This window comes from Dermacentor silvarum, chromosome 3 (assembly GCF_013339745.2).
Source record: "Dermacentor silvarum isolate Dsil-2018 chromosome 3, BIME_Dsil_1.4, whole genome shotgun sequence".
Lineage (NCBI taxonomy): Eukaryota > Metazoa > Arthropoda > Arachnida > Ixodida > Ixodidae > Dermacentor > Dermacentor silvarum.
Window position 1 is genome coordinate 111,809,875 of NC_051156.1, and position 144,179 is coordinate 111,954,053.

Here is a 144,179-nt window from a genome sequence, read left to right on the forward strand (position 1 = left end):
CATCTGAAGTAAAGTTTTTAAGCTGCATATCTTATGCTCTTTCGTTACGTTTACGTTTGTTCGAACGAATAAAAACAATCGATATATTTAGATCATTTTGCAAAAGTGTGCTTGGTATTCGTAGGATTAACAGATGTTTTGAAACATACCGCTGTTGAGATATGTTTCCCCAAAGTTTCCTGAAAATGCATTAGTATACCTTATAGTTTCCGAATATGGCTTTCCCGAAACGCACGACAATTGCGTTTGTAACAATAATAATGTAACCAATAGAGTATTTTGTTACATCATTTGTGGACAGATATCTCGACAATGGCGCTAATCTCAAATGCTCCTCCGTCTATGTATTTGACCTAACTCTTCCCAAGCTGCAATTCCTCAACTGCAACTGGTGCCGTAACCTAAATAATTAAAAAGTTATAATTGGAAGTTTGAAAAATATATCTGAAGCAATGATTTGTGAACTCCCCAAACAATGTCCTCTTCTTTATTAACCCACCATAACAAGTAGAATTGCACTATATGATTGAAGAATAATAAAAACTTAAAAGTACAACAAACCTTTATATGTCTGCGCTATAGATCACGTTGCAATATGGTATTGCTTTTGTTATAAACATTACAATGTATACCATACATACGCATCTCCCATTTGGTCCTTTCACCAAAAATACTTAATTGAACTGGTAGAACGGCTTCAGAATAGGGCAAGCCGTTTCATCTTAAGCGATTACAGCTACCAGTCCAGTGTAACTCGAATAAAACTTAAACTTTCATTACAATTTCTGAACACTCGCCGAGGCATTGCCCTGTTAATACTGTTTCACAAATTCACTCATTCCACTCAAGCACCGGCATGCTTGAAACGACCCTACTCCACGTCACACAGGCTTTATAATCATTTCAGCTATGCCCGCATTTACGGTTCTACTCAAGCATTCCAATACTCTGCCCTTCCTCGTGCCGTCAGGTTTTGGAATTCTCTCCCAGATACCATCGCATGCCTGTCCAACCATGATTCATTCCGTGACGCCTTGATAGACTACATGTCTAGTAAAATGTGAAATTTTATGATTGTCGCACCACGCATTCTTGTATTTACACTACGTTCTTGCACCTTATTGTAGAGATGGTACAGTTATGTAGCCGTGTGTACTGCTATATCATTATGTTGCGTTAGTACACTGGTTGAGGATCCGGTTGTGTTATGTCAATTACTTCTGTTTTATTTATCTCGAATATTCTATGTATTTTCTGTGTGCTTTCTATGTACTGCTCCCCTTACTCAATGCCTCAATTGAGGCCTGTAAGGTATTTTTAAATAAATAAAAAAATATATTGCAGCAGAGGTTCTGCTTAAGCTGTTTGGTTAATGGCACGAAGAAATGAGCGCAAGGAAACACATTGACAGATATGTCACCATGAATCAACTGATTTCCTGTGCGCACAGTGGGCCGAAAGAAAGCAATAGTGCGGCTTGCCTGGGTTTTTGAAAATTTGCAAAGTGAGGTGACTGCAGCGAAAAAGGTCTCTTGTTCAATGCTGGCTTAGATGTTCTTGGATGTTGCTTCTTCTCAAGTAAATAATTGGAGCAGGAAAGCCCGAGCGAATCATGTTTTCAGTTTCAACTTAGTCCTTACAATCGGACTACCTATTTAGAAGAAAAAAAAACTTTACTTACACCTATGCGATTTTCTTTAAAAGCTGCGCCAGCATTAACACGTATCGTGGAGGATAACAAAACCGTGCTTGATTTCAGGTTCAAGAAATATCACGCTTCGTGTAGACTGCTTGAGTGTCTTTGCCTATTTACAACTTTAAACCACGAAAAAACTGTTGACAGCTAGTATAAAACAGCACAAAATAATGAACTGCTGATATTGCAGTGTAGAAGCTCTTCAATTGGGCGCGGAAATTTTCAGGGCAATAAGAACAGCAGCCAAAAAAATATGCACCTTTCACAATGTGTGGGATGTATCGCAGTTAAATAGTCAATAAAGAAGTGACATGTCCAAATAGAAAGACGATAGTCTTTGTTGGGCTACCTAAACGCGAAAAAATTAGTGCTTCTGTCTGCCACTCGATTCAACCGCCCGACCAAAACCAAGCATGAGAAGAAGAGGTGCAGAGAGAGAAAGAAAGAGAGAGACAGAGAGGGAGAGTAATAAATAAAATAAACCTTCTTGGCGAGGCGGGATTCTACACTAGGTTATACATCCACACTTGTAGAACACGCATTTATGAGAAGCGTATGATTGTGTTGTACCACTGATTGTAACAAAACTTGATATGGGCAAGTGAACGAGAAAATGATCCCGAGACATTTAAAGGGAGAGAAACACAGATAGAGAGAAGGTGAGAGACAGAAAGAAAGACGGAGTAAGAGGTGGGATTTGAGCCTGGGTACTCACGGTCCGAATGCGAGCGTTATACCCACTATACACAAAAGTAGTCCACAATAAAAGTTCTCCACAATAAAAGTTCTCCACAATAAAAGTAGAACGATACCTATCAAGAAAGAGGTCAGGCAAGGAGACACAATCTCCCCAATGCTATTCACTGCATGCTCAGAAGAAGTATTCTATATCTCTTAGACTGAGAAAGCTTAGGAGTGAGGATCAACGGTGAATCTCTCAGCAACCTTCGGTTTGCAGATGACATCCTATTCAGCAACAATGGGGACGAATTACAGCAAATGATTGAGGACCTTGAACGAGAAAGTGCATGAGTGGAAGATGAATATGCAGAAGACAAAGATAATGTAAAATAGGCTGAGGGAAGAAGAATTAAGGATCGCCAGTCAGCCTCTAGAGTCTGTAAAGGAGTACGTTTTGTGAAGAAGACACGCCTCCGTCCAGCGGCAATGCCAACGCTCGGCCCGCTCTGCTCGCGCTGTTGGTCGCTGGTGTCTTTTGGAGACGGTGCTCCACGCTGCCTCGCCATTCTTTGAACTCGGCAGCCTCTGTCGACCGCCGACTCGCTAGCGAGTCTGGTTGCCATTTCCGACCACTCTCCACTGCTTCAGCAGATTCAAGTCTTCGTGCGCGAGGAGGTTGCCCGTCAACTTTCCTTGGTCCCCTTCACTCAGATGTCCTGTCGTATGCCTTAAACGCTCCGCACTGCCATTGCCGAAGAGATCGCTCAAGCTGTTCCCGTCACTCACCACCAGCCACCTGCGGCCGCACCTCTTCCCTATACGCATCCAGTGCAGCCTGTCGCCACGCCTCTTACGTATGCGCAGGCAGCGCAGCCTGTTGCCGCGTCTCTTACGTATGCGCAGGCAGTGCAGCCTGTTGCCGTGCCTCCTACCTATGCGCAGGTAGTGCGTAGGCCTCCCCAGCCGCCTTTCTCGGTTCTGAAACAGTCTGCACCACCCGCCACCCCTACTGCTTCTTGGGCCGGCCAGAGAGTCAGCAATCCATGGCGGACGCCTGACAATCGTCCCATCTATTACGCCTGCTGCACGCCAGGACACGTCGCTCGCTATTGCCGCCGTCGCCTTCCAACTCCCGACGACGCTGCGCGGCCGTTCCAGTATGGCAGTCAGCCCATGCGCCAATCAGCCCCGGGTCCCTCCCAGTGGTACGTTTCTTCTGACCTCCCTGAATTTCCGTCGCGCCGCTCCCCATCTCCTCGTCGACGATCGCTCCCCCCATTGCGTCGCCGACCCGCACCCTCCGCCCAGGAAAACTAAGCGCCGCAGTTCGCGAGGCAAGAACTGCGCCATCTGCGAACTGCCCAAGTCCTCGCTCTTCTCCTGCTAACATGGTCGCAATATCTGTCGAAGGTATTTCTACTTTTGCGCTTGTGGACACCGGTGCCACAGTTTCTGTTATAGCCACCAAACTCTGCCGTTCGCTGCGCAAGGTGACTACGCCACTGTCTGGACTGTCGCATCACACGACAAGCGCGCAGCACGTGACACCTCTCGCAGCCTGTACTGCCCCTGTGCTTTTACAAGGCGTTTTGTATGTTGAGTTTATTGTTCTTCCTGCCTGCTTACATGACGTTATCCTTGGGTGGGACTTCTTGTGCCATCATAATGCCGTCATCGACTGCGCACGAGCTGAAGTTGAATTTTCGCCGCTGTGTGACGCACCTTCCCACGACGCTCTTGATCAGCCGCCTAAACTGGTCGTGCGTGAGGACACCGACATTCCGCCTGGCTCTTTTGCCCTTGTCCCAGTCGTCTGCGATGCTGTCACCGAATGCTACGGTCTTATTTACGCCATCTCACATCTTTATGAGTCGCAAAGCCGTTCCACTACCTTTTGCAAGGCTTGACATCGCCGCTGGCATCAGCAATATTTTTGTGTACAATCCACTTTCTGCGTCGGTTACGTGGCTTGTCGGCGAATGTCTCGGCGGCGTGGAACAGCTTGACTCTTCGTTCTTTGTTACCGTACCCGACGAATCTTTGCATACTAACTAGAACGAACTCCTCGCCCTTTCAACCCTTGAAGAGTCGTCGAGTGACATGTTCTCCAGTTCCATCGCCACGACACTCACCCCTGCCGAACACTCCGAGCTTCTTCAGCTTCTACACCACTTCAGAAATTCCTTCGATGTTTCTCGATGTTCCCACCCCCATTACCCAGAAACATGCACCCCGAACATCACCGAGAGTGGAGGAATGCAAGAGCGAAAGCACTTCATAAGAAGTTTCAAAACGATGCGAACGTTGTCTATGTAGACGCGGCGGAATATGCAGACGGCCGACACATGGCAGTGGTGGCCTCAAATCAAGCGGGCCACTCGCTTGTCAGCGGCACCATTAAAACGGGAAAATCGGAAATCGCGGAAGAATCGGCCATAGCCCTGGCGGTCGCCTCTACAACGGCCAGCGTCAGAATCACTGATTCGAAAAGTGCGCTTCATAACTTCGCTAAGGGAAGGGTCTCGAAAGAGGCGCTAAGAATCTTGAGTAACTTTCGCGGGGAACGTGACGTTCATGTCATAGGGACGCCCACCCACTCCTCCCTCCCGGGCAACGAAACCGCACACATCCTAGCTCGAGAGTTAGCGAGCCGAGCAGGAGCAGGAACAACGCGGGGCCCGTGTGCGGAGAGAGACGGCATGGTCACTTACAATTAAATCGCCAAACACTACAGGTTAGGGAGGCAGTATTACCTTCCACCATACTCCTCATTAAATAAACAGCAGGCGGCAGCATGGCGCCTACTACAAACAAACACCTTCCCAAACCCGATCGCTTTTAATAATTTTTATCCAGAGCTCTACTCAGGTAAATGCAAAGACTGCAATCAGCGGGCGGACCTCAGACACATAATCTGGGCTTGCCCCAACATATTGGAGGCGCCAAACAACACATATACGAACGCGGAGCAGTAGGAGACCGCGCTTCTCAGCTCAGACAGCGAGCACCAACTGAAAGTCATCAGGCAAACCGAAGATGCCGCTAGGACCCAAGGGCTCCTGGCCGCCATCTAAGGGAGGGGAGATGAACTCCTCTTACACTTGCCGTTTTCAATAAAAGTTGTTTCTCTCTCTCCAGGGTGCAAAGGATGGGGGAACTCCAGCAACAATTACCAATTGATAAGAGGTATATTCGCGCTGTGTTCCTTCGGTCCAAGGACGCTACGAGTAGGAACGGCAGGTCAGTGTGAGGTACCGTCTCGAAAGGCACCAGCGACCAGCAGAGCGAGCCAAGCGGTGCCGATGCTGCTGGACGGAGGCGCGTGTTCTGCTTCACAAATTATTCTTGTCGGAGGCCGCTCTTGTCCAATTAGAATCATCCTTGGGGTGTACATTCATAAAGACTACGACCATGTAGGTCATGAGGTGATCATCCAAATTATTCACACGCTATATCTTCCCAGTCGTGTTCAGAAATTCATCAGGACCCTCCCCTCCGATCGCACCTTCTCAATTCGCTTGAACTGTCGAACGGCAGGACAGTCTCTCGCGCCGTGGAGTCCCACAAGCGTGAGCGTTTCCGCCAGTACTATTTATTTATTTGAAATACCTTACAGGCCCGTAGGACATTGTGTGAGGGGGGCGTCAAAATCCTAACATTGCCTACGCAACAGATGAAAAAGAAAACAAAGTACAACACATGGTAAATAAAATCTGCGCACACAGTCGCAGTACAGAAGATAATACCAAGCAATGCGTAAATAACAAAAATAATATGGTACACAAGATGAAGCCCGAGATAAAAAAAAACCGCATGGTGCATGGACAAGTGCGGAATTCATCAAAGCGTGTTATAGGATGATGTAAGGCAAGCACAATGTAAGGAAAAAAGGTAAACAAAATGCATATCAGAAAATCTGAAAGAAAAGAATACATCAAAATATGAATGGAGGCGTGCTAAACGATGGCTTTCGTGAAATTCGTAATGAGTTGGTGATGGAATGTGAGTGTGTGAGTGAAATAACCTTATTGAGGTCCAGAGAAGACGCAGGGGAGACACCGCGCCACCCGGCTATTCCCACGTAGGGGTATGTATCAGGATTATACAGAGATGTGATGTTGTCTGGTAGGTTATTCTATAATCAGATGGAGAGTGGAAGTGCTGATGAATTGAAAGCTAAAGTGTCACCAAAGATCCATGTAAAACTTAAATGATTGTGCAATTTTTTGGATGTGTGGGATGGGACATCGAGGTGAAATGAAGGTGGATCTATTGGAGTGCACATATTTGTGAAATTATGTTAGTTAGAGCGATGTCACGGCGTGTCCCTTAAGATTGAAGAGAAATATCAGTTTTAGTCTGAGTGACGCTTGAATGGTACTTATAGTTCCTTGAGATGAATTGTGCGGCCCTATTTTGGATGGAGTCCAATGTGGTGAACATGTTGTTATGATAGAGAGACCAAATGGAGGAAGCAAACTCAAGTTGTGGGCGAACAAAAGTAAGGTAAGCTAGTTTACGAATATTAGCAGGGACATTTCTGAGGGTACGGCTTAGGTACGCCAAAGGCTTTGAGGTGACGGCGCATGTGGATGTGAAATGAAATGTCAGTATCTGATGAGAGGTTAACACCAAGGTATTTGTAATGGGAAACGTGAGACAGTAAGTCGTCTTCAATATAGTATATATAGCTAGAATTGTTATGTTTGCGGCTGAATGACATGACTTTACATTTCGATACGTTAAGGGTCATTAACCATGTGTTGCACCACTCGTAAATAAGATGAAGATCTGATTGGAGTGCTTGGTTGTCATTAGCAGATTTAATGGGGCGGTAGATAATACAATCATCCTCGAATATTCGCCTCCAGGAAAAAAATGTTATGAGGTAAATCGTTTTTATAAATTAAAAATTATAATTTGACCAACTACGCTGCCCTGCGGCACACCGGAGGTAATTGGGGAAAGATTAGAGGAGAGATTATTACCAAGTATGAACTGTTGGCGATGCGAAAGGATGTTAAGAAGCTATGAGAATGTTACCGACTCTATAGACGGAGTTGTGATAATTTTGAAATCTTGCAGCAGTGAGCGACTCGGTCGAAGGCTTTATCGAAGTCAAGAAATATGCAACGAGTTTGCAGGTTATCGCTCATATTAAAATGCAAGTCAGCGGTCAATTCGAATAACTGTGTTTCGCAGGAATGAGTCCTTCTAAACCCATGTTGAATAGCGTGAAAAAAAAGTAATGGTGCTCTAGATGATTGAAAACATTAGACGCGATTACATGTTGTAGCATTTTGGTCCAAATGCACGTAGGAGATAGAGGGCGGCAATTTTCAGCTGAGGTTGTTTTTCCAGGTTTAAATATCGGTATTACATTAGCTATCTCCGAGGATGGTGTTCCAGTAGTTATTGATTGGTGAAAAGTGGAAAATAAAAAGTTACTAGACAGTGAGATGGTATTTTTATTCGTTTAGTATTAATACCATCTTACCGGCTGAAGTATAGATACCTTAAGGTGATTTATGAGACACATCATACCTTCTTCAGTTATTTCAGTGGGTTTCATGTAGTGGTAATTAAGATCGGGAACTTCTGAAAGATTGGAGTGATCTTCGCAAGTTAAGAAAGATGAAAAGAAGGTGTGGAATAATGTGGGCACAAATTTTCTGGGATGCCGCCCTTCGTCGATTAGCCTGGAAGCTATAACGGCAATACCGGAGGCGTAGTATATCATGTATGCAGATGATATCATCGGCTATTATGTTGATCCTGAAATCTCTCTCCATGAACAGGCGCCTCAGAAAGCTCTAGTCACAACTCAGTGCTGTTGTGCTCAGGTATGGCTTGAAATATATAAGCGTCGGAGAACATAAATATTTTTCTGTACCTAACAGGTATGAGTGCTGTTTATTTACATAAAGACCACTTAAACTACGGGTAGACCAACTACTCCTAGCTCAGGCGCCGATGGTACGTGTCCTTAGAACAGAAATTTACTAATCTCGCTTGGCAGCACCTTGGATGAAAAGTGGAAAATAACGGGAAGCAGAAGACCTGTACTTCATAAGCCGCATTACCAAGAAAGTCGTGTGGTGCGAGCACCAGAACGGCGTGCCTTCTTGCTTGAGCTTTATTATTTCGAAAGCATTCTGTGTTCCATGAGGCAGAAAATCCGGAGTGACCAAGCCATGGTCCCGAAAATGACCCGAGGGGCAAAGAGTAATAAAACGTAAGGGGACTTAACGGAGAGTAAAGTGAATTATGGTGAAGTGAAATGAATCAGTGTTGATTTAAGTGCATTAAGGTGAATTAAGACTGGTTGTTAGACATACCATTGGCCTTCGAAGAACTGAGTGCTTAAGATGAGATCATTGAATGTGGAAAAAAAAATAACTGAAGTTTGCTAACACTATAGTCATGCGTGCCATGGTTGTATAATTAGGCTATCACAATGTGAATTCGTAGCTACTTCGCGATGAGTTCAGAATAATTGCGGTCTGGTGATTAATGAACGCAGAGAAAGGAAAGCGAAGGACGGAAAGCAAACACGTTGTAGTACTTCGGAAATGGCTTTAATGGCGCTAACTTAAAGAAGTCATGATGCTTTCGCATTCAAATCACGTAAGAATACTTAAGTGACTTAATTTTACCGTCACTAATTATTTTACAAGCCCCATTCGTTTACCTGACAATGATACAATGGCATTGCCTTCAGTCCAATAACCCATTAACCGGAACGCCATGCGTACCGTGACAAGGTTACCGCGAATGTCTTCAGTGGGAATCTTAATGGGCGAAGTGTAACTAAACAAAAATGATGAACTGCTCCGTAGCCGTCATTCATGCACTCGTTTAGGGTCTCAGCGTTTTATTTTGGCGTCGCATTAGCCCTGTACCCCATAGTATGCCGCAAAAATTGCAACTGCGATACATCGACACTCGCGCCGTAGAATGGATTACAGCTTGCTCGCAACAAACCTCTCGGTGCTCGCCATCATCTAGTTTTTCGGTCGGCAGCTGGCACTAGCAGTCCATCTCTGCCAAGCAGATTATGATTGCGAAGCCTAACCTAAGCTAACCTAACCTAACCCAACCCAGGGACGGTTTTTCGATATGTCAATTACAGTTGTAATGGAGGTGCGGTGCACACGGTACTTGTGTACCGACAGCCACCTCAGGTAGGCCGCACCTACTCGGTGTGGCCTACGCGCGGCGAACATTGCGCCACCAGCGCACCTTGTTGAAATCTCCACCGTAAGAGCGAAGGCCTGTCCCCATTGCTGCGTGTTGCTGAAACCATCTTATATACCCAGATTTGCGCTGACTCACAACGCGGGCGATCGCTGATATTCGCAACGCAACTTTTGCTTCATCGCCCGCTGATGCCATTCACTGTCTTGCCATCCCAACGACCATCCAGATACGCGTCCGATGGTTTTCCTGTGCGGTTTACACTGCAATATTCTGGCGCATCAGGCTAACAGCGCCCGTACCATCCTTCGGCCGCTCCCGGATTTTCCCGAAGACACATCAGAACGACTGCTTCGGCACAAAGAACACCTCCGCTGCACCATACAAGCGCTTACACCTCCGTGTGGCTCTGGCAGTAGTGCGTCCAGAATCTCTGGTGGCGGGGGGGGGGGTGAAGTTTTGTGGGGGTTGGGGGCAAGCACTTCACTTTGCATAACATGCAACTTTCTTGCTTTAGCGAGAGGAATCCAACAGCAAATAAAATGCCTAATAATTATAAGTGGAATTCAATGCAAACCATCGAGAAAGCGGCTGGCCCTTCTTGAATTTAAGAATGAATGAATGAAAGAATTGAAAAACATTAAGGGAATAAAACAAAACACCGCATATCCACGGGCTAAATGATGATGAGTGGGTGAAGCTCCGGAGGGAATCATCGGTAAACCGTGAATCTTCCGTGTAATTCGCCCAGTCTCGCCGTACTAAATCGAACGATTGACTTCCACCAATGACACGCGCCATATGTGACGCCATTCCTATTTTATAACAGCGCCCTTCAGTATAATTGCACCATCTCCCGCTTAAGGGGACGCTAGCACAAACGCGTTAGAAACTTGCAGTACTCTCTAGTAAGGGGGAGAGGCCACAGCGTCTTACGCAGCCGTTTACACATGCCGGAACGTGCACCGCGTTTGCCGACGCCATCAGCGTTTATGAATACAGGGGTAAGGCGGAGAGGCCACAGCGTCTTACACCAACTTATTACACGGGCCATAACGCGCTAGCACAAACGCGTTAGAAACGCGCAGTCTTTCGTCAATGTTGGGTATTTATTGCCATCGTGGTGCGTGTGTCCATGTGCGCTTCGTGGCGTAGTGGTGGCGTAGTGGGCGTTCGGCGTTCGCACCGTTCGGACGTGTCATCATGTGCTCCCTTGTAGGGGAGGTTTCAGCGGCCGGTGTGGGCCGCGGTATCAGGTGTACTGAAAAGCCGGCTGAAGATTACCAGGTTGTTCTGCCTCATCTGCCCACAGGTGCGTCTGTTTTAAACACGGTGTTTTTGCATGGTGATGTAAAAGCCAGGCCATATCGAGTCGAGCATGTCCGAGACAACCTTGCGCGTCTCTCACTGCTGACGGAAGTGGTTGCCCTCGGGGCATACCAAATGAATCACCTGTGGGCAGTGACGTTTAAGGATGAGGAAGGCAAGAGGAAGATATTAGCGGCAGATGCGTTCAACGTTAAAGATCACCGCTGCACGGTCATCGACCCACGCGATCAAGGTGTCCGACTGAAGCTTTACTGGCTGCTTCATGGCGTACCGGACGATGACGTGCGAGTGGCTTTGGCGCCGTTTGGAAAAGTTACGGAAATCAGCAGAGACAAGTGGAAGGTCAAGGGATGCATCGACAAAGGATCAACAACCCGCTCGGTGACGCTGAAATTAAAGGTGGGCGTTACAGTGGATGACCTTCCTCACCAGCTGCGTGTTGCCGAAGACATGGCGCTCGTCTTCGTTCCTGGCAGAGCGCCGCTCTGCCTCCGATGCCTTGGCACCGGACACATCCGACGAGAGTGCCGCGTTCCACGATGTGGGATCTGTCGGCGCTTCGGCCACGATGACTCCCAGTGCGTGCGTTCTTATGCCAGCGTTACAGGCCCACTCCGTAGCGACGTTGTGTCAGAACACCTGATGGACGCCGCAGACGCCGAAGAAGCTAGCAGGGAATACAACGACGGCGCGAAGACTGCTGCAACGCCCCCTGAAGCTTCTTCAGGAGTTGTTCAGGAAGCGAATGGTGGTGCCGAGCCCTCGGCTGCAGCATCGGAAACGATGCTAGAGACTACAACAGATGACGCAGAAACGAAGGCCACAAACACGTCATTGTCAGTAGCGCAAGACGCCGACCAGGAGGTAACGGACGCCGAGATGCTCACGACCGGAAGCGTCGCTGCAAAGCGGCCTTACGAAGACTCCGACAACATAGGGAAAGCGAGTGCGTCCGGCACCGGCGAGCCTCCAACGAAGGCGTCGACTGGGCGGCGGTCTTCGGTTCAACCGAAGCCAAAGTTGCCGCCTGACCGTAGGGTGAATCCTACAACGCCTCCGCACTAGCGGAGGTGACGTTCCAGACGACTTCGACGAGGACCCCAAGAAATCCACTGTTGCGATGTGAGTAGGACGCCTGGCCAAGCAACCTCCATGAAATGGCGACTAACTTTAAATCTAGCCTTCGCGTTGCGACATTGAATGTGAGAGGACTGTATTCGCGCAGGAGGCAATGTCAGATTAGTAGCACCCTTTTGGAAAATGACGTTGACCTTCTGGCTGTACAAGAAACAAAAATTGAAAGTGAGGCGAAACAGAACAAGTGGTTCAAAGTTTTCGCTCTAGATACAATATATGTGTTTGCCATGCTGTTGGACGGTCAGGAGGCTGCGTCATTTTTATTCGCAATAGCATCGCGGTTGTTGAAAAATTGTCCGCCTGCGATAGTGGGACTGGTTGCATGTGATTTTGTTTTTTCTGGATTACAGTGGCGTGCTGTGTGCATTTACGCACCAAACAAAATGCATGAACGCGAAATTTTTTTCAGGCTATGCTGAAGGGTTTTTGAAAACAGAACGAAATATTGTGGTTCTAGGGGACTTTAATTGCGTCTGTAGAGCTGAGGACAAAACAACGGGTCTCAATGTGCGCGATAGAAGCGCTGAGCTTTTGAGTGTAATTGTGATTGAGAGAGAGCTTGAGGACATTGGTTATGTCATGACACGAGATGGCCAAGCACGATCTACACATTTTCAAGGTGACTCGCATGCGAGGCTAGATAGAATATACATACCGGCGAAGTTTGTACCAATATGCTCCTCTTATGAAACACAACACCTTAGTTTTAGTGACCATTGTTTGGTCACGGTTACCATTGGCGAAAAACGAAAGGTTGTGAAGTTTAACTGGTTTCTATGGAAGTTTAATGAGAAACTGCGGCAAGATGAAGTATTTGTCACAAGAGCCAAAGCATGCCTTTCAAATGCCCTTCATACTGAAACTAACAGCTTCATAGCAGTGTGGGAACAGTTTAAATGTGATATAAAAATTGCTGCAATTGATAGAGCGTGTGTATTACGTCACAAGGAAAGGCAACAAGAGAAACAGTTACGCAGTGAGCTGGAGTATATGTTAGGCGTCGAAAATGAAGTTCCTGGAGCTTTTAAAAAAGAAATAAAAGAGGTGAAAGCAAAGCTCGAGTTAATCGATGAAGATAAGTACCGCGGCGCAATGATAAGGGCGCGTACTGAAAGATTGTGGCTGGGCGAAACGCCCACTAAGCGTGTGCTTAGTGAAGAAAAGAAGGATGCAGCAAATAAACTGATAAATGAAATTCGATATCGTAACAAAATTACCCAAGAAAGCAAAGAGATAACACTTGCATTCGTTGAATTTTACACAGAGGTTCTTGGCCAAAAAATTGATGACCCCAAGCGCTTTCGAGTTGACTTTCTGTCCCTTATGCCGAGATTACAAGACACGGTTAGAGAGTCATTGGAATCTGAAATTACTGTGGCAGAAATTGAAGCGGCAATAGATGAATTAAGTAACGGCAAGTCACCCGGGCCGCATGGATTGGGTGCAGCCATATACAAGTTTCTTAAGACAGAAATGGCAATGGCTTTACATCGAGTGATCACTGAATGTTATGAAAAAAAGCAAGCACCCCTCTCTTTTAGGACAGCGCATGTAGTACTGATCCCCAAAACTGATGACCCTGCAAAGTTACTTTCAGTTGAGTCTTACCGTCCCATTAGTTTGACCAATACAGATTACAAATTATACATGAAGGTGTTAGCTAGACGGCTCCAAAGCGTTATTCAGTCCCTTGTTGGCCCGAATCAAACGTGTGGTATTAAAGGTAGAACAATTTTTACAAACATACACATAGCTAGAAGTATTCTGGAATGTTGTGACGCAATGCATGACCGCGTGGCCATGATTCAGTTAGACTTGCATAAAGCGTTCGATAAAGTTGTACATGAAGTTTTGTTTTTACTGCTGGAGCATGTAAATGTTGGATCTGTGATTACTGAAGGTGTGAAAATGGTGTATCATGATTGTACAGCCAAATTAGTGATTAACAAAGAATTAAGTGATTCAATTCCTGTGCGGTCAAGCGTGAAACAAGGATGTCCTTTGTCTCCTCTTCTTTTTGCGATTTACCTGGAACCCTTTTGTTTAGGTTTACTTGCAACACCGCGTATTCGAGGCTATACATTTTTGAGCAGTGAAATTAGGGTTCTAGCGTATGCGGACGACATAGCTGTGTTTTGTACTGATAAGAAAAGCGTGGAAGAAGTTGTCAAAATAGCTATAGCTTTCTGCACAGCAACAGGTAGCGCGATCAGTTGGCCGAAATGCCTCGGATTTTGGCATGGCATCTGGCAGAGCACACCCGATGTGTACTGCAATATGAATTGGACAACTTCCCCAGGAAAGTACCTTGGAGTTCCACTAAATTATTACCGAAATGCGGAAGAATATTGGTCTGAGGAAAACAAACGTGTTAAAAGTACTACCGATAAATGGGGTGGCCATAACTTTTCCGTATTTGCAAGAGCTTCCGTTTGCAATATTTTTTTAATTGCCAAAGTGTTTTACGTGTTGCAAGTGATGACCATGACCAGAAGTTCGGTTGAAAAATTCCACCGAGTATTCGCGACTTTTATATGGGGATCGCAGTGGGAGCGCACCAGCCGGTGCAATTTGTTTCATAAGGTGAAAAATGGGGGATTAGGGCTCTCGCATCTGTTCTTCAAGCAGTTGGTGAGCAGATTCTTCTTTGTGCGGGATCAAACTGATGTATTTTTGAGAACTGTGATCCAAGCACGATTACAGAATTATCTATCTGATTTTGTTGTATCATCGTTTTCTTTGAAAGCAGGACCGCTTAGTTCTTATTTGCGTGAAGTGGTAATGTCTATACGCTTGCTCAAGGCAAGGTTTTCATATGAATACTTATCTGATGTTACGAAAAAGCGTTTGTATTGTGATGTTCTTGATGTATTCTTACCAACACCTGTCTATCGAGCTGTCTACAAGCTAGGTCCTGAACGCGATGTGTTAAAGCGTGGTAAAAAATGCCGATCAGGCCCTCAGTTAAAACATTCTTTTTTCAAATACATGCCGACACTCTCCCTGTCAAGCCATGGTTACAAAGTAATGGTCTGTTTGTACCTTGGTCAGTAAATTGTTTAATCTGCAGGAAACCGGAAACAATAGAACATATTTTTCTAGACTGCCACGATGCCGTATTCCTGTGGGATGTCTTGCAAAGAACTCTTAAAAAAGAATTGCCATTAAACCGTTTTGGACTCCGGTTTCTTCCATGTGCGGATACAGGGGAAGTGCCGAGTGATATGCTAATGTTGCTTTGTATGCATAGCGTATGGAAGACCAGGATGGATGTTAGGCATGCCCATATACAGATTCACTCAGCAACACACTATTTTGCTCAGAGTGTTATCTACACCCGAGACTTGTTCAGAGCCCAATGTGAACCCCCAGAATGGCTACCTGTATTGGATCAATTGGCTTCTGTGAAACATTTTTAAGCCACATACACCGGCCGAGTTGTAGCTGGTGTATTTAGAATATGTACATGTGTATCTGATAATTTTTGTTTGTGTTTGTGAAATGGCAATAAATAATAAAAAAAAAGCTTCGTGGCGTAGTGGTTAGCGCCGCGCGTTCGGAAGCGAGGGGTCCCTGGTTCGATTCCGCGCTACGGACACAACTTTCGGAATTTTTTTTTCTCATAAAAGTAGACGTGGCTACCTACTACGACGACTACTACTACTACGACGACGACTACTACTACTACTACATACTACAGAGGAGGGGCAGACCCTAAGGAGCTTCGCCCCTAAAAGAAAATCATGAAAATAGAAAATAAGCCCCAAAATTCGACCTCAAGCCACCTCCTGAATTGTAGTGACAATGTGAACAGAGCACTGAAGGTACACGGTGGAGTGGTGGCGTGGACGCGGGAGGTCAACTCGGCCTCAGGAGGGGGGGGGGGGGGGCTAGAACCCCCGAACAACCCCCCCCCCCCTGGTGCGCCACTAGGTTTTGGCCTCTGGTGGGCTTACTCGTCCAGACAAGGTGGCGTTGCGAAGGGTACCTGGCGTGGTTGCGCTTGCTCCAGGTGTTACCGTGTATTAGATTCCACAATACAGTTGCCATATGGTGTTTCCTCTTCGTTCCATCTTCAGTGCACCAGTACTGAAAATGCTAACGTAACACATCTGCTGTGGAACTGTCTCTGACTTCATCACGCCCGCTTTTGCCACCTTCGTGCGACAGGCACTTTGCCAGGAGGCCCTCCCGACACACAATGCTGGATAGATGGCCCTCCACACCTTTCGATTTAGGACTACCGGCCCGAAACAAATTTGTATGTGTATCTATTGTCACGGTGTATGGACGGTGAAGAATGAGACAATATCAAAACTGCGAGTTACAAATTTAACTCTTTATTGAGCGAACTTGTGCCCAGCAAAAGCAGTAACACTCAAGCAGAACGACAGCGGCGAGCAAAGTTGGCAGTCGTCGAAAATCAGGGCCCGAATTCAGAAAAACTCCTCACACTGTAATTTTTCGTAAGAAATAATTTCAGGCAATCCGGATGGCAGACATATTAGCGAAGGGGCCAGCCAGTGGAAAAGCGGACTTACGAAACAAAAGTTTTGTGACTCTGGCCCCATATCTCCGGGTCAAGCCCGTTGGCTTTGATACATGACTCGTGGATTGTTCCAGGGTTATCACTGGTGCGCGCGAGCCTTCCAGGAAATGCTGCATAATCCGCGTAGTGCACACATGTACAATCAGATTACACAAGGTTCGGTGACGACAAACACAAGTGATAGAGCCAACGACAACCTTCGAGTAAGTTCCAAATCATGATTGGAATGTTGTTGGCGGGTTAAATACAGTTTACGAGAAAAGGATAAACAACTTGTCAATATCCCAAAAGCACGCTTCTGAACAAAATAGGCATAATACTCGATTTATTGCTACGTACGCATTCTTCCGGAACATTCCCGCCCTCAATTTTGTTTGCTCAGTAAGCCCATACCTAGTAATATTTGTGCGTTGAATTTTATTTTCATACCATTTTTAAACCTTACCTTAATCTGCTTTTAAATGTTTTGGTTCATGGTATGCAAAACCTACAGAAAGGTACTGATAAGGATCATCACACCCAGCCATCCTTCTATTATTTTTGGGTGGCGTCGCAGATCCGAAAGCGAAAAAAATGCCCGAGGGTTGTCGCGGTAGCACCCGGTTTGTCTCCCTACACTGAAGGAGAGAGAACCGGACAGAAAATTTAAAAAAAAACATAGAGACAAGTGTTACCCGCGCATACGCAAGAGCGTTCATTCTGCAATCAAAGCTGGTCACATAGCTCAGATGTCCTTAAAAAGCACAGGAGTGCTGTTAGAGCTCCGCATAAGTGCATGACGCTGGAATCATGGTCCCAGTCTCTTTTCTAATGTGAACGCTCGTTGAACAGAGCAATCACTGCATCAAACAGGATGAACGGTAGACTTGGTCTACTAACACATTTACAAAAAGTATACAAAGACAAAAAAACAGCTTCGATGTCTGAATGTACCAGCGATCTTCCTGAGCCGGCTGCTTTTCGATTGTACGGTCTTGTCAGCGGCAGGTGTTCAGATGCTGCTGCGCTAACGGTGGTAGAGTAATTTTCTGCTGCAAGGCGGGCAGGCAGACATGCAACCCATGCATTCACAAAGCGATCATGTGCAAAAAGCTGGCATCCGTTAAACGTTTCCTTTCTGCCGTGCGTGTTTGAGCGGGATAGTGCTGTGTGAGCGCTACAAGAGCAGCCGCTGTAACCTCACTGATGGTTTTAGGATATGGAATCTTTTTAAGTGCAACCGCGAGGTGAGGTTCATACTTAATATTTGAGAGTGGGCCTGTCGTGTGTCAGTAGCTGCAAAAACGCCCGTGTTCTTGCGTTGTAGTGCACGTTAAAAAACCCCAGGTGGTCAAAATTATTCCGGAGCCCTCCAATACGGCGTGCCTCATAATCAGAACTGGTTTTGGTACGTAAAACCCCAGAATTAAGAACAAATTCTATACTAAGCACAGTATTCGATAAAGTTTGGAGAATCATTCTCTAGTTTCATAATCACACCTTGTGGGAAGGACATAAGAACTCGTCGTCCACTGTCCTGTAATTTTCATCACGTGCATAGTCCCGCCCCACAAGTTTGACTTGATCATGACGGACTTAGCCGCAGCGCGTATTGTCGCAAGTGTTCTCAGCCGCCTATTCGCACACTTAGGCGAAACCCCTAAATAAACATCCGCGAAGTTTTCCTATTTACTTGCTTAGGAGTTTGGAGTGTCTACGTCAGCCAACGTATAACGTATAAAATCTTGCATTACCGCAGGCAGAGAAATTAGCCGGAACAATTAGTAGAGGTCACAGAAATTTTGCAAGAGTAGAATTCACTTGTTTTCTGGTGATAATTGCAGATTTCTGTATATTACGGCTGCACAATAACTACGGCGTGTCAGTTATTCTCCGAAAAATAATTTCAAAAGGCGAGACAGTGCGGGAAAGATTGAAAGCGACATGTCAAGCACGACGAGGCTGGATGATACGGAGTGCGCAGTTTTCGGCGTGCTGACTGCTCTTGGTTATATCGTGGGTCTTTACTTCTCATTTGCTCGTCGACGGAAACGGGTAAGTGGAACAGTACATTGTTTGAATACCGACGTTTTTTTATTATTGTTGGTGCCACTTATTCAGCTTTTCGGGTTACAAGACGGCAGTGTTTTCCTTGGGACGCTGCAACAGCTACAGAGCTATATTTCATTGCCTCCTGGAAAAGAAAAACAAATATTTTTCTAATTAGGTGCGTGAATTTATTCGTTTGCATTGATATCAAAATGATGCATTGTTGGTAATAAACATGAGGCATTGAATCGCACCTGAAGTAAAGTTTAGGTGGGTTCTAGGTCATTTCCTATTTTGAATGGCAAAGACATTTTAAAGAAAAGACGGAGTTTGTGTGAGGGGCGATGAAAGACCCTTGTCCGTATGTTTTTATCCTAACTTGTAACTTTTAAATGAACTTATTAAACATCGCGGCACTGAAAAAAAAAGAAAACAGAAAGAAAAAAGAGAGAGAGAAAGAAAGAAAGAAAAAAAAGATGTCGCAGCTTCACCTGAAAGGCGAAGCATCAATTGCGATAGCAAATTTGTAGAGAGCTATACGGAGTAATGATATTAGCTTTATCAGCTGTGTATAAATTTGGACATCCAGCAGCACCGGCAACGCGCAGAACTGTTGTCGACGCCGTCGGCGTTTTTCCCGCGTTCGCTCAAAATGCCTGCGGCGTTGGTGACTGTTGCCGGAGCCTCTGATATAAATAGGCATTTGGTGCCGCAGCTAAACGTCGTCTCCCTTCCCTCCCCCTCCCCCACGGCCTCTCGCGCGTCGAAAGAAGGCGCGTTTGCTCTACATATATGATGATTGTAAAGGAGGAAAGAGACGCCTACTTCTGCAGCCCTTAAGGTATGTCACCACCTTTGAAAAGGCATTTTTTAAGAAAAATATGCATTTTCTCTTTTTTAGATTTCGAGGTTGATCCCTCTTATATAGGAATCGGTATAGAACACGAAAGTGAAACGTGTCTTCACAGAAGTAGTGTAATGTTAATTGCACATTGATATATAATGTCTATTGGTGTTTTGTGGCTAAAGCGCCCTTAGGCGTTGATGCACCCACGCTGACGCCTGGTGGCACGTCTCCTCCATCACGACTACCAACGTCGATGACCATGAGCAACCGTCGTGCATATGGAAGCTGCACTACGCTGCACACGCTAGCACAACGCGAAAGACGAAGCACGTAACTGACACACTAATACAACGCGCAAGACAAAGCACGTAACTGAATCGTCACCGAGTCAAATCAGCGCGTTCAGCGCGTCGTAATTGCAGCCTCCGCGATCAACTTCAGAAACATTTTCAGAGCTAATTGCGGAGGCCACGCTCCGCTGTGCTGAGTACGGTGAACGCCACCTAGGTGGCGTTGGTAGTGCTTCTTGATGCCAGCGTCCCTTCGAATGCTGTCATCGAGGCGTCGTAGTGCTGAGACCACCGAAGCGTTCACTGTCGGTGCGCGTTAGTAGACAGTTTTAGCAGAGCGTTCACGGTCCGCTCCGCTCAGACCGTCGTGTCCGAACGATTCGCGCAGAGCCGCTCAGCGGAACGCTAGCGGGAGCGCTAATGCGCGTGCGCACAACGCTCATATCGGCAGCGGAACGAAGAACGCTGCCCACGGTCCGCTACGAAGCCATTTGAGCGGAGCGTTAGGGTGCGTCTACTGGTTGCTTTGCCGTTTTACAGCCGCGCTGAGCGCGCGTGGCCGGCGTCTCTGGCAGACGCACTTGTCAAACAAGCCAAATCAACGCAGTTCATGCAACCAGTGGTGTGCGTGAAACGTTAGCGGAGCGGAGCGTAAGCAACGCTCTGCTAAAACTGTCTAGTGTCATAATGCAGTACTTCTCTTTTCTGCTCGTAGGCGGGCGGCACCGCCCCGAGCAAGAGCGCGGGTACACGGAGGAGTGTTAGATATATAAGGAGCGTCTGTGTAGCTCTCTGCAAATGCGTTTGTGGCGCAATGGGTTAAACGCTCGGCGATCTATCGTCGCGGACCGAGAGGTCGTGGGTTCGATTTCCAAATTTTGCATGTTTGTGGAACTTTTTCTTCTGGTTTCTTTCTTTGTATTATGTTGTATGACGTATTTCCGTGACGGAAATACGTCAGTGAAGTCTTGGTGGACCCCGGCATAAAACACTTTCGTGTTAAAATGTTCTGCAGAAAGAATTATGTTTTTATCTTATTTAGTTCAAAAGTTATAGCCAACTTACTAACAGCTGGTGAACGGTTCTGAAACCGAAACGAATGTGGTGTGGTAACAAAAACTGATAACTCAGTGGAAATCAGCGGCGTATATTGAGATTTTTCTCTTATGTTTTAGTCTGATACGTAAAAGATTATTGAAAGACAATTTGTGAGGCATCCTTTTTTTAAAACATTGCTTTAAATTTCCGTAAGGGGGACGCTACAAGCGCTGCCTGACGCTACAAGCGTTAAAAGTGCGTCTCTGTTGTTCACGTTGCGCGCGCTTTTGCTGCCGCTCTGAATGCTACTGGGATCGTCGTTTTTATAGCTATTATTTTTGTAGTAACAGTAATAACATAGTCTGAACGTTTTTATAGGCCAAGTTCAAGGTAAAAAGGCGATTGAAACAAAAGTTGCAATCAAAACTTTCGAAAAAATAAAAAAAAACATTCGAAAAAAGATTCAAACGACAATGAAGTCGGTTTATGCTGACCTTTGTACGGATTTAAAGAAGTGCTTGCACGGAAAATCCCAAAATGTAACGACTTTCGACGGTATGATATGGCAACGGGTACCAAAGACGTCCGCGTGAGCCTACCCATCCTCCTTTTTGGTTTATATGATGCTGTGTGCCACTTCAACGATGGAAACAGAAGTACAACAAATATTTTGAGAGAAGCAGGCATTGAACCTGGCCATCACACGTTTGTAGCATGTTGAACCAGTGACCAGTACCGTGTGAAGAAGGCCCAGCATGAATCAACGGGTGAGGCAAAATATATCCGCAAGAAAATATGGGCTGCAATAAAAGCCAAAACAGAGCTCGTGGCAGCTAAGAAGGGCTAGCTATGAACCTAGTGGATTTTAGCCTTCTAGGGCATGATGATCTGGTTTCTGCAAGGATTGGAAAACTTTAATCTTGTTTTTCTCAAAACTTGATTTCTTGCACTTTCCTGTTGCGCAAACAGTTGTAACTTCAAAATCAATAAATAGTTTTAAACGAAACTTTGTACGCGCGTTCCCTTATTACTAGCCTGTGCAATGAACTAGGATTAATGAAAACGAATGATAAGTTTTGATGTAATGATGTTTTATTCCAAGCAATGCAGGCGAAAATGACACATTTTTTTGTTTTGTTTGGTATTTTTACTATATCTTGATTGCCAATCATCGGATGGCAAAGATCCTAGTTAGTTGCACAGTCTGGTTAGTTGGCTACCTCTGTGCCAAAAAGTTTACGATTCCTGCACTCCATTCGCTAGTTATGAATATTCGCGTAACAGCCAAGTTTTGGCAATGTTTTGTCAATAACAAATGCCAGTATAATTTTTTTCACTCTTTTTTGCTTTTGAATATCATTTAAAATGGTCTTTATATGGTCAATGTGAAATAAAAATTTATCGGCCAAAACTAAAAAAATTTTTGAAAAAGGTGGTGACATACCTTAAGGAAGCACGGCGCAGAACGCGCGTTTGTTCTCCGCCGTGCGTTCACTCGCCGTGAAAGAGCGCGTCCCTCGCGCCCTTTCACTCGCACATACAGCGTTCGGCGGCGCGCGGCGACGATTTCATCTCGATTGACGTCATACGGAACCTCACGGCGACGGCGACGCCGACGGCAGAAATCTGCTTTTGAGTGTCCATATAATTGCTATCGCAATAAAAAGATAATGAAAAAAGAACAATGGCGTTCATCACCAAGTTTTAGAGCGCAGCTCTCAATAGCCCGTTCCTGTAGCAAACTTCCGCGGCGGCGTAATCGAGCGAGCGAGCACAACAGCGAAGATAAAAGACGCGAGCCGTGAACGGCGAAGATCAATGAAAGGCGCCCCTTCGGTTATGTGCGCGCGGAAAACTGGTTTCATGCGGACCCGCCGGACAGCTCGATGCGTCCTCGTATCCGGTCTCAGCCGGACCGCTAGTTTCGTAGTTGTCTGCTCGCGTCAGCTAGCGCTCGCGCCTATTTATTTATTATTGCGACAACAATTATATCAACACTTCAACCGGATTTCTGCCGTCGGCGTCGCCCTCGTCGTCCTCGTCGCCGTGAGCTTCCGTATAAAGTCTAAGGGCGATAAAATCGTCGCCGCGCGTTGTATGCGCGAGCGAAAGCGCGCGGGGGACGCGCGCTCGGCGCGCTATCACGGAGAGCGAACGCACGGCGGAAAGCAAACGCGACCGTCGCGAGAATGGCCGTGGGGGTATGGGAGGGAGGGAAGCAAGGCGACGCTGTGCTCCTGCACCAAAGGCGTATCTTGCAACCGGGCGTAAAGGGAACTTGCCACTCAATCTCAGATTCCACGCGAAAGCAAGAAAGCGGGAAGGCAGCGCGGGAGGGACGGGGGAGGGGGGTCGCAGCTTGATTCTCTCGTTTACATCTGACACGCGGATGTTTGCCCCCACCACGATTTTTTTTTATGAGCTCCAATAGTGCCCCACGCAAAGTGCATGCACAAAACATGCTTGCACATTCAGAACCTGTTGCTGTAGCGACTAATCGAATATTAATATGTACAAAGAGAATAACTCAAACAAATGCGTCACTATTATACCACAGATATTGTTGCCCTTCTGCATGTATTGTACACTGTATCTGTATTTCTCTGCGATTGTATATTTTTGGTAGAAACGACTGTCATATGTGTCGACGACAGGTGGCGCCCAGCGAGAGCGGCCTAGTGGCTGCGGAACTGGAGGCGTTCTTAGGAGGTCGCAGCCTTCCGTCGGTAGCGCTGGCCGTGTCCATTCTGGCTTCAGCAGTGAACGGCATGAACGTGGTGGCTGTTGTGGGACACTACTATGCGTACGGCTTCCACCTTTTCTGGACCGTGGCTTGGGTCCCTATTAGCGCCACTTTCGTGGCGGTAACTTTGGTGCCGCTACTCTACAGCCTACGGGTTTCAACCATATTTCAGGTAAGGTCTCGGTACACCCTCTGCTAGACTATAAAACAAGCTGAAATTTCAAGAAAAAGGCACACATATGGCAGCCAAATGTACTAGTGGCGGTGAACAGATTACACATATCGCAAACATGCACAAAAATAGAACTTATTACTTCCGTTGTCAAGTGGTGTAATTTCGCAATCCCTTTGGTCTCTATTCTGCGGACAAACATTAATCAATAATTTAGATGTTTTCTCTCAGTTTATTTCTTAACTGACGATTTACAATCTAAAATACAATAATGATGATTTATTTCTACCTGATATATATTGATGTTTACGATGTGATTTATTTTCAGTATCTACGAATGCGCTTCGACAACAAGGTCGGCATCACTGCTTGTGTCATCTACTTTGTACTCAGTGTAAGGGAATTGAATTTTATTTTTCGGCTGTTGGGAGACACTTTATGCACGACGAATCATTCGCATGTGCTGCATGATCGCACTCACAATTACGAATGTGTTAGGTTATATGCACAGAACTGGAAAACGCCAGAGCAATGCTCAATATAATGACTCCATAGCATGATTCCTTTCGCAGACTAGCTAAACTCCAGCTTTCTGACGTAGGTGATTACAAACTATTTAGGCTGCGCTTTAATTCCACAACATGTCATTTAGCCCAAGTCATAATACTTTGCTTGCCATCATCGCCAGTGTTTTTTTTTATTTATTCAATACTGTAAGCCTAGTACAGGTCCAAGCAGGGTGGGTAAAAAGGTAAACAAAGCAAATACGAAGTTATCAAAGTTTGAAAACATCAAATTGTGGCGAAAGGCAATAAAAATCATTCAAATTAGTTACAGTGCGAGGAAAACATGAAAACTTGAATAAATCTGTTCGTGCAAAATACGGTGTCGGCGAAGTAGGATGATGGTGGCGAGTATTCCTTGATGTTGAAGACGATAGATACGGTGATGGATTGATTGCTAGGTCCCGATTCCACGGAAAGGAAATTGTAACCGTAAAGCTTTCCGCCTTTGTTCGAGACATTTATTGCCATAACCAAGCATTATTTCAGAGGGCGAGTCATACGGGGAAAATTTCGTGTAAATAAACCTTACAGCCTTCATCTGTACCTTTTCGAGCAGCGCAATATTTTTTTTAGTAAACGGGTCCCAAACCACGCATGCGTATTGAAGTTCTGGTCTAATTATTGAATTGCACGCAAGTAAATTTACACTGGGGGACTCATTTTTAAACTTATGTCTTGAAAAATATATTTTACGGAATGCAGAAGAGCAAATATTATCTACATGTAAATTCCAAGATAAAGTATTGGTAATTGTAACACCTGCGTACACATATTTATACAGTACCCGCAGTGGTGCTGAACCTAGCATGTACGTAAAAGAGAGCCGAGGTTTTTGGCGACAGAAGCGAAGAAAGACGGTTTATCAGTATTTACCTTCATCTTGCATGTTTAACACCATTAAAAAATGTTAGCAATAGCGCTGTTAAGATGGTTCTGATCGTTAGCTGAAGCGATTTCTTGAAAAAGCACACAATCATCCGCAAAAATTATTTGCACATTAGGATCAATTACAGTGATTATGTCGTTTATACACAGTAAAAACAATAATGGTCCTAGCACACTCCGCTGGGCGACCCCGCAGCCAACCGGAAGACAGCCTGAGTGCCGCTGATTAACTACTACAAATTGGTAGCGATTAGTTAAATAGTTCGTTATCAATGTGGTCAAAATTTCCGGAACTCTAATGTGTCAGAGCTTTAGTAGTAGTTTGTCATTTGGAACTCTATCAAAAGCTTTGCTGAAACCTGGAAATATTACATAAATCTGATCGTTCTTATCAAGGCATGAAGCGAGTGAATGTATTATTGTAACTAATTGCTGAATTGTTTAGTAGCCGTTTCCAAACCCGTGTTTATAATTAGAGAGGGCTGAGCGTTCGGCTGAAAATGCACTTATCTGATTGGCAATAATACGTTGACTTAGTTTACAGCATGATGTAAGCGATATTGGACGGTAATTTTGCAACAGAGCCCGATCATTTTTCTGGTACATGGGCACAACTCTGGCTAGCTTCCAGTCATGTACTAATTTTCAATGAAGTCACGAAATACGATAGATAATAACAAAAACTTTGCAATGAACTCAGCATATTGTTTCAGAAACGCGTTAGGAAGGTTGTCAGGACCACTTGAAGATGTTGTTTTTAGATTTAGTAGCATAGAAACTACGCCAGGGTATGAAATTTGTTCGGTATCACTATTGGCCGGCGCCTGCCTTTCTGGACCTTTCTGCTGTGTGCTACCGTCCTTGGCGCATCAGTGCCTTTTCGTTATTACCACATTCAGCCTCCTCCCAGACAAGTTATCCCAGCATTTCACAACAGCACAAACTGCGTTGTGAAGATGGTCCCTGGGCCACTACTCCGAAACAATGTGCAAGCCGCAGCAATTATTGTGAATATCCACAGGCCACTGCAGATAACGTTTACGACAGAAGTGAAGGCAGCTTGCTGTTTTTTGCGGTTAATTAACCGTTACAATGTGGGAAACGTTTGTGAATAACGGGCATTGTCCCGGCGTCCTAAATAAATCTACCTACAGCGGTATATATATGTATACATATATAGAAAGAAGTGCAGGCGCACGTAGCAAAACAAGAACATTTAATTTTGACATTACGGTCGGGGTCCGGCCGTCATCAAGGCTGCGATTGCAAGCACACAGAGCTGAATTTATACATTTTCTCTGTCACCACAAAAACACGGTACTTGGTCTATGACCACAAGCACGTGCACATTTAGTGGCATCATGCGTGTCATGTATCTATGTATATATATATATATATATATATATATATATATATACACTTTGGAAAGAAGCAGTACGCTTACTAAACATTTTTACTTGCTAAAGTTCTGGCCATGGCACTCTGATTGTCAGAGTACCTCGGTTTACTCGCACGACGGCCTTAGCAAGGTCAAAACGTTACTTACCTGTGTGGACACTACACCCAAAGAACATATGTTAAAAATTATATGCATATACAGGATGTTTCAGTTGAGTCCGACAATACTTTAAAACATCCACGTGTGATTTAAGAGGCGCTGTTCTTTAGCAAATGAAAGTATTTTTACTATGAGCTTGGATAAATACCCATAAGAAACTAATATACTTTTCAAGCATTGGTTTAAATGCAAATTCTTCAAATTAGAAGTTGCAGAGCCAATCGTGAAATATCCAAATATTTTACTCCCGTGTTAATAGGTGCTGTGGTTTTAATTCCTTTATGGCTTCAAGGAAATCGCGAGAGATTTGAAAAAGAAGGACCAGGTGACTACGCGCTTATGCGTAAGGACATTGTGTGCTCTAACGGGCAGCCAACGAAAAATTGCCGCCGCACGTAGTCCGAAAGCGTTAAGAGGCCACCGGAAAAAAAATCATAGGCGATGGCTACCCCCGTCATACACGATACACCTCCTCGTTCATTACGCTCACTGTCAACAGCAAAACATTGACGGAGCTTCAAATGTCATGTGTTTCTGTCGCATATCCCATCGCTTCAACCGACAAGATATCTCGGCACAAGTTCGAGCCAAGAATTTTGTATTCGATTCATCTCAATTGCTCATGGCCAGCTGGTGCTTTCAGCGACATAATTCTGCAAAGTTTTCGCTCATGAGAGCAAATTGGCTGGCCGCATTGCCAAATATTCTGTTAAATGCCTAATAAAATTAAATAAACTGACGCAACCTCATTTCTCCCACGCACCTAGTTACTAAACGACCCTTAGTCTAGAGACTCAGGAATGTTTAGGAATTGAACGCTGTGGTGTGACTCAGGAGAACAAACACAGGGTAATTGTAATTACTTGTAAATTTTTCTTCAAAGTCAGCTCGCCAGTGAGACAAAATCTGTTGGATCCATCACGAAAGTGTCCGGCAGGCACATAATAACACAGAATCTGTTTAACCTGGGCGTTTGCTGTGAGCTGCACGCTGGAAAACCTCGCCGAGCAATAACGTGACGTGCGTCGCCTAGCAACGCCTCGCACAAGCTGTGCTAGCTGTTACTAGGTGACGCACGTAACGCCATCGCTCTGCGAGGTTACCACCCACCCAAGTAGCCCACGCCACAGTCAAGTATTGCGGAGCCTCCCAGTGGCCGCAACAGCCGCGCCACCACTGCGGATAGGACCTCACTGCACAGGAAAAAAGCTCCGTGTCGCCGCGGCGAGGCGATAATTGCGCCGTGCCGCTACCCGATAGAGGGTTAAGGCCACTTTATAGCCCGACGCAGAGCATTAAAAACGCGAGAGACTGCCTCGAAGATCAAGAGCCCGCTCAAACCTCATCCTCCTTTGCTTTTCTCAATGAGCGCCCATTTTTTATTACAGCAATTCTTTTTCTACATTCTCCCGGCCCGAAGAAACAGATGTCATGTCTAGTGGGTAAAGTTTTTGCTCAGGCCTTGTTAACTTCCCGTCCTGAGTTAGAATTCAGCAGGCTTGTAGCAGTCCGCCACATCCCGGATAGACCGCAGTAATTCTTCCGAGTTTCCAGATGCATCGTGAGGCATTGGGTTCCTCGACGATCACTATGTCGTCCACCTTCAAACCTTTATTTGTCGCTCTTGGGTAATGATGAAGCGAACGAAGTTCGAGTATATACTACTTCTTCCAACGAAGCCACAGGTGTGTGAGAAGCTTCTTCCAATGTCGTAATCTTTTAGTGAGGTCTTCTTGGCTAGTCTGCTAAATTCCGCTCTGGTATTCTTCGCCACCGTACTCCGGTTCAGCCACCAAAGAATTTCCCACAAAAAAAAATTGGCTGGACAGATCTAAGCAAGTTCTCGTGCGTCCGTGCACGTATACGTCAGTGCTCTAGAATTAATTACGGCCTCCACTTCCATCAGTAATGTTGTTAGCTATTCGATATCGAGCGCGTGTTTTTCAAGTGTCTTGCGTAGCGCAGACTTCACTGTCCGTATCAATCTCTCCCACCAAACTCCCCACCATGGTGCACTCAGTACCATGAACTTCTACTCGATGCGATTTGAAGCAAGGAAACTGGCAAAAAGTGAGGCATTCATAACACTCCAGAAGTCTTTCAAGTCCCGTGATGCTCGTTTGAATGCCAGGGCATTATCACAATATATAGTTAAAGGAACTCCTCTGCGCGATAGAAGTCTGCGAAACGCCAGGAGGAAGGCCGCTGTTGACAGGTCACTAGCCCGCCGAAGGTGCACCGCTTTGGCACTCGCACAAGTTAAAAGCAAAACGAAAGTCTTAGTTGTGCCACACTCCAGATCCCTTTGTTTTACGTAAAGTGGGCCTGCAAAATCTACTCCCACTTCTAAGGATCGAGACATCCTGATCCTGTCTACGGGTATAGGAGCATACTTCACATCTGTCGGTTTTGCATTGTATCGTTTGCACAAAAACAGGCGTTGATGACTATTTTGGCCTCTTGCCTAGCCTGCATAACCCCACATTTTTGTCGGACTTGCATCATTGTGCTTCACACATTACCATGTAAAACAAGGCAGTGTTCATCTGTCATAATAAGTCTCGTAAACGCATGCTTACAAGGAAAAATGACAGGGTGTTTCTCCTGATAGGTTGCATCTATCTCTTGAAGTCGACCGCCAAAGCGAAGTGCTCCTTCGGACACCAAGGAATGGATGCAGATCCCTCAGCGCAGAATTATTGTTAATAGCCTTTCCGCGCGACAATTGAGAGATATCTTTGAAAACTTCTTTCTGAACCCGAAGTATGCATAATTCTTCAGCTTGTCTAATTTCTGCTGAATTTTTTTCCTTGACAGGGTTTTCGCGCATGACGGCATCAACAAATCGTAATATCAGTGCAGTGATTCGTAGTAACTTCCTTAAATCCCTGAATCTCGTTACATCGACGAGTGTGTCATATTTCTCTCGGGCCTCTATGAGGACATTAAACACTGTAGGCTCAGATCCTAGCTCAACCTTCTCCTCTGATACTATAGTTGGTTCTGCAGGCCATTCTGAACACATTCGCATAAGCCATTCTGGACCACTCCACCAGATGCGGCTTTCCAAAAGAGTCCTTGCAGATACGCCGCGTGTCAGCATGTCTACCGGATTCTCTTGTTCTGGAAAGTAACGGCATTCTTCGGGGATTGTTAAACTCGAAATTTTCTTCACTCTGTTCTTGGCGACTGGTTCAGTTTATCGCCGCTTCCTGGGATCCAACTGAGAACAATAGTAGACTCAGTCCACATAATACAAGGAGCATGTCCGAAATCCCACGCAGATCGGATGTACTTCAACAACCTTGCTCCGATATCTGCGCCCATTAGCTCCAACTTCGCCAACCTGAGCGTCTTCATTGGTGCAATTCGACATTTTGCTGCTTTGAGCGTAGTAATGGACTTGCGTTGCACGTTCGTTGCCTTCAGATATGCGCACACACCATACGCTCTCAAACTAGCATCCACAAAAATATGAAGTTGGGTCGTATCCGGGTTTCCTCGGAGATTACACAGCGTGGAATTCCAATCGAGCCAACCTGTAGAAGGTCCGTGTACCATTCACTCCAAGGCGTACTAATTTCCTTGGGTAATTCTTCGTCCCACAGAACGTTCCGAACCGACAATTGTTGAAATAGAAGTTTCGCTGTCACTGTGAAGGGTGAAAGTACTGCAAGGGTAACAAAGATCCTGGATGCCGTCTTTAGTAAATAACGTTTTGTATTTTCCTTTGTTGACGTTAAGCATTTTATTACTAACTTCAGAATAAACTCAAAATTACATCATGATTTCTATCCCACTACTTGCCTAATACAACCGTAACATCGCTAGTGCCTCCATCTATCGGCTTCTCCTTTGTTGCTAAAACTTCTTGCAGTGCTTCATGATTAGTTCACTTTCGGAGGTTCATTGCGGCGTCATTCATGACTGTCTTTGTCCTTTCGCAAACGTCAAGGCCATCTTCGTATGTATCTCCACCAATAAGCAAGTCATCAACGTAAAATGACTTCTTCAGACACGCAGCCAGTTTCGAGTTTTCAGTGTCAACGTTGTCTAGATGGTTATGAATAGTAGCCATCAACAGAAATGGGCTTGACGTTGACCCAAAAGGCACGCGTGTCATGCTCCTTTCTACGACATTAGCATTTTTCTCTTTGGGCGTGGTATCAAACGAAAGAAATCGAAGAGAGTCTCTGCCCGGTTTCTGTATTTCAATATGCAGGTACGCTTTTTCGATGTCTGAGTTCAGGGCGATTAAAAACCGTCGAAAACAAAGTAGCACACGCAGGAGTTCTGTATTTAGGTTGGCTCCCTTTTCCAGACAAAGTTTTGAGTGAAAGTAGTCATGGGGCTTGGGACGATGCATTGAACACAACCCTGAGTTTGGTGGTTAATGAATCTTCTTTAATGACCTCACGATGTGGGATGTAACAAACTGGATGGTGGTCGTGAACATTTTCGGTCACCACTTCTGCGTGACCATGCGACATGTACTGCCGTATGACTGTGTCGTAGCGTTGAAGTAAGCCTTCGTGTCGTGATAGTCTGCTCACAGGCTTCTTTAGACGGTGAACAGCAATGCCGCGATTGTCACCGATGAGGTGTTTGCGATCTTCCTTCCACGGCAACGCGACAGCGTACCTGCCGTTGCACTTTCGGCTGGTCTTTCGAAAATGAGCTAGGGACTTGGTTGCAGATGATTCACAGACGTCCTCAATGCTCATTGTTTCCAGTTTCCAGAAAGGCAGCAAAATCTGCGAAGTCCTTTGATCTACAGCTTCCTTGATGTCCACCCGATGAAGATAAACGATCAAGTTAGTGCTGTGATCGAGAAATACTTTCTGACGAACAGGTAGGTCCTTGCAGCGACTGCAGTCATCCCTTAAACTTCCGTGCTGTGATTAACTTCACCCATCAAAATGGTCCACACATAGATCCTATCAACACACTAAGTCCTGGCTCTTCATCAACTTGAATCAACATTCGGCGTCAGCCAAGAACTTGTTTTCCAATCGCAGCTGTTGCTCGAAACGGCTGTCAGTGGACGGTGCAGCGATGTCATGGCAGATCACCGGAACGACAATGACTTGCACTAGGCAAGAACTTGTGCCGTATTGACTGCGTAACGGCACTTCAACTACTTTGCGGCGTTCTGTTCGAGATGGAGATGCGCTACATAACGGCACTTCAACTACTTTGCGGCGTTCTGTTCGAGATGGAGATGCGCTACGAAGCATGTTAAACGCTATCCTTGTCTCTACTACGATCCTGAGGTTCATTTTCATTGCTACGTGTTCTTTGATGGAGGACCTTTGACTTCCACTATCCAAAATGCCTCCGACACACCGGTGCTTGTTGTTGTGGATGACCAAAGCACGAAAACATTGCAGATATACTTCGTTGTCCTTGCTGTTCACTGTCTGTCCACTACTCGAGAACCCTCTGGAGCGTGACATTGATGTTTGTGGGGAAGCGAATACCGCTGTGCAGCTTCCTGATAACTTTGGATCGATATGCGTTTTCCGGTACGAGGGATCGCACATGCTTGTTGCATGCCTTCCATGGCAAGACGAGCACGTCTACTTAACTTGACAGGTTCGCGCCTGATGTCCTCTGGACGTGCACCAAAAACATCCGTTCCCTTTGGAGAGTTTATTCTTTATTGCAGCCAGTGAGGGGTCACTGTCGCACGCACGCGTACCATGCTTCTTTGACCGGCAGAAGAAACAGTCCGCTTTCTTTAAAAATGTATTATGTAAAACAGAAGCTGTGGCACTTTTTACTGTAGTTCCAGCTCGGTCACTACGTTTTTCGCATGACGTCATGCACTGCTCACGGCTTTCCAACTCGACACGAATGAATGCCAGTAGTTACTTCAGCTTGGCATCCGAGGAAGTCGCTGCTGAAGCTTATTCTGATGTAACTTGAGTGTCGTCAGATGATGCCCTCCTCAATGCTTTACATCGCTGCTCTAGAGTAAACGCCAGAACGATATCGTATGGTAGGGCCTTTTGCAGTATGTCGATAAGCATTGCCGATAAACATAACGTAGGTACGTTGAGAAAATTCAGACAGCGAATGTGCAGCTGCCTAGCATCCTACAGTCGTCGGAGTCCTCGTACGTCGGTACCTAGTTTAACGTGGCCAATATGTTCCTGAGAGCGGCTAGGTGATGCTGCTCGATTCTGTTTCTGTCACCAAAGCGCTCCTTGAGTATATCGACAGCATCACCCTAACAAGGCTAAGATGTTGGCAATCCCGCAATTGCCACCGTGGTTTCTCCTGCGAGATACCGTCGTAAGTAAAAAAACTTCGTTGTTGATGAGAGGGCGGTATTTTAATGAACTGTCTGCTCGAACTACTCTCAGAATCCAGTCCACTGATATATGTCCCCCTTAAATGTTGGCATATCGAGCTTCGGAGGACTCGGTCGATCAAAACGGTGCGCTAAGGCAGAGTTATCCGAGACGTTAGGCTGTGCACATGATGATTGCGGAGGGAAACCGTGGGCTCTCTCGGCTCGTTGCAACGACACAATCCGACAAGTTATTTCGGCAAGCATGCTGATTGCCTGGTCGTGGTGCTCAACAGCAGGCTCGTATTCCACTTCTAACTCATGATCCGGTATGCGAACCTCGATCTCGTCATCAATTTTTGAGAGCATATTGTTGCTTGGTAGAAATACGGTCACGCATACCTTTAAGCTTGGGGATGTCAACATCGGCACCTTCAGAAGAGACCTCGCTTCCTGAATGATCTATTTGTTTTGCGCTCATCGGGCCGCTCGCTTGGCCCTCAGAAGATGCATTAGTCGAAGTTGCATGCGATTACGCAGCTGACTTGCTTGGCAGTCAATCTTCACGCGCGCGGTTATCGTTTCTCACCCCTTGTGGCAGACTAGAGAGCTCCTCGACACATGCGAAGAGAACGAGAAGTGTCCGCACGGGGCTTTCGGCACCAAAAATATATCAAAAACGCAGGAGACTGACTTGAACACGAAGGGCCCGCGCAAACCTCATCCTCCATTTCTTTTCGCGTCATCTTTTCATTCGCGTCAGCCAGCGTCGGTGGAGGTTGGCGACGCCAGGTTCGTCACGCTATGGTGGAGCGAAAACATATCCCTCTATAGTCCAACGTGTGCACCGCGCCACCTAGAGGCACGCGCATGCTATAAGAAACTAGGAGCGTCAGGATGATACGATACTGCGACCTCGCTGCACGTGCATCCACCAATATACACCAGCCCATCTTGTTGGACGAGCCGCAGATGCGGTGTATTCTGGGTGACGAGGCCGGCGCGAAAGGCAGCATGTCGCATCTCGACGCCGGCTGCAGCTGGACCATACCGACGAACGCCGGATTCGTCGGCCGCACCTGGCGCCGGAGTATAGAGTGATTTTATGATTGGCTATTTGCGCCTGTTATACCTTCGGGCGGTGCGGGCTTACCCCCGCATTTTTGGAATTCTATTTAGTCCCGGGGAAACGACTAAGCGATGGACTAATCGATGCTGCGCTTTCGCTGGAATGGCGACGCCATGCCGAGCGCTCGCGCGCGTCAACGCTACGTCGGATTATAAAGTAGCCTTTAGAAGACAGCACGCCGACCCCGAGCATCGTCCCGATACTCGGGGCCGGCTAAGTTTGTCTATGAACTAGTCAAGCCAAAGCAAGTTAAGCGAAGTTAAAGCTAAGAACCATCCAAGTTAAGCAAAGTAAAGCAAAGTTAAAGCTACGGAAGGCCCACCAGCTTCGCTGTTTGCTCAGTCTTCGCACCACTTAGTGTGAAGCCCCCTAATTTCTTTTGCACACAATCACGCATAATGTGTGCTCCGCGTTGGTTAAAGTGCTTCTTCTTACCCAAGAGTGCATCCTCATTGATTGCCGCACTGGCCGCAACTATAGTGTACATAGCAAACGCCACGATTGTCACAGCGATAGTCACTCACTAACAGCAGTTACATACGAAAACCTATATAAACTTGAGTATAATTGAAAGTAATTTCTTCCATTATATTTCATTCCGTGAGGCCTCCCTTTTCTATAAACTTTATATCGAACCTTGTGATTACTTTCACCATAAATATTTTGTCAAGGCAGTTTTTGTTTCCAATACGTTTTAGATCTCTGTCGTTCCTTTCAACGGCTAAGGGTGCAATTATTATGGTTATGTTTGCTATAAATTGAAGTCTAACTTGCTTTTATTGTATTCGTTTCATATGTGTCTTCTGTTTTTACATGTTACCTACTTCAGCAAACTCTTGGTGCCATCGGAATCTACAGCGCGGCCATTGCAATATCAACAAGTACGTATGCACTAGTACACTCTTCATTTGGAAGAGTAAAACAAAAGTATAAAAAAGTTGTCGCAGTTTCACCTGAAAGGCGAAGCATCAATTGCGATAGCAAATTTGTAGAGAGCTATACGGAGTAAATGGGAGGAGGAAATAACTTTATTGAGTCCTGAGGAACCCCTCCCCACCCACTCTTTGTTTAGTTGTCGGCAGGGGTCGCGGGCAGCACCCACGTTGGGACGGGAAGCCCGTGAGCCTCCGCCCTTTCGTGAGCCCTCTGGACAGCCCGGAGCTGGGTCTGGTGGTCGTCGCTTCGCAGGGCGTCCTCCCAGTCTTCTTCTTTACGGAACATGGTGCCGCTTAACGCGGAGCATTGCCATAGCATGTGCGCTAGCGAGCAGTATGATTCGCCACAATCCGGACATTGCGGCTCTACCTCTGGTGAATAAAGGCTCAGTCTGCCTCTCAAGGCGAACGACCCTGTATGAAGCATTCTGAATATCGATGACTGTGGTCTATTGAGTTTAGCGTGGGGGAGCGGGAAGGCCCTCCTCGACAGCTGATAGTGCGTTGTTATTTCGTTGAAGGTGAGCAGCGGGTCTCGGTGCTCCCCTCCCTCCCCGCCACTTCGCTCGCCACGATCGCCGCGGTGCGTAAGTCCTCGCGCGCGGTCGTGCGCCAGCTCGTAGGCGTTGGGAAAGTCGGGGTGCACGTCGGCCCCCATGTGGGCCGGAAACCATTTGACGATGTGATGACCCGCGGCTCCCTCGTTGCCGAGGACGGCCGCCGCTTCCCGCGATATGGAGCCCGAGGCGAATGCTCTGGCCGCCGATCGCGAATCTGTGTACACGTAAGGACGTTCAGGGTCCCTCATTGCCATGGCTATTGCCACCTGTTCGGCCATATCGGACGTTACCCCCTTGACCGATGCCGCGTTAATGATCGTACCATCCCAGCGTATCGAGACGGCCGCGTACCGGTCGCTGTGCCCATACTGGGCCGCGTCTACAAATGCCGCCAGTCCCGGGCAGTTGGCGGTCGATTTCAGTAGTGCTCGGGCCCTCGCCTTTCGGCGCCCCTCGTTGAATTGCGGGTGGACGTTTCTCGGAAGCGGTTCAACCTTGAAAGTGCCCCTGACCGACGCACTGAGCGCGACCTTGCGTGCGTTGTACTCTGCCTCTGCATTTATGCCTGCTTCTTCTAGGATGCGTCTGCCGGCCCTGGTGGTCGACAGCCGCACGACCTGTGCCTTGGTCTGTGCTTCGATGATTTCTGCTAGCGAGTTGTGGACCCCTAGCCGATCGAGCCGCTCTGTGCTTGTAGTAATCGGAAGACCTAGCACCCTTTTGATGCTCTTGCGCATCAGTGTCTCTATCTTGGCCGCGTCTCTCTTGGTCCATTTTAACGCCGAGGCTACGTAATTTACGTGACTCATGAGGAAGGCGTGGTAAAGTCTGATGAGACAGCTCTCGCTGAGCCCTCCCCTGCGGTTGGTCACCCTGAGGATCAGCCGGAGCATGTTCTCCGTTTTGGACGTGAGTTTCATGATGGTTTGCGTGTTACCGCCTTTAGCTTCAATTTGCAGCCCCAGGATTCTTATAGTGGACGGAGTAAATGATATTAGCTTTATCAGCTGTATAAACTTGGACATGCAGCAGCACCGGCAACACGCAGAACTGTTGTCGACGCCGTCGGCGTTTTGCCCGCGTTCGCTCAAAATGCGTGCGGCGTTGGTGACTGTTGCCGGAGCCTCTGATATAAATAGGCACTTGCTGCCGCAGCTAAACGTCGCCTCCCTTCCCTCCCCCTGCCGCCCCCTCCCCCACGGCCTCTCGCGCGTAGGAAGAAGGCGCGTTTGCTCTACATATATGGTGATTGTAAAGGAGGAAAGAGACGCCTACTTCTGCAGCCCTTAAGCGAGCACGGCGCAGAACGCGCGTTTGTTCTCCGCCGTGCGGTCACTCCCCGTGAAAGCGCGCGCCCCTCGCGCCCTTTCACTCGCACATGTAGCGTTCGGCGCGCGGCGACGATTTCATCTTCATTGACGTCATACGAAACCTCACGGCGACGGCGACGGCAGAAATCGGCTTTTGAGTGTCCATATAATTGCTATCACAATCAGCAAGACTATAACAATCAGCAAGACTATAACAAGAAATATATGTTTACATAGGTATTAAATTATTATTGCAGTATTGAGAACAACTACGAACGTTCTCATTACTTCGTTTTTAGTTCATGATCTCGAAGGTGACGTGAACTGTGATTAAAGCGCTCTAATTTGAAATTTTTCTGTATAATGGAGCTCATGCACTTTCGAAAACTTCAAAAAAAAAGAGAAAACTGCGCAATTATTATTTGTCAGAAAACCAAAAATCTATTTCCGACATCAGTATACTCCAGTAGCAGGAAAACATGAGCTAGTTGGTGAACGCTCATACTTCACGTGACAGCATTAAAACAGACGAGGGCATAGAAAAGTATTGCCAAGTGCAAAAACGAGAGTGATATATATATATATATATATATATATATATATATATGACACAAATTTGAGGAACGCAGTCTTCTGTGTCGGAGATTGGCAAGCTCTGGTTACTTAAGCATGCAGCGGACCTTCTTACTACGTGGCCTATATTTAATGCCAGCTTTATTGATGTCTTGGGGTGCGCAGCTGTACCAAAGCTTCAGGCAGAGCAACGCCTGCGCACTCTATCCGAGCAGGCCCACGGGAATTTTACTAGCCCTATCGAGGAAATCGTATTGCTTTACAAGTGCAGCGGCGCCCCGATTACCGAACCAGAGGAAATGAAGCACATCATGAAGGCTATTGAACACGACGCATTCCCAATGCTGTTTTCAAAGAGCTCTCGCAATTTCCTCGAAGTCGTCAACCTCTGACAGAGCTACGACGAGATGCGCAGGCAACATCTTCAGACCAGATGCCATTCTGCGCCTGACGATTCCTTAGCAATCCTCGGCATTGCAGACAACACGCCAAGGTCACACGTCAAGATATTTACCCGTTGCCGCGCATAGACGATGGTATCGGCTGTTTGCACGCGAACGGATATCTTTTCTGTATTGGGCTTGCTTATCCGTGTATTGTCAAGTACCTATGGTAGAGCACTGCACGGGCTCGGGCTTACCCGAACACGGGCCCGGCCCGGCCCGTGGGCCGGGCCGGACCGAGTAGAGCAGTTTTTTCACGGGATCGGGCCGGCTCGGGCACGGCGTGTGCTTTTTGACCCGGGCCCGGGCCGGGCTCGGGTTTTTTGACGCGATCCCGGGCCGGTTTCGAGCCGGGCTCGGGTCGGGCTCGGGCCTAGCGTAAAGTGATGGTGGGCCGGGCCGGGCGGGTAACGTAGAATATTTACGGGCCCGAGCCGGGCCCGGGTCTCGCCATAAAACTTTTGGTCGGGCTCGGGCGTGCAGCCCGATCTAAAATGGGGCCCGGGCCGGGCCCGGGCTGAAAAAATCGGCCCGTGCAGTGCTCTAACCTATGGCACCATATCATCGGCCTTAACCGGCCTTTTTCAGTCCCGATGGATTGTAGCAATTTACCGTGCTGTCTATCGGCCTATGCAATGTGCCATTCACTTTATATTATTAATTTTATGGACTCTCAAATGTAACACGTGCCGTTGTTGTCTTTTCCGCGGATTTCCGCACACATCTCAGCCATCTCTAGCACGTTCGGTGATGCCTCACACATGCAAGACTCCAAATCCACTTAAAGAAATGTCATTTTGGTGCCTGATAACTAACCACTCTCGGCCTTATGTCGCGAGATGTCATTGTACTTGACGCAGTCAAGCTTCGCGCAGTCGATGCTTTCCAAAACCAAACAACTTAAAGGAACTTCGAACCGTCGTCGGCTTCTGCTCGTATTTCGCTTGTTTTATTCGAAATTTTGCCTCTATAGATGTACCAATGACGGACCTTCTTCACGCGACAAACACTTTGGCTTCATCCACAGATGGCGACGAGGCGTTCATGGCATTACCCTGCATTCGATTCTCAGCACGCACACTCCGCCACTTCGATCCTGTGTCTCCCACAGAGGTCTACACCGATGCAAGTGAAGTCGAACTGCGTGCTGTGCTCGCGGAACGGAAACCAAGATTTGAGGAATATACCATCCCATGGGCAAGCCGCAGTCTAACAAAAGCCGACCCTAATTACTCCGTTACTGGGAAAGGGTGTTGGGCCATCATCTGTTCTCTTGGAAAATGTCTTATTTCTACGGTGGTTCCTTAGACGTGATCGCTGACCACCACGGTCTTTGTTGGCTGTATACACTCAAATATCCTTCTGCATGACTTGCCAGATGGGCCTTCAACCTACAGGGTTACGACATTCACGTTCTTTACCGGCCCAGCCACAAGCACACGTATGCGGCGCCTTTTTATGCTCACCGATGTCAGCTGACAGTAGTAGCCACCTCGCACTTTCACCCACACTTCCATCACTTGGAGTGTACAACTTGGTATCGCATCAGCGCAAATATCCTTGAGTTGGCTTTCTTATTAGTGTTCTTTCTGCCTCATCCACCACTTCACCATCCCGCGGTCTACGCCAGGCTACTCACACTGCCATTCGTGATAGCCTTCTTTATCATCGAATCTACCCCTCCAATGGTCGCAAGGTGATCCTTGTCGTAGCCCGACATATTCGTGTGGATGTATGCGCCGCTTTTTACGCCTACCCGCAGTGGGAACATGCCGGACTGTTCTATACCAACCTCAACTGTCCCTGTAATTTTAGTGGCATGGCCTGTATAACTACGTGCAGAAGTTCATTCGCTCATGTGCTCACTGACAACGCCGGAAATCACCTCTTGGGCAAGTTTACCCGTCACAGCCTCTTCCTTGTCCTAGTCAACCCTTTGATTCTGTAGGCATCGACACATTAGGACCGCTTCATTTCACCACAGCTGGTAACCGCTTTATTACTGTCACTGTGGATCTACTGACATGCTATAAAAAACAGCTGCTCTACCATTTTCCATTACCCGTGATGTTGCATTGCTCATCCTACGGCATTTCGTTCTCCACCACAGCGCCCCTCGGAAACTCCTGAGTGATAGAGCCGCGCCATAGTTTCCGATGCTTTGACGGCCTTATAAGATAAATATGAAAGCACCCACCACACCACTACAGTATATAATCCGCAAACGAACTACATGACATAACGCTTGGCGATATGCTATCATTGTAGGTCGCGTCTGACCATTCGAACTGGAACCAAGTTATTCGTTTAGTAACGTATTCCTACAATACTGCGCAACCAGCCACTACAACATTTTCCTTTTACTTTCTTCTATACGACGAGAACCTTCTAATCCAATCGACAGTATATTTCCTTGAAAGACCATTACATGTGAAAGTACGCCCGATATGGAGCTGCTCGACATGCCCTACAATTTCAGCCCCTGGTTGTTCCCCTGGTTTTGTGGTTTAGCTTAGGGTACTCGCTACCACAGGCGGACCTTTCACTAAACGTGTTGCTAAATACCGTAGCCCCTACCGCTTTCTGGAGGAAAAGTCCGCTGCTAATTATCTTGTGGCCTCACACCATTGACAGATATGGGCCAGCCTGGCCCCGAACTTGACAACTTCCGACCCATCAATCCATATTATGGTCCTCGTGTTGTCTCTTTGCCTTAAGCGGCCACGATGAACTCTTCTTGGGCGGAGGGTGATTGTAGCGAAAAATAGTAACCTGTGCGTAAGCGGCATTGCCATCGGCATACGCTCATGGTTGCGGCGTTCGGGCAGCTTGGCAAAACATCCAATGTCGTGAAGCTTGGGGGCAAAACGGTCCATAACCAATTGTCTCTGCCATCAGCAAGGGCAGTGACGGGAGCAGCGATTGATGCGCGACTGGGTGAGTTGCGAACATACATTCTTAAAAAAAACGTTTTTGAATAACAAACAAGACACAAATTGATTTCATTAAACGAAAGTAAAATTCCAAATTATCTTTATATACATGTTGTTAGGAAAACAAATACAACTCTGTATCACTTATCATTACCAACAAACATTTTTTTTTCAGCGCCCGCTAAAAAGAGGGCCGTTCACTCCGCTCGCAGTTTAAATGAAATGCAACTCTTGAAGTGTGCAGAAATACGCACCGCTCAAATGCTTCGTTGTGTACTTGTCGAACTTTCAATTATGGTGGTTGCGTGTTTTCAGCGATGTGTTTCATCGTCCCTTAATTTGTTGCTGTTAATAGTAGGGACTTAGGACTACCAGATAATTGTTCACTTGGCTGTATTCGTTCAACTGCGCCGGTCGACGGACTTGGCGTCCAAAAATGCGGCCAGCACTCTGCCCCCAAAGGTTTCTTCGGCCGCAAAGAAACGATGTTCTGCGTGTGGGCGTGATCGCGACAGCGGTACGACTGGCGTGTTGCTGCATCGCTTTCCACGCTAAAAGCTCGAAGCGGGAATCGAGCCGTATTGCGGGCATTTGAAAATATAGCTCTAAAGGCCGTTCGTCTCAATAAATGTCACGCCTTTGACAGCAAAAATGATGTCAATTGTCTTTTTAAGGGCTGTGACAGCACTTTATTTTTTGTTCCGCCGGAAGTGTGCCCTCGTAACATAGATGGAGCTAAGCCCCATGAACCACCGATGAACCGCCATGTTTTGAACGTATGGGCTTCTATGGAAGCTTCGCTACCAGGTACATTTACCTTGGAACTTCTGCGATCGCTACTCTATCGCAATAAACCACAAACATATGTATATGTATATATATATATATATATATATATATATATATATGTTGCCACGAGACAGTGAAGGGGCTGCTACTATCGGTCGGACGAAGACGACGGCGACGAAGTGGCCAGAGGCGCGCGACAGCCTTGCATCCGTCGCTGCTGCTTGTCCAAACCTTGTATATAGCCATACTAACTCCCTAAATAAACGTTATCCCCGTAACATATTTGGTGGAGGTGCCGGGTAAACCTGTCAACGTGCCGGCTCCGTCAACCAAGCACGTAACTTCGAAGCGGTCGCCGTCTTGGTTGCTCCGCGATGACCAGTGAAGTGTCGATGGTGCAGCAACCACCGGCTCCTGTGATTCTTTTGCACCCACAAGACCCGGGAACCTTTTCTGACACAGATGGCTTGGATGTCGAAGACTGGATCGACATGTACGAACGCGTCAGCAACCGCAACAGGTGGGACCCCACGGTTATGTTAGCCAACGCGATATTCTATCTGAAAGGGACGGCACGCGTGTGGTACCGGACGCATGAAGAAGATCTTACAAGTTGGGACGCTTGCAAGGTGAAGCTGCGTGAGTTCGGCAGATCATTTGACCGACAGCAGGCCGCTAAAAAGGAGTTGGGATCTCGTATCCAGACGACCACTGAATGGTACATTTCGTACATAGAGGACGTCCTGGGCCTTTGTCGAAAAGTTGACGCACAAATGGCCGAAGATGACAAGATTTCGCATATTTTGAAAGGAATAGCCGACGACGCGTTTAATCTACTGGTGTGTAAGGACTGTACGACGGTCGACGCCATAGTTAAGGGATGCCAGCGCTTTGAACAAGCGAAGAGTCGCCGCATCACCCGCCAGTTCCTTCGGCTACCTAACACTGCCGCCACATCATCATGCGAAGACCCACCGACGCCTGTACCGGCTACAACGTCAGAAGATGTAACGCGTATTGTCCGCCGCAAACTTGAAGCTCTAGCTCCTACGGCCGTTCTTCCAGACGTTCAGTCAGCCAACCTGCCCACCGTGTCACTCATAAAAGCAGTCGTCCGCCAGGAGTTCGCGAACATGGGATTATCATCGGCCGTCTGTTCCATTCGTACATCAGAACGTACCCCTGCAAATGTCACCCAGAACCAGGTCTACCCTTCGCGCTACAGAAACCCGGCTGACTGGAGGACGGCAGACGACCGACCCATATGTTTCAACTGCTCTCGCGTTGGACACATTGCCCGTCACTGCCGGAGTAGCTGGTCGTCGCCTTCAAACTGGAGCACTGGATCTTGGCGTCGTCCTGGAGGCAACATTCGACGGTTTTCCCCTCGCTCTGATCCACCATGCTTCCGATGCTTCCGATGCCGCCGCTCCACACTCCAGGTTTAGCCGCTCACCGTCCCCACAAGGCCGTCGATCTCGATCGCCGCGACCATACCGGTCATCGTCCCTGCACGGCCTGGCACCTACGCTCCGGAAAACTAAGCCGTGCAGCTCCCGGAGGTGACGCTGCATCAGTGACCCGATATACAAATCCTCTGTTGACTGTACCTACGCGCCGAAACCTTCTGGACATTCAAGTGGACGACGTCACCGTTACGGCCCTGATAGACACCGGAGCGCAGATTTCAATAGTGAGCGCTGCTCTCCGTACTCAGCTCCGCAAAGTGATTACGCCCGCAATTCAGGGCACAGTACGGGTCGCTGATGGCAGCTCGTCTGCCGTTCTTGGTATGTGCACCGCCCGAGTGTGCATTGCTGGCCATCAGATCATTGGTTTGTTTGCCGTGCTTGCGCAGTGTCCCCACGACATGATCCTCGGCCTAGACTTTCTCTCGACGCACTCAGCCCTTATCGACTGCTCCACAGGTGTACTTCAACTGGAGCTCCCTTTCGACGCCCACGTACTATCGCACACTCCCAGCCGCTTATTTTCTGTCGAGTTCCTCCGCCTGCCACCGCAAGCCTCCACGTACGTCCCATTAAGTCCCTCTCCTCTTGTGTGCGATGGTGAATACGTTGTTTCCCCGATTCTCGACGTGGTCCTGATGCACTCTGTCGTTCTCCCGCACACTGTGGTTACCGTACGCGACAACAAAACCTGCCTGCCGCTTTTGAACTTTGGTCTTTCTACCCACGTGCTACCTGCTGGCATCGTGCTTGCCACCATGTCGTCGTTGCAAGAATGCGCGATTTCTTTGTTAGCCGTCGAAGGCCCTCGAACTGTTTCCGGCTCTCTCACAGCCACCTCGTCGCTATGTGCCAATTTCGAGAAAATGACATCAGCCGACGTTTCGCATACGCAAGCAGAAGATCTTCGCCGGGTCTTGCTGTCGTATTCCGATATCTTTGATCTCGAAAATCGCCCTTTAGACCAGACAACAGTTGTTCAGCACTCCATCCACACCGGTGATGCTCAACCGGTTCACCGGCGCCCTTATCGCGTTTCCGCAGCGGAACGCGCCATAATCCAAAAGGAAGTCCATAAAATGCTGGCCAAGAACATCATCGAACCTTCCTCGAGTCCTTGGGCCGCTCCTGTTGTGCTGGTCAAGAAAAAGGACAACACCTGGCGATTTTGTGTTGACTATCGACACCTAAACAAGATCACGAAAAAGGACGTCTATTCCTTGCCCCGTATCGACGACGCACTCGACTGTCTTCACGGCGCCCAATATTTCTCATCTATTGACCTTCGCTCAGGTTATTGGCAGATTGCTGTTGACCCACTGGACCGCGAAAAAACCGCATTCGTAACTCCCGATGGGCTCTATCACTTTAAAGTGATGCCTTTCGGCCTTTGCAATGCGCCGGCCACATTCGAGCGCATGATGGATTCGCTTCTTCGTGGCTTGAAATGGTCAACCTGCTTGTGCTACCTTGACGATGTCATTGTTTTTTCGCCAACATTTGACAGCCATCTTCAGCGCCTCTCCACCATTCTCGAGGTATTCCGCAATGCCGGTCTCCGCAATGCCGTCAGAGCGGCCACGACTGTTATTGCGTACGCTAGCCGCCTCCTGTCCGCACCGGAGAAGAATTACTCCATCACGGAACGAGAGTGTCTTGCTCTTGTCTGGGCTGTCGCCAAATTTCGTCCCTACCTGTTTGGCCGCACCTTTACCGTCGTAACTGATCATCACGCCCTCTGTTGGCTTTCTTCGCTCAAAGACCCTAAGGACGCCTTGGTCGTTGGGCTCTGCGCCTCCAAGAATACTCGTTTTCAGTGGTGCACAAGTCCGGTCAGCTTCATCAAGATGCCGACTGTCTCTCACGGCATCCCGTGGGTTCCCCTGACGTCTCCGAGCAAGACACCGACGCCTGCGTCTTGTCTATCTCGGACCTCGTTAATATACGGGACGAACAACGCCGCGACTCGGCTTTACGGTCTATCATCGACAGTCTCAACTCCGCCACACCCGACCCTTCCCTCCACTTGTTCTTCCTTCAGGACGGCACCTTATACCGCCATAATATGCATCCTGAGGGCCCTGAACGCCTCCTTGTCGTGCCTGCCCATCTGCAGTCAAATGTCCTTCGCCAGCTTCACGATGAGCCCACTGCTGGCCACCTTGGTGTCACCCGCACTTATGATCGCGTCAGGCGCCGTTTCTTTTGGCCTGGTCTCTATCGCTCCGTCCAACGATATGTCGCTAGCTGCGACAAATGCCAGCACCGCAAGAGGCCAGCTATGTTACCTGCCGGTCTGCTTCACCCTATAGACATTCCCGCCGAACCATTCTTTCGTGTTGGGCTCGACCTTCTTGGTCCCTTTCCAACTTCGACATCAGGCAAGAAGTGGGTCGCCGTAGCGACTGACTACGCGACGCGATACGCCATTACCCGTGCCCTCCCAACCAGTTGCGCTACGGATATCGCCGACTTTCTCCTTCATGACATCATCCTGAATCACGGTGCTCCTCGACAGCTTCTGACCGATCAAGGCCGATACTTCCTGTCTCGCGTCTCGATGACATCCTTCGTTCCTGCTATACCCACCACAAGCTCACAACTGCTTATCACCCCCAAACGAATGGACTCACAGAGCGCCTGAACCGAACTCTGACCGATATGCTTTCCATGTACGTCTCCGCCGATCACCGCGATTGGGACACTACTTTGCCATACGTTACTTTCGCCTACAACTCGTCCCGACATGACACTACTGGCTACTCCCCGTTTTATCTCCTGTATGGACGCGAACCTTCTCTGCCTCTCGATACTTTACTTCCTGTCAGCTCAACCACCACGTACGTTCGCGACGCCCTCGTGCGCGCCGACACAGCTCGCCAGATCGCACGTGAACGGCTCTGTGTAACAGTATATATATATATATATATATATATATATATATATTATAAGAGATCGTGGAGCGAATTTCTACTTGTGATAACGAGGGAACGATGTCCGGGCACCAGTAGTGGATGTAGGACTGACCACGGCGCACGCCGCGTGCACCCCGAGATTCCCGAATTCGTTGCGCACGATGGGTTGCATGAGTGAAACGGCGGTAGGTATTTTCGAATCGCCGGCGTTAGAACCGGCAAAGGGGTCAGCCGGAGCCATCGCTTCAATTTCGCGGCGCACAATCCTCGTCAATTCGGCCGAAGGCGATGAAAGTTGAGATTGCGGCCGTTCTTCACACAAAGACGTCGCGGTGCTGTTAGCAGAAGCCGGGCTAATGGTCATTCTATACGGCGGATTTCGGCCTGCTCGAAGCGCTGGCACGCCTCGATCATAGCATCGACAGTAGCACAATTTCGGAACATGAGCAGATTGAACGCGTCGTCCGCAAATGTACTTCAGGACGTCGCCGACCTTATCAGACTCCGGGATGTCGCTGCCAGCTTTACGGCACAGCGCCAGCAAATCCTGTATGTACAGTAATGTGGAAAGTTGGGCTAGTTGGTGATTAATCATCATACTGTTTTGGTGTAGCAGCGCACTGACAAGGACAAAGTGGCGCTGCTACACCTGTATATACTACAGGCATGACTCCATGGAAGCATGGGATCGATTTGACACCCGCTTTTAAGCAAACATTTTTCAACTGGATGCCTTACCGAACAAGTCATGGAGCTTTTGCTTAAATGTTTTCCAGCTCCCAAGTTAGGCCACGTGATTGTCTTGCCACTACTTCGCCATTACACTAAAAGAAAATACCACATTGGCCAGCATGACTGTCAGGCCCCAATATTTGTGATAGCTCACCCGTTCATATTGCGTCAGCCACTCCTCCACGTTGATGCCATCGGTCTCGTTGAACGTTCTAGGATTCTCGAGGGTGGGCTAACACAATTGTGGTCGGTGGCGCAGAAGCAGATTCCGGTTGGTGTGCCATGGTTGTCGCACCACAGCGCCAACCGCTCCGGAGCTCCGTCGTCTGGCGAGAATACCCCGCAACTCCACCAATGTGGGACATGGTGTCAAATAGGTGCCAAGATGCATAAACTAGCTAACAAACACCGTCTGGCCGATCGTCGTCTTCTTCTTTAGTTCACTGCGAGAAGATGGCTCGTAACAATATGTATGTGTTTGTGTGTGTGTGTGTGTGTAATTCACATCTTGACAAAGGGGGAGGAGGAAAAGAAGGAAGGAAAGGCAGGAATGTCAACCAGACGCGCGTCCAGTTTCCTACCCTAAAGGAGGGAAGTGGTTTAAAGGAATGTAATGAAAGAAAGGAGGAAGAGGAAAGAAAGTACTCTCGGTGTTAACATATGCGTTCGTCCAACACTTCACAATCGGTTACTGAAGCCAGTCGAGTTCATGAATCGTAGCAATTTCCGCGTTGCTTTGAGAGCCCTGTGACCCGTCGGACAAAGAAACCTTGATACAGTATACAACGCTCGTGTGTGACCATTGTTTCTTTGTTCTCGTCAGTTTTTACAAGTAATTCACTTGTTAGACATTAACAGTTAAGACGCAAAGAAAATGTTCGGATGGGTAAGTTTAGAGATGCACATACATAACATAAAAAATGCTTAGGACTGAGAGACAACCTGTCACAATATAAATTTGGTGCCATTCGCGTAATGACATCCATTCCGTATCTTGTGGGGACAATATTTGTGAGAGCTGGTACGTACATGCATTCGCATAGGGTAAGGACCCATTTATCCACTCAGAACAGTCCTATGCATTCAAAATATTCAATAATTTAAATACAATATGCTAATGAAGACCTAGCTACTGAAAGTTGCCAGGTAATATTTCCTTTGGGAGATTGCAATTTCGGTCATCCTAAAGCACCACTTCTGCATAGTGATGCCCTTCCCCTTACTCGCACTGTTGACAGCTCTATTTTATTTGTTCTTTTTGCATCGGCAAGTAACAATCTATAATACTTTCTCATTTGTACGTTTTGGCTATGGATGCACACAGAACATTTCCGTTGATAACTATATGTCTTAGAGCTTTGCAATGTATAAAAAATGAAATAATTACTCACATGTGCTGCATATACGTATTCCAATACCCGCTTTATGCGCGATTGCTTTGTTGTCTTTCCAGTGCTTTCTGTCCCTCTGATCTACACTGATATTGCCATCGGCTTAGCAGGAACAACGTACACCGCCTTGGTAAGACTATATAGATACTTACTAGACAAACAATGGCTTCATATATTTTTTATGTTCATTCGTTTTTATTATGCACGCACCTGAATAAAGACGTACGATTTCTTTTAAAAATGTCACAGTTTCGCCCTAAGGGCGAAGCAATGAATGCGATAGCAACACAGCAATGTCATACGAAGTAAGGTGAGCGGCTTTGGTAGCAATATGAATTGTAGTAAACATGAGCTGATTAAGTAAGCAGGTGTGCTGCGGCGTAAGTAGACCGACATGAAGAGAGACTCGATGACCACGAGAAGGCGCGTGTGAAACGGTGGTGGTGATGAGAAGCGCTTCCCGTGGGCAACCCGTGCGAAGGGACACACCTGTAGCTCTGCACTGCCGATCCGGGCAGCATTGCATGTGTAGCGTGCGTTGGAAAATGTGGCCCGACTATTACTAACTGAATGAACAAGCGTGGTGTGAGCGCGCACAAACAAACGTGAATAGATCACACTGAATGACTGCACACAACGACTGTCAAAACGCTGGCAGCAAGCGCATATATACGCCGCCGCGGCGAAGGTACGTGCGGTCTATCGCTTCAACGGAAACTGAGCGGCGAATGCACGGCGCATAAAGGTCAGAGCCGTGGGGAGATAAAGAGACCGTGCGGGCGAGACGAGCGCGGTTGGTGGCAGGGAAAAGTGCGCCCCCCCCCTCCCCCCCCCCCCCCGCTCCCTCCGGCGCTGGCTTCCGGCTTCCTTGCTTGCGCGTGGGAGATTGAGTGCGTTCGCTCTCCGTGATAGCGCGCGTCCCCGCACGCTTCCGCTCGGGCATACGGCGCGCGGCGAAGATTTTATCTATAGGGAACCTCACGGCGACGGCGACGACGCCAGAAATCCGGTCAAAGTGTCCATATAATTGCTATCGCAATAAAACATATGCAACAACGCGAGGTGGCTATCTTGGCTAGTTAGTAATCCATACTGACTCTAAACAGCACGGAAAAAATAAGGCGATGCAAAGCAACCAGACGGGACGAGCTCGGAATTGCAGCTGACGATGTTTATTTACAGGAATGCGATTATGTACAGTCTGTTTCACACTTAGGAGAAATCTCGGAGCGCATTGCTTCGCGATGCGGCGAACGCTGGAGTCGGCTGCAGGAAGCAGCTCGCGCAGGCGCAGACGGTCGAGGTCGTTATCTTGAACTGCGGCGACTGCTACGGCGGCGCACGCTGGCCGCATCATCGGGAAGCCTGCTACTGTCAAGGGTAGGTACTGCTACTGCGGGCACTGAGCCGATAATGTTAACTAAACGTTGTGCGACGCCAACCTCTGAGCCTTCATTGGCAAAAATGGGGTTCTACACACTTCTTTTGGCAGCAAGCTTCCTTTGTTCTTTCGAAAGGCCGAGGTACTGAGTGCGTGCACGCATATTTCTTCACTGCGTGTGCTACCGTAATACGCAGCGACAAGAAGGAGTCAGTTAACATTACCGGCTCAGCGCCCGCAGTATCCATGAACTGCCCTTGACATGCAGCACGTTTCTCGACGATGCGGCCAGCGCGCGCTCCCGTAGCAGTCGACGCGGTTCAAGATAACGCGCCTCGACCGTGTGCGCCTGCGCGAACTGCTTCCGGCACCCGACTCCAGCGCTCTCCGCATCGCGGTGCAATGCGCTCCGAGATTTCAAAGTGTGAAACAGACTGTACATAAGAGCGCGAAGCTTTACTGCTTACTTTCCGTCCCGTGTCCTTTTCGTGCCATTTACTGTTACTATGCAAAACATTGTAGCTACAATTTTTATGCCGATAGGATTATTAGCCTACTTAGGCCACTTTGCGTCCGTCTAGATTTTTAAAGCCGCTCTTCAATTAAGAAAAAATGCATTCTGGACAACAATCCCCGGTTCCTATCCAAGATTACGTTCAGCATGCTTTGACAGGTGATTATTTGTGGCACTATGACGCACTATGTGATATGGGTAGCGTTCCCCTTACACCCTGCACCTGTAATTCTAGTGCCAGTTCTTCAAGGATCTGTTCTTAACTGCGAAAAGCTTCAGCGGCCACCTCTGCGCGCTGAAACCAGAGGCGCGGAGTCTCAAATGGCGGCTTTCACAAGGAAGAATGCGAGAATGCTCCACTTACCACCGTACTACCGGGGCTGAGCCGATCTCTCTGCAGTGAAGGGAAAAATGTGGTTCTGTCCTCTATGGAAAATCTGTATTGCTCGTATGATATAACTGGTGGTACCATCGTGCGCTGGTATCACATCGCCGTGCGTTTCTTGCAGCTGTCCCAGACTGTGCTATAGACGGGATCGACCGAAGGAAACGGTTAGGTAGTCGCAGGAAACTCGCGGTTAGTCTTCACAGAAAGCGAAACGATATAAAAAATCTTTATCCGGTGCAGGACGGAATTGAACCATCATCACACGGGTTTCCAAAGCAAAGCACCCACAAGCTTTAGTGCTGCGCCCCCGCGAATGCTTTTTTCTCCATTCATTGTCAACACAGGTTAGGAAAACAAGCACGTGAAAACACATACATATCTTATATCAAGAAGCATGATTGCAATCATATCAAAAATTCTCTATTGCTGTCAAGGGTTCTAACCTCAAAAACCATTGCCGAGCGAAATCGTGCGCTTTATGGCACCTCCAGATTTGCATTATCATTTCTCGGAAGTACATTCGCATAGGTTGTGCGTCAGAGTCACAGTAATACCCAGCGATTCTGGAGCGTCAGATGTTGTGAAGGCTAACGGGCTTTGTTAGATGAAGAAAAAACCCGTTTCCATTTTCTAGCGCTAATTACCTGATGACATAGGTATCTAGCAGGAATACTTTTTTACTTGTTTTACAGCAAAGCTGTTGGCCGCAATTTTTTGTATCCACGTCCGTTAGCGAAAATGCGGGCCGATCCCGCAGGTAGTGAAACACCGGGCCGACCCGCGTGGAAGGTGAAGCAGGCTTCAAGCACTAGGCAAAGTGAAGCGAATAGTGCGTAGCGTACATTCTTTGGAATCACGCATACAACATACAAAACAGGATCCTTTTCAATAAAGCACAAGCACAAGACTAAGCACTCGGAACACATAATTGATGATAAGGCGCTCCTTAACAACGCAAAGCACGTAGCACTCCCCCCATCCCTTTACCTGTAAAGATTACTGTTGCGCAAGCTGCCGCGGCTACGGCAGGTTGCTACGTGCAGAGTGACGTCAGTTGCCTTTCGTATATAAAATAACCAGTCTAGCAACTTATTTCATTGTTGTTATAGCACCACTATAAGGAGGAAACGCATAGTTAGGACTCCCGAGGAGCAGCGTCAATACAAGGAGCGGCAAAGGCAAAATAAATGACAATAGGACCAGCGGCGGCGTGGTGTAAAAAATCATTATTCTCATCACTACCATTATTCTAAATTACCATTATTAACTATAACCTAAAGCAATAAAGCAAGAAGGCTTGGGAATAATGATCAACGGCGAATGTCTCAGCACACCTTCGGTTTGCAGGTGACATTGTCCGGTTCAGCAACAATGGGGACAATTTACAACAAATGATTGAGGACCTTAATCAAGAAAGTATAGGAGTGGGGTTGAAGATTAATATGTAGAAGACGAAGATAATGTTCAATAGCCTGGCAAGAGAACAAGAATTTAGATACGCCAGTCAGCCTCTAGAGTCTGTAAGGCATTACGTTTATGTATGTGTGTGCATTTTTCTTTATCTTTGTGTCTCCCCTTACCCCTTCCCCAGTGCGGGGTAGCAAACTAGATACCTACCTTCCGGTTAACCTCCCTGCCTTTCCCATCTGATTTATCTCTCTCTCTATGTCTCAATTACTCATATGGGGCCCTGATCATCACAAGGAAACTGACTTGAAATATTACTGTGGTACGTTACTACAAGGCAAACATTCCAGTATTCCTTAGGAATGCAAGAAGAAGACGACGTTTTTTTGCGTGCTATACAGGACTCTTCTGGAACACAAAGGATTGCAGGCACGCACGCGAAAGGTCCTTCTTTTGCTGGTTCTCAAACAGAGCGCGCCTTTCATCTCGGTATTTAGGGAAAGACCACAGAAAGTTTTAATGTCTCCTGTCTATTCGCGCACAGTGCAAGTTGGGGAATCGATACACCTTTTTCAAGAGTATCATGCTCTTGTATTCACATATTTTATCTTCTGAGCAAAGTGTTCGTAAGTTACAAAACAGCCCTCCTCGAGTGACCACACCAAGAGAGTGTTCTGGGTCGCTGCAGATGTCTTCAGAAAGATAAAAAAAGCCGGCAGATCCCACGCCCTCCAGGAAACAATGTGGTGCAAAGAAATGTGTGCGGAGCCTACCAAGTTGTCTAAACGACCATGAGAGCACCAAGACGTAGCCGGCTGTTTCCTGGCCTACATGACACGCATGCCATGACATTCATATCATGAGTCCTTCAGTGTCCCTTTAGCTGCGCCTAAGACACATTACGGTGAAAGCCTTAGTCATGCTCATGATTGTGACTTCAACAATCAACCTTTAGCCTTTTCCTTCACTTAGTACCCACGCCCGAACCCAATTTCAGTGGGTCTTGAGTGTTAATCTTTTTTCGTTGGGTCATTGTCATTTTTGCTGAGTCATGCTCATGACTTCTACCATCATCCTTTAGTGTTTCCTTCCCTTAGTGAACACGTCCGAACCAATTTCAGTAGTTTTTGAGTGTTATTCTCTTTTCGCTGAGTCATTGTCATTTTTGCTGAGTCATGGTCATGACTATGACTTCAACCTTCAACCTTTAGCCTTTTCCTTCACACAACGTCCGAACCCATTTCAGTGGTTTTTGAGTGCGAATCCTTTTCGCTGGGTCATTGTCATTTTTACTTAGTCATGCTCATGACTACGATTTCTATCACCATCCTTTAGTGTTTCCTTCCCTTAGTGCCGACGTCCGAACCCATTTCAGTGGTTTTTCTGTGTTAATATTGCTACGAGAGACACATTCTGCCAGGGGCAGACGACGAAGAAGACGGTTCTGTCGTGTGCTGGTGGCTGTCCACCATCTTGGCTACTGTGTCTGTCTAGTGTAAATACAGTGTAAATAGTCCCGCCTTGTGTCGTTTTACGTAACATCTTTGTGGTGGAAGTGCTGGGTAGTTCCCTGTTTCCATCACGGAGCTCCGCAACGGCCGCTTCATCACGCTTCCGACCATGTCAGTCGGTGCAGGCACAACGTCTTCACCCGCTGCCCCTCCCGTGGCTCCCACCTACATCGTTCTGCCTCCTGCTCGTGATCCTGGCGTATTTTCCGGCCAGGATGGGGTTGACGTCGACAAATGGCTCAACCTTTACGAACGGATCAGCGCCAGCTACAGGTGGGACCCGACCCTTATGCTCGCCAACGTGCTTTTTTACCTCGATGGCCCACCACGGGTGTGGTTCGAGACGCACGAGGCGGACATTACAAGCTGGGACTCTTTCAAAGAGAAGATACGCGACCTTTTCGGTGACAGCACTGGCCGGCAGCATGCTGCGCGGAATGAACTTGCGACTCGTGCACAGACATCCTCCGAGTCATACATCCAGGACGTTATCGCTCTTTGCCGCCAGGTTGACGAGCACATGCCTGAGTCCGAGATGGTTTCTCATGTGCTCAAAGGTATCGCTGACGATGCCTTTAACCTGCTCGTGTATACCAACGTTGATACCGTCGACACAATCATCAAAGAGTGTCGGCGGTTTGAACATACCAAGAGCCGCCGTATAACCCAGAGATTCACCCGGCTGCCCAATACGGCTGCAAGTTCATCGTGTGATGCCGTTCGCCTGCCGCCAACCTGTGACCACGTTACGCGTATTGTTCGTCGCGAGCTTGAAGCTGCCTGTCCTGCACCTATTCCACCACCCGTGTTTACATCCCACGCCAGTGACCCAACGCCGCCATCAGTGTCCTTCATTCAAGCTGTAGTAAGGCAGGAGTTTGCCAATCTCGGCCTTCCATCGGCGTGCCCACTGACTCGTCCTGACGCTCAGCCTTATTCCTCTGGACTTTCTCGACGATCCTACACCTCTCCTGTCTCCTTCCGCAACCCTGCGGAATGGAGAACGCCCGACGATCAGCCCATCTGCTTCTCCTGTCATCAAGCCGGGCACATTGCTCGTTATTGCCGTCGCCGTTGGACCTACGCATCTCGCCAGACCTCCATGCACTCTACTCCTTTTAGACGTCCAGCCGCTGGTTCCCCTACTTACTACTCGTCGTCCTCCCACGAGCCTCTTCCCTCTGACGCCACTGCTCCTGTTCGCCGCTTCTCCCGCTCCCCGTCGCCGCAACGCCGCCAATCCCGCTCTCCGCAGCCTCGCCGCTTTTCCTCGCCGTCCTTCTCTGGACGCTCGCCGCCGGAAAACTAGATAGTGCAGCTAATGGAGGTGAAGCTGCAATGCCGTCGTCCCCTGCAAATCCTCTGCTGACTCTCCCCACTCACCATAGCCTTCTAGAAGTCAAAGTCGACAATGTTCCTGTGACCGCCCTCATCGACACTGGTGCACACTTGTCTATTATGAGCGCCCCTTTACGCCGCCGCCTGAAGAAGATTATGACGCCGTCTACGACACAGACAATACGTGTTGCCGATGGTGGTGCTGTTCAAGTGATCGGAATGTGCACCGCCCGTGTTAGCATTGCCGGTCGTCACACTGTCGTACTTTTTGCCGTCCTTGCTCACTGCCCCCATGACCTTATCCTTGGCTTTGACTTTCTTTCGGCACACTCGGCCTTAATTGATTGTTCCTCTGAAACACTCTCTCTCGATCTTCCTCTTGTATCAGATGCCTGCGAAACGACCGTCAGCCGATTAATCCCCACCGCTTTTGTTCGCCTACCGCCTCGAGCCGTTACGTACGTGTGTTTGTCATCGACCCCACCCGTTCCTGACGGCGACTATATCGTCACTCCGATTACTGACGTACGCCTGACGCGCAATGTTACTGTGCCACATACCATCGCGACAATATCTGATAACTGTGTGTTCCTCCCGCTACTAAACTTTGGTCTGACCCCTCAAGTGTTGCCCCACAAGATGTCACTTGCCCACCTCACCGCTATAACAGACCATGACGTCAAGGTTGTCGCCATAACTGCGCCTGAAGAAGCTGAAGTTTTCCGGTCACCAGTTTCTGACGACAGCATTTTTCGCAAAATGATTGCATCAGACCTTTCGCCTGACCAGGCCGACGCTCTCTGTCGGGTTTTGGCCTCATACAGCGACATTTTTGACATTCGTGATCGACCGCTGGGTCAGACTAAGATTGTCACCCACCGAATCAACACTGGCGACTCTTTGCCCATTCACCATCGACCTTACCGTGTGTCCGCATCCGAGCGCGATGTTATTCAAAAAGAAGTGGCGAAAATGCTTGCTAAGGACATCATCGAACCATCATCTAGTCCTTGGGCCTCCCCCGTCGTATTAGTCAAGAAGAAAGACGGCTCCTGGCGTTTCTGCATTGATTATCGGCACCTCAACAAAATCACCAAGAAGGACGTGTACCCTCTTCCACGTATCGACGACGCCCTCGACTGCCTCCATGGTGCCACCTTCTTTTCATCCCTGGACCTTCGATCTGGCTACTGGCAAATCGCTGTAGACGACCTGGATCGCGAGAAGACCGCCTTCGTGACCCCTGACGGCCTTTACCAATTCAAGGTCATGCATTTCGGTCTCTGCAACGCACCAGCCACCTTTGAGAGAATGATGGACACACTGCTTCAAGGATTTAAATGGTCGACGTGTTTATGTTACCTGGACGACGTGATAATTTTCTCTCCCACTTTCGCAACACACCTTGAGCGGCTTTCGACCATTCTAGCAATTTTCCGACGAGCTGGCCTCCAGCTCAATTCCTCGAAGTGCCACTTCGCTCTTCGTCAAATTACTGTGCTGGGCCACCTCTTTGACGCTTCCGGTGTCCGACCACACCCAGCAAAGGTACGCGCTGTCACGAATTTCCCCGTTCCTCGATCTGTCCATGACGTTCGTAGTTTCGTGGGGCTGTGCTCCTACTTTCGCCGCTTCGTGAAAAACTTTGCGGCGCTCGCACGTCCACTCACTGACCTTCTCAAGCAAGACGTCCCATTTTGTTGGGGTCCTCTACAAGCTAACGCCTTCTCTGAGCTCATCGCCGCCCTAACGACTCCACCTATTCTTGCCCATTTTGACCCAGCTGCTCCCACAGAAGTACGCACAGACGCTGGTGGCCACGGCATCGGTGCAGTTTTAGCCCAAAACCAACGCGGCATTGATCGTGTTATTGCGTACACAAGTCGTCTCCTTTCGAAATCTGAACGCAATTACTCGATTACGGAACGGGAATGTCTTGCCCTTGTCTGGGCGGTTTCGAAATTCCGTCCTTACTTGTATGGCCGCCCTTTTCGTGTTGTCACAGATCATCACGCTCTCTGTTGGCTTTCCTCACTGAAGGACCCTACTGGACGACTTGGTCGTTGGGCGCTGCGCCTTCAGGAGTACTCTTACTCAGTTACCTACAAGTCTGGCCGCCTCCATCTGGACGCGGACTGCTTGTCCCGCTACCCTGTTGACCAACCAGACGGATCGGAAATCGAACCTAGCCCCTGCGTGATGTCCATATCTCAGTTTCTCCAGATTGGGGACGAACAACGCCGTGATGATTCTTTGCGATCGCTCATTGACCGGCTGGAATCGGCACCTAACGACGCCTCACTGCGCATGTTCGTCCTCGTGAATGGCACACTTTACCGTCGTAACGTCCAGTCCGATGGCCTTGAGCTGCTTCTCGTTGTGCCTAAACATCTGCGTTCAACGGTCCTGCATGAGCTTCACGACGAACCAACTGCTGGTCACCTTGGAGTATCTCGCACGTACGACCGTGTCCGGCGCCGCTTCTTTTGGCGCGGTCTCGCCCGGTCTGTTCGACGTTACGTGACCTCCTGCGATAAATGCCAAGGTCGGAAACGTCCCGCTGCACCCCCTGCTGGTCTACTTCAACCACTCTCCATCCCAACCGAACCATTCTTCCGTGTTGGTTTAGACCTTCTCGGTCCCTTTCCTGAGTCAAGATCCGGCAACAAGTGGGTCGCCGTTGCTATCGATTATGCGACCAGGTATGCAATCACTCGAGCGCTCCCCACCAGCACTGCTACTGACGTTGCCGATTTTTTGCTCCACGATGTTATTCTACACCATGGCGCCCCTAGCCAATTGCTCACAGATCGAGGCCGTGCATTTTTATCCCGAGTAATCGACGATCTTTTGCGCTCCTCCTCAACGCAGCACAAGTTGACCACCGCCTACCATCCTCAAACAAATGGCCTCACCGAGCGCCTAAATCGCACCCTCACGGACATGCTCTCAATGTATGTTTCTTCCGACCACCGTGACTGGGACCTGGCGCTGCCTTACGTGACCTTCGCCTACAATTCATCACGTCACGATACCGCCGGTTATTCACACTTTTATATGCTCTTTGGCCGTGAACCGACGTTACCAATGGACACCCTACTTCCGGCTGCTGCCGCGCCGCCTAGCGAATATGCACGTGATGCCATCGCTCGTGCCGATCATGCGCGTCAGATCGCCCGCTCTAGGCTGTCGGCCTCGCAAGCGACCCAAAAGCGCCTCTATGACAGCCGGCATCATGACGTTCGCTTCTCACCCGGTGCCTTAGTTCTCCTGTGGTGTCCATTCCGTCGTGTGGGCCTATCCGAGAAGTTGTTATCTCGGTACACGGGTCCTTACAGAATCATCCGCCAGGTCACGGACGTCACCTACGAGATTGTTCCCGTCTCTCCGACTTTGCCGCCTGCGATCGCTCCCAGTGACATAGTTCACGTCAGCAGACTGAAAGCATACCACCCACCTTCTGACGACAATGTTTGAAGTGCGCCGCGACGGCGCTTCCACCGCCGGGGGTAATGCTACGAGAGACACATTCTGCCAGGGGCAGACGACGAAGAAGACGGTTCTGTCGTGTGCTGGTGGCTGTCCACCATCTTGGCTACTGTGTCTGTCTAGTGTAAATACAGTGTAAATAGTCCCACCTTGTGTCGTTTTACGTAACAATATTTTAGATGCGAAGCATCTTATGGTCGGGGCTATGTCACTCCATGTCATATCCATGTCATAAATCAGGTAATCGAGAAATCTGCGGAGTACAATCAACCTCTCTACATGGCTTTCATAGATTATGAAAAGGCATTTCATTCAGTAGAGATACCAGCAGTCATAGAGGCATTGCGTAATCAAGGAGTACAGGAGGCATACGTGAATATCTTAGCAAACATCTACAAAGATTCCACAGCTACCTTGGTTCTCCACAAGAAAAGTAGAAAGTTACCTATCAAGAAAGGGGTCAGGCAAGGAGACACAATCTCTCCAATGCTATTCACTGCATGCTTAGAAGAAGTATTCAAGCTCTTAGACTGGGAAGGCTTAGGAGTAAGGATCAACGGCGAATATCTCAGCAACCTTCGGTTTGCAGTTGACATTGTCCTATTCAGCAACAATGGAGACGAATTACAACAAATGATTGAAGACCTTAATCGAGAAAGTGTAAGAATTGGGTTGAAGATGAATATGCAGAAGACAAAAATAATGTTCAATAGCCTGGCAAGGGAACAAGAATTCAGGATCGCCAGTCAGCCTCTAGAGTCCGTAAAGGCGTACGTTTATCTAGGTCAATTACTCACAGGGGACCCTGATCACGAGAAAGAAATTTACAGGAGAATAAAATTGGGTTGGAGTGCATACGGCAGGCATTACCAAATCCTGACTGGGAGCTTACAACTGTCGTTGAAAAGAAAAGTGTACAATCATTGCATTCTACCGGTGCTAACATATGGGGCAGAAACTTGGAGGTTAACAAAGAAGCTTGAAAAACAAGTTAAGCACTGCACAAAGAGCGATGGAATGAAAAATCTTAGGACTAACGTTAAGAGACAGGAAGAGAGCGGTGTGGATCAGAGAACAAACGGGGATAGCCGATATTCTAGTTGACATTAAGCGGAATAAATGGAGCTGGGCAGGCCATGTAAGGCGTAGGATGGGTAACCGGTGGACCATTAGGGTTACATATGGATACCAAGAGAAGGGAAGCGCAGTCGAGGTCGGCAGAAAACCAGATGGGATGATGATGTTGGGAAATGTGCAGGCGCAAGTTGGAAAACGCCAGCGCAAGACAGGGGTAATTGGAGATCGCAGGGAGAGGCCTTCGTCCTGCAGTGGACATGAAATATAGACTGATGATGATGATGATGATGATGATGATGATGATGATGATGATTTCACTCCCTCCCTCCGCCGTGCGGTGTCCACACCTCTACTGCGCATGCGCATCCTCCTCCCCCTCCTCTCCTTGTATCATCTCCTCTCCTCCCCGTCCTCTCCTCCACTTGTCTCATCTCTCCTCTCAGAATTCCTCCTCTCCTCTCCGGATTGCGCAACGAATGGCAACACCTGCGGCTCCGCGCGTGATAATGCGAAGCAGCTTAGGTTAGAGACGCGACGGTAGGCGCCCCAGAGGCACCAGTAACAGTCCACATCGCCGCGCGCGTTCGATGCGAATGCAGGCAAAACGCCGACGGCGTCGACAACAGTTCTGCACGTTGCTGGTGCTGCTGCATGCCCAAGTTTATATAGGTGATAAACTACCTTGAGTTGACCCCATGGCTGCTTCGCATACTACTCAGGGTTCCCCTACGGGAAGATGGTGCATTTTTTTTCTCTGGGTCAATGTCATTTTCTTTAGTCATGCTAATGACTATGACTTCAACCATCAACCTTTAACCTTTCCCTTCCCTTAGTACCCACGTCCCAACCCAATTTCAGTAGGCCTTGAGTATTAATCTTCTTTTCGCGGAGTAATTGTCTTTTTCGCTGAGTCATGGTCATGACTATGACTTCAACCTTCACCTTTTCCTTCACCCCACGTCCGAACACATTTCAGTGGTTTTTGAGTGAATATTTTTTCGCTGGGTCATTGTCATTTTTGCTTAATCGTGCTCATGACTACGACTTCTACCACCATCCTTTAGTGTTTCTTCCGCTTCGTGCCCAGGTCCGAACCCATTCCAGTGTTTTTTCAGTGTTAATCTTTTTTCGCAGGGTCATTGTCATTTTTACCGAGTTATGCTCATTACTATGACTTCTACCATCATCCTGTCGTGTTTTCTTCACTTAGTACCTATGTCCTAACCCATTCCAGTTACATACCAAGTTAACGAAACGAACATGAGAGCCCCGAGACGAAGGCGACTGTTTCATGACCTACATGACACATATATCATGATATTCATGTAATAACCTATCATTTATGTTCGTCATACACTCTTCTTATACTATTCCAATTTCAGTACACACCAAGGTAATGAAACGACCATGATAGCACCAAGCCATAGGCGGCTGCTTCATGACCTACATGACACACTTGCCAGGATATTCATGTCATGACCTATAATTTATGTTCGTCATACACTCTTGTTATGCTATTCCAATTTTAGTACACACCAAGTTAATGAAAAGACCATGATAGCACCAAGCCACAGGCTGCTGCTTCATGACCTACATGACACACTTGGCACGATATTCATGTCATGACCTATCATTTATGTTCGTCATACACCCTTCTAGTATGGCAATTTTGGTCCTACCAAGATAACGAAACGACCATGAGAGCACCAAGATGTAGGCGACTGGATAGATAGATAGATAGATACTATCAAATCTGCAAATGTTCGCTAAGAATGCTACGCATTTAAAAACGGCTGAATAGCTCCGAAGAAAACAGTGAAAACTAATTCTTAGCAAAGACAGACAACGCATGTACGTACTCGTATATATGCAGGGCTGCAGAAGACGCTTTACTAGAGCCAGTGCAGCTTGTTCTATTTGCTCTATTTGTGCACTGCTAATCAAAGCAGGGTGGAAATTAAATTTAAACTAGTCTATTACTCCTTCGCAATTGCCCAAATATATTCCGTGGCGCTTTAATTGGTAACATCAATTCATAACATTGAAAAAATTAATATTAATTGGGATCGGTCACTTTTTGCTCTAACGCGTGCAAGTCTACTCGGGGATGCGTAACCCCTACGAAACCTGCACGGCTGCATCCGGGAAGTCAGCAGGATCCTGGGGAGACCGATCTTACCCAGGCACGCCCAATTCTCGGCCATTTAGAGCAACTTTTCGTATCACCACGTAGCGGCCGAGCTGGACCTAACGGCTCCAGCTCCCCCACCGCTGGCTGCGGAGACGCCCGCCGGCCAACCTCTCAACATGGCGATGCTTGAGCAACGCGGCTACGACCCCACGACTCTGTCGTGGTCGTCTATCCCTGCAAACCAACTACAGGATGGCCCACCCAACATTTCGGCGGAGCAAGCCGTCATTTTTGAAGTCGTCGAGAGCCGGTGTCGCCGCCGGCAGAACGCACGAGGAGCAGCCACGTCCAAGACTCCTCTCAACAATTAAGCCAAGGGAGACGCTCGCGCTCCGTCGTCGTCTTCTAAAGCTCCACAGAAGACTTCTTCACCACTCTCCAAGAGGACGCCAAAGCCAATGGTCAGGATGATTCCCGACGACTACGTGATCGTGCTCAAGCCACGCACTACGCTCGCCCTCAAGACAACCTTTCAGCAAGGTGAGCTCGGCGCTGCCATTTCCCAACTCATCGGTAGGCAGCACATGAACGCCATCACAATTTCTCCCAATTAGGAACAAAAAATCATCGTCTGTTGCACGCAGAATCCCGAGGTAGTTCAGAAGCTGCTAACAGATTTTCAACTTAACACCAGCAAAGGACCGCTCCCGCTTCACGGACACCTCAAGCTCACCGGTGACGTATGTCGTGGAGTGATTTCTGTGCATAACTTCGACACCAGTGAGTCTCTGAAACATAGTGTGCAGTGGCGCGGTGGTGAACTAGTACACGTGCGCAAGCTGGGAAACTCCAATGTGGCTGTGCTGACTTTCGAGGGACGAAACGTTCCACGTTACGTCCACCACAACGCAGAACTGACTTCCGTCAGGGAGTACAAGAAGACAGTGCCAGCATGCTACCGTTGCGGCACACTGGGGCACCGGGCGGACAACTGTCCCAACCCGGTCAACGAAAGATGTGGCCTCTGTGGCCAAAACGTGGGGGCTGGTACTGAGGGGATGGCCCCCCACGAATGCAATCCAATGTGCATAGTCTGCGAGGGCCCGCACCTCATCGGCTCCCGCGAATGCACCGGAAAATTCATTAGGCTTCAGCAGCCAGGGCTCAGGACATCGGGGCCCACCGCAACCTCGAGGTGCCAGCCAGCTGGCAAGGCGCCAATCACGCCACCCAAGGGAGCCAATCCCGGCGCGACACGGGAGAGTCACGCCACCGGGCGGCAGCAAGTCAACCAGGAGACGCCAAGCCGCGGCGTGACGTCACCCTCTGACAAGACAGCAGCAGCAACGCCAGTACCTGGAGAGGCGGAGTTCCCAGCTCTCAGCGCTCCATCTGCCGGCGCCGCCCGCAACCAACCTAAGGTCAAGGGTCGCCTCCACTCCTCCCCCTCACCCCTCCTCCCCCACCAGCACCGCCGAGACGTAGAAACTCAGGCGCGAGCTCGCCCTCTTGCGAGCTCAAAATGAAAAACTAGCCAGCGAGCTAAACTCGCTCAGAACCCAATTCGGTACTCCGCTCTCCTCAAGCGTTGAGGAAGAAAACATTACAGACAGGGAGCTTCCTACTCCTATAGAGAGCCGCGTGGCGGCCCTGGAGACCCAGGTGATCGCGATTGAAACACAATTGGCTGACCTCCCCAAAATTATCCACGACACCATCGCGCGTCAGATGGACAGTGTTATCACACAGGTGACCCAAGCCGTAACTCGCATTATCCAAAAACGGATACAAGACAATCCGCGCGTCCTTAAGCGCGTAGGGCCCATCAGGGATGATAACCGCCCCTCAAAATTTAACAGGGTCATTCCCGATGAGTGACTTTTCGGAAGACTCCTGCACGTCTGCGCCGGGCACTAGCGGACTAGGCAGTGTTAACGTAACCCCACCCTCCGTCTCCGACCATGGCTCCTAACCCTAAGTCGCGAGCCAGAGCAACTCAGCCGCTTACACTAACACAGTGGAACTGCAGGGGTCTCAAGGACCGCAAGAAGCGGGCTCATCTACGCCTCTACCTTGAGACTCTTGAGTTCCTCGTCGCCGTGCTTGCCCTTCAGGAACCCGGCGCCGGTGTCAAACTCACCAACTACACTACATTTCAACACAACCCGCAGACATGTATACTTGTTCACAAGCAATATACTGCGCAGGAGGTCACACTCCCCACAACACCGCCTTTCTCGTACAAGATGGTGTCGGTGCTGCCTCTAAAGCGGTCTGACCCACCTGTACACATTCTGAACATTTACTGCCCTCCGAAACTTAAGAGCGTTACGTTCAGCGAAATTTTCACGCAAGCCATGCAGGTAGCGGGAAGGGATCCCCTCCTGATCGTCGGCGATTTCAATGCCCCGAGCAGGCTCTGGGGGTACCCCCGGGAAGACACGCGTGGGAGGAAGCTTGCGGAACTTCTTTCCACACTTGGACTCACCTTCCACACTGACCCCGCCAACCCAACTCGTGTAGGCAATTCTATTCAACGAGACACTTGCCCGGACCTCACAATTACACGCAACATACGCCATGCCAACTGGCTGAATACAGAGGACACTCTCGGTAGTGATCACTGTATAATCAACACAACCATCTACATGCGTCCCCTGAAACGCTCACTAACACAAGCTCGTGTGCCGGACTGGACGACTTTCCGCACCTCTCTACCTATCGTAGACCCCCTCCAGTCGGGCTATGACGCCTGGTCCAAATCGCTCACGTCGACACTCAGAAAACACGAAAAGCAGATACAGCTCACGGACACACAAATGGACGTGGACAATCACCTCCTTCATCTTTGGGAGGCCCGCCGCAGCCTCACCAAACGATGGAGGAAACAGAAACATAGCAGATGCCTCAAGAAGCGCATCCTCGAACTCACACAGCAGGCAGCGGAATATGCCGCTCAGCTAGCCGACACTAACTGGGTGGACCGGTGCAACGCGGCTGCGCGCCAGATGTCTGGCCGAAACACGTGGCGCCTGTTCCGCGCTCTCATCGATCCAACACAAACACGCACGGAAACCCAACGCCACTTACATAGGGTCATGCACAACTTTACAGGAACGGCAACACAGCTAGCGCATACGCTCAGGGATCGATACCTGTGCACCACAAAGGACCCTCGGATAACCACATACTCGTATGCAGGCAAAGAGAACACGGAGCTGGACACCCCGTTCCAGCTACATGACCTCCGGGCGGCCTTAAGCAAGATGAAGCGTGGCACTGCACCCGGGCGCGACAAGGTTACGGTCAAACTCTTGGCTAACCTTCCCGACAAAGCCTACGCCGCGCTCCTCAAATACATCAATAACATTTGGGACGGTGAGACTCCTCTCCCTCTCGACTGGAAGTCGGCTCTCGTGACCTTCATCCCGAAGCCCGGCCAACCTATTGATGTGGAGAACCTTCGCCCCATCTCCCTCACGTCTTGTGTCGGCAAGTTGATGGAGACGATGGTGCGAGACAGACTATCCGACTTTATCGAAACACAGCACATTTTCGCGGACACCATATTCGGTTTCCGCCCTCAAAAGTCAGCACAGGATATACTTCTGCAGCTCCACCATCGAATGTCCTGTCGAATGTCCCCACAATGACAAGGTGGTCCTGGCCTTGGATCTTAAAGGCGCATTCGACAACGTCAAGCACGAATAATCCTAGACCACCTCAGTTACACCAACTGTGGCCACAAAACATTCAATTACATAAGACAATTTCTTACAGAACGCCAAGCCTACATACGCATACAAGATGCGGAACACGGACCATACATATTCGGCTCGAGGGGAACACCTCAAGGCGCGGTCCTGTCTCCCCTCCTCTTCAATTTAGCCATGCTTCATCTTCCCTCCAAATTGGCTTCTCTGCCTGGTATTCATCACGCTCTTTACGCGGATGATATCACAATCTGGGCCACGCAAGGTAACCTGGGCCACATGGAGTCCTGCCTGCAAGCAGCAGCAACCAGTCGACGACTACGCAACCTACTGTGGGCTCCAGTGCGCCCTTGCTAAATCTGAATTGTGCACCTACGTCCCTCCCCTCGGGACACAACTCAGCTACGCATCATTCTCCCCTCGGGGCCGATACGGGAGGCCAAGTAGATCCGCGTCCTTGGCCTCTTTATACACCACCAACGCAGGGCCGACACCACCCTGGCCAAACTTCGCAAGGTGGGAGACCAGGTGGGCCGCATGGTCCGCCGGGTTTCCAACAAGCGGGGCGGATTACGAAGCAAGGATGCATTGCGGCTTGCCCATACTTTCGTAACGAGTAGAATCCTCTATTCGACCCCCTATTTGCACCTGCGCAAAAACGATGATGACCAATTGTGGTCATCCACCGAAAAGTCATCAAGCGGGCTCTCGACCTCCCGATCACCCCGTCCAACCAGAGACTTCTGGCCCTGGGCTTGGTGAATACTTTCCGGGAGCTTCGAGAAGCCCACTTAGTCAACCAATACACGCGGCTTGCGCAGACCCACTCCGGTCGCCGCCTCTTGGACCGGCTACACATCAAACACGACTACCACATTGAGGAAAGGGTGAGAGTGCCAGAACCCTGGAGACGCGCCCTCCGGGTCCGACCCCTTCCCCGCAACATGTCCACAGAAGACCATAGCGGTCGTCGCCAGGTGCGCGCGAAAGCGTTGCAGCGACACTATGGTCACCAACAACACGTGTATTACGTGGACGTTGCCGGCCCACACCACGGGGGGTGGTACACTGTCGCAGTCGTACACAACACTAACACAGTTAACGGGCTCACTTTCAAAGCCTACAGCGCAACACACGCGGAGGAGATTGCCATCGCTCTGGCCCTCACTAATCCCACGTCGACACACATCATCACCGATTCGCGAGGGGCTTGTCGGAACTATGAGCTGGGGTGGGCCCCCCCGCTTGTCCGGCGCATAATCCAATCTAGCTCTCTATACTTTGATCCAACTCCGCGTAACCTGATTTGGGCCCCCAGTCACCAGGGACTCCAGGGAAACGAACAGGCCGATCAGGCCGCCCGCGCACTCTCTCCCCGGGCTGTCTCCCTGTCCTTGGAAGCCTACTCCCAATCAGACAATCTGGCCCTTTCATTCAAAGAAATCACCGATTACTATAAGGAGGAGCACTGGCGTTACCCGGCCCCTTGTAAGGGACTGGATCGCGCTGACGAGCGCCTCCTCATCAAAATTTTTACCAAGACTATACTGTGCCCGGTGGTGCTGAAGCATTTCAACCCATTCTTTGACGGTGCGTGCCAGTTCTGTGGGGAGGTGGCTGACACCTTCCACATTGTATGGGCGTGCCACTCAAACCCATCCATCTCCCCCAACCCCAATCCCACCAGAGAGGACTGGGAGGCGGCCCTGCTCGGCTGTCAGGACCTCAAGACCCAAAAGGCCTTGGTTCAACAGACCCGAGCGGCGTTGCTTGCCAATGGGGCCCCGGAATAGGGGCTCCACCTAGTACTGTGAGGGGAGGAGGCCAATAGGGCCCTAACCCATGCACCTCTCTGCAACTAGTTCAATAAATGTTTTTCACCACCACCATCCCACCACCATCACCACTCGGGGGTGGGGTGGCATCGCGTTGTATTCGAAATTCCGACGGGCTCTTTGGCTATCGCTGCAAAGAATAATTGCCTGTGTTTAATGGAGGAATGGAGCTCTGGCGTACGCGCGAGCGCTATATGTGTGTTGTTTCCAAACTGTCTGGTCATCGAGCAACGCGGGACTTTGCAATTACGGCGCACATGGCCAGCTCCACCGCAACGCAACCACTGTTTCGGGCCCCACAGTTCCACCACTAGAACCAGTTCACCAGCAATGCATGTTTCATGACGCAGGTCATCTACCTGCGTTCCCTACCTTGAGGAAGCACTGAACGTGTCGTGGACCTATTTTAGCTCACACCTCGCCAGCTCTATTGTTAATTTATGCAACGGTTATTGCGTTTTCCTTCAGCAAGAACAAACATTCTACTCAAGCAAACATACATGAAGCAAATATAAACTTGTTTGGTCGTGGTATTATAGAAATTAATATCAAGCTACAAAACAAGTTACTAGATAAGGAATTGAATCAATTAAACTTCAACTTATCTTGATGTCATGATAAACGTTTAATTCCAGAATAATTATTGCCAAATTGTCGAACACAGCTTGCAGCATCACAAGTTCTAAAGTCGCGCGTTTGAGTACTTCTCTCTTTAGTTCAAGTATTCTTTGATCTGCTGAAATGAAACTTGTTGCTTTTAATAGGGTGGACTTCGAAGCGTTGTGTGGGCGGACTGCATACAAGCTGCTGTCATGATAGCCTCGCCAATCGTAATCATCGCTAAGGTCTTCTACGACTCTCACCGTGTAAGCCAGCCCCTGAGACCGCTTAGTGATTTCAACGTCACTACGTACATGTTACGGTAAGAAACTGTTGTGCCTAAATATATTTACTCGTTTCCTGGCTTTCCAGATATTCTCTTAGGATGAAAGTTGGCATTCTTTCTTCCATGCTCTAGCAAGCACTGTACCTGTTGTTGTTGACCAACAATTTGCGGATTTTGTCACAACAGATAACCCAACGTATCCCCCATTTTTTCTTCGGTAAAAAGGCTACTTTGCTTTCAAAAACTTCAGATGGAGAAAAGCGTTCTCTATAGGATCAATGAGGAGCAAGCCCGCTATGCCACAATATAAAGCAGCAGAAAAGGAAACAAGAAGGGAATAGTTTTGCGAAAATGGTATCAAAAATAATGAGCATATTTTGTTAGAAGAGAACGTAGGCATCTAGTAGGCATCTACTGAGAAATGTGGAAGCAGTACGTTTGATCGAGGCTTTAGGCTTAAAGGCCAGTAGGGGAAACATAAATAGTAGCAGCTGTGGAGATTATTTAAGGAGGCAGGAAGATTTGTGGTGAGAAAAATGGATAACCCGCAATAAAGCGAACATTCTACAATTAATAACGTAGCCTAGAGTATAAAGATATTTAGAGATGTATATGCAACTGAAACAGAAAGGATGCTTATATAATCATCATAATAAGTAGATATGCAGCTTTCTTCAACTTTTAGATTCTGGGGGTTTGCATGCCAAGATCACAAGTTGATTACGAGGCATGCCGTAGTGGGGGGCGCCGGAATCATTTTGACCCCGTGGAGATCCATAACGCACACCTAATGCACAGGCATTCTTTGCATTTCGCCCCAATCCAAATGCGGTCGCCGTGGCCGGGATTTGATCCCGAAACCTCGTGCTTGGCAGCGCAATGCCATAGCCCACTGCGGGTCCTCCTTCAAGTACGCGAACCGAAGATCGTAGCAGGAATAATGCGCTCGCTCACCAGTCTTTAGAATTCGGGTGCCACGCCGATCAGTGCATCAGAATTGCTGGATTGATTGATTCTGAGTGCAAAAAAATTTCAAGAGATGAAAAAAAAGTATACAATTCTTGAAAAAAACAGGGTGGGCCAGTGGCCATGGCTAATGTAGAGATTTATCTGCCTTCGAGCCACGCAATATATCCCGCAGTCACATATGCGTAAAACAATAATATGTGAATACATGCGCGGGAATGGGGCTTCAGACAGCGAAAATGCTAGAGAGAATGTAGTTTGTGATTTGGAAAAAATGCTGAAAATAAGTGAACAAGCGTCATTTCCACAAACTATAGAGAATTCTTTTTGAAATGACGCGGAAGTATTCCTGTGATAGCTAACCTACTTATCAGTGCGACAGTTTTCAGCAGGTAACGTAGCCTCGCACTCCTGTTCGTGTTATTGTATTGCTGAATTTTTTTTGTATGTTACATTGACTGAATTGCAGCATAGCCATTTATCGAATGGACGTTCAGAACAATGGCACGAGCTCACTTTACAGTTTCTGATAAACGGGCTTGGACGAAACCACCTGCAGTCCGCAATATATTCCGAATTTTTAATTGCTTTTGTGGCACTTCAGCCTCTAAGAAACTTGTTGAAGAATAAGAGGAATACCTCCTTTACCAATGTATTTGTAAAGTTCCTGCACGTTCTGCACAGGAATGATTTCGACGTCACCACTGATGAGAATATGTGGACTGCACTGGTGGCGTGCGTACCCTACTCGATTGTACGCGTGGGATTTGACCAAATGGCTGTCCAAAGGTTTATGGCTGCCAGGACCGCCCGTGGTGCTAAAAGGTGTCTGCATTTATCCTTTATTGCTTCGTACTAACACAGAAACGTAGGTGCTATGCCTGCACATACGCAGTGGGTATCCTTTGTTGCAGGATAGCCATAGGAGGAGGACTGATGGTGTTCGTGTTCTTTGTACTCGTTGGATTCACTGGCATAGCCGTAATTTACTGGTTCAGAGACTGTGACCCTCTACTCTCTGGCGCCATCGTTAACTACGATCAGGTTAGTGAAATCTTCAGTTTTGCATAACGTGCTACATTGGAAAAAGTTAGGGGCAGCTTCACATAAGTGGTGCGAAGACTGGGAAAACAGCGAAGTTGGCGACCCCGCCTAGCTACCCTGAAATTTTAATTACCAGCCAAATAAGAAATTTGGTTGTTAGTCTTTCCAGAGTAACCTAAGCAGCGGCAATGTATTTCCGACTCGTCGTACAGCTCGTGTGTGAAATCTACAGGTGTCTCAGTGCCGTAAGATTTTTATAAAAAATTGTATTGTCTAAAAAACGCCCTGTACATATCGCACGCAGTCAAAATGAGCGGGTAAGGTAGCTCTAAATCCAGGTATGGAGTGTCTATACCGCACAGCTTTGCCTGACCCAGACGTGTCCGGCAAACCATAGTTAGATATTTTAGCCTAGGGCGCTCGGAAATAGGATCTATTGCGGTCCTACGTATTTTGTTCGTAATTTTGTCTTCCCTGTTTCAACCTAATGTTACCTTGTAGTTATCACCGTCGTCTTTAACAATACTTATTGAAAGAAAATTATTTTCACAGCCCAATAAACATGTTTGAATTCACTTCGATCTGAAACTGATTTCAATAAAAATCGTTGCGAACTTTAGGAACTGCCACTGGACACACAAGACGCAATTTTTTTATTGCCTTTAATGAGTTATCTGTTGTATGATTTACTATGTTTCAGATCCTTCCGTATTACATAAAAGAGAGCCTATCCGACGTGAAAACGCTACGAGGTCTGTTCTTGGCTGGACTACTTAGCGCGTCAACGAGGTGCAATTTTAAACACATTTACTTTTGCTACACTATGCTGTGCTAAGAGGAGCCAACTGACCGATATTTCGCACACTTTGTTATCGGAAGCGAAGGAACTTAGTCATGTATGCCGGTATTGTGCTACTTTTGTACTGTGTAAATTCTTCAATTGACGATTCTAGAACCTGAACACTGCGTGTATACTTCCTCTCATGAAACTTGACATCAGTATGCAACAGGTATTAGAAGGAGTTCCTCAGTAATTCGAGGTTTCATAGGCAACCTCAAAAATTTGGTGTGTGTAGAAGACCTAACAGTGACTCTCAAAGCCGCGTTCCTATGCAATGGGCACGCGGTATGTTTCCAGGTATGTTTTGTGTTGGAAAATTCATCTTAAAAGTGGTCGTGCACTCCTGACTTGTTTAATTTGCGATTGCGTACTCAGTGATTACAGGTATATAAAGCAAAATAAATACCTTGGTCATTATATAGAGAACACCAAACATTAACTCTGCAATCTTGAGGCATGAGACCTATGTCACTGGCAGTGCTTCCTGATCTACTCATAAAAATTACATAAAAGATTATCATTGCATTCTTCAATTTTCGACGTCTTTATGCTTGCAGCACTGTGTCATCGGTCGTGAATTCACATGCAGCTACAATCTACATGGACGTTGTCGCACCTTACCTCGACTTGAGTAAGCGAAGAGCCGTCGTTCTGATGCGTCTTTTAGGTACGCAATATCACCTTCACGATTCTTAAGAAAGTGCTGTATTTAAGCAAGTTATATTGAAGCAGTATGTGATGCAAGTTTACGAACAGCCCAATTAAAGCGGATTTCAGATGATTGCACTCTATGAAATGGGCGAGTGTCGTTTAGTCGGTGGCTTCCAAATCGAATTTTGAAGCAGTGCCTATTGACACGTAAACATCTTTATGTTTCTCGGGTGACCGCATTTTACCGGCTAAGAAATATTGAACGTTATTACTCGGCGGAGGACACGCCTGCATGTATCAGAAGCTTCTCGAATTTCCTCGTTCATTCTATGCGTTGGCTGTTTTCACCAAAGCTTTCCAAGTGTGCACGAATTGTGTAGTACTTTCTGGAAGCTACGCGGACACCAGCGATTGCACTAGAACCTTCGACGAGTGATGCATAAAAGTCGACGCGCTCAACCGGCTGATCAAATTTTCGACGACCGCCGACTTCGCTTGGCAGTATCGTTGTGCTTGAATGTTACTTGTTTTGCTTGGCACGAGTTTGCCCACTAAAAAGGTAAATTTGTGACTCACAGCGTAGAGAAAGACGTTCAACAAGAGCGGACGCTTTCATAGAACCCAGAGGCCGAATTGACTATCGAACCAAACCGCTTTAAAACTTGAACCCGACTGCCGTTTTCGGTTTCGGGCGCCCGCGTTTTGAACGTTAGCTGGTTCGCGTTATGCCAGCTGCGCTGATCTGTCCGGTATTTCTTTTTAAGGCGACAGCCTTAAAGACCCCGTGTAGCATAAAATTTGGTGTCGCTGTCATCGTCGGCGCAGGCAGAGTTTTCTGTAAGCGATAACTTTCGTATGCATTTATGTACGTCTATATGACATGCATTGATATAGGACGTACATTATATGCGAGTTACATTGCCACACAATTTTATCACTAAACGTGTTCATACCTTGTGAGACATTCTTGACAAAGTTATTCCTCGGAATTTTGAGAATCACAGCTCCCAAACAAATGTCATGAAACACAACACCAAAAGCGCATGCCTTTTATATAAACCTTCTCAGACTTAAATATTATGTGCAAAATAATAACTCAAACGTGGAAAATTATACTTTTTTTAGCGCGGCTGTGCTCCACCTACGGGACAGGCCCGCTATAGCGGCCGCGTTTGTACAGGAAAGCTCGCCTTCGTGCATGTCGTACGCCGCCAGCGTTTCCCGGTAAACATTAGCGTTACATAAGCTGCTGTTGCCGGAAGCGTGAGAAGCAGTCAGGGATCTTTGAATGCTATCGAATTCCACTCTTAAATGCGAAGATTATGCGTCGTTCAAATATTTTGCTTCTACTGCTCAACGCGTCTATCGTGGACCAAATAAAGTTCACTCAATCACTTAATCAACTGCTCAATGGCGCGCAGTAATGTTTAGGAATCGTTTTTCTTTAGTAAAAAAAAACTTGGAGGACGCTTAAGCTTCGCCTTTAAGAGTAGAACGCGATAGCGTTATCAGGACCTTTCTCATCACCTCGTTCTCATACTGCAAGTAGGCTTCATTCACGGCAACACTGGACGTGAGAAAGCCAGCTTACAAAGACCATGCTTACACCGATTCCCTTAAAGTAGGATTCACCTTTAAACTGAAATGCATTGCTGGAAAGATGTTCTTCCAGGGGCAATATAAGTAGTCCTATATAAAAATGTGAAGGCCTTAGCACCTTTTTGCATTATTTTATTAATTGTTTGCTATTCCCCCGTTGCGCGCAGGTCTGTTAAAAACACTGGAAAAGGGGTTTGTGTTCGAGTTTCCTCGTAGCAGTATCAGGTTTTCTCGTACATTCAAATTACAATCCGACGCCGATTGGTAAACAATCCAACGGCGAATCTGACGGTGTATAGTAAAGTCGTACCTTACCATACAGCGTCGGATACGAATTTTCTGCTCCGTGTGGCAGTAAAATCGGTGTTGGCGTCCAGGGTCCTGTGAGTAAAAATATTTCATACGCCACTAAAATAATTCTACCAGTAAGCAAGGGCGCCACACAGGTGTCCCAGAAAACTTGTCTCACACTTTGTCTTACATTCTTTACAAAGTTATTCCTCGGAAATTTGAGAATGAAAGCCCACAAACAAATGTCATGAAGCAAAACACCGACTGCGCCTGCCTTTTAAGTTAAATCTTCTCAGACTAAAATATTAAAAGTGCGAAGCAATAACAGAACATCGACCCACACAAGAGGCCGCGTTTCTGCCAGAAAGCTCGTCTTCGTGAATAGAGTTCGCCGCCAGCGTTTCCAAGTAAACATTACGGTTACATAAGCTGCAGTTGTCGGGAAGCGTGAAAAGCAATCAGGAATCTTCGAATGCTGTCGCGTTCCACTCCTAAAGATGAAGCTTAAGCTTCCTCAAAATTGTTGAGCTCCTCGGCGTAAAATTCGTGCATTCTGCCGGCGGAAGCAACTCACTCCCGTTACCACTCTTGGCAATCGCGCGACGTGTTTCGACAAGCGTGAGTACCGAAAGGAGGTATATGTTGTTGTTGGGGGGAGGGGGGCATAAGGAGCGTCATAATCCTGGCCCCGTAAGAATCGGTACATGCAAAACTAACTGCATCACCACCGCCAAGCCGCTTTTAGCTAACTGCGTAACAACGCCGGGTGAGGACACCGTGCCTCAAAAGTACCCCAACGAGTAACGACATTACAATAAGGTTGGGGGTCAGAGAAGGCGCCACACAGGTGTCCCAGAAAACTTCCGCACACGCGAAATGAGCTGCGTCACCACAGCCGAGCTGCTTTTCGGTCACTGCTTCACTACGCCGGGTGCGGCCACCGTGGCTCAAAAGTATTCCCAAGAATAAAGAAATTAGTTACAAAAATGTTGGGGATCCGAGAAAGCGCCACAAACTTGTCCCAGCAAGATTGAGTACATACAAAACTAACGACGTCACCACGGCCGAGCAGCTTTTCGCTAAATGTGTCCCAACGCTGGGTGCGGCCACCGTGCCTCAAAAGTACTCCAAAACGTAACGAATTTAGTTCCAATATAGTTGGGGGTAAGATAATGCACCACAAACTTGTCCCAGTAAGGTTCAGTACATACGATACAAACTGCGTCACCACGGCCGAGCTTCTTTTCGCTAACTGCGTCACAACGTCAGGGGCGGCAAGCGCTGCCATAAAGTTACAATAATGATGGAGCTCATATAAAGCGTCGGAAACATCCATCAGTATTATTCAATACACGCCAAATTGGTCCCAACGGCCGAGCTGTTTTTCGCTAACTGCATCACAACGCTCGGTGGCAAGCGGTAAGCCTACATTGCTTGAAATGCTGCGCTGATGGTCATACAAAATTGTTTGCCCCAGTCTGATAGCGCAGTGGTGCCGTGTCGAAGCGCAGAAGGAACGCAAGAGTACGCTGGTACCCCAAGAAGCCAGGCTACATCCCAGAAAAGGAAAAGGCAGATGGGTCACCGAACAGGTGAACGCTCAAACGCGCAGCCGGCCGGCCTCGCTCGCTTCGATGGCGTGTCTGGCACACGACGCACGCATCTGGGGCGTCTGTTGTGTCAACGGCTTGTCGATAGGCAACGCAAGATAATTGAATCGCCGAGTATAAGCTCATTTATGGGCGAAACGTTTAGGGTGGTGGTACTACGGCAGCCATCTTGCGAGTAGTTCATATTCCCCCACCAGGCGACGCCAATCAGTCATGACTGAAGAAATACTCTTTGCCAATGCAGAACAGCGTTATCGCTCGGTGCAGGACACGCCTGCATGTGTCGAAAGTTTCTCGAACGTTATCTATGCTTCTTCTATCCGTTGTCTGTTGTCACCGACGCTTATGTAATCTGATTGTATGAGCGACGCGAATTGTCTAGTACTTTTCGGAAGACACGCGGGTACCAGCGCCGGTATTTTGCAGTGATGCCTTTCCGGTAATAATGCCTTTTCGCGCTTATCGTGCTTTGTCAGTGGTCAGAGCGACGGTACGCTCGCGTTATCAACGGGATCAGCCGGGCGTGAGCGGTGGATGATAAGACTAGTATAGAATGAGTCATAAGGCATCGCTACAAAATCGCGGCCCAGGGATTACACTGGAGCCTTCGATGGTTCATGCATAAACGCCGCCGCGTTTCGCCGCTGATCAGATTTTGACCATCGCCGACTCTGTTCGCCGCTATCGTTGTGCTTCCAGTGCAAATTGGTTTTGTGGGCACAGGTTCGCCCAATAAAGTCTATTTCATCATTCAAAGTTTCGCGACTGTTTTCTTCACCATCACTACTACGTGACGATAGGAATACAACTGAACAATAGTATGACAAAATCCTTCTCACCATGAAGCTTACTGCAGGCTGCCTTTGCAGCGCCAGTTGATTAGTGTATATGTGGGAATCTCAGTAGCGTGAAGGAACACGACACGAAAGAAACGTACGGTAGTCTGTCGACCTCAGTGTCTCCGCGACAATGAGGTTTGTATAACTGCGCGAAAAAAATGACGACAGATGAAAGAAACACACACGACACCACTGCTCTCGTGGTGTCGTGTGTGTTTCTTTTGTGTATCCTCGTTTTTTAGCGCAGTTATATAAACGTCTAAAAGCTGTGAGCCAACTAGCCCGCCAGAACGTCGTACTAAAGCGACAATGAGACATGCCCGGAAAGACGAATGCGTCCGTGTCCTGTGTTCTTTTTCTCCTTTCCCTGTCTTTGCGGCCGTCTTCCTGACCGTCCCGACGCACTTACCACGTGCAGATGACAAGGCGTGGATATTATTCGTGATTGTGAGAAGAAAAGGCAGAGGGTAGTTTTGCTGGCCTGACAATGCGGATTGCTCACAGCTGAACATCGGCCAGCAGGAGGATAGGGTAAATAGTAGACAGGAGGGAAAGTGATAACTCCTCGCACTCTCGCATTGCGTGACCAGCGCTGTTTTGTTCCGCGCGCCATGCAGGCCGCGGACTCAAGCGACCACGTGCGCTTTTGTCTGCCCTTCATGAGCGTATGCTGTTCTCGTACAGGTCGAAAATTTGAAGGTATCTCGTCAAAAAGGCGCGTTCTTGTAGAACAAATTTCGCTATTACGGCTTTCTTTCTTTTTATTTGACGGCTTTGCTAAAGCAGGCGGATGTCTTCTTTATTGATATGTTATGTGTATAATGTTTCACTTTATTAGATTCCTACCTTACTTCAAGGACGCAAGAACCCGCTACAATAAATTGCGGTGCAGGAAAGCGACGATAACGGAAGCACATAACGATCTTTGTCATATTTTCTCGACACGTGTGGTATTGCGCAAAACAACACATGAACAGGACACTATAGCTAATAAGGCTGTATTTCCCATCCCGTCATTATTTACATGTTCCGGGAGGAGGGGGTATGATCTGCGCAACTATGAAATAGCGTGAAAAACACTAATAGACGGGCCCCATCGCAATAATGCTGGCCACGAGGCTCCCTTTTCATCTTTCTCGTCCGTTGATTTGGGACCCTCGTCTGTATACTATATGTACTAAAGTAATGTTTTATTATGTACTCATCATTATCAATATGTGAGCTCCACTTTTTTTGTGCGCTTCGTCACATGTTCCCTCCTTGACGTTACTTATTAGGACAGTGCAATATGCAAAAGTTTTTGCAATAAGTTCGCGCTCGGCTTTTATTGAATTGTTAGAATGGTAAATTGAACGGCAAAATAGCCCATCAGGCTTGATTAGCCTGCGGAAATATATCGTAATCAATAAATACGATCTCGTGGCGTTCGCCTTTCGGAACGCTTGACTGTTGGTGAGTTTTCTTTGGAAGGTACCGTTTTAGGGCCGTCAACTTCGATATATTTGCAAATCGTCTCTTAGGTTCGTTTATAGTCACAAATCAAAACTTAGTGCGAGTGCGATGCCCACTTCAGCAGGGGAATAGCATACTCAGGTCGATTTTACACTGAAACACTGCCAGGGCGCACGTGCGCAAATGACAAAAAGAATGTATCGATTAGAAACCTGCGTCAAAATAGGGAGGACCCCATTATCTAAAACACGACACGCGCAAAAGCCAGATTGGAACGTTTGACAGCATTTTTTTAATTTTCTTTGTGTCTCTCCCGGGAACTAGACCTTGAGATCAGCTATTGCAGTTTATGTATCCAAACGAAGGGCAAACGAAAGAACGTACGTAAACAAAAACCCACTAGTACACAGTAAACATTCATCACTGTACCATATATATATATATATATATATATATACATATATATGTGTGTGTGTGTGTGTGTGTGTGTGTGTGTGTGTATATACTGTATACATGTATAAGAGGCTTGGTCAGATGACGGTGTTCTTGCCAATTTCAGATAAGCAGGCATAAACCAATCCATCGGCTCCACAATGTTGTTAGTAGAATATGATTCGCGCATATTTCACAACGTGTGCTTCCTTTGTCACGTCACCCAGGTTTCACAATGCTTCAAGCAAGGGTAATTTTGCAGATCGCCGCCATAAAAATGCGGCCAGTACGGCCTGGTGTCGAACCCGTGATCTTGACTTCAGCAGCTGAATGTTTCGCCGCATGAGTACCGTCATTTATCTTCCATGTTTTCAGATAACAAGCATCACACGAGTCGATAATACTTTTCTAAAAAAATATGATGAAATGTTGTTGGACACATGTTCAAGTATCAAACATATCTAAGTTACATGCATGGTGCCTTTTTATCTCTATTCGGAGGGAAAACCCCCGTTTTCCACTATGCTATCAGAATGAATAGGTTCGCGCTCGGTGCACAAAGCCGGCGAAAAAAGAACGCTGCCAGTACGCGTCAACGTTTGCGCTTTTTCGCTCGCCAATCAGCCCTTCTGTTGAAAAAGATTAGCTGATAATTGCGTGAGAACAGTCGTGTAATCTAAAATCACGGGTCAGGTCGCACGTTATTTATACGCGTATCGGGACCGGTGCATTCGAGTAATCGATTGAGCTCGCTTGCATTCGAGGATGTGCAATAAGATTGACGTCATGCACGTAATCTGATTCGACAAGACTTTCGCTATCAAAATGGGTGACAACATTAAAAAATTTCGGACACAGTCGGCACGTCTCCCTACAAGCTTTACTGAATTGTCCCGAAATAACAGTGACAATCTTATGAAAAATGGTCACCGACAAAAAAGCTAAATAAAGTAAGCGTGACAACATTTAGCACGGCAAAGGCCTATGAGGTCAAATCTACTAATCAACATTGCAAGGGCCGCGACCACGTGAAAACAACTGTACACCATGTGCAGGAATAACCTCGGGCTCGTTTCCCGTGGTGCGTCTTCAAAGAAACACTAAAAAGCTTTTCAAGCGCAAAAGCTGTTACTACAGACGGCTCGCGTGATGGTGCCTTGGGACGGTATTTTGTAGCGATGCGTTATGCTTTATTCTGTACTAGCCTTACCATCCATTGCTCATGGCTGGCTGATCCCGTTGATAACGTGAGCGTACCGTTGCTCTGACCACTGACCAAGCGCGAAAAGTGCGAAAAGGCATTAGCACAGGAAAGGCATCGCTACAAAATACCGGCCTTGGTTTCTTGTCTATTCGTCAAAAGACCAGTCACCAAATAGAGCGTTGTAGGTCGTCTGTTCAGGAACACTCATAAAAGTGCGCGCTGTGGTAGGGATAGCTCCTCAACACAGAGCTGATGCACAGGCAAGCCTACGAGTCGAGGTCGCGGCGAATATCGGAGAGGCCACTGTGGTTTGTCACCTTGCTCTTCATTGGAGCTTCTCTGATTTTTTCGCTGTGCTTCAATGGCTCGCTCATTCCACTGTGGCCTGCCGATGGGCATGCTGCGCGTAATGCGGAGATCTACAATTTCTGTAAGCAGGCAGTCTCTGTAACATCTGATGAGGAAAGGTAGCATTTTCAATTTCCAAAAGCTTTCTTCCCTTTCAGCCCGCTGTACGTGAATTCATTTTGATGTGCAGACAACAAAGTGAAGAAACTTCTTTTGGTGATATTTAGCTGGGCTTGCACGTTATAGTAGTAGCTATTAGAATTGCTTAGTGCGGGCAGTTCGAGGATTTCGCTCCTCTGGTTGAATTTCTTAGGAGCCGCACATGGTTCCATTTTTTTTTCGCTGTGAAGGGACACCTTACCTTCAAGATACCGTCGCTACCAACCAATGCATCGAGAGATGCTGCCAAGAAAGCACACTCTTGATAAACAATTAACCCACATGGTTGCACGCGAGTTTCTGTCTCTTCTTCATGCAACCGCAGAGCGACTTGTTCTTACAGCTTACCATGCTCAAGAGCGGCACTAGCGAAAATATTTTTGTAAAGTAGGCTTTTCACGAGTCCGTCACAGGGCGTCGACTCTCTTCTCCTACACACTGCGTAAAACTTGGAAGCAGTTAGGCGCATTTGTGTTTCTACATGGCACGTGCAATCGTCTGCTTGACCTGTAGTGTCTTCCTCAATCTCAATCCTCCGTTTTTTGTCACCCTGTAGGCTTTTAAAGATATTTGTTTGTTTGTCCGAGAATTGTTCAAGCGGCATATCGGGTTTATGACAGTTTGGGCCATAATTGCACCTTGAGTCTTTCATCGGGGACTCCTTGCGCCGGCGCTGCCGGTGGCCATTTTCCTCAAATAGTTTTCGTCTCAGAGACTCTTTGCTAGCCTTCTGACACATTTTTTTTTGTTTGCGTAGCGCTTCGAGATGGCTGGAGGACTCTTGCAGGTGACAGCCTTAGTTGTAGCACAATGCCACTGGGGCCCCAGCGAAAGCTGAGCCCCACTTTATAATACCGGTGTTCATGAGGGCCTTTCTGACACCTGTTTATATGCTTTCCTCCAGACAATTTGGCTACCAGTGACATTACTGCCTCGGCAAGGTTACTGGTGTCATTAGCGACAAGACGGCCAGCTTTCTCCACAATTATGTTGGCGGCGGTCACTATTTTCAGCTGGAGCACTTTAGGCGTATTCTCATAAATGTTGTCGCCTTTGGTGCCATCACAAAAATAGTTCTTGCATTTGTCGTGGCACCCAAACAAATGTTTGGACCGTTTATGAGGTCTGCAGCTAGCTTTGCTTATTGTGCATCTTTCTCTTCTGCAGTGCCCTGTACATCAAGTAGAATGTTGGCATAATGCTTCATGGCCTTCTGTGCACCATTTTTTATGCGCCTAATGCTGGGACCACTTAGGTAGGCTGAACATCATTAGCTTCTTTAGCAATAGCGTAGAGGCAAGTGGTGTAGCATTTCACTACATGGTTCGCGCACTCCTTCTTCTTTACAAAACGACCATATATTCCACTTTTGTAAGGATCTGATGCAAGACTGAATAATCACATGAACGTCTGATATTCAACACCATGCATTTCGACGCGCCTCTGGAAGCCTCCAACGATAATATCGGTCTCCATTGCACCTGAGCTTTCGTTACAATTCTCATAGCACAGACGCTCCTTTTTTTCATTGCCGGTCCTGGCATAGTATTCACACATGCTGCCCAGTTTGTTTCTCACTCCTAAGTATAAGAGCTTTTTAGTAATCTTTCCTATAATAGCAGCCACACCAGAATTGGCGGAATACCGGTGTCCGTGACTGCGATGTGACCAAGCACCATTACGTCAGACTACAAGTTCAAAACATTTCACAACGCCGGCGTTACATTTCGTAACGTGACCTCTGCGTGCATGGATGAACATATCAACTACAGGTTTGCTGCCGTAGTGGCAATCCTGTAATTGCGACAGAAACATTTAGATTCAACGATAAAAAATTGAATGGGGGGATATGAACTATGCCGTATTCTTCTTCAAAATGAAATGCTAAGCACAGCTGTAACGTCGCGCTAATTCTTCTAAAAATTGCTCTCCAAATCCGCATAAAAACCGAAAAATGTGTGTGAATAACTTTACCTTTCCAAGAGACTCCTCTCGACATAGAAAAGCCCATTTACTCATAGCGGGCACTTCCATGGTTTACATCACGTCCTCGAACTGCGTGTGGCAAGATCCGATGCTCATAAAAGCCCACATGGCAGCATCGTTGATCCCTAATATTGTCTTGTGGGTGAGGGACGTTGGTTCTGCTACAGGCTCAGTCGACAACTTCTTGATCTCCATGCATTCATTGCAGGAAAACGTAAGCTCTGACCACAGCCCCACTTTGCGTTCTTTCACAAATACAAAGCGACCAGCCGACTTGGGGCACCTATGGTTGTCGAAACTTCGAACAGCATGTACAAAATGATCCAGTCAACGATTTGACTCCCGGAAATGTTCGGCTCCTCTGAGTTGACGCGAATCTTGATTCAATACTCAGGTCCGACAGAAGCTCTTCATCGTTGCCGAAACTCACCCAGTACTAGGGAGCCTACATGCAAAACAGCGTTGCATGTAGGCACCCAACCCACTACTCGACCATTGTGCCATCGTCTATGGTAGTACCACTGCCTTCCAAGGACGAAGTGCAGGCTGCACTTCGCTGTTGCTCACTGCTCTCCTGCGATCCTTCCTTCCTGAAAAATTGAAACAGTACTCGGTCTTACTTCATCATTTCGTCTGGATAATTGAATCAACAGTTGACAAAATTCCTCTTCTCCCCCCGATATGTGCGGTCTACGCACTTGCACCCGAGGCACAGATATCGTGTCAACAATGCTGCCATAGCTGATGTAAGATGTAAACCGGCTGCATATGATTCAAAGCCCGAAATATCCAGAAAATAAGAGGCACCTCATAGACCGTCAAAGCTCACTGCCTTATCATGTATGCTAAAAACCTGCCGCCACAAATGAGCTGGTCATCGCCAGAATTACAGCTTAAGACTCCCACTACGGCCTTTTAACAGCGAAGCTGTTTACGCCAGCCGTAATTTGCAGTGCGTTGCAAGGCACTACCAAGAAAGAAAAGAAAATAAGCTTTGTTGCCGAGTCAGGATTCGAGCCCTCATACCACCGGTCCCAAAGCGAGCGTCATAACCACTAGGCTGTACAGCCACTTTTTTTTCTTACATGGTATTTATTGCATCATGTATTTGCGAGAAAAATACTATCTGCTAAAAACTAGGGAGCCTACATGCAAGAACCGCGCTTGCATTTAGGCTCCCTACTAAAAACGTGCAAGCGCCACCACCTGTTGTGAAGGTTTGAAAAGGCTGTACAGCCACGCTTGCAGAGCATGCATTTATGCGAACCATATGATTGCGTTCGAGCGTCGTCGTCTTCGTCCACAGCTGGCGCGTTCGTAGGCCCCTGCTCTGCGAGGTGAAGAGGTTTTGCGCGCTATGAGAGCGAGAGAGAGACGCATTCACGCAGCGGGTCTCCTGGACCGCAGTGTCGGCATTGGAACGCGGTGTCATTGTTGCAAGCTGCGATGATAAGTGGTTCTTGAGGGAAAGGGAAAGGTTGGCGCTATCTTCTGCAGCCCTTGAGGGAGCACGGCTCAATGCCGCGCTTTGCAACGCGCAGTGATGGCCGTAAGTCCTAGACACGCGAACAGAAATTATCATCCTGATGAGTAATAAGATGAAACGGTCGCGCGCACTTTCAGAAAATGCTGGGCTACCATCGCCCAGCTTCGTTGCTCCAAGCGTTGCGTGGCCGAGTGCAAGGTTCAGCGTTTTTTTTTTATGTCGTGTTGTTCACCTTCCTTCACAACAATTACGTCTAAACGAAAGAATCAGCACTCTAACGCAAACAGAACAAGAACTTTTTTGTACTGCTGCTTAGCTTTGAATTATCGATTGTCCGCTTCTATGGCAGTTACAAATTCCGGTAACAGAAAGGGTCTTACTCGAGTGGTGTGAAACTCAGTTGGTGCCCGCGTTCGGCGAGATGCTGCGACGGCTCTTTTCCTTTCTTGTGAGTCACTTTCCTTGCAATTTCCCATGACTTGGACAAAGGCTGTCTGTGCTAGGTTCTCTCCCGGGCAACCACTACGCATGCTCGACAAGCTAAAAATGCCCACCAGGGCCAGCATTTTGTAGCGATGCGTTATGCTTTATTTTATGTTAGTCTTATCATCCGACCCCGCACACGGCCGGCTGATCCCGTTGATAACGTGAGCGGACCGCCGCTCTAACCACTGACCAAGCGCGAAAGGCACGAAAAGGCACTATGATCGGAAAGGCATCGCTATAAAATAACGGCCCAGGCCAATGGGCGACACCACGTGGTGCGGATGGGGTGCAATTTCTTCTCTACAGTCTCGTCTTATTACGCGTTGAGTACTACAGCATGCGTGCCTTGTACCCGCCGTGGTTGCTTAGTGGCTATGGTGTTGGGCTGCTGAGCACAAAGTGGCGCGATTGAATCCCGGCCAACGCGACCGCATTTCAATAGGGGTGAAATGCGAAAACACCCGTGTACTTAGATTTAGGTGCACGTTAAAGAACCCCAGGTGGTCTAAATTTCCGGAGTCCCCCACTACGGCGTGACTCATAATCAGATAGTGGTTTTGGCACGTAAAATCCCACAATTAATTAATTAAGCATGCGTGATTTTCGCGTTGCTCATACAATCACATTACATAAGCATCGGTGACAACAAACAACGGATAGAAGCATCGATAACGTTCGAGAAACTTCCGATACATGCAGGCGCGTCCTGCGCCAAGCTGTGAAAAGCGGTCACAGGTGAAAGATAAACAAGTACACGTGTCAATACAACTTCATTCGAATTCGTTGAGTCAGCCAAAGAAAAAGAGAAGGGGAAGATTCCTCTATTGTGCTATTGTAATAGCGCCGCCTACAAGGTCGAGGACTGGACAGAAGTTTCACGGAGGAATTTTAGCGCACCATGGATGAGGCCTCCTCCTTTCTTCGGCTACGCAGCCGGTTCTCCTTCTTGGATGGCACGTGCTTTCGCCATGGCTGCTATGCACGTACTAGCCCAACAAAAGCAGGAAACAACAGCGCGTCTCGCGGCCTTGGTCATGCCTTTGGGAGTGCATGGTTCTTCTAACTATTCAGGATGATTGACACACATTGTGGGGGAGCCCAGGGGCGGAATCTCATAACAGTTACAAATGCGAACCGGTTTGCTTCGCCACTTACGTCACTAAATAGGCCACTTCCAAGCCGGAGGTGGAAGACGGGGAGGACGCGACCAATAAAGGAGAGGGTGCCGCCTCTGAAGTGCACGTCATCATATGACGAGTTAATCGAGGAATTGCGGAATGTTACTTCTTGCTCAATAAATAGGAACTATTATTTAAATATTGCCCTGAAAGTATTCAATTATCGTCGCGTGTTGACATATTGTTTTATTGTACAGTCTGTTTCACACTTAGGGGAAATCTCGGAGCGCATTGCATCGCGATGCCGCGAGCGCTGGAGTCGTCTGCCGGAAGCATCTCGCGAGCTCGCGCAGGCGCAGACGGTCGAGGCACGTTATCTTGAACCGCGTCGACTTAAAACCCCTATATATAAAAAGTAGCGTCACGCTTTGAAGAATGCCGCCGCCTCCTCGTACACCCTGTCCAGGGCCGACGCCACGTCGGTATTGGCCTAATGGCATCACGTGGACCGTCGAGCCCCCGGGCGCTGGCTGCGTTTGTTTACGATCCCGCTCCATCGCCATTTTCGCCCGAGAAGCGTCTACCGACTGGCGAGGAGCACGACGATAGCAACGAACACAGTCGGCGATCGTCGAATCTGATCAGCGGTGAAAGGTAAACAAGTGCACGTGTTTCAAGCGGTGTAGGCGGTGCAACGGTCGAAAAAGGAGCTCGAAAGAGAGGAGAAACGAGGAGGAGGGAAGGCGGAGGAGGAGAGTGTTGCTACTTTTTATATATAGGGGCTTTACGTCGACTGCTACGGCGGCGCACCCTGGCCGCATCATCGGGAAGCGTGCTACTGTCAAGGGTAGTTCATCGTTACTGCGGGTACTGAGCCGATAATGTTAGCTAAACGTTGTGCGACGCCAGCCTCTGAGCCTTCATTGGCAAAAATGGGGTTCTACACACTTCTTTTGACAGCACGCTTCCTTTGTTCTTTCGAAAGGCCGAGGCACTGAGTACGTGCACGCATATTTCTTCACTGCGTGTGCTACCGTAATCCGCAGCGACAAGAAGGAGACACAAGAATGTGCGTACAACGTTTAGTTAACATTACCGGCTCAGTGCCCGCAGTAACGATGAACTGCCCTTGACATGTAGCACGCTTCCCGACGATGCGGCCAGCGCGCGCCGCCGTAGCAGTCGATGCGGTTCAAGATAAAGCTCCTCGACCATGTGCGCCTGCGCGAGCTGATGTGGAGGAAATGACAGGCGAGGGTTTTTCCAAACCCTGTACACTACAGCAAGTAGCATCCAAGAGTATTCGGTTCAAAGAGTAAATTCTGTGATGAGGCAGCAAACCTGGTTCACATGGTGTGGACATGTCCATCTAAGCATGATAGCTCGCGCACTCTAGAATCCTGGGAGACTTTGCTCTGCAGCCCAGACCCCAACGTCCAGCAGGAAATCATCGGTCAAGCCCTTGCTGCTACTGTGTCTCAAGGTATTCCGGCCCGCGGCTAGGGACGACGGGGGAGAAGGATTTCTCTCCCGACGTGCATTGACTGGTGTTTTTAATAAAGTTGTTCCTCCGCCTCCTCACTGACAGATGCGTGATGTTTTCAAAATTTGCGGTACCGCCCCGCTGTCTCTGACGGCCGCTGACGCAACCACAATTCTGACCAATCACGTGAGGGCATGGCACCGGTTCGTCTTCGCAACCGATTTAAGATTCCGCCCCAGGAATCCTTCAGCGGAAAAGTTGAAAACGTTCGTTTCTGAAGTAAAATGTTTTGGCCCGCCATATTCGGAGAAACTGTGAACTTCCCGGTTCCGCACTTTTGTGGCAGTCATGTAGATGGCGCCAGGCGAAAATTTTGCATGTAAGTGCGAAAACAGTATAAATTTCATCCTTGCTTTGCAGTTTGTCGCTGTGATTGTAGCATATTACAATAACAAATGACCATAGCTGCTAATGTTTCAGAAACGCGTCCTTTGATTATGGTACGGTTTGAAGATTATGTCGACATTATCGATGTTACCAGTGGAAAAAAATAGTGATAATCGTGCGTCCCGTACAGCGTTTCTTTTTGCTTTATTGGAAAAGTATGCATTGAGATTTTGAATTCGGACTTCTAATTGTTTCATCCAAAATCACAGCTTCGTAGCTTTAGTACGTTCCCGCAAAAATGGGCAAAAGAGGCCCAGAATGCTAAATACTGCTTAATTTCGGTCGCATTGTTCGATAAACTAATAAACGTACATCAATAAAATTTCGCGTCCTAAATGGAAATTCCTTGAACTCTAATTTTTCCGAAGTTTAGCTTCCTTGGGCGTATAGTTGCCGGGCTGCTTACAACAGAAGTTGCAATATTTGGCAATCTACAAAAAAAATTAACCAAAAAGTAAAAATTAAGGATTATTTTGCTGCGTCTAGGAAATAGACAAATAGGTCCTAAAGCTAAAGAGCAAGCCGCAACGCAGTAATTGCGGTAGTTTCTTCTAAATATGGTCAGAACAGAGACACACTTCGCAAAACCCCTGTATCTCATGCTTGTTCTTGAACATTTATTTCAAAACCACTATAATGCATTTCTTTATATGATGTATAGTTGGAATCTGCAAGAATTAGGCTTTTTATGGTATATACGACTACTTAAAAACCTACGTAGAACAGCCACAACGGTTCCTCCAAAGGTACTGAAAATGGGGCTTGTGCCGCAGCAGTGGCACCGCCACCTTTTACCCAACGATAAAAAGCGTGCGGCCGTCCGTCATGCAAGACGATTATTTTGAAGATAGCGCCCGCAGCAACGAGGGGATTCGCCTTCCTGCTGCCTCTCACTTCAAACCGAGCTACGCGGCGAGAACACAGAACACGCGAAGCTGTCTGCACTCACCGCACTAAGCACCCATCGCAGATCGCTTTCAAGATTGGGGCCCACGCGCCTCTTTCTTCATAGCGAACTCAGCCGCGAGAACCCAGAGCACACGACGCTGTCAGCAGTCGGCGCTCTCTGTCGCCATTGCAGATCGCTTTCAAGATACGGCACTCGCGACCGCGCCAAACGCATCCGCCGCCGGTGTTCGGTTTATAATGGCTCGATGCGGATGGAGAAGGGGCTAAAGAGCCATAACGGCTTCCAATGAACGGAACGTATTCAGCGCACCTGGCACCTCCACTAGTTTGCTTGAGTCATCAGTTCACCTTGCGCCGCCGTCAGCAGCAGTTCGTGTCACCCAGCGCTGTCGTTTGTAACGGTCAGATCAAGTTTCATAACATTGATAATGACACCGGGCTGGGAGATCAGCAAGTGGCACAATGTTTACGCGTACTTAGACATCCGCCATAGGAGGACCTGCTTATCTTGTTTTTAATTTTAGCGGGAAACAAAAAAAAATAATACGCTGTTAACTTAATTTCAATTCCTTTTTACCGATGCTCGCTTCAGCTGAAGGGTGGTATCAATGCCAGCGGACGCATATCCAGTTGCCTGTTTTGGTCGAGTGTCCGCTCTTGTTGAATTTTTTTTCTCTATGCTCACAGTTTCTACATTGCATAGTTTTTCAACGTCACTACAACGCTATATTTAGGGGACGTGCGAGGTAAGGTAGTCAGTCGGTGACCACTATGTTCCATTTATTCCGGATGTTCACGTCGAAAGGCCCCAAACAAATACATCTCGATCTGCTGAAACGCTCGGCGTGGAGGCTCGATCGGCTGTAGCCATCCCGCTGGCCTAGTTGGTGGTGTATTTCGTCGCTTGTATTCCCGCCGACATGTTCGCAATGTACTTCGACGTCGAGCACAAACCGTGCGACAGCCTCCTTCTAGACGTACAACACGGCAGAGGAAGAAACAACGTAGATCACGCAGTACAAGCTAATTTACGGAAGGAAGCCGGCCACGACGCTCAACGCCATGGTGACACAGGTTGCCGACGAAGGGAAACTTGACGTTGCCACCTATCTGAAACACGACGAAGAAGCACGAGAACTCGCCCGCCTGAATATCAAGAGCCTGCAAAGGACGGACAGCCGACACTACATTCTTCGACGACGCCACCTGCAATACGAGCTCGGCGACCGTGTTTCGGTTGGGACCCAGATACACGGACGAGGACTTAACGAGGAGCTTCTACGTCGCTATTGCGAGCCCTAGAAGTTCAACCAACGCATTGGCCCACTGGAGCATGCGGTCATGCCAGACGGCATTTCGCACCTTAACCTGTTCTGCCAGCGCTAACAAAATTTGCAACTTTGTTTTAACAGCGGAGCTGCTCTTAGTCAAACGAGCACCGTCGATGACCATGCCGTCACACAGGAGCCATAGAGTTAATATAACCAAACTCCAGAGGAAAAGCTCCCCATGGCAACCATGTACTGAAATCGGGAACCGCAAGGAAGCTGCTAGGGTTGGTAATATCGATGAACGATTAATCGATTAATTGATTAAAAGTATTCCGCAAGACGATTAATCTTCATCGATATGCACCTTCGATTTAATCGACCAAATTGATTAGACCAGTTCGATTAATCGTTTTCGAGTGTTTAACAGAAGTTGGGCGAAAATTATGTAATCGTACTAAAATGGCGGGGCACGAGCAGTGACTGTGCGGCTGTAGTAGAGCGACTGTCGACTGCGAGCCCTCACGCTTCCCTGTGGCTGTAGTAGAGCGATTCCGGGCCCTCACGCTTCCCCTCCTTTCCCCCAACCGCACGCGACACCACGCTTCCATAAACTGGAGGCTTGAAATGCCCTCGCAATTCAAGGCATACTATAGCAACCGAGTCGTCGATCGCCGTGCCACTCCGAGTCCACTAAAGACGTGGCACAGCATGCGTGCACGGTTCGGAGGACGAATTTGGCACATAGCGATAAAGTTCATCTCAATTCCAGCAAAACTCTAGCGTCCGAGCATCTACTCTCGCACGCTGGCTGTGCGGCCATTCAAAGAAGGAGTCGGCTCCATCCATGCATCCCAGCCAATTGACATTCCTTCGCTCTGTAGAAAAGAGCACGGCGTTTAAAATCCTAAATCCGTAATTTTATTTCCCAGTGCATGTTGTAATTTCAACTTTAACAAATCAAAGATTAATATTTATCAAGCGTTAATACACTTTTATTGCTAACTTGATTCCACCTCTCAAACATTAAAATAGGTTCCTACAAAAGTAGATAAACGTGTTTCAGCCTTTTTAAGGTACCTGGCCAAAATTTTGATAAATCAATTAATCAATGAAAATCCGTAAATCAAAAGCGATTGATCGATGAAAGGCTGAAATGATGAATGATTATTCGTTATTCGAATAAAAGGTTATTCGACCATCCCTAGGCGCTGCCATGTTGCTACCATTTGGGGGCACGCAGGCGCCAAAGACCAGATGGGATTTGGAGGAGGCGCGCAATCAAAGCGATCCCGAGCCTCCTTAAGTATATATGTTTGCGCCATCTAGTTAAGGCGCCTAGAAACGCAGCCTTAAGACATCGTGAATTTTACATCAAAATTTTTAATAGCCATGCGATCGTTCTGAAAAATTTATGCAATGAACTTCAAACGACGTCCGTGACGAGTGTTACTTGCAAGTGCTTTGTCTTGCATAACATTTTGAATATTTTTTGTGCTACAAAAAAGGTCATAGCAACATGGCGGTGCCTATGCGATTCCCGCTTTTCTCGCCCAGATTTTCCTGTAGAGTCGGCATACTAACTCTATGACAGGAGCAGAGCCAGAAAAGTGACGTGACCCGCTCGCCGGGAGGAGAGTAGCCGACAAATCAGAGCGCGAGCCGGGGAGGAGGAGGAGAGGCGACGGGGTATAATAGCAGGTGTTTGCGCCGCGCGCTGTTCGCGCGATGGACGCCGCCTTTCGCGAGCGGCGCGTAGAGAGTGGCGTCCATCGGCAACGAAGCCCGAGCGGCGTCCATAACATGGGCCACGAAGTGAGAACTGTAGAAACAGCAGATATGTGGTCGTTCCTTCGGTCTGAAACTACCCACAGCGAAAAAAAGAAACATACGTGGCAATCGCGGAAAAAGAACGACCACGCATCCAATGTTTCTACAGATTTCACTTCGTGGAAGTAGGTGAATTTTTTCTTTTACTTTTTTTTTCTTTACTAATTGTAGTTTTGCTTTTCACTCTCGTGTTGTGTGTGTAGAATCGGGACGATGCTTTTAAGAAGGGGGCATTGATACGTTTTAAGTAAACGTGTAGCCCGTGCCCGGACGCGCCTGTATGTATCAGGAATTTCTCGAATGTTACCGATAGTTCCCTTCGTTTGCCACCAAAACTTTTATAATCGCGACACAAATTTTATGCGCATAACGAATTGTGTAGTACTTTCTGGAAGCCGGACGCGTTGCCGCTGGCGTTGCCGCGGTGCCGCTGGCGGTTGAAAAGAAGCCTTGTACTCCGATCTTGCACGTTCGACATAGCCCGAAGACGCAGTTCTCCTTAAACCACAACAGCCCATGTTCTAGTGCTGCAATACACTTTCAAGGAATGATAATTGTTCTGCGAAAATGCAAACACATTTTATCTGAGCCGAAAACGGAATGAACAGACAAACATTCTAACGTCTTAAATGTCTAATGTCTAAAAAGTGACAGTCTAAATTACGAAAAAATTTTACAGCAGAGTGACTAAGTCGTTTCAAAGAGAAATCCAACAAATATTATTGCAGTTTCTTACTGCAGTTTTAGCTGCACTTGAAGAGCACAGAAAATCACTGATCACGAGAATATTCCACTCTACAGTTGTGACTGAAGCTGCCTTGATCTCTGTGGAATATAATGTCCCTACGCTTTTAAGTATCCAGCGGACTGAAATATATTTTTTTTTATTATTTGCCTTCTTTTTTCCAGCTTTTGCAAGTGGTGTCATAATGACGCTTTTTGCGATAGCCGTGCCAAAGCTGGGATCAGCTATACGGGTACGTAGTGTTGGGCACTACCCGTAGCTCTTTCACGTGTTCCCCTCTCGCGGTTTATTCACTGGCATTTATCTGTACGCAGCTGTTCACCGCCTTTTACTCATCCGCTTCGGGACCTTTCGCCGGGCTCGTACTCCTTGCCATCTCGTCTCCGTGGATCAAGGCAAAGGTAAGTTTCTGCCAGCATCGAGTCAAATTACCTGTCGCTGTTCCTGTTCGCTGAAGTGCATTTGCATCACTCGCTCGTTCTGCTTCCTCGTTCACACAACATATAGCAACACCATCTCAAGCGGCCGTGAAGTATTATGGCGACACTTACACAGATATTCGTGTCGCGTTGCCGCCGTCGATGTCAGCGCCACCGTACAGTACCTGATGCGAAGGCACAGACGCGGCTCGTGAGCCCAGGGCTGCAGGCCCCGTGATCTCGGAGACGCGGCACACTTAAATGGTACATGTTGTGGCAACACGGAACGCGAGCTTCACCACACGCACTCTCGCTCCCCTCTGCTGGTGCACCCCTCACGTCAGTGTTGTGAACGCAAGTGCTCGCGGTAATTTAGTGAATTCTCCTAATGCGTGCCCTTGATCGCATGACACCATGCTATTCTAGTCAGTAAGTTCATCTTTACTGCAGCCTATACAGGCCGTGATGGGGAGATGCAGCGGGGTGATGACGTTAGGGAATTTGCAGGCGCAAGTTGTAATCAGCTAGCACAAGACAAGGGTAATTGGAGATCACAGGGAGAGGTCTTCACCCTGCAGTGGACGTAAATATAGGCTGATGCAGAAGATGATGATGGTACAAGCCGTAAACCTCTAGCCTTAGTTCGGCCATTGCTCGAAACAGAGAGTTTATTTCTTTTAGAGCGCCGCCCTTTGTTTCTGCAGCGAGCCTTGGCTTCGGCGTCGTCGGCGTAACCGAGCGAACAGGCACAGCGAAGAATGAAAGAGCGAACGTTGAGCACAGCGGGGGATGAAAGACGGCGATGAAAGAGAGCGCGAGGAGGGAAGCATAGGAGGAGGGCGTAGCGGAAGCATGAGCCAATCAACGGAGGAGGCTCGCTGGGAAGCCCGAGAAGAACAGCGTAGTGCCGCACAAGACAGGCTCTGCGGCGACGATGGCTCCGACACCGCGCCAGACAAGCCCGCGTCGTCTGTTCTCCGACGCCGCTGCCGACACCGTATATGGAATTAAAGCGCTCCATGAGCGAAGGTCTGTGTGCGGTGGCTGGTGTGAATCGCGCACAGCGCCACCCACGTGCTGCCTCTCGTGATCTCCCGATTAGCGAGGCAGTCGCGCCATGCTTCGCTCCGTTTGCACGAGACAGATTGTCTGCTTCAGTATCTCGTAAAATTAAACACGTTTAGAGCTGCGCTCGAATTTAGAATCATGGAGTATCGTAATCGTCGGTGAATTTTTTTCGCCTCTCATTCATGCCTGCTATGTAATAAATTATTCACCTAAATTTTCGCGTTCACGGAAACTTTTCCGAGTTTTAACTGAACGAATGACCACCAGCCACTTTCACGGGACAGGGCTATACCTATCGGAATTTCAAATTTGCCACTTGTGGCAGATTGAATGTGATGAAGTCCTAATAAACCAGTCCCATAAATGATGAAGAATTAGGGTCTTTAAGTTCTGTGTGCTGGTCACACGTGTGTAAGGTGCATGCGCCGCAGAGGGTTTATCAGTGAGCCCTTGTTATTACGGTACTGTGAGTTTTGTATGCTGCATTCTTTGTCTTATCTTCTAGACTAGAGGAGATACTTCGTCTCCTTCTTTTTCCCCCGTGTAGAGTATCAGACAAGATCGTGCTAGCTCAAGTCGACCTCCCTGCCTTTCCTATAAAAAAATTGACAGTCACTGTAGCATACGCCAAAGAGGCTGAAAGCGAAAGCCTGCGCGATCGAGACACGTTTATTAAATGGACAATCTCATTCGAATGCGTTATTTCTTATTACTTGTTTTTTCCGACCAAAGGACGTGGGTTTGAGTGCTTTAGTTGACGCTGCCTTATTAACTTTGCCTTAACTAACCCCACCCTAATTAACACCAAAGTTCGAGGGTGCGACTCGCACCAAAGGTCATGTGTTCGAGTGCTTTATTTACTCTATAATAATTACCTGTGCCTTAATTACCTTGGCCTTAACGCCAAATCTGGTGGATTCAACACCCACGTAAGCTCGAGGGTTCGACTATCACCGAAGGTCGTGGGTTCGAGTGCCTGAATTTAATATAACTAAATAAAACGATGACGATGGTGACCCGCGCATTGTCAAATTAATTGCGTGAGCGTATAGCGTGCTTGACCCGCGCACCATCATAATTGTTGCCCCAGTGTTGTTTGCTTACGCATAGAAGGCAATGACGAAAGTGACCCGCACACCATCAGAAGTGCTGCGTGAGCATTTGTATATAGATAAGATACGAGACCGAGGCGATTTAGTTAGTGAATTATTACACCGAGTCGTCATTGTGTACGATTTCATAATGTGACTATTAGTGTATGTGTAACTGTGCGTTTCCGGGGGTGTATGTGGCTTTATGTTAGTGAGTGTGGACTCGGACATTCGATGATGATGATGATTATGATGATGATGATTATGATCTTTTGCATGGCTTGCACCCACTGAGGGGGATAGGCCAAGAATCGGGCGGCAGTAGGTAGTTGGACATTAAATTTTCTTCGAAAAGGTGCCGTGTACACAGTGCGGCGCACTTTGTTATCGTCTTTGTAGAATTGTGCCGTCATTGTGACTCAATGGTCGTATCGTCTCTTGTTGGAATAAACTTTTTCCTAACACACTTCCCTTTGATGACGCAGTTTTCGCTCAAGGACGTTGACGGTTGACTGAACGATGAGACTTATAAGGGTTCCGCCGTAAAAAAGATATAGCTCTCTCCTTTCAAGGCGTAGAAACGTGGAAGAAGAAGTCGAGTGCAGATGCTTTGACACATCGACAAGGTGGATATTAATCCATTTATCATTACCTTATTGCCACTTGTACTAGCATGCCTACTTTTTATATATTTATTGTCATCTGAATCGTATTAGAATTTATTCGCTTTATTATATTTACCAAAATTAGACATTTGCAAAATTTATTCAACTAGCACGTATATAATATCTGACCAACTCTTGGCCGATCCCCGTGAGTGGGTATGCGCCAAAGATGATAAGGTCATCATCATCATCATTAACATCGACTTCAGCTCCTCTCAATGTTTTGGACCAGGTTCTTTGCTCAAATCAAAAAGAATTGTACATCAATCGATGCAGTTCGCCGCCAGAATTACGAGGATACAAATATCTCACCGGTGGATGGATTTTTCGGACTTTCCGGGGACTTTTTCTTTCGAACGCGCCATCCTAACGGCGTCGTCGGGCAGGTGGTAGGCCTAGGCCTAACGCGCCGCTGCGCGAGAAAATGGCCTCCGATCCTGGTGTGGAGCTTGTGGAAGGCATAGAAATCAACAAAGAAGAAGCGGGGTGCTCGGGCTGGATCGAAGTCCTAGGCAGGAAGAGACGAAACATGACTGCACCCACGGTGGAGAACATCTACAAAAACGGCGGCCGCCACACGGCTGCCCCAAGAAACGTTCTAAAGTGAATAGTGGACGTGTCATGAATCCCTAGATAACTGAGGGACCATTTCAAGACTATTGTCAGACCCTGAGGAGGGCTGGATGTGAAGAAGGCGGATTGAATCATGTTCAAGTGCGCGCTGGCCACGGCGGCCTATTTGTCTCCGGAGCAAGTGTGTGACGACACATTGTGCGCCAACAACTTCCAGAACATTATAGTAGTTGCCACGCCATTCGAGGCGAACTCGCGTGCCTACGCCAGGGACCAGAAGATTCTCTTGGGATGTAGCTCCGTCGACGTGGCAGCGTATGTGACTGCGTCAGACGACACGTGCAAAGGAGTGGTAGGAGGGATTAACCCAAACCTCAGCTACGAAATTTGACTGAAATGGTTGTCAAGCGTACAAATCCCGTGGCACTGGGAGTCAAAAGAGCCAAGAGAACACCCACAATCGTGGTGCTCTTCGAAGGGCAAAAAGTACCAAAACATGGTTATTGTGAAGGTCGCAGATACTCTTGCACCCTTTATCGCAAGCAGGTGGACGTTTGTTATGCATGCGGTGAGCTCAGACATAGATCCGATCTTTGCCCTAATGGCGAAGGTCACAAGAAATTTCGGGGATGCGGCATGTCTTCACCGCCAGAAGACCACCAACATGACCCGAAATGGCCAACATGACCCGGAGGCATGCCTCTTCCCGCAAACGGTCAGCCTCAAGAGGGCTTTCCCACTCCAGGGACCGCTCCAGCAGAAGAGTGCGCTCCTGCTCCCGGGGGCGCTCGCGCTCAAGAGTTCGAGCCCAGGAGGCGGCTATTTTTGCGGACAAGGTTAAATCGCATACTACGACTGCAAAAAAGGTAACAAGAGACAATCTGCATTGGAAAGAAGGACGAGAAATCACAACGTTAAAGCAGGAGAACGCGGAGATTAAGAAGGCACTGTGAAAGCTTAGGGCAGAGTTTGAGCTCTTTCGGCACTCGCAGAGCAGTCCCGGTGGCACGTCGATCAAGCCTAAGCAGGTGGGTGGGCAGGCTAAGTGCAGAGCTCTCCCCCACTGCGGTGATTGAAAATCAAGCGGATCAGATGGAGTCACCAGGGCCCGCACCTAAGCTCACGTGTGGTGATCGTGCGGTGATAGAAGACTCCTTCGGCAAAATCAGGGAGGCCATAAGATTTCAATCCGAGGCTACGGAGCACTTGGCCGGGACCATTACCTTTCTAACTCGTCGGATGGGGTTGCTTCAATCCAAAGTGATAGACCTCAACAAGCCGAAACTTACAATCGGTAAGGTACAGAAGGCACAACACGACCAGCCTCAGTTAGCAGCGAGCCATCTCGCCGCGATAAAGGGGATGCTAAGTAAAGTCACTTGAATTGCGCCAGCTTTCGTAGGCGTAAGGCTGCGCTGGACAGTCTGTCAAAGCACAAATGTTTACGCTGCACGTCCTGCCCCTGCAGGAAACCCTCTGAGAAGTGACAACTTTCTCTGGATACCGCGTGGTTGCAACGAAAAGCGAGCATGGCAGGGGTATCACCGCAATGATTAGAAAGGGTATCTTTTTTCATGAACATGAGTTTAGAATTAGTAATGCAGACAATAGTATAATGCAGTATAGAGGCGCAGCTGGTCGAGATTATCACTAGTGTGAAGATTAGACAGAACTTGTTCATCATCAATATTTATAGTCCTCCTTCGTCTCGGAGGCAGTGCTTTCACGCCCTCGTAAGCAAGGCAACAACTATCGCCGGTTCTTCTTCTTTGTGGAGTTTTACGTGCCAAAACCAGTTCTGATTGGCACGAACACCAAGGGCAACCAGCGATAAGGTATTGATAGACTAATTTAAAGAAGAAGGCGGAGGGTCATACCTAAGTTTACCTTCTCCAATACCTTACCTTTAAATACCTTCTCGTAGGTCCAACGAACGCAGTAGCCCCCCACGGTACGAAGGCGCGATCGCTCCGGGTCTCGATGCCCATTTCCCAGAGGCGGAGGTAAGGGCGGTCCTGTGCAGCTTGAATGGCAGATCAACTCCCAGCCCGGACGGCAGAACGAACAGGCTCTTGAGGAATCTGGGTGATAAGTCTATCAGCATTATATTCAGGGAAATAAATAGCATTTGGGAAGGGGGCATAGTCCCGGAATCATGGAAGCAGGCGACGGTAATTCTCATCCCCAAATCCAGAAAATTGCCTAGCCTGGATAACTCACCAAATTTCACTCACCTCACGCTTAAGCAAAGTGCAATACACGCTATACACAACAGAATCTCCAGGCACATAGAGCTTAAGGAGTTGTTCCCGTACAACATGGTTGGATTTAGGCCTTCACTCTCCACTCAGGATCTAACACTTCTGCTCAAGACTCAGGTTATTGACAATTGAAGCAGGGACGTGAGAGGCATATTGGCCTTAGATTTGTCTAAGGTGTTCGATACAGTCGATCACGATTTCATTCTCAAGGAAATCTCTGCGCTAAACCTGGGGCGTAGATTCTTTACCTTTGTGGACTCCTTCATCCGGGGAAGGACGGCGGCTATCAGATTAGGACAAACGAAATCAGAACCATTTGAGCTCGGACGTAAAGGTACCCCTCAGGTTGCGGTAATTTCCCCCCTTCTATTCAACACTGCGATGCACAAGCTTTCTAAGAGATTATCAGCTGTACAGAGAGCGGAACATGTCCTCTACGCTGACAATATCATAATTTGGTGACCAGGACGTTCGGAGGCGGCCGTCGAGCAGGTGCTCCAGGAAGCCCTAGACGTTCCTTTCTTGACGGAATCTCCCCGAAATAATCCGAACTTTCACTATACAGGCCATCGAGACAGGGGTTTCGAGCGCCCTGTAGATCAGATTCATATTATTGTTTATATGAGGAACGGTCAGAAGATCCCCAGAGTCGACTCCATGAGAATCCTCGGGCTGCTGCTTGACTCCAGGGGATGTAATGACAAGACCATTGCGCACCTAACGTCCAAAACTGAACGCATTATTAGACTGGTGTTAAGAGTCTCTAATAAGAAAGGACGGATTGATGAGGACAACCCTGCTTAGGGCGCATCACGAATTCCTCATGGGCCACGTCAATTACGTTGTTTCAGCCTTACATTAGACAAAAACGGAGAGGGGCAAACTTGAAACCCTGATGCGGAAAAAACATCAAGAAAGTGTTCGGCATTCCGATTACAGTAAGCACGGAGCAACCATGCAGCTGGGGGTGGAAACACTACTCTCGAGCTGATTAAGGCACAAACGTCTACACAGGTTTTAAGCTTTCGGGCTCTCGGGCAGGCTGACGTCTTCTGGAGGCAGCTGGTCTTCGGCCTAGCTTCAGCCGGGAGGAGATGATGCATCTTGACGTTAAAGTCACAGATACCTACGTCGTTGGTCCATTTCCTAGAAACGTACATGCGCAGCACCATAAGGGTAGGCGAGCAGCGCGAGCTAAGGTGTTTTTAAAGAACACTTCAGGCATTGAATCCTTCGTAGATGCCACGCAGTATGGTTGCGCGGATAAATTCAGTCTCTTCTGTTAACGACAGGGGTGAACTTCACTCCGCGGCTTCGGTAAGGACTACCATGGTCGATGTGGCTGAACAGGTTGAAATCGCAGTTGCGGTTTTGATCCCAAAAATTGATTATTTACACGGACCATTGCGTGGCGGTCAGGGCCTTCGCCTCGGGCCTCATAGCAAAAGAAGCAGCAGCGATTCTAAAAAGAAAATCACATACAGACTCTGTCCACCGCATTACTTGGTTCCCAGCCCACATGGGAGATGGCGTGTTGCCGGGTCGCCTGAACCCCAATGAAATTGCTCAACGCCGTACGCAAGACCTCACGAGCCGTGATGGGGGTGGGACCTCTGCGCGTTCGGAGAATATTGGGCATAGTGCATTACGTTCTATGAAATTACGGCACATTACAGTACAGAATTCTTCCCCGCAATCCGGACAATGAGGATCTATCTCTGTCCATCATAATTATTGGCTTCACTTTCTCAATATATGAAGCAGCAGGGGTAATTTGAGATCGCAGGGAGAGGCCTTCGTCCTGCAGTGGACATAAATATAAGCTGATGATGATGGTGATGGTGATGATGAAGCAGCACAGACCAAGTAGATAAAATTGGTATTTGCTGCATTCATGTAGTTTCAATTCAAATTAAAATGTTCATAAATCAATACGTAAACATACATACATACATACATACATACATACATACATACATACATACATACATACATACATACATGCATACATACATACATACATACATACATACATACATACATACATACATACATACATACATACATACATACATAGAGGGGAGCGGTGACGTCTTCCACCTCCCCATCCCAAATTGAGTAGAGCACAGTCCCGTACGTTCAGGATACTTCATACGGGTTCTTACCCATCGAGAGGCATCCTGAGTAGACTTCACACAGAGATAGATCCTCATTGTCCGGATTGCGGGGAAGAATTCTGTACTTTAGCCTACATGCTCTGGCAGTTCCCTGTGTTACATGACTTCAACAACATCGAGGACTGGGACAAGGCCATCACGAGCACTAAACAGGAAGACCAGTCCAAGGTTGTCCAGAGGGCTCGTGAGAGAGCAGAGAGGCATGACATCCGGCTTCAATATGGAATTAGGCAACAGCTAGCCAAGGGTCCTCTCTGAGGCTCCAATGGCTGGCTCCTCTGGACCTTAATAAAGTTTCTTATCTGACTGTCTCCCTCCTTTCGTAATAAAATAACGGCTGCAGTTACAGCCTATTCTCGGAGAGGGATGCTCGCATCTGTATACCAGGAAGCCAAGTGGCTTCAAACTCAAAAGAATCATACGTTTGAATATCGCAGTATCTTTTCGTCAACTGGACTGGACAAACTTTATTTGGGTCCTGCAGCACGCGCTTAGGGCGTATTGCCAATTACTTCAACACTGTAATACATTTAGGCCATCATATTTATTGGCTTCATTTTCTCAATATATGAAGCAGCAGGGGTTATTTGAGATCGCAGGGAGAGGCCTTCGCCCTTCAGTGGATATAACTATAAGCTGATGATGATGGTGATGATGATGATGATGATGATGATGATGAAGCACAGACCAAGTAGATAAAATTGGTATTTGCTGCATTCATGTAGTTTCAATTCAAATTAAAATGTTCATAAATCTATACGTAAACATACAAGGATGAAGCCTCGTCATAATTAAATGTACCATGTTTACTCAATTGTAACGCGAGTTCTTTTTAATTATTTTCATTGAGTGAACTATACCTAGCGTCACATTCGAACAATGGCAAAATTTACTATAATAAAGCAAATATTCTAAATTCCACGGTCTTTAACGTTACCTTGGCAACCTGTACCTTTACGTCTCGGTTCAATCCATAGACAAGTCGACCAAAGTCAAAACTTCCTTTTTGTTCGAAGCGACGCTATTTTCGCTGTACTTGCGACTTGGTGTTAGGGTTACGGTTATGCATTACCCTACGGCCTTCCGCGCTTCGAGTACATTCATTCGCATCTTGATAGAGACGCAGAGCGTTCGGTATGACGGCCGCTTCGAGAGACGAGTAATTTTGAGGGCCAAGGATCTGGGAAACTCCGCCGCGGCTCGATCTCAATGCAATTACGGTCCTCGGATTGCGGCACCAGTAGGAGGCCGGATTGGTCAGAAGGATCTCGTAGTCACCTGGTACTCTCCCCGAATGAAATGGTTGAGTGATCTTTTAAGTACGTAATCTCAACCGAGCTTGAGAGAACGAATGACTTGATTCTAGTCGGGCGATCACTTTCGGAAATGTTTCAATTTCGCGAGACTTGGCTCGTTTCCGTACAGAACCCCTCGTAGTATACGGCCGACAGCACTCTTGGTGCTGACAAACGAACTAGGCAAAGCGCCAGAAAAACTTGTCGGGGACGTTTTCGGTTCCCATCCAGGCGAAATTTCCCGAAAGTTAAATTATCTCCCAACGTGATATCCCGAGAATACCCGCCAAGGAGAGGTGCTTGTGCTCCTCAGACGACGGTGATAAGTGAAGATAATTGGTTGCCGAATTGATTCCCCGAATAAAAGCACCCTTTCTCGATCTGTTCGTCTCGCGTTTCATTCGCGGTTTTGTTAGAATTCTTTTATTTTACGGCCTGAAATGTCGACCCTCGCGTTGCAATCGCGGTCGGGATACATTCGAGTAGATAAGCTACTTATGGGAATATAAAATTCACCGAGGATTACAATACACCCTAATGCGAAATTTGAGCGCAGCTGTATACGTGTTTTCCTTTCGCGATATACTGGCTGTCGCGGACAATCTATCTCGTGCGGCACGTTGCAGATAGAGCTAAGTGTGGCGCGACTGCTTCGCTAATCGAGAGATCGGGAGAGGCAGCATGTGGGTGATGCCTTGGCGCTATTCACAGCAGCCGCTATAGACAGACCGGCACTCATGCAACACTTTATTTTCATGTCTGGTATCGGTAGCGTCATCGGAGAATACACGACTCGCACGCCTCTGGCGCCATCTCGCAGCCATCGTCGCCGCAGAGCCCATCTTGTGCTGCACTGCGCTTTTCTCGTCACGTTTACGTCATACCATCCTCCTCCGCTTGCCGCCTCAAGGTTCTGCTACACCCTCCTCCTCCGCTTTCATCCTCGCGCTCTTCGCTATCGTCGTCTTTCATCCCCCACTGTGCACGGCGTTCGCTCTTTCATCCTTCGCTGTGGTCGTTCGCTTGGTTACAAGGCACGACGCCGACACTCATCGCAGGAATAGGCGCCAAAGAGTTTTCGTCTAATATTTGGTACTCATTTATTTAGTCTTTCTGCGTCATTGCAGGCAGCAGCATGGGCAAGCCTGCTGGTGTGCGGCCTGCAGCTATGGCACGCCATTGGCAGGGGCCTGTCAGGCATGGCGACACCACCAATCCTTTACGGGACGCTGGATCGTTGCCCATTGCCCACAAATTTAACTGACGGAACGACCACGCCCGCTTCGACACACGCGATGTCACATGAAAGGTTTGTGTTCCGCGACCACACACATACATACACCAAAAAAGTTAGCTCGCTGAAATTAGAGTGTCACTGCAAGCAGCAATAAAAGAACTGAGTAACATCACTGAAGTTGTCTAAGTAGGCGTAAGCATACCGACCAATTTCAGTTCCTCCCACAATTTAAGTAGGCCCACCCCTAAACTTTACGTTGGGATAACCGCAAATTTCAAGTTGCTCCATCCCAAAATTCAAGTTAGACCACCCCCAAACTTAAGTTGCCGACTCCCAAATATCAAGTTGGCCCACTCCCTAAATTTAGGTTGGCCCACCAAAAATTTCAGGTAGCTCACCCCCACCTTCAGATTTCTAGTTGCCCAGACACTTAATTTAAGTTTGCCCAAGGCCAAATTTCAAGTCGGTGCACCACCAAATTTCAAGCTCGCCCTCCCCAATTTATAATAGACCACCCACAAAAACAGGTTGGCCCTCCCCTAAATATAAATTAGCCCAACCCAATATAAGCTTCCCTATGCATTTTCTCTGGAGCGGTATGTATGCCTATTGGTATTTTCTCCGAGGAATGTTATATTACTTTTGTGGAAATTTTTGCTTATTGTTTATAAAGCTACCAATCATCTACGTATATTTACGATATTATAATGAATAAATGTCGTCACTCCGCAAATTTTGCATATTTGTGCAGATGGAAGGCATTACCCTTTTAACATGAGTTCGCGTTACGAAGCTGGACCTTCGCCAGAGAATGCTTCTGAATGAGTAGAGTAGGCTCCTATTCTATTATGGTGCTACAGGCAGGAAGTAAACTTTATGGTCTTGTGTCGCCTGTGTAGGGAAGCAGAACTTGACATGATAACCTTGTGAAGAAATGGCAGCCTCAAACTGATGCGTGTGGGGCGGCAGGCGCGATGTATTGCATCGGCAAAGGAGCTCAAGGCGTGCTTCTACACTTCAAGCGACATTACCTGTAATTTTGCTATCAAAAGACCGAATTTGTGTTGGTGGAGAATGCGCCAAGAGATGCGTGAAACATGACAGATCTGTGCCATGAAAAAAAAATGACATGCTGATTGTTTTTGTTTTTTCGAGTGCAGCTCATAGGCGCCTGTTCCTGCGTCCAGCGTCGGTGTTCCTGGAGTAACCAAGCGAACGAGCACAGCGGATGAAAGAGCGAATATGGTGTGCAGCGGGGGGGGGGGGGGGGCGAAAAAAAAGCTGCGAGAGCAAAGAGAGAGCGAGGAGTAAGCAGAGGAGGATATAGAGCAGAAGCATGAAGCGGAAAGTGGAGGAGGATGCTATGGAGAAAGCGTGAGAAGAAACGCGTAGTGCCGCGCAAGACGCGCACTGCGGCTCAGATGACTATGAGGAGACGCCAGAGTAGCGAGCACCGTCGGGAGGGCCGTCTGCGGCGGCTGCTGTAAATCGCAACCACGCGTCACCCACGCGCTGCTTCTAGTGATCTCTGTATTCGTGACGTAGACATGCAACAGTTCGCTCCGTTTCCAGCGTGCCACACGAGACAGACTGTCCGCGCCAGCCAATATATCGCGAATTGAAACTACGTATAGAGCTGCGCTCGTAATTGTCGGTGAAATGTTTCTTTGGGTTTATGTGTTACCGTGTTTCTTTTTTTATTTAGTGTGCAGTGTGTGGAATATCATTTCTTCTTTTACAATGTTTCTCGCACATCAGCCACCTACTTAAAAATATCCGGACTATCAATGCATTCGGAAGTTGTTGCAAATGTGAAGTACTGCCTAATTCTTCAGCAGTGCCACAAACGGCGCTGTGACAATGTATTTTGTGCTCCTACATTATTTCCCCTTTTACCAATCTTGGCAAGTTCTTTACATATTAGTCCTTGAGTTGCACTCCTCACGAACATTCCGATTATATAAGCATAAATAAACATGATCTTGCCGTGAACAGTTGCTAGTTCTCCAATTCATACTTTCGTTTGTCCCTCCTTTTTCTTCCCTTGTAAAACACGGAGCAAGACATCAATAATCCCTTGTTATTCTTTATGTTCTCACCTGCTTCGATACCGTAAGACAACTGTAAGAATATGTGTTTTGCTGTAGCCAGCTTTGAACATTCTGTTTAGTGCTATCATTATAGTAATACTCATACTCCTGAATTAAAGAAAATATTTAGCACTTATCGATAAGCAGGTCAAGCACTCCGTAGGTGTATGCCTGCTTACAGCTGTGTTGATGTTTTGTTTGACTGTGGCAAGTGAGATTTAGTACCTTATGTATATGCTCTTTCTGTGCAGCTCAAACGTGTTCCCATTGTATCAGCTTTCTCACATTTGGATTTCATTTGTCGGAGCTCTGTTAACAATGCTGCTCGGCACCATCTTCAGCATTGCCAAAGGTGCGTACTGTGCTCGTTTCTGTTCGTATTGTAGGAAGCGAAAGGCTGTGGCGCCAAACCCAATCAGCACAGTTCAAAAAGGCTCAAGAGGTTGTCTGATAATCTGAACATGATTTAGCCCGGATTGTAGGTCTCTCGATTCTTCTTCATCAAGTGAGCGTAAATAGTGCGATACACTCATATAAAAATGATAACTTCAAAGTCAAAGAATAGTATAATGTTTCCGTATACGTGTATACGCTGAGAACACCGTGCTAACGTAGAAAGCCTTGCAAAGGGCAACAGACCCGTTTCTTTCGTAACGATTGCGTCATGTGTCATGACAATGTGCATTAAAGTCAAGATGATTAAGGGGTTCTGTTTGGAATACTGGCAGAATTATCTTTCTCTGTTCCACACCTTTCGAATAGAAGCTCGTACACTTTGCGAGTATCAATTTTGCACGTGAATTACCTCGCTAAACAAAAAGTCACAGCAGGAATAAATCCCGAACTCAATTTGCTCAGCAGCTAAGATTTGTCCTCCTTATTTTTAGGAATGTACTAATATTGAAATTTCTGAGTTGCAGCCACTATGAATATTCGACCAAAGTAAACTTACCATATCGAATTAAATATAGAGTGCTTTCTCGATTTTCAACAATGTGAAACATGAATCTTATCGTCAGGGCCCCGCTAAAACCTACACACGGTAGAAGAAAGAGACAGAACGACGTGACAAAGCTCAGTCTTTCAACGAATTGTCCAGTTGTCCAGTACTTCAAATTCCTGAGTCTTCGTTTAGCCCTTTGTATGTTCGGTCACTGCCCTTTAAACCAAAATTATAACCAACTTACCCAGTTTACTCTATGCTTATGGAACATCGATATTGCTCGGAATCCATTAGGCAAAAGAATTGGCTGATTACGTTATTTGGCACATGTGTGTGATGCTATTCGCAACTGAACATCAGGACAACTTAGAGGCTCGCAAATAACGGAAAACTGCATTCAGGTATTTAGTGCTTCATGAAAATGACAGTACTGAAAAAAGCGAAACAGCATGGTGGTGTCGTTCATTGTATAAAAGATGGCGTTAATTGACCAGGAGAAGTTTGATACTGCAGCGCCACGCATTGTTTCGAAGGAGTAGAAACATGGAGCGCCTGGGCAAATAATGTTTTTATACGGCAAATATTTCCTAAATAGTATTCCACAAAGGGATTCTTTTATAAATGAATAATAATGGTGTTGAAATGAGAATAGAATACGCTTCCCGTGCGTTTGCTCTGACGCTCTTTCCTGTCCTGATTTTTTCCGTCCTTGGTTGCGTCTAAACACTACGGAATAAGATGAACCAACTAGCCCAGCAACAAGTCCTGATACGTTTACTCAGGAATTGGCACCAGTCTTCTCATCCAGACTTCTGTGTCCTATAAGAATGGATTCCTTCCCATCAGGGCAGATAAGGCAATGAGCAAGCTTATTCGTTAGCCCATGTCGACATACCGAGCATCCCTATGTGATGCCAGGATGTCAATTGTCCTACAGCTTGTGAATGTGAGCACCACATGGAAAGCCGCGCTCAAGAAAAAAAAAACAAGACCTGCTAATCCGGCATGCTCCTACCGACTCTCTCATACCTCTTTACGCATGCAAACCCATCTGCCACCCTACAATAACTTCAATTATGACGCAATTAATCGTCACATTAAGCGTAAACCTCGCACATGATTCACACCTGGCCGCCCTTGGCCGCACCACACCAATACTTGTGGCAGAATTCGTGGCTGTCACGTCTGCCACATCCAGGGGGCGCTGGCTCCCGTTAAAAATTCGTGAGAGTCACTAGAAAAACAAGTTTTCAGAGTCGCGAAATGGGCCCCTCCTCTAGCAACGTGGAGCGGCGGTTTCCATAAAGCTTTCAGGCCACTGCCGCCATCGCTCTCACCGTGTTGAGAAAGAACGTCCAGTTTCACGTTTGTTTCAGATTGTGGTATTGTTTTATGCCACATTTTTCTCGTCCTGTTTGAAATAGTTTGTCATAGCACCAACAACCGTGGCTAACTACTCTTTTGCAGTTTCTTTCGCATTTTCATCGGTGCGGTCCGCTGGAAATTGTGAAAAATCAGGAAAGCGCCAAGTGAACGATGAGTAGGACTAGATTGCTTTGCTGCATCGTACAAGTAATCTGACGAATAGTTGCGACCATATGCACCCGTCGCTGCCCGAACATCACTAAATTGTGTCTTGCTGACTATTTGACTAACGTTGAAAATATGCTTTTGCGCCATAAAACCTTACCTAACTAACTAACTAAATAACGTTGAAAATATGAACAGCCTGTGACACAACGCGCTCGTGAAAACGACCCAATATAAATGCGTTAATTTCCCATGATATCTAAATTGGCATATAGTCACGGTAAGACTTTACTTCCACATGTGGATCTGTAAGCAGTTAATGATCGTGCAAGAGTAACAAACCGTTTGCCGAAGTTTCACTACTGAACCAGTGTGATGTCGCCAGTTTGATTTTCAACCCTGGCGGCTGTCCCATTACAGTGCGGGCAACCTTAAGCGATAACGCCCCTGCACTGCATAGTATATCACAGTGCACCTACCAACCTGTGAGCTTTGTAAATTGTAAATATGCCTCGGATACACCATTTCGTATTGGGGAAAGAGAGGAGGGTGTAGTGTGTCTTTATCTACATGGTTTCATCATACACACTTTAGTAAACATTACTTACCTTTGGACGTCACACAAGCAGCAGTAAACTTGGTACAGCAGAAACTGATAATATCGTTTTTAGATCATGCTTAATTTTTTAACAGTGGAGCTGTTTAAGCCGAGCGTAAGTCCGTAACGTGCGAACAAAAATTGTGGGCCGATCCTGGAGGTTGTGCAGAACGGGTCCATGGGCAATGGCCCATGGACCCGTTGCAATAGCAATGGCCCATGGACCCGTTGAAAGCAGATCCCCTGTGAACTGGCGAAGCTGAGCCTGGGTAAGTCTAGCTATGCATGGTTGGGACTACTTAAGCTTAGTCAGTCATTGATAGCCAATCGATAGCCAATCAATAGCTAATCGATAATTTATCAATAATCAATAAATTCCGGAAAATTGTGGGGATGACTTCGTTGTGCTAAGCCTAGCCCGAGTTCGTGGCCAATACCTTGCGATAGGCAATCTATACCTAATCCATAATCGATGAATAATCAATAAATTCGCAAAAATGCTGGGGATGACTTGGTAGTGCTTAGCTTAGCCCAAATATGTAGCCAATACCTTGCGATAGCCAAGAGATAGCTAAGCAATAGCTAATCGATAATCGACCAATAATTAATATATTCCGGGATATGCTGGGGATGACTTGGTAGTGCTTATCCTAGCCCAAATACGTCGCCAATACCTTGCGATACCCAATGAATAGATAATCGATTATCGATCAATAATTATTTAATTCCGGAAAATGCTGGGGATAACTTGGTAGTGCTTCATCATCATGAGCCTATATTTAAGTCCACTGCAGGACGAAGGCCTCTCCCTGCGATCACCAATTACCCCTGTCTTGCGCTAGCGCATTCCAACTTGCGTCTGCAAATTTCCTAACTTCATCCCACCTGGTTTTCAGCCGTCCTCAACTGTGCTTCCCTTCTTTTGGTGTCCATTCTGTAACCCTAATGGTCCACCGGTTATCCATCCTACGCATTACATGGCCTGCCCAGCTCCATTTTTTTCGCTTAATGTCAACTAGAATATCGGCTATCCCCGTTTGTTCTCTGATCCACACCGCTCTCTTCCTGTCTCTTAACGTTACTCCTAAGATTTTTCGTTTCATTGCTCTTTGTGCGGTCCTTAACTTGTTCTCGAGCTTCATTGTTAACCTCCAAGTTTCTGCCCCATATGTCAGCACCGGTAGAAGGCAATGATTGTACACTTTTCTTTTCAACGACATTGTTAAGCTCCCAGTCAGGATTTGCCAATGCCTGCCGTATGCACTCCATCCCAATTTTATTCTTTCGCAAATTTCTTTCTCGTGATCAGGGTCCCCTGTGAGTAATTGACCTAGATAAACGTACTCCTTTACATACTCTAGAGGCTGACTGGCGATCCTGAATTGTTGTTCCCTTGCCAGGCTATTGAACATTATCGTTGTCTTGTGCATATTCATCTTCAACCCAATTCTTACACTTTCTCGATTAAGGTCCTCAATCATTTGTTGCAATTTCTCTCCATTGTTGCTGAATGGGACAATGTCATCTGCAAACCGAAGGTTGCTTAGATATTTGCCGTTGATCCTCACTCCTAAGCCTTCCCAGTCTAAGAGCTTGAATACTTCTAAGCATGCAGTCAATAGCATTGGAGAGATTGTGTCTCCTTGCCTCACCCTTTTCTTGATAGGTATATTTCTACTTTTCTTGTGGAGAACCAAGGCAGCTGTGGAATCCTTGTAGATGTTTGCTAAGATATTCACGTATGCCCCCTGTACCCCTTGATTACGCAATGCCTCTATGACTGCTGGTATCTCTACTGAATCAAATGCCTTTTCATAATGTACCATAATCTACCATAATTTCATAATCTGGAAGTGCTTACCCTACCCCAAAACCAGGTCTAGCTAGGTGCCTATGAGCTCCGCTGTCTCTTTAGCATTGCACTTCCAGTACAAGCTACACAAATTTTTTCAGCCATTTTTATTTATATGATAGGATGAGATGTTGACCCACAAATAAGGTGCGGGCTACTCGTTAGCTCTTGAGTGGTTCTAACATGCAACACAAAGGGTTCAAGATTGCATGTCAAACAACATTTTTCTCAGTAACGATACAACGTAAAAAAATTCTGGTATATACAATATGCAAGATAAATACCTCCACGGAACTGCAGAAAATATTAGAAAATACAAATAATACTCTCACCTAATAATACAGTCTCGAGTCAGCGGATGGTGAAAATATCGTGTAATTGCATTATCATGTATGGTCAGAAGAACAGTCAACAGAACATAATCCACAAACACATACATATATACAGCGACGTTTAAATTAAAGGAACATTATAAGCGCTAATAACGCCAAACAATCCCGCTGTCTTCAAGAAAAGCTTTTAATGCTTTTAAAGCGTTCTTCTGCAAAGCCGTTGTTGGGCAAGGGCCCAAAAGTTTCTTTAAACGGAAAGGTCTGCGGTCTAATGCCATTAGAGTTGATTTAAGTCGGCGTCTTGGTGAGTCATGATGTGGGCAAGAAGAAGTGATGTTCTTCATCTACAAATCCACAATCACATTCGGGGGTTTCCGCACAGCCGATTCTAGGTAATAAGTGTTTGTGTAGGTAGTGCCTAAGCTTAATCGATGAATGAGGGTTTTTATATTTCTGTAATGATAATGGAAATTTCAAATCAATAAGCGGATCGATATGGTACATATCAGAGCTCTTAGAATTCTGGTCAAACCACATATTTCTACACATTTTGAAAGACGTTGCTCTTATAATGCATCTCAATTCATTTTTCGATATTGGGAGCGAAACGACATCATGTTTTTGAGGTGTGCTTGTAGTGCTACTTCATCGGCCGCTGTGTTGCCAGGAATGTTGAAATAATCTGGTATTCACTGGGATCTTATTTCATGCTTCATTTGGCTTTGCTGCTGCTGATTTTACCGGCTTCAGGAACTTCCCTGAATAAACTTGCTGGAAGCATGTGCCCCTCTGGTACATGGCATTTTGCGCATCAATACTTTTTCGAAAACTTGCGCGGCACCATTTCTGAACAACTTGAAAGCATATTCAGAAAGAGTATTTATTTTTCGTAGAACTTGTCACAACATTCGTAAAATTGGAGATCTGGCGAAAATTTGAACACTTTACATGAAATTCGGAGTAATTGCTATGTATTTCGCCGGAAATAAACTTATGGTTATTCTGCATTTAGAACCAGTCATTGTCTCTCCTCATTTATGGCTAAGGTCTACTTGATTCAGAAAAAAATTATACCGCGCGCCATAGTGGCTTAGCGGCTATGTCGTTGGGCTGCTATATACGCAAGATGTCACATGCCCAAATTCCGGACATGGCGGCCGAATTTTGATGGGGCGAAATGCGAAAATGACCGCGCGCCTTAAATTGGGTGCACGTTAAAGATCCCCAGGTGGTTGTAATTTCTATTGCCCCCACTATGGTGTGCCTTGTAATGATACCGTGGCTTTGGCACCTAATACCTTAGCAGGTAAAGAACTACAGCATGTCACTTTTTCGATGTGCTTTGGCACAGCGCCACTTAGTTGACGTGATTTCTTTCAAAGCGTTTAGTGGTTTGGCCTTACCAGTTACCTCATATTGGCTAAGCCTTTAGCGCAATTAAAAATAGGCAGGGATGTGTCAGAGACACAGCACAGCGCTGACTTTCAACTGACGTTTATTTAAACACAGGTTGAAAACATTGAAATTCTGGCAGAAGACTGTTGCAGGTTTTCTGAAAGATTAAATTAAATCTCTTGGACATCAACGATCCGCTTGCGGTAAAGAAGTCAGTAATTGATGTTGAATTTTTAGCAGATAATTCCAATAAACACATGACTGGCATGACTGTAGATGTAAAAGATCTGTATTATTCGATCCCTCATGACCAGTTGCTTACTTGTGTGGAAGACAGCATAAATTGCTTTGGGTCTGTCGCGTTTCATAGTGCCGCTGGTGTATCAGTGGCAGGGTTCATAGAACTTTTACATTTTTATCTAAACTCGACCGACGCGGAATGAAATCATGATGTATATTTACAGAAACGTGGTTTTTGCATAGCTTCTTGCATAGTGCCAGTTCTTGGCGATTTGTTTTTGGCGCACCATGACACGACGGTAGCCACCCATCTACAAGATTTTGAGGTTTTAAAGGTTTTCAGATTTGTAGATGATTATTTAATTCTAATAGACAGCAGTGTAGCTAGCATTGATCACGACCTTACATCCCTTTTAAGACTTATTTCGGAATGTTTTAAGCCACTTGATTTGACCCATGAACTACCGGCCGAGAACAAATTGCCATTTTTAGATTTAAAGTAAATTTTTGCAGAAACCCACATAAGCGGGTATGACGATCCTAGTGCCAACAAACCACTCATTTTGTATTCTTCCTCGCGCTGGAAGCTTGTCAAACGGTCAATTGTGAACGTGTGCTTCACCAATGCCATGAAAAAATCATGCTCTTTTATGATACCCGTCAGCCTGAGCGAGCAAGCCAGTCGGCTTAGTGCGGCTGGTTATCCCAAAGATGTGCTTGTTTCCGTGGCGGAAGGCTCGTTGAGGAAGTGCGAGATGAGTCGAGGTGAACAATCCTCAGAAAGGAAAAAGACGGCGGTGATTCCGTACATGCACGGTATTTTCCATTGGCTGAAGGGGATTGCCAGTAAGGTGAATGTGAGGTTGATATTCTCTGCTCCAGAGAACTTATCAAAGTTGTGTAAGCTGACAGACCCTTTTCCCAAACAATCAAAGGGATGTAAAGTCAAGCATAGGAATAAGGATGTGGAGTGCTCGCAAGGGGTGGTTTACCCTATTCCGTTAACTTGTGGTCGGGTATACACAGGGCAAACTGGCAAATGCCTTAATGAAAGGGATGAACAACATAAGCGTAATGTGTCGAAACCAAGGGAGGGAAACCTTTCTGAACATTGTCGTGATTGTCCCAGCAAAACGTGGAAACCAGTGTTCGGCGCATGCACAGTGCAGGCCAGGAGCAAGGACCGCAGCATGGGTGAGATAATCTAAGCCCGGCTGATTCGGAAAAAGGGAGCCGACTGTGTTAGTACACCGTCAGGTAATATTTATGTTAGTACAACGTCAGGTAATAAGGTATTGACGTGTGCATGCGTAGAGTGTGATTTCTCTTTTGTTTTTTGTATCCTTCATACCTGCTTCGCTATATATTTCCCTCTGTGTTTCAATAAACGTCAGTTTTAAGTTAGCACTGTCGTGTGTCTCTGTCACGTCCCTGTATTTTTTTAATTGTGCTAAAGGCTTAGTCAATATCAGGAAACAGTAAGGTAAATATACTTGGTAGCGAAGCTTCCATAGAAGGCCATACGTTCAAAACAAGGCGGTTCATCGGTGGTTCATGGGGCTTAGCGCCATCTGTGTGAGGAGGCAACACTTTCGGCGGAAGAAAAAATAATTTTACGTCATAAACGTTAAAAACAGAAGTGAGGTCATTTTGTTCTCAATAGCGCGAAATTTGTTTTCGGACTCAGGCAACTACTTCTTTGCACTACTAAGTGAAATCTCAGACGTACTCGTACAACGCAATAATTTATCCAATGACTTCGGCGCCTTCATTAGCAATAATTTATGTTTCTGCTATTTATCCTTAAATCTAAAGATACAGCAAATATGAATGTTTTGTTCTCAGCTGTCTTGGTCCGAACTCTTACCTCCACCTCCAATTCAGCACACCCATGAGAACGACCTAAAACACGAAATTGGAGCATTACATTAGTCGATGATGTAATAGGTGCCTGTTTCGCAAATAAATGGAACTATACAAAATAGTGAACAAGTTTGGATTTTTGCAGACATCACCGTCCTTTATCTACTTCCTCCACATAAATACTGTATCCGGATCAAATTTAGTTAATCAATGAAAACGTTTTGGGGCGTGCTCTGCGAGTGAGGCTACGGACGCTGAAATTTCTTGCTCATATAAAATACACAGCTAAGACTGAATAAAAATAAACGCGACGTCACCACTACGTCACCGAGCTACAACACGAGATATGGAACCCTTCCAGTGCGTTTCGCATTCTGACGTGCTCAATCATATGGAATTACACAGATTATAGTATTTAATTATTTATTTTTTGTTTATGATTACTCTGAAGTACCCAGTGATCTATGCAAGATAGGCAGTACAAGTAACAAGTCAGCGTCATAACAAGCAACAAAACACCATGGAAGATAGAAAAATTGAATCAGAGGTGCAGTAAAAGCAATCCAGACATAAGAAATTAATTACAATCACAATACAGGCGTTCCAATTTTCGTAGCAAGTCATTTACACCAAAAACCATGGAGTATAGCGCTTTCCAATGTGACGCTGTTTTAGGAGAAAAAGCTCTATATACATTCGTTTTTCCGGTCATTGTAGCAAGTGCCCTTCTAGTTCCAATGGCAGTGTGGGTTCGTACGCGGTTTTGTATAGGTACCTTTACATTATTTCCAAGACAGTTGTGTTTACTCAACTACTGGATCTGTATAACCATGTGCTCGATCTACATATCTCAGTACGAACTATTTTTTTCTACGGTGTTATACATAATGATATAGGCTTTTATCTTATACAGCGTACTTAATATAAAATGTACCAATTTTATCATCCAAAAGTTTTGCTTCATTACGACCGTTTATTCATGCCTTAACTCCGTAAGTTTTCGGATAATGTCAAGAAAAGTCGCAAACCGACGCGCTGTAAATTTGTTTTTGTCCCACTTTGTAAGTTGTCGACAGTGCGTACCCTAAAAAAGAACAAGAAGAAACTCTAATGTGATAATAATTACCAAACCCAAAATACATCATATCTACGTCAAATACTCTGTACTAAACGCCCCTAACCTGTCAGTGCTTCAATGAGAGGGCAAGACAGCATAATAAACGTCGGAAAAGGACACGGCACGCATTTGTGTGAACACTACACAAAGTGTTCACGCATACCTGCTTTCATATAAAAAATTTTTAATGAAAAAAAAAATCTGGAGACCCCCCCTTGTCGAGGAAATGCGGGTAAGCGAAAGCTGTCGTGTATTTCTGCGTTGTCCCTCGGGGAACAAATTGCACTGACGAGTACCACGTTGGGCTCGAACCACAACCTGTCACACGCACTGCTGCTGGCCCTGAAGTTCCGGTTGAGAAACTCGCGTTGAAACCTCGCCGTCAACCCGGGGAAGTTGGCGCTAGCGCTACGGAGGCGTGCACCACCGCTGTCGGGTTCCTGGATAGCAAGACGGCGCTGACATTTCGCCTCAACATGGCGCTGCCGTAACTAGGTGTCCGCGGCTCTTTGCTGACGTTTCGCTCGGGCTTCGGAAGCGCTCACGATAGAATCGGCACGTCGACGACGAGCCCTTTCTCGACCGAGTACGCGCGGCCGCTTTTCAAACGCAGCCTGCTCCTCGGCGCAACGCACCAGTTGCGGGTGTTCCTATCCGGGTGCCGAAACTAATCTGAGGTGAGGGAAGCCCAGCAGAGCACGCGCCAACCCCTTTTCCTTTCCTTTATCTCTCCGCGACAAACCAAACGACCCTGATTCGTCGCGCGCGTCACGTGATCCGGCGCCGGCACAGCTTTCCCCGCACCTGCTCTTCCGTTCTTCCTTCCTTCCTTTCTTTCCTTCTTTCTTTCCTTCTTTCTTTCCTTATTTCTTGTCCCTGGCTCATACCTGCATGCGGGTATGCGCCACACGTAATTTCTTGCGCGACTACAATGACACTCAAGCTTGTGATCCAATACAAGCTTCACTTGAATATAGTAAGGACGAATATGAAATAGTTGAAGAGTTTTGGTCGAGGAAAGTAGGTGATACGTATGTCCGCTGTCAGTCTTTGGCTCTGCATGCAAAAGTGTTGTGATTTCTTTACAGGTATATGCAGGCGCATAAATAGATTGAACTCTGTATACTTTTGCTTGATACGTTTTAAAGGCCTGACGTAGTGCCCATAAAATAGCCGTTAAATTGAAATAAATGCAAGTGGCAAGTTCGGCGCCAGTTCTCTCGTGCGTGTACTTTGCATCTTCGTCCTTAGCGCTGTTTGAAGAAGACGGTCAAGACGAACGATCGAACTGAGCCAATTCAAGGTGTTGAAACATTAATGGCTGTCGCTCGTCGACTCATGCTTCAGATACCTCAGTGCGTACAAGGTGCTAAGAAGTATTACACAATGTTGAACTGTGTTTCTCTCATCACAGATGTAGTTTGAGATCACTTTCGTGTACAAAAATAAAAACTCTTCTTTACAGCTGTAAATGTTATGCGCCTGACAGACGGGCAAAAGTAAAATCCTTTGCAGTAAACCCCTTTTGTTACTCCGAAGGATCCGAAGGACCCTTTGCAGCAGGGAGTTGCGCCGATGACACACAGCAGCGCACTAACGTCTTTCGCTGGCTCTTAAAATGAACATTGCAAAAAACAAAAAAAAGCATTGCTTGTTAGTACAGAAACAGAGAAAACATTTGCAACAAGCTGCGCATGTAGATTACATGTAGTGATTGTAGAACCTAAAAATATTTTTCCCATTTTGGATATCATATAATGCACATATTTGGAAATCAACATGTTGGCGCTAGCGACATGGTGCGGGCGTTTGAGAGTATAGCTAGAGTAAATCTCCACTGTTCGACAAATCGCATTACCGCTGAAAATAAAACATTGTCCGAGGTAAAAAAAATACTTACGGAGCATCGTATTCATGTCACGGGTTTTCTTCTATTGATGAGCTGTGCAAGTGAGGCGAGAGTACACCTTTCCGCTCGAAAAGTAGATGCCCGATCTTCTTTCCCGCAAAGGAACTTTGACGGGAGGGAGATACTCCTTTGTCGTGTGTCACTGTGCTTGAACGTCTTTACAGTAGATGTCCCCTTATCTAAAGGACTTGCCCGTGTGACAGGGGTATAAGAGTGTTAGCGATGAGACAAATGAGCACCCTTCTGGGTGCAAAAAAGCCTTACGCTGTATCCTTTTAATTAGGTCATTACCGCTAAATCTTATTCAGGTAACTAGTTGAAATAGTGACCGGCATTTCTTCCGGGGCATGGAAACAACCTGCAGAACTCTGGTAACTTCGCAGAGGGGAATTAAAGGTCAATTGTTGGTTTTTTCCATTTTGTCGACTTCCATAGTATGTGTTTATGTGCCTATCATACCTTCAATTTTTTATACAGGGAATGACGCTGAATTACAAAAGAATATCCGCCTCACGTGCCCAGCATTTTTGAAGATATGGTGCCGCTTTAAATGTCTTCGGCGAGCGCTGAATGTGAGTATTTCACGTGCGCGGCTTCACTGGAAGATAATATATCAAACTCTGAAGTAGAAGCGAACTTTACAAACGTAAACTTGTGAGAACTTTCACGTACACACACCCGCGTGCACACATGACACTTCTACCAGACATGCAGTCAGCTGCAGTGGAAAGTACTTATTGCAGCAAATATCACGTTCAAATTTCGCGCTTGGAAGTCTCGTTTCTGTCAAGAACTAACACTCCCATTAAGCAGATATGCAGTCATGAGCTACCTCTGTTCTTTTAAATGATCGGCACCTCGGTGCTAGAATACATTTTCTTGGCTGTGAAGACATGACAAAATGCAGCCACATTGTACCAAACCGTATTCCGGTACAATAATTTCTCAGCTAACAACAAAATGTGCCGGTTCGTATGTCGCCTAAAGTTATGTTGTGACGCAGTTTTTCAGTCGTACAAGGACATCTCCCTTAGGAAGATAGCTGCGCTATCCCTAACTGTAAAAAACGGAATCATCCCTGTTGTTAGCCACGTGCTAAACTAAGAAGTTCTATGTATACGTGCAAGTGTGGAGTTAGTGCTTACACTAACAGAAACAACAGGCTATACACCGTGACGTATATCACCGCTCGTCTTCATAACAGACGCCCTTAAAAGTGTATTTACTTCACTGGGCGCCTTTAGCGCATTGAACTATTACCACACGTAGGCAAATATCTGTGACATGTGCGCGCGTGAGATTTACGAGGACATCACTGGGCATTGCAAGAGGCCTGCATGTGTAAGCTCACCATCGGTCACTTCAGCTAACAAACTGATTTGCTAATTGCGTGACAGCGATTAGAAGCCCTGGTCTGCGTTTCCTTTATTAAGGACGCGCGGTTTTTTTTTCGTTGCTTTTTATAGGCTTGTTGTTTAGATTTATTCAGGGAGTATATATATCGTGCTCACCATGTAAACCCACTTCTTATCCTGGCTCGGCCCTTGTCCTGGCATTTTAGTATCGCTTTTAGCACTCTTTTACCGCCCTAAATTCTATGGGGTGTGTATGGAGCCTTTGTCATAACTGTGCCTAACCTATTTTTTAAAAAACTACCAGCATCGTAGGTCTAATTCGTGATGAAATATTGAAACGCATCATCGTAGATAATGTAAGATTTGTGGTATTACTGAAATTCCTTCTGGGCTTTACGATAGCCCTGCGACCACCCCGCTTGTACCAACACGACCATGTGTAATCTTGTGTGATATGAATATCGGACATCATTCGGCCTCACCCCGGTCGAGCCAGCCATGCTGCCTTAATTGATATCGTTCCGAATCATGGCCCTAATCAAAATGCTCAGTACTGTAGTTAGCGGTGTAAGTATAGAGCTCCATAAATGAGCTTTGAACAATTTCAAATAATCACGTCTACCACGTTTATATATAAGACAATCGCGCTTTAAAAACACGGCCGCTAGAAACACTGCAACTAGTCTTATTATCGCGCGTAAGGAAGCCTGTCTATTGCGGCGCATGATTCTAACTTCGTTATTGAACATTTCCTTTTTTTGAACAGCTGGACCAAAATGTTCCTATGACATGCGTCTTCAGTTCCTGCGATCAAGACGAAGACGCTTACGTACCCTTTGAAACCGAGCTGCTAGAAACAGTGAAAAAGCAGGCAAAAGAAGAAAATTGTACATAAACAATAAACAGCCTGAACGACACGATTTTCATCCAGCATAGAACCAAGACTGATTTGTTTACAATATATGCACTCAGCGTCACTTCTATTACCCTACTTCGAACACAGCAAAGGAACAGAGTGTCAAATCGCAAAGTTTTCAATCATAACAGTTCCTTGCCATTGGCGAGCGGCCTTTGCTAGAGATACGTCCAGCATTAGGACTTGCTGAAACGTTCTCCTATGAACAGAGCAGAACAACTGATATTTGTTTTCAAGAACAATAAATAATTATTGTATAAGAAAATCTATATTTGCGTCACCGAACGGAAACAAAACAGGCGTTAATACACGGGTATGGAGGTGAACAAGCTTCTACCCTGACTATCTGGGATAATTCAGGTTGACGCGTGGGATTCATATGCTTTAAACAGCAGATTCCAAAAAGCAAATAATGCAGTGTACGTAATAAAGGAGCTATCTGAAATGGGAATAATATTGAGTTCGTTCTTAGGGATACAAAAATTCTCTATCTGCTTTCACGGCAAAGCACGAATAAACTTGTCCACTATGAAGGAAGATCGTTTTTTTTTTTATTTTTCATTACGCAGATGTGGTCCTTCCTATATTATTGGCACAGCGGCAAAGATCGTGCCGCCGGTCCTGCCTGTGGGGATGGCATCTTTTGCCTTCTCGCAAAAAAAATATGGGTGCTATTTTACAGTAACTTGAACACCCGTGTTGTATTCCGCGCTCTTTAGTTCTCAGCTTTGGCACACTCGCTGGGCCATGATGCTCACTAGGTATTTGTGTACACTTAGTCCATGAGAAGCTTACAGGTGGTATTTGCGCACACAACACTGCCATCAGTCCGCAGGGGTGCCCACATACACTAAAACCTCGATATAACAAACTTCAATATAACGAATTTTTTAATATAACAAAATATTTAACTTTTAATAACCTCTTGTCCATAGAACACCATGTATTTAGAACCTAAATATAACGAAGTGGGCTTGTATGCGATTTCAATATTACGAAATTTCACTGCCGCCGCAAAGCAATGCCGAGACAATAAACCAAAACTTCCGTGAACGGAGATAGTTAAATGATGGAATTACAAGTGGCAGCTTGCAAACGCACCTCTCATAGGCGCGCCGCGCGACAACAGCGACCGCCGAAGTGGAGCCGCATCGTGTTACGTGAAGAGTCATCGTGTTCCGTGTATACGATAAGATCATATTGCGGCCCGCGCACTTTGTGCTTTAGGTGCGAGTGAAAGCATGCGAGAGTGAGACGAGAAAGATGGTGGCTTCACAAGCGCCACCTTCCCCTCACGAGCGAAAGAAAAAAGGGGGAGCTGGCGTCATCAAATTGCTAAACTTGGTTTTACAACGCTCGGCTTAGTCTTCTCATTGTTTAAATTTGCTTTTCTTTAGTTTTGCCTATTTGATGCCACCTTCTCCACTGTTTAACCAGTCTTCGCGACGTTAAGTCAGTGAAGTTGGCACCGAACTTTAAATTTTGTTTAGAACAAACCAAGCACAAACTAATTTCTGCGTTCAAACTCATTTATTTGTCTCCCTCGCCCTTCCATAATTTACCCCCTTCTTCGCCAGTCTGAACTCCTTCATCACTCTCGCTCGACTCTTATTCACATCTCTTGGCATAGGCTTCCCTTGCACGAACTTCGGGGTCTTCTCTTCACCACCGCTTGGCTTCGGCATCTCTCATCGGCTCGATGACGACGTGCCCATCCGCGAACGATTTCCCGTCGACGTTCTAGCCGGGCGGCCTCTTCCTCGGGCATCCTCCTCTTCTTCGTCATCTCGGAACGTTACAGAACTAAAGAGAGACTGCGCGCCGCCAGCGCACGCTTTTTGTAGCACTCTGAGAACAAACACCTACGAAAGTTAGCTTTAGGTATTCCTGGCTACTTGGTCTGTCACAGTCGGTGAAAAGACAAAAGCGTTTACAGAACAGCAAGAACAATGTGACACACTCCCTTGTTGCACAACGACAACCTAGCTCACAAGGAGTCATGGATCATGCGCTATACAACGTGCATGTATTGTTTAATGCCATAACATTGTAGGGGGAAATCACCGATTCGTCGGACGAAAAATGTGGGCCGATCTTGAAGCCTGTGCCGTCTAACAAACCGTGCCAAAACACTAGCCGAGATCTGGGAAGAACGCGAGAAATGACTATGTTACGCCGGGCCAGACGTTTCAAATAGGACTTCGGCACAAGAAAAGCATGCGTGCTATAGTGGCTTAATAGTTAGAGCAAAGGGCTCTAAGTATAGGAGGTCCGGTCCCGCAATCGATGACGCATTCATTTGCAGCATGATAATCAGACCTCACTCACTTTGTAGCTGTCTAACAGAAAAATCGAGGTACGTTCAGTATACGCGTCACAGTGTGCACGAAATCACAAGTTTGAACGGGATTCGAGGTATAGAAGCATTACTTTGATAAATAAGAGTACGCAGGCTCACCCGCGACACAAGCACGCGTAGTTGCCGAGTCGTCTACCACGTGTAGAAAAAAATGGGCCAATGCCAGGAGCTATAGTTAAATAGTAAACGGGGCCGCCATCATGCTACGCTGGGCCCAATCGTCGTAATGCTCCAAAATTGGGTGCAGAAGGCCAACACATTTAAAGCATATAAAGAAGCGCATCAGGAAAGCTTCGCTTCAGATAGAAAGAGAGAGAGAGAAAGAAAGGAATCTATGTGAAACAAGGCGCTTCACATAGATTCCAGCATGTGAGTTAGGTGTGACTCTATGTTGCCCTATATAAAATATATACCAATCCAACTTAGAGGCATTCTATGACATACTTTAGCAATGGGTAATAGCTTATGGTGCCCGAATACTTATTTCTCATTCACAAATATTTTGTTCTCATTTCGTCACTTTGGGGCACATGCAGAGCAATTGCGAAATTGAAGCGGAGTGGTAGTGAAGTCATGTTTGCGTAGCACAAATCGTAGGTCTAGTACCCTATTCGAGATAATAGGCTTAAATTGTGCTACGACCTATATACTGGTGTTCCTGCTTACAGTTTCCCCCGAAAACTTGTGTCGATAAATTGGGAATAATCTAGTTTGTAACAGCAATAACATTTTCTTGCATATTTTGCGGACAGATATGTTGAAAGGGCTGCGATTAATCGTATTTCTTCGAATCAGGCATTGCATTATCTACCATTTGGATTCCATTTCGAAATCGGAAGGTGTTCCTAACTGAAAAGTAAAATTAATTGCCTATTCATTTTTTGGGAGGGTTTTTAGTACTTTCCGAGTTTCCCTGCAAATAACATCCATTCCTTCAGGTAAAGTACCACAGCAGACCAAATTGCTCAGCGTGAATTTTCTATAAATTTTCTCGAACTAAAAAAAAGAAACACGTTATATGCTGAGTATGCTTTGCGCGGCACCTCCGCCTTTAAATATTTCTTGAAAAATAATTTTGGTATTGCTAACGATACTACCGCTAAATGCTAAATTTAACAAAATGGTCGCTACTCGTAATCAATGTATTTGGTCGACTTTTTCCAAATGTATTTATCTTTTAACTATGCTGTTCTGAACACCTTGGTTTAGGTTAACTCGCCCTTTCTTTTTTCTTGTTTTGTTGTTAGCATTCTTTTAGTCGATTATGCACTCACCTGAAATCAGGGCTATGCAATGCCCACTAGCGCCTTTAGGGTATTCAAATAAATAAATTTCTAAACCTACTGCGCGTTCTGCTCGGCAAGAATGACTATGACGTCACATTTGATGGCAATATGTGTACTGCACTGGTTTCATGCATACCATACTCGCCTGTGCGCGTCGGATTTGACCAAAACCCTGTGAAAAGGTTTACGGCGACCACTCGCCCCTAAAACAACTCGCCCTAAAACGTAGATACGATACATGCGTTTACCGAATTGGTACCTTTCGCTCGAGGATAGCCATAGCTGGAGCCTTGATGGTACTTACCTCCTTTTTGTTAACTTCATTCACCAGCTTAGCCATAGTTTAATGGTACAGAAGTTGTTACCCATTGCTCTCTGGCGTGATCTCTAACTTCGATCAGATGAATGAAACCTTCAGCTTTTTTTATAACATGCTTCATGTGGTGAAACTAACGGCAGACTGCATGAAAGTTGTCTTTAACATGCAGCTGTTCACTGCAGTATGCTTGAATCTCGGTGTGCACTTATGCGGTCCTATCATGGCAAGTGTTTATGGTGAACGTTAATCATTAAGGAAGATGACGATTATATTTGTTGTCTAAGCGACGCAGTAAGTAGAAGGGGCTAATGTTGCGCTAAAACTATAAGCAAAGAAAATCCCTCGCCCCCACGCTTTTGTATTGGTCGCTTGCAGTGTATCTCAGCAACCTGGCTTGCGGTTTGACAACGTCAGATTTCCTCTACGAGCCATTGGAAACATAGTTAGCCATTTTAGCCTACCCCATTGTCAATAGGACCTCCTTCTCCGTTTGATATTGTATTCATAATTTTGTCTTCTCTTTGTCTGCGAGCTAAAGTTAACTTGTGCTGTTAACATTTACAATTTTTTCACAACTATGGAGCGCCTCCAAATCCACTTATCTCTTACCACTTGGTCTTTCTGTAAAACCGTAGCTTATCAGATCAACGTTGCAAATTTTTTCCAGTGACGCGACACGTTCAAGGTCACGCTTTCTTTTAATTCGTTTTTAATACGCTAACACTCTCTTCTGAATTGACATCTTTCACATCTTTCAACACTACATTAAAGAGAGATTTTCCGATGTGGGAACCCTGCGTGGTTTGTTCTTAACAGGACAGTTTAGCGCGTCAACAAGGTGTGATTATAAATACAATTTTAGAGCGCCGGTCTTAGGCGCCCGTTCCGGCGGCGAGCATCGGCGTCGGCGTTCTCCCGCGGCGTAACCGAGCGAACGAGCGCTACGAAGGATGAAAGAGCGAACGGGCAGCGCCGTGCGGGATGAAAGACGCGAGGAGGAAGGCGGAGGGGGGGCAGCAGTACCATGAGGCGGATAGCGGAGGACGGTATGGCGAAAGGCGTGAGAAGAAAAGCGTAGTGCGGCGACGACGGCTACAGGATAGCGCCAGAGTAGCGCGCGTCGTCAATTAAGGGGGTCGGTCGGCGGCGGCTGCTGTGAATCACGCCTACCCGTGACGCATGTGCTGGCTCTCGCGATGTCCAGATTAACGAGGTTGTCGCGCCACACTTCGCTCGTTTACAACGTGCCGCACGAGAAAGATTGTCCGCGTGAGCCAATATATCACGAAATCAATACACGTATAGAGCAGCGCTCAAATTTCTTAATAGGGAGTGTCGTAATCGTCGGGGAGTTCTTTTCCGGTTATGTAATTCAATGCTCACAAGAGCAATTGATTGGTATTCCACCCGTCTTGTTAACTATAAGCGGACACCCATTGGAGAACGGCCTTTTCTAATGAGCTAGTCATAAAATCTACTTTTGAACGTTCGTAGAACTTGAGCATATTTTCTATTCTTCCTTTTGTGAAGCTTAAAGTCACAATGCAATAGCCTTTCTAGGCATTTCTCAGTTTTTCTAGGTATGTAAGTGAACTGACAAATTGTGATCAATTAAGAACACCAAATAGTGACTGTCATATCTTGTAGTCGGTGCCCTGTGACGCGGCCAGCGGTTTGCCATATGCTGATTTTGGGGAAATTTATATTCAAAATGGTCACGGATGACTCATTACACGTATTTATGCTCCAACGTATCATCGCTCGTGTATTCACATGCAGCTACAATATACATGAATATTCTTGCATCATACTTCGACAGGAGTGACCGAAGAGCCGTAGCTCTGATGCGTTTCTGAGGTACGCAATGACACCTCCAATATTTTTAAGCAGGTCTTTCAGATTTGTAAGAATGCAAAGAAAGTGAGCGAATCGCGCACATAAGAGCCAGTTTCAGATGCACGAACTCTAAAATATCGGTGATTATCTACTGATTTTCTTTCTTCTAGCTCAGATTACTACCGAGGATAAACCATACGTAATGGAGGATACCGTACCTTGTAAAAAAAGGTTACCGTTTCTTAGTAACCAGTATTTTTGTCTCCATCTGAACAAAACAGGCTAATTTTATTTTTATTATTTGCATACGACATCGTGTGATCATAGTGGTGTTCTAGTGATGTGGTTGAAGCTCCCATTGGGTTTCAAGGAGCGCATATGTCTAGTTTAAAAAAGAAGCCTTGACCTAAAAACTTGCTCACTTGCTCACCTCAAATGTTGCTCAGGCAATCCTGAAGGCGTGGTTATCCTTGTCGTTATCTGACATTATATCGTTGCCTGACGGTCGCCGTCATGCATTCGTTATCATCTGTCATGTAATCGCTGTCATGTTGCTGTTGTGGTCGTGCCATCAATGTCATTCCAGCTGCTCATCCGATTGTCGTCATACCATCGTCTTCAGGCCATCATCGTCATCCCATCGTCCTGATGCCGTCGTAGTTATGCTGCACTTGATGTATCATTACCTTCGCTTCAGAATCGTCGACATGCTGTCTTTGTCACACCACCTTTGTCTTTCCATCGACATCGTTCCTTCTTCGTCATTCCGTCGTCGTCACTGCGTCGTCGTGATGACGTCACACCAATGAAAAACATTGCCAAGTAAGTGTCATAACAAATTGAGCCGATACCGGAGACAATGCACATGGCATATAGCTGAAGCAACGGTGGTGACAGAATGACTACAAATTTTAATCAATGTGGCACTATATTGCTTGAATGCTAATCGCATTACCGTCCACAGTCGTCGTAAGATGGGTTCTGTCATAATGTTTTCCGATGCTTTGCAGATCATGCACGACAGTCTCTCGATAACCGAGTAGGATAAACTATTAGGAAGTAGGGACCTTCGGTTCAGAGTTTTGAGCACGCGTACTTGAGGCGTGCGCGCCGATGAAGAAGTATCATTAATCGTGCGTTATCTTGTGTATCTGCTTATTCTAAGCTGTCTCCGTGGAATTTCCTACAAAACTTACTAGAGGGAACCTTGTGCAGGGTAGCAAACTGGACTTTTTGTGGTTATGTTCCGTGCCTTTCCTTTGGTTATGTTTATCTTTACTAGAGGGAAGTCTGGCGCCAGTGCCTAGGGGTGCTGCAAGCAGAGTGATTCAGCAAACTTGGGAGTGATTGTTGCTGCATCGATTTGCCTCAACTTCGCCATTCTAAGCTTGTAGCGACTTCGCGACTTTGCAAACTTAATGTTTAGCAAAACATTGTCAAATTCATTCATATTGGCAAATACTGTCGTATTGAAAGAGACTATGCAAGATTCGTGTTGTCTTTCGCGTTTAGAAAAGTAGGATTGCATCAAAAGTTGGGCCAATAAAGGCAGATAAAGCCTAGTATACACAAAGTCACAATAACATCTGAAAGCACAAGCATGAAGATCAGACAAATCCATTCACTAAACCTCATTCCCATGGTAGCTGCACGATGGCATCGTCCGAGTTTCGTCAAGTAATTTCCATAGGAAACGGTATGGCTGCCCCATTCGTGTTATTTAACAGGTTAGTGAATATTTTCAATGCGCAAAAGACGGCTGCAGTTTCAGCTTGGTCGCGGTGAACTATGCTCGCAACTATAAAAAGGAGCAAAGTAGCTTCAAATTCGAAACCACCATACCTGTAATTTCCATACCAGCTTTTCTGGAAGCATCAGTACTCGTGCTAAACTTGTGGGAAATGTTTCACCATTGTCACGCGTACAAGCTATCACTTCCTTTAACTTCGCACACGCACATTAACTAGATAGTCAGATGAAATTTAAAGAATTCAGTTATAGTTGTTGAGCTCATCTAAGCTGAATTAGAAATGAAGCTTCATAACTTGATTCATAAACATTCCGCAGCAAATCGGCTGTGAGATGGAATGCAATTTTGCATATTGTCACGTAGTAGTGACCGTTAAGAAAACAATGTGAGAAGGGGTGAAGTATACCCTACAGTCGCAAAACTGTGAATGACGAAACGGACTTTATTCGGCGAACCTGTGCCCACAAAAAAGCTACTCTCAAAGCACAACGATAGCGGCGAACACAGTCGGCAATCGTCGAAATCTGATCAGCGGCGAAACGCGTCAGGCTCTTATACGTGAGTCACGGATAGAAGCATCGATAACGTTCGAGAAACTTAGGAAACATGCAGGCGTGTCCTGTGCCTAGCGATAACGTTTAACATTCTATAGTTGGTGAAAAGCGGTCACCGGTGAAAGATAAACATGTACACGTGTCAATATAAAACGCTTCGATTTACCTGTATATATATGCATTTACACTTTTCCTCCTTTATAGCAGGCAGCCGTTTGTGCAAGACTTTTGGTGTGCGGCCTGCAGCTATGGCAGGCGACTGGCAGGAGTCTGTAAGGTGTGGGAAGGCCATCAATCCTTTATGGGACGCTGGATCGCTGTTCACTGCCCACAGTTCCAGCTGTCACAACGATCACTTCAGTGTCGGCAGATGCATCATCATACAAAAGGTTTGACTACCCTATGCCCCTAGAACTGTCGACTGTCGACTATGCAAAATGCGAAGGGGCGAGTGTGATGATTGAGCGGGAAGGTGCGAGAAGCCCGACCCATTTTCATCGTGAAAGAAGCCGCCCCGGTGGCTGAGTGGATATGGTGTGTCGCTACTGAGCTCAAGGTCGTTGTTGAATGAACCGTTTTCATGGAGGGTCTCTGCGCATGCGCGCGCAATACAATGCGGGAAGCACGCGGCCGCCATGTTTTCTGGTGGGTCGCCAGTAGAGCCAGTGCGTCCGTGCGGCTGGTTCCCTCGCCCGTTCCTTCGTTGCTGCGTAGTCGTCGGGTATACTGTGCCTTTGCCGTGTATGCTGAAATCGCTGGCGAGATGCCTCAGCAGTGCGCCGCCGTGGGATGCTTCAACTCCAGTAAAAATCCAGGAAATATAATATTTTTCAGATTCCCTGTGGCATCGCTGCATGCAGCCAAAAGGGCAAAGTGGGTGCAGGCAATGTGTCGTGTGAATTTTGACGGGTCTGCGTGGCAGCCGACAGCCAACTCGCGCGTTTGCAGCAACCCCTTTGTGAGAGATAAGCGCTTCTTTCTTTTTGCTTTACTGCATTCACTTTTCTGTGAAGCTATAGAGCACGAAGCGCCGGCTGCCATACCTGCGTGGTCCGTGCGCACTGTAGCCGAAATGCGCGGGTTTATCGACTTCGAAAGGGGACGCCATAAGCACTGTCGTGTGCGTACAGAAGGAAGCTTTAAAAATGTTTGCCCGTCCTCACGAAGTGCTGCGACCTGTCTGTAATGACCGGGCTTCATCGAGCAAAGGCAGATGCTTCTCAGCATTTGTAGCTCGCACCCGGACAAGTGCTGATGAACGCAGCATTCAATGCGGCGAATGTATTTCTCTTCCTTGAATGTCCATCCTTTGTGCAGTTGCCGATTCGATGCGCCGAAGTGCAACTCAATTACACTGTCGCTAACCGTTGGCAGAGAAGTTAGGTCGTTAGTCCACTGCTTGCCCATGTCAAAAAATCGCATGAAGTCCGCCGGCGAAAACATTGTCAACTTCACGGACAGAAAATATTCCCAACACAGAAGAAAAAAGGCACACTGAAATAATATATTCCGCGTTCGGAGCACCATCAAAATCTCAGTAACACCTGCCGACCGACGGAGCACCGAACCAACCAAACCACCAGATGTGATTTCGGCGACCGCTGCTAGAGGCGCCCTTCAATCGTGAAAAAGGTCCATTTCGGCTGCGGCGGTCTCATTTTGATTGTGGGGTGTGTTCAGATAAGGACAAGTTTAGGCGGCTCCCAACAATGTTTTTGTTCTCACCGAAAATTTTATGAGGTAGGCAATTGTTTCTGTGGAAAGGAATCAATATTTGTATGGCGAGACGCGGCGCGGTTCTCAAAAAATATTGTATCATAATAAAGGTGCAGAAGAGTACTTTCGCGACTTGCAGATTTTACAAGTTTGAAGACATCCTTCAAAAACTAAAACATTACATACCACCAAACATTATTTCGCAATTGTAAACTGCAAGAACTGCTGGCCCAATGAAACTTAGGAGTATGTCGCCGACGGTTTTTTTTTAATTTGGCACACTTTGCCTTCCTGCGCAGGCGCCTCTCGCAGACCCCCAAATCGATGACTTTGTGGGGCCATTAAGTTAAGCTGACATTTCTTGCAATGTAACCCAAGAAACAGGTGCAACTACATTAAGCATTTATTTTCTAATAAATTCCCAAATAGGCTACAGTTGGAAAAAGTTGCACAAAGGGGCGACATGGGCTCTGCAAGGATGCCCTCCCGGCATAGAATGCTGGATAGATGGCCCTTACCACAGTTAGATATTGAACTATATGCACGAAAAAATCTGTATGTGTGTCTATTATGCCTGCATACATGCATCTGAAAAAAAAAACCCGAAATACTCCATTTATTGCTACGTTCTCTTTCTTTTGAAACATTTTTGTCCTCAGTCTTGCTTTCTTAGTCTGGAAATACTGTTCATAAAATTTTATGCTCAGGAATTTTATTACAGACCTTACTCTGTATTCAACTGTGTTGGTTGTGTGTAAGCAAAACTTACAGTATAAGATACTGGTAAGAATAACCAAACCCAGCCGTCGTTCCATTATTTGCTAGTGGCGTTGCAGATCAGAACGAGAAAGAAAAAAAAAGACAGGTAGGTTAACATGGCAGTACCCAGTTTGCTGCTCTACACTGCAGGAGGGGGAACCGGACAGTCAGGGTCGTTGCATGCAAGCAGACGCGCCGCATATGGGCTCCATCTTCAAATTGCCCAGCGACCGGACATTTTGACCTGACGCTCTCGATATTACCATCATCGCATCCGAGAAGGTGAGCCGCACATTTTCAACCCACCCGGTTATCACTGGCCCGCCGGGGTCGGATTTTTCGGCCTTTTCTCTGTTTCCGCGGCGCCCGCCGGAGCTAGGCCTATATACTTTTGGCCTATCGTCCGCGACGCCCCGCAGCCCACTCAGCCATGAACTATCAAGTAGTTGGCACCGAAATCGACCCCGCCGAAGTCCAAAACGGAGAATGGGGGACCTTCCTGCGTCTCCACAACCGATAGTGCCCGGAGACTGCCAGTCAATCTCTCCAACACTCCGCAGGACTGATACCGGAACCCAAAGACGGCGACGGCCGCCCAACTGAAAAAATGTCACAGTTTCGCCCTAAGGGCGAAGCAATGAATGCGATAGCAACACAGCAATGTCATACGAAGTAAGGTGAGCGGCTTTGGTAGCAACAACACGCAGAACTGTTGTCGACGCCATCGGCGTTTTGCCCGCGTTAGCTCAAAATGCGTGCGGCGTTGGTGACTGTTGCTGGAGCCTCTGATATAAATAGGCACTTGGTGCCGCAGCTAAACGTCGCCTCCCTTCCCTCCCCCTCCCCCACGGCCTCTCGCGCGTCCGAAGAAGGCGCGTTTGCTCTACATATATGGTGATTGTAAAGGAGAAAAGAGACGCCTACTTCTGCAGCCCTTAAGCGAGCACGGCGCAGAACGCGCGTTTGTTCTCCGCCGTGCGTTCACTCCCCGTGAAAGACGCGCCCCTCGCGCCCTTTCACTCGCACATACAGCGTTCGGCGCGCGGCGACGATTTCATCTCCAAATGACGTCATACGGAACCTCACGGCGACGGCGACGGCGACGGCGACGGCGACGCCGACGGCGACGGCGACGCCGACGGCAGAAATCTGCTTTTGAGTGTCCATATAATTGCTATCGCAATAAAATCCCGACATAGGACGCCACCAGCTGCGCAACGCCAGGTGCGTTTGCGACGCGCGCCTCTCCCGCAACTCCCGCGGGGAGACCTCAAGGTCGTAGTTCGACCACGCGGCGGTTTCGACGTATCCAAGGACACCACCGCAAGGCTTTTTTACAGCGATATGCGCAGCGACTAAAATACCCCTGCAGGAAGCGCTCACCCAGTATCAGGTGCGACGATATCAGCACTCCAGTGGAGGCTCGAGCTCGGGCTTATACCCAAATCACATTAATTACCATCGGCACTAACTCAACTGATTCCACCGCCTATCTCGCTCCGCCCGATGACGCCATGCGGGGCGTCAGTCATATGGCCCACAGTGGTGAGTCACACGCGAAAATCATAAATGAACTTGTCCCCTTCAATCCTGAGCTCCCAATCATTCACGCGCAGGTCCTTTGGGGATAAGCGGTTTCTCCCTATCTCCAGCTCTACCTCCAGCTCTCTCGCCGTGAAACTGACGCCATGGATGCTCTCATTCGTCGGGCTTACAAAGTCGCCCTCCACCTTCCCATAAATACACCTACCGACCGACTCTTACAATTAGGCCTTCACAACACAATCGGGGAACTTGTAGACGCACACCGCGAAGCACAATACCTTAGTCTCACACAAACCGGCACTGGCCGCTGCACTCCCTTGGAATCCGGATACCGGCCAACGATCCGACATTACGCCCCATATCAAGACCATTACACCGCTAACTTCTCATTAAGCCACTCCCCCCGTAACATGCACACCAACCACCACGATAAGCACCGCAGAGCTCGCGCTGCAGCCCTCCACAGATATACGGCTCGGAACCGGACGCCGTATGGGTGGACGCAGCCTGCACTGGCGATGAATCTGTCGCTGCGGTGGTAGATACCACTCTCTCCCCATCGAACACACACACTCCCCCCAGACACCTCTCCCGAAGCTGCCGAGAAAGCTGCCATTGCCCTAGCCATCGTCAACACAGACGCACAGTATGTTTTATCAGATTCTAAAAGCGCAATCCTAAATTTCGCACGAGACCGAGTCCGCGTTCCTGCTTTTTGCATACTGGACTCGCCTGCTGCGCCCCCGACCCGTCATGTGGAGCTGATTTGGGTGCCCGCGCACTGCGGGAATCCTGGAAACGAGGCCGAAGACCTCTGAACCCGAGGTTCTTTAAACCGGGCTCTTGGGGCCTCCGATCCGGGATTCACGAAGGAACGCGCGCACACTATCAACGAGCTGACGCATGCCTCCAAGGCGGCGCGCCAGCTGTACCCTCCTCCGCACGAAACCATTAGCAATCTCCAAGCAACCCTTTGGCGCCAATTACAGACACACACTCTCCTCTCTCCTCTCATTCTTTCTCACTATCACCCACTTTTCCTCACTTCAGCCTTTACTCTCTGTCCGGAACCTCACGCTTCTGCTCTCCATCTCCTTTCTCATTGCCCGGCGGATCCTCCCCCGCAGCGCCTAGAGCACCTGAAGACTTGGGAGGACTGGAAGACCCTTCTCCGCTCCAAAGTACCGATCGTCCAGACCATGGCTACCGACAGGGCTGCCAGCATTATGGACCGGACAACCATTAACGCTTGAGTGCCGCGCGGTCGTGCGGGGGCCCTGCAGCCTGCGTGCTCCAAACTCCTCAGTCTCTCTAATATAATAAAGTTTTTAAAGTTGCGCACGCACGCGCAACAGCGTTCACCGTACAATCAAAGCCGGTCACGGACCTTAGATGTCAAAAAGCACAGGGGAGCTCTTAGGGCCCTGCGTGGGTGGATGATGGTTGGGTCATGGTCCCAATTTGTTTTGTTCTGTGAACGGTCGTAGACCAGAGCAAATACTGCATGGAACGGCATGAATAGCAGACGCTGTCTACTAACACAATCGCACCTATAAAAAGCTACAGATATAAAAAAAGCTTGAGTGTCTGAATGTACCAGCCATCTTGCTGAGCCGGCTGTTTTTCGATTGTGTGGTCTTGCCAACGACAGCTGTTCAGGTGCTGCTGCGCTGATGATGGTAGAGAATAATTTACTGGTGCAAGCAGGACACCGGAAATGCGACCCATTCAAACACAAACAGACGATGCGCGGAAAGCTGGCATCCGGTGAACGTTTTTCGTTCTGCTGTGTTTTTAGGCAGAATAGTGCTTCATAAACGCAATAGGAGCAGCCTGTGTACCATCACTGATTGCTTTGCCATACAGAATTTTTTTTCAGTGCAACCGCGAAGTGAGGACCAAACTGATCATTTGAGAGTGGTGTCTGCTGACTGTTAGTGGCTACAAATTCTAAAGTAAGCGCAGTATTCGTCGAAGTTTGCATAATCATTTGCTAGATTGAAACTCACGTCTCTTAGGAAGGAAATAAAGAATTCGTCGTCCACTGTCCGACAATTTTCATTGCGAGCATAGTTCTGCAACCACACATTCACCTGCCGGATTCGACACGACGGGCTTAGCCGGAGGGAGTATTGTCCCAAGTGTTTTCTGCAGACTATTCGCTCGCTTAGGCGAGACACCTAAGTAAACCTTGACGGAAGTTTTCATATTTGCTTCCTTGGGAGTTTGAAGTGTATACGTCAACCAAGGCACAACGGTTAAAATCTTGTATTGCCGCAAGTATGTGCAGATTTCTGTACATTTAGGCTGAACAATAAGAACTACGGAAGCCTTCGGAACGCTTCAACTTTCGCAATACTATTAAATTAATTTAAGATATTTAGCACATACACAAAAACACAATAAGGAGCATACTAATTAACCAAAAGCTGCGTGTCAGTTATTCTCCGAAAAATAATTTCAGCAAGCGAGACAATGCGGGAACGATTGAAGGCAGCATGTCAAGCGCGGCGAGGCTCCATGGATGCTATGGAGTGTGCAGTTTTCGGTGTGCTGACTGGTCTTGGTTATATCGTGGGTCTTTACTTCTCACCTGCTCGTCGAAGGAAAAAAAGTAAATGGAATATTACATTTACTCAGTGCCGATGCTTTTTTTTTATTATTGCGGGTGTCACTAATAAGGGGGCGGGGTTTGATGAACCTTCAAGAGCGTCTGCTTGGAGCTCGAACCAGGTTGACCGTCAGAGAGGGTTCGGTAGGGAAGACGAGGTGACGCAAAAACAAATATCAGAAGTTTAATAGATCGTTAGGGTTGAGCGCTGCGCTCCAAGGAGAAAATGCACAATGTTCAGCGTGCGTGCACCTCTACGTGAGGGCAGAGAAAATGTAGACACCTGGCGACTCGCTTGGATTTCTCATACCCTCCACAGTCCGGACATTCTATGTCCGTTGCCCCCATTGCAGCGCGCCTTCTTACCATTTATTAGCATGAGAAGATTTAAGATAAAAGAAATGCTCTGCCAGCGTTATGTCTAATGGCATCTATTTTCGGTCTGCCATGGATTCTCACAATACTACTGGAATAATTTGGTATGAGCAAATTTAGTGATAGAATATTGTGGCAATCCAACCCCCATATACAGCATGTCACATAACACGGCATGGCATACAGTATCCATATACCCAAATGTATGCGGAGCCTTACGGCGACGACGCCGACGAAAATTCGCTTTTACTGTCCATAAAATCGATATTCCAATCAAAGGCGTTCATATTGCTATAACAGGTCAATGTCGTTTAGAAATCATTTACGTACAAAGCCTTGGAGGATGTGTAAACTTACTTGCAATCTTATGCTTTAGATAGAGTCTTGTAGCTCTGCGGTGCACCTGAACGTCAGCTAGGTGCCGAGAAATAGTCACGTAACCTTAATTAAAATCGAAATGTGACAGTTGGCGTGCCCATAAACAATCTGCGGAAATTCAGCGTCTACGTATTGACAGCACCTGTGTGAAACAGCCGCACAAATTCGAAAATAAAGATATCATATCTACTTTGTTCTATTCAGTTGCTGCTTCATACTGGCATGCACCTAATTAGGCGAGATTATATATCCCCCATTTCGCTCACCTAAAGCCGCAGGTCGTGGTTAAAGTTGCTGCTTTGAAATTTGAAATTATGTAGCCCCACGGTAGTGGCAACGCATATGAGTGTATGTTACTGTGTATGTATGCAGTCTACCTGTTCGCTTTGGTATTCAGTATAGGCTACCTGACTGCTGGTGCGGTTAAGGCTGGGAGGGTTATGGTGTGATTGGGCAATGGTCTCCTAGAAGCGCAAAGGAAAAAAAAACTACGAGAGCACCTAGGCAATTTTTATGAGTTGTGAATGCGAAAGCATTAACGTACAATTGAACGCCGCTGAGCGGTCTTCCGAGTCTTGCGCTGCGAGTAATGTACCATAGCGGTAGGTGCTGCCTGAGTCAGCCAGCAGCACCAGCCTGTGGTGCCAACGCCGTATGCCACCGACGCGGCGCGATGCCCATCGGGCGATGGGTCGCGGTAATGTCATCTCTCCTCACGCAACACCTGGAGCGCTACTGTGAAGCAGGTGTTCTGTTTCGCCCGCTCTGCTCCGTCGAGGCCCGCTCGTGCCATGGTATCGCAGCCAATGGCTATTTAGGTGCCGTTTCACTGATACAGACGCCAGCTTTTTCGCTCAATGAACCATTTCAGGTTTTCGCATCAATAAACAGCGAAATTGCACATGTACCCTTAGCTCCATGAGCCGTGATATAGCAAGTAACTTGCGGGTGGCCAACGCGCCTCTGAGGCAGAAAAAGCGTGCTAGCCGCTAGCGGTCACGCTCCCGAGCAAGTGGTGCCAAAGCGTCGCAACGTAATGTCGCTCTTAAGTTTCGATGAATTGCGATTGCTCTGGAGCAGATTATCGCTTTAATCCCCATCTTTTTCTTCACAAAAAGGTGTCCCAAGTGACTGGTTCCGCTTTCAATGCGTTGACACTGCCGCGATTTGATCGTTTATACCTCCCACGCGGTTAATGGTTCCCGCGCTGTGTTAATGCTGAATATATGGTGGCACATTCAGATCATGTCGCTGTAGCGACTAATCCAATATTCATATCCATAATAACATCTATTCATGCTAACGCGTCAGTAATATACCGCAGATATTGTTTCCCTTCTACATGTCTTCTACTCGGCATTTGTGTTTTTCTGCGTTTGTATGCCTTTCTTTTTTCTTAGAAACGACTTTGATATGTGTAGTCGACAGGTGGCGTACGGCAAGAGCGGCGTAGTGAGTGCGGAGCTGGAGGCGTTCTTAGGGGGTCGCAGTCTTCCGTGTATAGCTCTCGCCGTGTCCATTCTGGCTTCAGCAATGAATGGCATGAACGTAGTGGCCATGGTGGCCCATTACTACGCGTATGGCTTCGACCTATTCAAAGGAAGCAAGATCGGCCGGTGGATACTCGATCACATTGGCATCGCTGCATCGCCCTCGGGATAAGACCCGATCTGCCTACTTCCTCTGATACAACGCTTTGTAGTCAAACCAGTCCCGAAAAACATGCTGGCCGGCCACCACGACGGACGTCGACAGGCGAGGGCGCAGGCCCTGCACGATACCTATACGCCTCATGCACAGAGGTGGCATAAGCAGATGCGGCTCGTCACACCTCACAGTCGAAAGCGTACGCCCTCAGCGGCGTTATGGCTATCCGCACTCCCTCAGGCACGACCACTGCCTTACGCAGCGCCGGCTCCGTCCGCGCCCTAAACCTCGTCTAAGCCGAAGAAGCGCCTATCGCACTTGCGGCATCTACCGGTTACACTACGATACTTAGCGTTTCGAAAACCACCATATTTCACTTTGCTCGCGGCACCGTTGCCCTTGGCACCCTACGCCTTCTTCAACCCCTCACTCGTTAGCCTCACGACGAGGACCTCCCACCCATCTCGCTAGTTTGGGTTCCTGCACGCGTGGACAACCCGGGAAAAGAAGCCGCTCACCGGCAAGCTCGAGGATTCGTCAGCCGAGCGGCGGGCAGTGCCACGGGTCCCTGGAAGGGTCCCGGTGAGCCTCTCACCTCGTACCACGACATCGCGCAAAGCTACGGCCTCGCCCACCAAACGAAACCACCACCGCACCCCAAACTCACGAAACCCCGGCAAATCACGTGGCGCCGCCTCCAGACCCATTCGGTTCCTTGCCCGCAAATATACAGTCACATACACCCCGACCCCTTTAGCCCACACTGTTCGCAGTGCGGCACGACCGCAACCCTTGCCGACATACTCTGGGACTGCCGCGAGGACCCACCCCCGTCTAAACTCTTGACCACACCCTCGCCCGAAGCGTGACACTAGCGATAACGTGCTCCGGGACACTAGCCTCGACGTGCAACTCCGGGTCATTCAACGAGCCGAGGAGGTGGCGGCAAGGCACCGCCTGACCACCATGCCTCCGTGAAACTTCATCATCATCATCATCATCATCAGCCTATATTTATGTCCACTGCAGGACGAAGGCCTCTCCCTGCGATCTCCAATTACCCCTGTCTTGCGCTAGCGTATTCCAACTTGCGCCTGCGAATTTCCTAACCTCATCGGCGTGGCGTGGAGTAGAGGTAGAACACCCGACTTCAAATCTGAAGGTCGTAAGTTCGAATCCTGCTCCATTCCACTACATTTTCAGGCATGGAGTGGTGCCTGTACACCGGCAAAGAAAAAAATACATATTGCCGAGAGCTAGTGGGGCTATACTAGTTCAGGTGCAACCAAACTAGGCAGGCCCACTAAGCTTCATCAAAGTCACTCCCTCACCAGAACAGGAATTGGCCTCCCTGGTGCAGTATTCGGCCACTACCTCCCTGATGACTCCGACAATTAACCGTGAAACTTATTTTCACCTAAATAAACTTCTTCCTCTCTCTCCTTCGCCCTTATTTCAAGCTTATCATCATCATCAGCCTATATTTATGTCCACTGCAGGACGAAGGCCTCTCCCGGTGATCTCCAATTACCCCGGTCTTGCGCTAGCTGATTCCAACTTGCGCCTGCCTCTTTTATTTACCTGTTGCTAATAGGCTGCTTATGTTTTCTCACCCCCAGCCTAAACCAACGTGGATTAAAACGCGGGAGTCTTTTCAGAAGTGCTCTCACTTGTGCGCGCTTTGGCTCCGTAGCTTTCACTAGATTCCCACAGAAAGTTGTCCGCTAGTAGATGTAAGCATGAAATGGCTACCATGCGGCATGTTTTGGTGCCTGTCCTGTGATGCCGCCGCCTTCAACCGCGTTTCTTCTTGCAACAGTGCAACGCGCTCTGCGTCCTGTCGCCACTTTTTCTTTTTGTCGCATCGAAGTGGTCGGCTGAAAATGTGCGGCCTTAGGTCCCCTGTATCTGCCTTTTGAACGTCACTATTGTAAATGACAAATAATACTTTAGCGTACTAGAAGTTAGAGCTTCAGTGATATTGTGAAGAAACGTTAGGAGGTGCTCGGGAGCAATATTTTTTGTAAGATGTGTGGGTAGTAACTGGCGTATGTAATGCGGCCCTGTACAAAGGGTTCAGCGTGTTTCTGTCAATAAAGTTTGCTCTTCGTAAGCGTTCATCTCTTTCTCTCTTCGTGTGTCGTCTGTTTCGCGTTTTAGTACTTCAGTAACATACACCAACTAGCCCAACAAAAAGTTCTGTTCAAAATGTTGAGGGCCAGAGACCGCATATTCTTAAGTTTTGATTGGTTGCCCGGATGATCTCGTTTTGTTCTCGACACATGTCGGCATGTTCTCGTTTTGAGTGCCCGGATAACGGCTCTGGCTTTCGGCTCATCACTTAAAGATCGACGACAATGGGAGCCAAATCATTTCATGCTTAAAAATTAACAAATTTAAAAATCACTGGAATGGGTTCGGAAGTGGTCACTAAGTGAAGGAAACATTAAAGGATGATGGTAGAAGCCATAGTCATGAACATGACTCCGCAAAAAGACAATGACTTAGGCGAAAGAAGATTTGCACTCAAAAACCACTGAAATGGGTTCGTACATAAATTATAGGTCATGACATGAATGTTATGACATGCATGCCATGTAGGTCATGAACAGAGACCGGATTTTAGGCAAATGCCTTTTTTGTTCCTTGCGTTCCTAACGCCCCATTTTGATATGTGAGCATGAATTAGAGGTTAAGAAGGACTTTTATATTGTTTTTATAGTGCCTATAAATGCCTATTTTGGCGTTTGTGCCTCAATGCCTATAAATGCCTATTTTCAATATCGGCGCCTATATGAACACTATTTAGCCTCAAGTTTTGCTTTCGAGTGCAGTTAGAGACCATTATTCAAGTTACCGGGCAACATTGACTGTTCGGAACTCTATGGGGTTCAACCTAGTCATCTAGTTCAACCAACTTCCGGAAAACAAACGCTAGCAGCAGTGAAATGGGACGCGCCGCGGTTGGCGAATGCGAAACCGCGGAGAGCCATCAGGGGAAAGGAGAGTAAAGAGCAAAAGAAGAAAAATTTGATGTCCACGCGGCTTTTCTTTTGTTTGTAATTTAATTTTTAATGTGTTCACTGCCGTCGAGCATTCTTTCTCAGCGTAGAAGATCATTTTCAGGAACAAGAGGAACTATTTTGAATCCAAAAATTTGATGATGGTGGTAGTTTTCTATTGTTTCCATAATCTTCACAGTCATTCTTAGACTACGTTCCGCGTGCTCTCCAAACAGATTTCTTTAAACACGTGCACTTCAAATGGGCGGAAGTTTATTTGGCAGTGTTGGGGCGTTTTGCCTGTACAATTCCGATAATGTCATTGCCAGAGTTGTACCTAACAGTCCTCAAGTAAGAACATGGTAATTACTTAATAAATTGTAGTTTCTCTTGCATTTATTATTTGTCTGTTTTTGTTGTGTCTTAACTTAATTTAGTCACGCAGACATAAAGTAGCGCTTTTTTGATTAGTAGTCCCAGCTTTCAAGTATTCTTTTTCATGCTTGTTTCACTTTACGCAACACTCGATTACCGTGGCCATTCAACATGAATACGAGCAGTGTGCTTGTTGAATTACGCTAAATGATGGTCATTAGTCCAGCAGTTTTATGGGACAATTGCACGGATATGTTCAACTGTTGGCGCCTTTGTGCCATCATAAACAATAACATTTCTCGTTTTCCTGTCGTAGATACAGGTCGCGCACGTCTTCGTTTGAAATTGTTTGCATTTATGTAAAATTTTATTGTGCCTATATCTACAACATTGCAGGCCTACAACGTTGCTTTGCCTGCCTATTATCGGCGCCTAAAGCGCGCTTTTTTAATGCCTAAAGATCCGGCCTCTAGTCATGAAACATCCGCCTACGTTTTGGGGCTGTCATAGTCATTTCGTTAACTTGGTAGGCTCCCCGCGCACTGCTTCGCATAACATCGATTCCCACAGGGCGTGGAATCTGCTGGCTTTTTTAGTAAGCATTTATCTGGACGAAGCTGTTCATCGCCTTTTACTCATCCTGCTTCGGGGCCATTCATCGGACTCCTACTCCTTGCCATCTCGTCTCCGTGGCTGAAGGCAAAGGTGACTTTCTGCCAGCATCGACTCAAGTTGCCTGTCACTGTGCCTTTGCATTTGCAACATTCGCTCTTTGCCTTTCCTTGTTCTCACACCATATAGCAACACCACCTCAAGCGGCCATGAAGTATTACGGCGACAACAATTAGATATTCGTGTCGTGTTGCCGCCATCGATGCCAGCGCCGCCGTACTGTACCTGATGCGACGGCAAATGCGCGTCTCGTGAGCCCAGTGTTGCAGGCCCCGTGATCTCAGAGACACGACACATTGACATGGTACATGTTGTGGCAACACTGAACACCAGCTTCCCCAGAGGCACTCGCGCTCCCCTCTACTAGCGCACCCCCTGACATCAGTGTTGTGAACACCCGCCGTGGTGGCTCAGTTAGCTAAGGCGTTGCGCTGCTGGGCACGAGGTCGCGGGATCGAATGCCGGCCGCGGCGGCCGCATTTTGATGGAGGCGAAATGCAAAAACACCTGTGTGCTTGCGTTGTAATGCACGTTAAAGAAGCCCAGGTGATCAAAATTAACCTGGAGCCCTCCACTATGGCGTGCCTCATAATCAGAACTGGTTTTGGCACGTAAAACCCCAGAAAGAAGGAGGACGTGTTGTAAACGCGAGTGCTCGCGGTCACCTTGTGAATTCTCTGGATGTGTGTCGTTGTCGCATGACACCACGCTATTATAGTCAGGAAGCGAATCTTTTCTACGACCTACACTAGCCGTAAAACTACTAGCCTTTGTTCGGCCATCACTAAAAATTCTGCTACTTTACTTTTTTCTTCGCCTCTTATTCATACCTGCTTTTCTATAAACTACTCACCTAAATTTTCGCGAGCACCGCAACTATGTCGACTTTTAATGGAACGATTGACCGCTAGCCATTAGTCACGTAACAGTGCCACAGCTGTGAGAATTTCAAATTGGTCCCTTGCTGCGCATCGAACGTGACGTAGTCCTATTGAGCCAGTAACATAAACTGATGAATTAGGCTCGTTCGGTTCGGCGTGCTGTGCGCACGCGCCTTATGTCCACTTCTTTGTCTTTCCTTTCAATATATATATATATATATATATATATATATATATATATATATATTATTAGGAAATACACTACATATGTAATTACTGTTTTGTCGTTATTTTCTTGTGCAGACCCTGATTAACATAAGTAGTGGTTCTTGCTCACTGTTGTATGTATTAAATTTTAGTTTTTAAATTTTCTACATTGTATAATGCCCTTCTTGCATTCTATCTGTTGCAACTAAATAATGCAAAAACTGCATTTTTCTCCGAATAACCTGCTACCATGTATCACCCGCACCCCCAATTACAACAGGAAAGAAAAACTAAATCCGCGCCTATAACCAGGGGAAATAACTGCACACAACGGCACTAAATTTTTTTTTGCGAAAAAAGTCTACATTCACGGATGCACAACTTGTCCATGTCGTATCTTCCGCCAGCAGCTCTGTTCCCTTCTTCATTGGCGATGCTGATAAAGTTGGGTTCACACGACGGATGTGATCACGAACGAATTAGTCACGTGACACGTGACATGAATCGGATCACTTTGCAGCTAACATTCACACGAAAGAGGATGACGGCGGGGATGGAGCAGCCCTCGCTTGGGCAACAGTGACGCAGCAAATGCGACCGAGCCGAAAATCCCAAGAGTGTTTTGGCTCTCTGCCGTATCGGGAAGCGCTGCGCATAGACCGAGGAAGTGTTGTGGTAACGGGTGACATACGATTTTTCCGGCACCACATATACTATTTACTAAGTACTAAACGCAAAAAGGGCGACCCATAACGAGAAGGAGAATGGGCAACGTGAAGGAGTAGAGAAGGGAGCTTCAACGCACATGGGGTGGGAAGAGGGTGGGGTTCCTTAGGACACAACAAAACTTTATATGGCAAAGAGCCTTGTCTTGAGGCGTGGCTTCACGACAGTGCGCAACGCGCCACTGTGAAGCCACACCTCAAGGCAAAATTCACATGCTCGCACCCTGACCTTACTGTAAAATGTTTCAAATTTTTGGTGGAGGTTATTTGCGCACTAATATGGTATGTTACTACATCTTACTTTGCACGTACATACACAAAACGGGGAACTGAGATCTGGCACTTGCATTGTGTTTACAGGAATGGTATTAATCGCGCACCTTTGAGACTACAATAGTGCTGTTATGCGTTGCATTCGAACGGAAATGACTAGTCGGCGTCGTACAGTATATCAAGAAAACCATATATATATATATATATATATATATATATATATATATATATATGGTTCTGCCTGCTATGAATATTACTTCTGCGAATGAGAGTTCTATGTGGAGTATTCACTAATAAGTGTGTTACTGCAAACACGTGCGCTTATTCCGGTCTGGAGTTCTCACTTTTTCAATTAGTGCATTTAGCATATTTGTTATTTTTCTTTTCATATATATCGTGATTATGTATGTCTGTGTTCCCTTTTCTTTATTTACCTAGAAATACATTGCTCATGGAGCAGAGTGGTGGCGCGGTAGAACACGTGGTAGCGTGGTAGCAGAGGTAGAATACCCAGCTTCTAATCCGAAGGTCTTAAGTTGGAATCGTCCTCCTGTCTGCTACATTTTAAGGCATGAAGAGGCGCCTGACACCGGCCAAGAAATATCGCCGAGAGCTAGTGGGGCATACTAGTCCAGGTGCAACCAAATAAGGAAGGCCCACTAAGCTTCAACAAAGTCACTCGCTCACCAGAACAGGAATTGGCCTCCCTGGTACAGCACTTGGTCACTACCTCTCTCATGACTTCTAAATTTAACCCATGACCCTCAGTCCCCAGTGGCTGCGGAACATCTGACAAAGGCGGCGGTCAGACCTGCTACGCGGCGGAAGGTGCTAAGAATCTCTGGATCCTGACAGGCCGCCAATCGAAACTGAACCTGGCAACGTCCAACACGCGCACCCTATCGAGTGAGGCTAGCATAGCAGGGCTATTTGAACAATTACCTCGTATTTCCTGGGATAATATTGGCCCTAGTGAGGTTAGAAGAAGTGGTGAGGCTTATACAGTGCTGCCTAACGGCCATGTCTTCTGCTACAGAGGTCTTCCAGATAAGAGAGAATTCGGAGTACGATTTCTAATCCATAAGGACCTAGCGGGCAACATTGATAAATTTTACAGCATGAATGAGAGGGTAGCAGTCATCGTAATAAAGCTGAATAGAAGGTATATAATGAAGCTTAATAGCTTAATACTGACGGATGGTTTCCGCCATTTTGTTCTAACTGAAACTGCCCTCCTCGTCCTCCTCTTCCTTCGTCCCCTTTGTTCTTCCTCTTCTCTCGTGACCTAAATGTGGCAAGCTTCACCCTCCCTGGCTCTCTTTGTTCACAACTCCTGGTGTGGTACTAGAAAACATTTCCGATGGAGGCACACTCTTCTTTACCAGAGGCTTCCAGATACCATATCGTCTCCAGGATGCCGTGCTGTGACGCCGTCTTTACCACAAAAAAGGATCCGTGAAATTTCACATTTGAAGTCCCAACTCCTTTTCTTATTAGTACCTTGTCATCAACCTCTATGTGTGGCATTTCGTTGTTGCGTCTTCTGTCAAAGTTTCTCTTCATAATTTGTTTGTAGATATCCTCCGCCTGCGCGCTTTTATTTGTTTCGGTAAGTAGAAGTTTGCCAAGGATACCCAGTTGGCGATCCGCAGGAAGTGTCGGCGTGACTCCTGAGGTGGCAAAAAGTGGGCTGCACCCCAAGTCACTGGTGTATGACCGGTTATGGTGCCTCACAGCAGCCTCTAGGCAGCATTTCCACCCAACTGTAAACTTTGCGTACATCCTTATAAATTGCTTCACATCTGGGATGGCACGCTCTGTAAGGCCGTTTGCGGCCGGGTGGTAGGGCGAGCAAAATTTGATGTCATGCCATGATCTCGAGTCCACATCGCCAGTTTAGCGCTACGGAAAGCAGGCCCATTGTCACACACTATGGTCTTCGTGTGTCTAAAACATTCGGCTTGATGAAGAGCAATAACGCTGTGGGCGTCTTCCTTTACAGCCTTAGCCGTAATCATTCTGGTGCATTCGCCAATGCAAAGTAGAAACGCCTGCGTTTTCCTGACACCTTCACCTGCTTTCTTTAGCTCTGCAAAATCCAAGTGAACGACTTCAAAGGGCACTCGCGAATGCTGCGGGATTATGATGACGTCTGTCGCCTGTCTGTACTTCACTTTGTTTACTTGGCATGTGTGACATGTCCGTACATAGTTGCTGATCTCTTCTGTCATACTTGGCCATGTAAACCGCTTCAGTAGCTTGTTATATGTGCGCCAAAACCCATCATGCCCACCTGACTCTGGAGTATCGTGTTAAAGTGAAGGATCTTCGGAATCATTGTCGGTGGCACGTGGTACTTTCCATCGATCCCTTTCATTTCTTCTGTGCCTTCCCATAGCTTCACGTAATTTATCTGTTCCGGCTGTTGGCTTGTTTCATAGACTAGCAATCTGGTCAAGGCATCTGCATCGGTGAGCTGCGGACCAGGGCGGTGCGAAACGACGAAGTCAAATTGCTGCAGGTAGTTAACCCACCTTGCAATGCGTCCTCGTGGTTGTGCCATATCGAGAAGGTGTGTCAATGCCTGATGGTCAGTGAAAAGTGTGAATTTCGCTCCTTATAGGTAGGTCCGGAAATACTGAACAGCTTTCAAGACGGTCAGTGCTTCCTTTTCGGTGGTGTTGCAGTTCACTTCTGCAGGCTTCAATGTGTAGCTGTAGTATCCCACCACATGATGTCTTTGGTGGTCAGGTTCGTTTGAGAGTTTCTGATAGAGCACTGCCCCAGTTGCATAATGCGATGCATCAGTGTTCAAAATAAACGGTAGCGAGAAGTCAGGAATGCGGAGAATAGGGTTGGATGATATAAGCCTTACTAGCTCACGGTAGACAATTTCACACTCGTCATTCCACAGGAATGGTACGTCTTT

The 144,179-nt window shown here is 47.2% G+C and overlaps 2 protein-coding genes across 2 annotated transcripts; both read left to right on the forward strand.

The window, feature by feature from the left end:
* The first annotated feature begins 10,777 nt into the window (after positions 1-10,777).
* LOC125944326 (uncharacterized) lies at positions 10,778-11,968 on the forward strand. Its single transcript, XM_049664698.1, has one exon. It carries the CDS (start codon positions 10,778-10,780, stop codon positions 11,966-11,968), a length of 1,191 nt encoding a protein of 396 aa, XP_049520655.1.
* Positions 11,969-18,416: 6,448 nt separating this feature from the next.
* On the forward strand, positions 18,417-118,038 carry LOC125943939 (sodium-coupled monocarboxylate transporter 2-like). The gene is made up of 16 exons (XM_049663523.1): positions 18,417-18,623; positions 23,447-23,707; positions 24,036-24,101; positions 34,970-35,021; positions 48,253-48,320; positions 67,739-67,896; positions 69,511-69,651; positions 69,741-69,870; positions 70,571-70,659; positions 71,269-71,378; positions 91,219-91,286; positions 91,369-91,455; positions 101,731-101,912; positions 104,182-104,282; positions 116,187-116,281; positions 117,831-118,038. The coding sequence occupies exons 1-16, from the start codon at positions 18,513-18,515 to the stop codon at positions 117,957-117,959; spliced, it is 1,848 nt and encodes a 615-aa protein (XP_049519480.1). The 5' UTR covers positions 18,417-18,512; the 3' UTR covers positions 117,960-118,038.
* Positions 118,039-144,179: the final 26,141 nt, after the last annotated feature.

Excerpts from the sequence above, each read along its gene's own strand:
- LOC125943939 (XM_049663523.1), top strand. The coding sequence starts at position 18,513 with ATGTCAAGCACGACGAGGCTGGATGATACGGAGTGCGCAGTTTTCGGC. Across the intron at positions 23,708-24,035 it reads GGGTTTCAACCATATTTCAG|TATCTACGAATGCGCTTCGA; the intron begins GTAAGGTCTCGG and ends ATTTATTTTCAG. Across the intron at positions 69,652-69,740 it reads ACCGCCCGTGGTGCTAAAAG|GATAGCCATAGGAGGAGGAC; the intron begins GTGTCTGCATTT and ends CCTTTGTTGCAG.
- LOC125944326 (XM_049664698.1), top strand. The coding sequence starts at position 10,778 with ATGTGCTCCCTTGTAGGGGAGGTTTCAGCGGCCGGTGTGGGCCGCGGT.